Source organism: Rhinoraja longicauda, chromosome 10 (assembly GCF_053455715.1).
Source record: "Rhinoraja longicauda isolate Sanriku21f chromosome 10, sRhiLon1.1, whole genome shotgun sequence".
NCBI lineage: Eukaryota > Metazoa > Chordata > Chondrichthyes > Rajiformes > Arhynchobatidae > Rhinoraja > Rhinoraja longicauda.
In genome coordinates, this window is record NC_135962.1 from 44,514,056 (window position 1) to 44,646,148 (window position 132,093).

A 132,093-nucleotide genomic window follows, 5' to 3' on the forward strand; every position below is an offset into this window, starting at 1 on the left:
TTCATTCTATATTAGTGTAATAAAATGTAATGCATACATACCTACACTGATACATAAGTGCGAGCGTTAGACATGAATAATGTACATTACTACCATAGTTGTTTTGAATTTAACATATAATTGAGGGGGTCGGTGCAATATAGTGCTAACCCTCACTTTTGTGAAAAAATGAGTTACATGCATTAACACAATCCTTACCCACTACCCTACAACCTGTAAAAAAAATCATATTTAAATTCAACTGATATGTTGGTCAAATAACATAGGCACCTTCTTGTTTTTTTTTGTGATTTATGGATTTTTCAAATGTGAATATCTCATAACGACACATTTGTGGGTTAGCAGTATATTGCACCAACCCCCTTCAATTTTACATCATTAAAAAATGAACTTCATAAACAAGGATAACACTTTTTATTTCTGTCATTCATGGTAGGATTTACATCATTTTATGTTGCACTTTCACATATCAGCTAACCAATGAAAAGATCAGGTCCTGACTTATACCAGCTCTTCACCTCCCCCCGTTATCTGAAGGCTATAATTTTTGAAGGCTAGATTTTTACTACCGTTGGATATCCAAGTCAAGTCAAGTCAAGTCAATTTTATTTGTATAGCACATTTAAAAGCAACCCACGTTGACCAAAGTGCTGTACATCAGTTCAGGTACTAAGAAACGAACATACAATGGCACACAAACATAACAGCACATACATAAACAGTTCACAGTGCCCCCTCAGAGGGCCTCAAACGCTGGGGAGTAGAAATAGGTTTTGAGCCTGGACTTAAAGGAGTCGATGGAAGGGGCTGTTCTGATGGGGAGAGGGATGCTGTTCCACAGTCTAGGAGCTGCAACCGCAAAAGCGCGGTCACCCCTGAGCTTAAGCCTAGACCGCGTGATATTGAGTAGCCCCAAGTCGGCCGACCTGAGGGACCTGGAGATACAGTGGTGGGTTAGACAATTTTTGATATGGGGGGGGGGGGGGGGTTAAGCCTGTTTAGGGCTTTGTATGTGAATAGGAGGAGCTTGAAGTTGATTCTGTACCATACTGGGAACCAGTGGAGAGAGGCCAGAATCGGGGTGATGTGGTCCCTTTTACAGGATTTGGCTCCCAGTGTGTAGGAAGTGTAGAGTCAGGATATGGCTCCCAGTGTGTAGGAAGGAACTACAGTTGCTGGTTTACACATAAGATAAACACAAAATGGTGGAGTAATTCAGCAGGACAGGCACCATCCCTGGAGAGAAGGAATGGGTGACGTTTCGGGTTGAGATCCTTCTTCAGACCTATGGCTCCAAGTTGTGACTCACTACAGAGCACTTCACTGCCAGTCTCTTCATGTTGGCCATTCTCTGGCTGTCACAAATGATGTAACTTGGCATTGGGTTCTGCTAATGATAATTAATCCTCCATTACTGAGCATTAATTTCTATGTTGAACGTGGCAGAGCAGATCAGTTGATCTATTTTCCATGGGTATTAAGCTGTATCCTCAGTGACTCTTCAAACTGTATCCTTCCAATTTCTAACCAGGCTTATCAGAGATATAAGGAACTGCAGATGCTGGATTCTCCAGTAAAACATAAAGTGCTGGAGTAACTCAGCAGGTCAATCAGTATCTCTGATGGACAGGGTAAGATATGTTTACATGGATAGGATAGGTTTAGAGGGATATGGGTCAAATGCAGGCAGGTCATAAGGAACAGGAGCAGACTTAGGCCATTTGGCCCATCAAGTCTACTCCACCATTCAATCATGGCTGATCTATCTCTCCCTCCTAACCCCATTCTTCTGCCTTCCCCTCATAACTCAATGGATATTTTTAAGGCAGAGATAGATTGATTCTTGATTAGCACAGGTGAAACAGGTTATGGGGAGAAGGCAGAGAAGGAATGGGTAATGTTTCGGGTCAAGATCCTTCTTCAGACCTTTCTGAAGGATCTTGACCCGAAACGTCACCCATTCTTTCTCTCCTGAGATGCTTCCTGACCCGCTGAGTTACTCCAGCATTTTGTGCTTACCTTCAATTTGAACCAGCATCTGCAATATTTTCCTAATTCCTAATAGGCCTAATTCTACGCCTATCACTTATGACCTTACGGCAAGTCGGGCTGAAGGTCCTGTTTCCACTCTGTATGACTTTATGACTCTGACATGGACAGGCGATGTTTTGAGTTGGTACCCTTCTTTAGACTCAAGAGACTGAATAAGGGCCCTGACCCAAAATGTCGCCTATTTATGTCTTCCAGTGATGTTCCCAAACCTGCTAAGTGATTCCAGCTCTTTGTATTTTGCTGAATAATGTCCCTTGTTCTCTTCCTGATCTCTCAAGTCTCCAGTCTTGCACTTGTGCAAAGATAGATTGGAAATCACTGCGAAGGCATGGGTCACTTTTAACCTCTGTGCACTTTAATTTCAGCCATTCACTTCCCTAATGCCCAAAGATCACCCTGAACCACATAATTACAGTTACATCAATAATTCAATTAGACGTCTGGCACAGACCAAGCTGCTTGAATTTCAACTTAAATTTTGGATTGAGTGTAGACAAGATAAGAAGAAATCAGATTTCATTAATGGTCGTTAAAAACAATAAAAAAGACGATAAGGGGAAGTAATGTAAACTGATGTCATTGGAGAGATAAAGGTTTGATCAAAGTCCTTTCATCCATGCTGCTAATCTGAAAAAAAGCAAGGAAGGAAAGTCTTCGATAACTCCCGAACTACATTTGAGGAATTCAGTTAATGTTGCCCTTAGAAGCAGAGGCTGCCTCAGGCTGTTTATGTAAAGGATACCAGATCCCTTCATGAAAAGTGCCGTTAGACCGAAAGATCATCTAAAAAAAAAATGAGACTGCTGCCATTCATCACGTTCTTTCATGATCATTATACTTTGCAACCTTCTGTTTTAACTTTTTCTTATAAGACATTTTTTTTTAATCTATATTTGTTTTTTTTCTTCTTATTCTCGTGAAACTTGCTGCAAACTTAATTTATTCTCCTGCTGAGTCAAAATATAGAGCTTCAAAAGTTTGCAAGCTTTCACTTATGAAGCAAAACTATTTATCTTTGGTACATGCCAACCTTTTGAAGTGCGTCTGGTCGTAGTTTGTGAAGTTACTCTTTGTGTGTGTGTGTGTGTGTGTGTGTGTGTGTGTGTGTAAGAGAGGGAGGGGGCTTGTGCTCATCTTCAAACACTCTCTCAGAGCTTGTGTAAGGGCTCCAGGTCAGTGTTTAGCATTGTGGCCAACTCTGCAAAATGAAACCCCCAGATTTGCTGGGTGGGTGGGGCTTTTTTTTTTTTTTTTTTTTTTTTTTTTTGACCTGGTAAAACTGCTGTCAGTTTTTAAAATGGACTTGGCTCCAAAGCTCGTCAGCTGAAATCAGCGCTCCTCCCACAGTGTGCAGAAAAAGTTCGGAGTCAGGGAAAAAATTGAGGTAGTCATACTGAAAGCTTGACCACTGAGCACTGCCTCTTCCTGAGATCCCCCCCCCCCCCCGTTAGATCTCAGAGGAGCACAGGAAGTCAAAGACAGAGTGAGATCCCACCGCCACCCCCCGCCTTCCTCCCCTCGCAGCGGCTGTTACTTTTTAAAAGTCTGCAGCAACAACAACAGAAAAACCCCCAACGCCATCTTTCTGTCTGAGGGGCAGAGTGCTGTCGTTTTTGTTTTACACACGAAATGTGAAGCCCTTTGTCAACTTTGAGAAGTTAAGTGTCCTCTCCCCCCCCCCCCCCCCCTCCCTCTTCCCCCTCCCCCCCCCCCCCCCCCCTTGGATTCTGAGTGCTGCTTAAAATGGGTCTGCACAGCAGAGCTGAACGATGGAGACAATGATGAAGAGAACATCTGGGGAAGGAATGGAGACTGGGTATGTAGTTGAACATAGAGCAAGCTGCATATTTGTGACTCTTCTGGAGAAAATCTGCATATCTGTAACTCTTCTGGAGAAAACCCTCAAACGCCTCACCGCCCAGCGAGGCGTTTGATTCATGCTTTCTTTCCACTTATCTACACGTTGATGATTGCAAAGATTAATCTCGCCACTGCTTATTTATTGTGTCACGCAATCTGTCCACAGCATCGCGCTGGCTCGCTGATGTGGCCGCACAAGTCGTGTCTGTCCTCTGAACGGGACGCCGGGCAAAACTCACATCTTGTGTGTTCATTCAGCCCACAGCTTGGTGCGAATGGTGAGTGCGGGCAGTCGTCTCACCCGGACCCTCCCCAGCCACTGGCGTTTCCCGGCATGAGTGTCCTGGACAAGCTGATCAGGACTTGCCCCGTGTGGCTGCAGCTCAACGCCAGAAAGGAGAAGGTGGCAGAAGTCCTCCGGAAAGAGCCACTCGGGGTAAGTCTGTGCAAAGTACTATCTATCCCCCAAGTCAGGTCAAAAAGTTGCGTCTCTTTGTCAGTGGCACAGGTACGGTGAGGCACACAGGTGTACAATGAAACATCTTGCTCGCAGGATTCAGACCTTCAGACACACGAGAAAATGTTTTTTTTCAATAAATTACTCTTAAATCCCTTGGAAACATTTAAGTCTAGACTTTGCAATGTGCCAGAGGTATAAGTGCACCGAGGGGTGACCATGTCAGCTCATTACAGAGATATATATAACTAAATGTGGCAGGGGTTAGAGATTTACAACTCCAGTCAATTGTAAATTGTCCCTCGTATGCAGGATAGTGTTATTGTACGATCATTGGTCTAGATACGCCAAGCTTCCACGCTGTATTTCTAAAGTCTAAAAGTCTGAAGAGTAAAACCAAATTTATTGCACTCCATTACTCAGAGATAGCATCCATAATTTTTTTTGTTACTCATGTGCCATAAAGTTTTATCCTGGCATACAGTGAGCCTGGAGAAGGGTCTCGACCCGAAACGTCACCTGTTGTCTTTTTCCCCCCCCCCAGAGATGCTGTCTGACCCGCTGAGCTATGTAAGAAGTGTAGATTTCTCCAGCTTTCAGTGTCTATCTTTGGTTTAAACCAGCATCTGCAGTTCCTTCCTGCACATGCTGCCTAACCTGCTGAGATACTCCATCACTTTGTGTCTTTTTATGTAAACCACCATCAGAATTTATTTATTTCTGCGTCTAAAGTTTTATCCTTATGCTTTGGTGCTGCATCGACAGCAGCTAATTGTTGGCTTGAACCTGCTGCCCTCAGACAGACCATTCCTGAACCCACCTGGTCTGGATTCAGGGGGGTCTACCTTGGGTGTGTCCAGCAATAAAGCCCCAAGCAGAGGCACATCGCAAACTCACAATCTCCTAAACTCCCCTAAGAGACAACTGCCTAAACTATTTCCTTCGTCCTTGCTCAAAGGGCATTTACACATCAATGATGAGGATGTGGCCCCACAGCATATTTCTATTGATAGTTCCAGGTTGTTGCGAAGGCACCAGGACGACTGCTGTGTCACTTCCTGTCTGTAGGCAGATTCCTCCCAATCCTAGATCAGTCCAATCAGGGTTGTGTCATCCACAAACTTGAGAAGCTTGACAGAGGAGTCTATGGAGGTATTTATTCACAAAATGCTGGAGTAACTCAGCAGGTCAGGCAGCATCTCAGGAGAGAAGGAATGGGTGACGTTTCGGGTCGAGACCCTTCTTCAGACTGATGTCAGGGGGGCGGGACAAAGGAAGGATATAGGTGGAGACAGGGAGATAGAGGGAGATCTGGGAAGGAGGAGGGGAAGAGAGCGACAGAGGAACTATCTAAAGTTGGAGAAGTCGATGTTCATACCACTGGGCTGCAAGCTGCCCAGGCGAAATATGAGGTGCTGTTCCTCCAATTTCCGGTGGGCCTCACAATGGCACTGGAGGAGGCCCATGACAGAAAGGTCAGACTGGGAATGGGAGGGGGAGTTAAAGTGCTCGGCCACCGGGAGATCAGTTTGGCCAACGCGGACCGAGCGCAGGTGTTGAGCAAAGCTATCGCCGAGCCTGCGCTTGGTTTCGCCGATGTAAATAAGTTGACATCTAGAGCAGCGGATGCAATAGATGAGGTTGGAGGAGGTGAAGGTGAACCTCTGTCTCACCTGGAAAGGACAGTCTGTTGAGGTACAGTCGTTAGGGTAGAGAGAGTAAAGGAGAGGGGAGAGTACACAGCCTTGCGGTGCTCCTATGCTGAGGGTCAACAGGTCCAAGATGTGCTTTCCCAGCCTCAAATGCTGCTTCCTGTCTGTCAGGAAGTTGGTGATCCACTGACAGAGGGATTTAGACACAGTCAGCTGGAAGAGTTTGGAGTGTAGTAGTCTGGCACAGTAGTCTGGTGTTGAATGTAGAGCTAAAATCACAAACAGATTCCTTGCATAGGTCCCCTGGTAGTCTAGATGCTGGAGGATAAAGTGCAGGCTTAAGTTGACTGCATCATCCACTGATCTATTGGCCCGGTGTGCAAACTGCAGGGATTCTAGCAGGGGATATGTGATACTTTTCAGGTGGGCCAGCATGTCTTTCAAGGGTCATCACGCTTACAGAGGTCAGTACGACAGGCCTGTAGTCATGAAGACCAGTAATCCTTGTCTTTTTAGGTACAGGGACAATAGTGGAGACTTTGAAGCAGGCAGGGACAGTGCAGGTTTGCAGGGTCTGATTGAAAATGTCTGTGTGGACCGGTGCCAGTTGTTTGGCACAGAGCTTGAGAGTAGAGGAGGAAACATTGTCAGGCCCTGGAGATTTCCGGCTTTTCTGTCTCCCAAATAGCTTTTTCACCTCAATTTCTATTGTTATTGATAGAGAAGTGGCCAGACTGATGATGGGCAGCAAGGAGAGGGAGGGTAGTGGAGGAGGGCCCAGTCTTTGCAGACTGGAGTCGGGTTGTAAGTGGGTGTGAAGTGGTGATTGGGGAGGAGTGGGTGGGGAAGGCCCAGTCTTTGCAGAGTAAGTGGGTGTGAAGTGGTGCTTGGGGGGGCAAGGGGTACCTGGGTAATGTTTCTGTCTATCGAACCTGCAGTAGAAATCATTCAGGTCGTTGGTCAGCTGACGATTGTCCAAAGAGGGGGGGGGTTTCCTCTTGTAGCTGGTGATTTTTTGCAAGCCCTTCCACACTGAAGATGAGTCATTAGCTGAGAACTTGCTCCTCAACTTCTCAGAGTACCTTTCATTGGCAGCTCTGATTCGTCTTCTCAGCTTATACTTGGCCTGCCTGTAGAGAACTGCATCCCCCGCTCCTGTGGGCCTCATCTTTTGACTGGTGGAGCTGTCTGAGTCTGCTGTAAACCAAGGCTTGTCGTTGTTGAACCTGATCCGGGTCCTGGTGGGAATGCAAAGCTGACATATGATGTCACGGTGTCTGTATATTCATCAAGGCATGTGGTTGCTTCCCTGAACACATTCCAATCAGTGCAGTCAAAGCAGGACTGTAGGTTTTCAATGCCCTCGCTTGTCCACGTTTTCATTGTTCCGACCACAGGCGTAGCAGATTTTAGTTTCTGCCTGTAGGTCGGAATAAGGTGAACTAAACAATGATCAGAGAGTCCCAGGGCTGCACGGGGAGTAGAGCGATACGCGTTCTTGATTGAAGTGTAACAATGGTCACGTGTTCCCTCCCCTCTGGTGGGGCAGGTAACGTGATGTCTGTATTTTGGAAGCTCTCGGCTGAGGTTAGCTTTGTTAAAATCACCCAAAACAATGACACAGAAACACAGAATATAGGTGCAGGAGGCTATTCAGCCCTTCGAGCCTTCACTGCCATTCAATATGATCATGGCTGATCATCCAAAATCAGTGCCCCGTTCCGGCTTTTTCCCCATATCCCTTGATTCCCTTAGCCCAAAGAGCGAAATCTAACTCTCTTGAAAACATCCAGTAAATTGGCCTCCATTGCCTTCTGTGGCAGAGAATTCCACAGATTCACAACTCTCTTGGTGAAAACTTTTTTCCTCATCTCAGTCCTAAATGGCCTACCCCTTATTCTTAAACTGTGGTCCCTGGTTCTGGACTCCCCCAACATCGGGAACATTTTTCCTGCATCTACCCTGTCCAATCCTCTAAGAATTTTATATGTTTCGAAATGATCGCCTCTCATCCTTCTAAATTCCAGCGAATACAAGCCCAGTCGACCCATTCTTTCATCATATATCAGTTCCGCCATCCCAGGAATTAATGTGGTGAACCTACGCTGCACTCCCCCAATAGCATTAATGTCCTTCCTCAAATTAGGAGAACAAAATTGCACGCAATACTCCAGGTGCAGTCTCACCAGGAGCCTGTACAACTGCAGTAGGACCTCCTTACTCCTAAACTCAAATCCTCTTGCGAAGAAGGCCAACATGCCATTAGCTTTCTTCGCTGCCTGCTGTACCTGCATGCTTACTTCATGGAAGTCACTCTCTTGCAGTTTAATGCAAGATAAGCATGCAGTTTAATGTAGATAAGTGTGAGGTTATTCACTTTGGAAGTAAGAATAGAAAGGCAGATTATTATCTGAATGGTGTCAAGTTAGGAAGAGGGGATGTTCAACGAGATCTGGGTGTCCTAGTGCATCAGTCACTGAAAGGAAGCATGCAGGTACAGCAGGCAGTGAAGAAAGCCAATGGAATGTTGGCCTTCATAACAAGAGGAGTTGAGTATAGGAGCAAAGAGGTCCTTCTACAGTTGTACCGGGCCCTGGTGAGACCGCACCTGGAGTACTGTGTGCAGTTTTGGTCTCCAAATTTGAGGAAGGATATTCTTGCTATTGAGGGCGTGCAGCGTAGGTTCACTAGGTTAATTCCCGGAATGGAGGGACTGTCTTATGTTGAAAGGCTGGAGCAATTAGGCTTGTATACACTGGAATTTAGAAGGATGAGGGGGGATCTTATTGAAACATATAAGATAATTAGGGGATTGGACACATTAGAGGCAGGAAACATGTTCCCAATGTTGGGGGAATCCAGAACAAGGGGCCACAGTTTAAGAATAAGGGGTAGGCCATTTAGAACGGAGATGAGGAAGAATTTTTTCAGTCAGAGAGTGGTGAAGGTGTGGAATTCTCTGCCTCAGAAGGCAGTGGAGGCCAGTTCGTTGGATGCTTTCAAGAGAGAGCTGGATAGAGCTCTTAAGGATAGCGGAGTGAAGGGGTATGGGGAGAAGGCAGGAACGGGGTACTGATTGAGAGTGATCAGCCATGATCGCATTGAATGGCGGTGCTGGCTCGAAGGGCTGAATGGCCTACTCCTGCACCTATTGTCTATTGTCTAATCTCGTTACCTGGTCAGTGAGTTGCGTTTGTGCCTCACGTACGCAGGCATGGGGGGGGGGGGGATGTAAACTCCAGCGAGAATAAAAGAGGTCGATTCCTTCGGAGAATAAAAGGGTTTGCAATTTATAAAAAATGATTCCAGATTAGGAGAACTGAAGTTAGATAGTACCGTGATGTTGCTGCCTCCTGATTAGTGTAGGAGCATATTCTTGATTTCCCCGCTGCCTCCGCTTCACGTGAACCATGTAGTTGTGGGGGGAACCGTCTCAGTGGACGGCCGAAAGGGGTGGATATGGGAAGGTGTGACTGGTAGTGGGATCACATTGGAGGTGATGGAAATGTCAGTGAATTACGTCTCCACGCTGTACCTCTAAACTAAACTAAGCTGAAAAAAACTGACACCAGAAATAGACACAAAATGCTGGACCAGCTGAGTGGGTCAGGCAGCATTTCTGGGGAAAGTGGATATGTGACATTACAGGTCAGGACAATTTCTTCGGGCTGATTGTAGAGCGGGGGGGGGTGGGGGCTGGAGGCACGAAAAGACCACGTTCTCGTCCTTAAAATGTAGTGCAGATATATCCCCATCTCTATTGCTGCATTCCTTTTAGAAGTGCACCTTTTCAATTCTTGATACACATCCTTCCTACCAAAATGAATCGCCTCACACCTATTGTGTCTAACAAAGGAGTCCAATTAACTTGGATCATTCGCTAAAGGCTCACGTATGAACAGGTCATTGCAATCCAATGGATCACTGCAATACCATTCTGTGAGATAGTTTAGTTTAGAGATACAGGGCGGGAGTCTGTGTCAACCAGTGATCCGTGTACACAATCCGTGCACAGTTTACAATCTGACCTAAGCCACTTAACCTGCAAACCTGTACGTCTTTGGAATATGGGAAGAAACCGGGACACCCGGGGAAAACCCAAGCGGTAACAGGGAGAACGTAAAAACTGTACAGACAGCACACCCATAGTCAGGATCGGACCAGATCTCTGGCACCATACGGCTGTACCAGTGTGCCGCCCGGAAACGTCTTGCGGATTTGCAGGGATATCTCGTGCACATTTCCTTGCAATGGCATAGAGTGAAAATTACCAGTGAGGTCTGATTCCATGCAAAGTAATTCAACTCGACAGTATTCCATGTGCCATGGTGTGATGCAAACTCATGTTTCTGGATCACTGGTTGGGATTTCTGGCGTTTATTCCAGTACAACCTTCGCTGACTATTTAATGGTGCTGTTGAGTACAAGGATGCCATTCACGTTGGGCTGGCACCTAGCCCATTTGCTGCTGGCTGGGATCGGTTCCCTGTTCCCTCAAACCACAGGCAGGCAGGAAACTGCATGTTTTACAGTAGAACAGAATGAGGTGTTAGTGAGGGAGCAGCACAATAACTGTGCGTTGCCATTAATAATGGTGAACGATTTAACATGTTGATTCACAAGATGTGGATATCATTGGCAATGCCAACAATGAATGTCCATCTTTGCCAATACCAGTATACACACCAGAGGAGGCAGATAAGAGTCAATCATGTTGGTACATCTGAATTACATGTAGGCCAGACCTACGAACTGGATGATTTTCTTTTCAACATCAGTCCAGCATTTTGATGATTTCTGAAACCAACTTTTTGAAGAAAATCTTCATTTATTTTGTTAAATTCCTCATCCGCTGTGCTGAAAAAGTGCCGGTTGCATTGAATGCGAGATAGCCAAGTAATATTAACATGTCTCGCTCCTCCTTCAGGATGCTTCAGTATTACTTGAAAGTTCTGCCCTGATTGCCGACCGCATTGTATCCCTTTCGAATTATTGTATCAAAGGAGACCATTTTTTAATGGGTGTGCGTAGTGGAAAGGGTGGGGAAGAACCACTGAATATAATGTATTCGGAAAGTTTCCACAAGCTCTAACATAGCAAAATCAAAGCACATGGGATTGAAGGTAAGGAGCAATCATGCACAGATAGGTTGGCAGACAAGAATCTAGTTAAAGAAGAATAACTCCTTTTCCAAGTGGCAGGCACGAGTGATAAGTGGGCTGCAACAGGGTTCAGAGTGATAAGTGGGCTGCAACAGGGTTCAGAGTGATAAGTGGGCTGCAACAGGGTTCAGAACTTGGATCCTGACTACTCACAAAATATATGTTATTAATTCAGTTGATGGAACTAAACACAATATCTCCAGGATTGCAAGCAACAGAAAGCTGGGTGGGATTGTGAGTATTACAGAGGGTACATTGAGGCTCCATTGAGATTGGGACAATTTGCTTGAGTAAGTAAATGCACTGCAGATGTAGTTTAATGTGGGTAAATGTGAGGTTATCTATTTTGGTGGCAAAAGCAGATAAATATCTGATTGGTAAGAGATTAGGAAAGGGGAAAATGAAGTGAAAATTGGGTATCTTTGTGCACAATCAATGATTCAATGATACTTTATTGTCACACATACAGTGAAATGCTTTGGGTTGCATACAACTTGGTAAAATCATGCAGCACACCTCACCAAGACACGTTTGTGGCGCCAACAGTTACATAAAGTCAATTGAACAGACTTATTCTGCTCGCAGCGGCAAAAATTGATGAAAGTAAGCGTGCAGGTGCAACAGGTGGTCATGAAGCCAAATGGCTATGTTCGCCTTCATGAATCTGATTTGAGTGCAGATTCCACGATAAACTTGCTGCACTGTGCAGGGCCTCAGTGAGACTGTATGGAATTCTGGTCTCCTCCAAGGAAAGATGTTAGGATTTGAGTGCAGATTCCACGATAAACTTGCTGCACTGTGCAGGGCCTCAGTGAGACTGTATGGAATTCTGGTCTCCTCCAAGGAAAGATGTTCTTGCCAGCGAGGGAGTGCAGAAAGGGTTCACCAGACAGACTCCTGGAATGGTAGGATTGACATCGGAAGAGAGATAGGAACAATTCACTTATATTTGCTAGAGTTTAGCTAGATAGAGAGATTCTCATTGAAACTTTTTAAATCTTCGGAAATATGTTCTAGGTGGTGGCAAGTCCAGAGTTTGAGGTCACAGCCGAAGCATATATGTTGATCCACGTAGGACTGAGATAAGGAGAAATGTTTTGACGCCAGGCTGGTGAATCGGTAGAATTTTCTATCGTTGCTGTGACGAAATAGCTAAATATATTCAAGAAGGAGATTACGATAAATCTAAATGGTAAAGAGATCAACAGATAAAAGGAGAAGGGAGGAATAGTTACTTAATTTGGATGATCACCCATGATCATTTTGAAAGCCAGAACAGGTTCAAAGGGCAGAATGGTATCATTTGAATTTCAATGTTTTCAGTGTTACGAACTGAGTACACCGTGAGGTATAACATTGATGCAAAGTTGTACCAGGCACCGTTACTTCGTTGAGAGTTACCATCTTTAAAGAATGACATTCTGTAGATATCTCACCCCTTAATCACCTACACTTTCCGCAACACAAAAAAAAAAATAGCACCCACAGATATCACACCTTGTGTCTTCCTGAGTGAGTCTCACATTTAAATGCTGGTTAAAGACTGCAGATCTGCCCTTGGGGAATAAACTCCTTTACTAAATTTATTATTCTTTGATGCAATATATAAATATGATTTGCATGATTCTGTAGATTTCACTGAAGTGTGACATCTGTGTTCATGCTTTTCATGGTGTGTTCAGTTCATATTTTAACCTGCAACTTCCATCCTGAGTTATTGCTTGCGTGGACGGACTAATACAGGCATGTTTGAGTTTTTTACTATTATTTCTTTCTCAGTTCTTTCCGGGTGCTGTGGTGGTGAACACAGTCTTTCCAAAAATGTGTTCTTATAATTGTCCTTCCTCTGCGCAGTCGGGGGGCGGAGGGATTATCTTCTTTCCACCATGACCCCATCAGTCTCACAACCCCTCTCCACTGCCCCCTCTGTTGGGAGCTGCCCCTTATGACGCACTCTTTCAGATTTTAGTTTAGTTTACTTTAGAGATACAGCGAGGAAACAGGCCCTTCGGCCCACCGAGTCCGCTTCAACCAGCGATCACCTGAACACTAGTTCTATCCTACGCTCTAGGGACAATTTGCATAAGCCAATCTGCACGTCTTCGGAATGTGGGAGGAAACCCACACGGTCACAGGGGGAATGTACAAACTCCATGCAAGGTACGCCTGACAATAAACTAAATTAACTAAATTAACTAACTCCATACGGATAGCACCCGTAGTCAGAATTGAACCAGGGTCTCTGGCGCTGTAAGGCGGCTACTCTACCACTGTGCCATCCCCCACTGCGCTACCGTGCAGTGCAACCTGGGAATTGTAGGCTTAGCGTCACAAAGTCGAACTGCATGGAAACAGTCCATCTGCCCACCACATTCATGCGTACCACGAAGCACACATTTACACTAATCCAACATCATATCCATTTAAGTTTTCCCATATTCTCATCAACTCTCCACAAACCCTATCATTCACCTATTCACCTGGCACACTTTACAATGGCCAATTAGCCTGCCCTTGGGAACACGGGTGGAACACAGAGCACCTGGGGAAAACCCACACGGTCATAGGGAGAACATTCAATCCCCAGGCAAATGGCAATCCAGGTCAGGACTGAAGCTGGGTTGCTAGAGCAGTGAGGTAGCAGCATTACCAGCTACTCCACTGTGCCAGTTCATGTCTCACGGTTGAGCCACCGTAAATCCCTGCGTTCATAACATTAATACACTCACAGAACATTATCAATGTATCAACATCTTGATTAGCTGCTATTTTAACGACTCTTCCTCCTCACAAATAAAGCACATGCCAGCTGGATTCTCTGAACCCACGGACTCTTGAGTCAGAAGATCATGTGTGTTTACAGCTCCCACCGCAGATGTTCGAGTGTGCAATCAAGGCAGCAGGCACACTTCGGCCCTTTACAAATGCTACAAGCTTAGAGATCGAGTCTTTCAGATAAACTATTAAAACAACCTTCCACCTGTAACATTTCAAAAATAATCTTTATTCAGAATAAAAAGTATACTTAAAACAAAACAATGAAAATCTTAATACATTCTTAGTGTCTATACATTCAGTATTGCTGGTGTAAGGGGTTTCTGCGCCGAGCTTTCGCCCGACCTAAGGTCCCTGTGCCTTGCTGATCCCTTGACCAGGCCGCGCACACTGGTTCCCCGTGAGTGGTTCGACCCACTCACCCCCTACGGTTCTAGACACTGGACTTAGATGCAGGAGCGTTTATAGTGCAGAAAATTCAACCAGACCAGATTTGAAGACCAGGGTTTAAATGAAAAAGGCTTTTATTGAGCGCTTGGGACTATTGTCCATGAATACATACAGTTCTATAAGACATATCTATAAGACACATACCGAATTACATGAATACTTTTGACTATGAATCATAAAACGCACAGTTCTACAAGACATATACACGAATACCTTTTACTCTGAATTCTAAAACGCACAGTTCTACAAGACATATACACGACTGTAAGATGGGGAACGTACGACACATCGCAAAATTGACCAACACATATTCCTTTACACACCCACGTTTATTCAAACCACCCTCCCCTCTACACTAAACTATGTCCAGGATATGCAGGATCGGGGTACTTGCTCACCATGGGGCTATTACTGGGGTTACTGGCTGTTTGTGCTGCTTCTCCGCTGCTTTCCGTGAGGGTCGTGCTTGTCCCCTGAGTTTCTTCCTTCCGTTTCTTGCGTTCCTTGCAGGTTTTCTTGCAGTATTTCTTCTTGAGTTGCGTGCCGGTTCCTCTCTCTTGCACTTCGCTTCTTCTTGCCTGTCTTTTCTTCCTCCTGCATCCGTTTGACTTCTGCCTTGCATGCCTTTAAAACCCAAAAGTCGTGGCCAGTTATACTATTCTGACCCGTCCTATCTCCCGCCAGATCTTGGGATCTCTTTGTTCAAAAAGATATGTAAGAGTTCTCTCTCTGATCTGCGCTTATGTCCGGGGGTACCGGGGATGGCCAGACGGTGTTAATTGGTATTTCGTTGCGAGGTGATGGGTTTAACTGGTTTCCCATCACCTACCAGGTAGTTTTCTATGGGCTATTGTGCCCCCTTAACGAGATTAACTGTGTAGGTCGGCTTGGGGCATTGTGAGTATGCTGATGTCAGCGCCCCAGTGTCTGGACTTCGACCTGGTTTTGCAGGTTTCTGCATGGCCAATACCCATCCATTGTTCTGGCCGTGGCTTTGCAGAAACCTAGAGACTGGGCTGTAAGGTTTTTGCTTTTGTGGCTGGTCCCTTGGAAAACTGACCGCAGCCTTTCTCCGCTATCAGCCCCAGTCTCCCGTTTAAAATGTCCAAACTGCAGCTCTTTGGGTTTTTTTGTTGCTTTCAGAATGAGGGAAAACTTCTCAAATCTTACACTGGTGTCATGTAACTTCCAGGTGGTGATGGGGTTCTTTGTCGATCTTCTATGCATGTTTAAGTGGTGTAAATTCTATCCAGCCATTCACCGTGTGTATGAACAATTAAATGGCGGGTGGAGAATGGGCAGAGATAGGCTGGCTCAATGGGAAATGAGCCAACAGATTCAATAAATCTTTCTGTGCCACTGCAGATAAATGGGGTGGGAGGCATTGGATGCCCTCTGCCATGACCCTCAGCCACTCAGCATTGGCATTGAGACCCACACTATACAAGGTGCCATGGGTGTCACAGGAGCACTGAGTTTCCATAACAGTTCCATGCATTGGAAGCACACTAGCTTCATGGATGTACACTGGCTGCCAGCAATTTGCTGGGCAGTCTGAAAGGATCAGCTTCTTGATGCAGAGCTCAGAATATAGTAGAGATACACAATACTTTCAGCTTGTTCAAAAGGGCCAATAATTTGGTTCAAAAAATAATAACTAGTGAACTATTGCCGATGAGCTGCAATAAGAAATTAAGGAAACTGTAAAAACTGATAATGTTATCACAGTTTTCAAGATTCCAAGAAATATGGATAAATTGCAAAATTGTGAAGATGTGACCTGCAAGTTTACTTTTTTTGCCGTATTCCTTTTTACGGTGATATTTTCATGTCTGGTATAATTCTTGAAGGCCTAGAAATAATGCAAGAGTCTGTTTTCTTCAGCAATAACCACCATGTAAACAAGGTATCGAGGATGAACTCATTGAAGCAGCTCAGAGATCCTTCTTTCTCTGCAAAACAAAAGGTTAAAGTTTAACTTAATAGAAAGATTCAAAATTTGAAAGGATCTGGCATCTTAAAATAGATAATCCACATCAGTTGATCAATTGGCAACGACCATCCTATCAACAACTAGAGAGTGGTCCTGAGCTCCCATCTACCTCATTGGAGACCCTCGGACTATCTTTAATTGGACTTTACTGGACTTTATCTTGCACTAAACGTTATTCCCTTTATCCTGTATTTGTACACTGTGGATGGCTCGATCAAAATCATGTATAGCTTTCCGCTGATTGCTTAGCGCTCGGCAAAAAGCTTTTCACTATAAACTTAAGTAACCAACTAACCAATTTAGGGTTAGTAACATAAAAATATGATATGAACAAGGATATGAAATGTGCATAAATAGCAAACAAATCAATTAAAACAAGCAACTATTAGACAAGTTGGCCAAAGGATTAATTTCTGTACCAACATTGAGATGGAACATAATGGCGGCATGGGTGCATTGAATGATCTTCACTGGATGGACATTTCCACATTAAACAATCCCAAAGAAAGCTGTAAATTGTCCAAAACATTATCTGATGCTAAATTGAATGGGGTGATTGAATGCTTTTGCAGCCCACATAAATGCTATCCTGCTGTGACGACACTGTAGCTCTAACCTGTGTCTCATTGGAAACTGCCCACTTTCTCAATTCCCTTCTGAAGCCAAAATGGAAACAGGCAGCATCTGTGAAGAGAGAAAGAGTTATATTCAGGTCAAAAACTCTCCATCTGGTGAATGGTCTTCAACCTGAAAGATTCACTTTGTTTCTTATTCAACAAAGGCTTCCTAACCTGAGTGTATTTGCAGCGTTTTCTGTTACTGTCACGAGCAAACACGTTAGCATCAGGCTCGTCAAATAACATGGAGAGTTTAGAGTGCAAAACTCACCCTGGGACAGGAGATGAATGCACATGTGGACATCCAATTACACGATGATGAAGGTAGACCTTCCGTCCATACCATCACCACATTATAAGGAGAGACCCAGGCTCCTTTTGCAACATTTCTCCCTCATCCACACCCCGCTCCCCAACCAACCCACCACACCTTGCACTTATAGAAGGTGAGCTTTTAATCTGTGGATGTTATATTCTCGGTGTAGGCACAAGCATGGGTCACGAGGTACAACCTCTTCAAAATGATCTTGTTGAGGTAATGGATGTATTTGTATCTGATAACAATAAGGCATTATATGCATGTGGCCCTCTGAAAGACACTAGATTTTAAGTTCTGCCATGTCCTGGATTCCCCTTATGTCTGCCATTTGCAATCTTTTGACAGAACTATGTGTCTCTTGAGCTTTTTGTGCGTGAACAGAAACTAAAGAATGGGATCAAGCAAGGAAAGTAGATGTATATATTTTTTAATGAAATCGAAACTAATGAATCAAGTGTGATGCATTTACATCGGACCATTTTTAAAACTGCTGAATAATGAGGAAATGAGCATATAATAGAACTTGTGCCAGAAGTGCATGTTATGTACTAGGATCTAAATTCAACGAGTTTCTGTCCACTGTTGGAGCCTAAAGCAGAGGAAGTAAGAACTAATAGAACAGTGCAGAAACTCGCTCTGCTGGTTGTGATATCACAATAGGGTTTCCACATTCATCACAAATGCAAGTCCTAATTTAATTAGATTGCATTTGGAATCATGGTGTAATAGTCTTAGAGCATGGAAACAGGTCCATCGTCCATCCACTAGCCCAGGTCGACCAAGCTGCCCCATCTAAGATAGTCCCATTTGCCCGTGTTTTGCCCATATCCATGTACCTGTCCAAATGTCTTTTAACATTGTTGTACCTGGCTCAACCATTCCTCTGGCAGTTTCATCATCTGAAAGAAAAAAATGCCTCCCAGGTTTCTATTAAATCTTTCCTCTCCCATCTTAAAACTGTGCCCTTTAGTTCTTGATTCCTGTAAACATTTAGTAATAAAACTCTTTTCACACAGAATGCCACAAACGTTCACAAGTAATTAATAATTTTGAAATCTGATCACTGCAGCCAAGGTGCTCCCAGATATAGCAATGTAATAATGATTATATAATGCGGATCAATAAGATTGGCTGTTAATCAGGAAATCAGAATGACTCCCTTTCAAGTCTTCAATATTTTGATTGATTTATATCCACCTTATTGAGCAAAATTGGCTTCGGTTTAATGTCTCATCTAAAATTTGGCAGCTGAGACAACGTATTGCTCTTTAACTTCAATGGGTTTACTGAGTCTAAGATAGACACAAAGTGCTGGAGTAACTCAGCGGGTCAGGCAACATCTCTGGAGAAAAATAATAGATGACGTTTCGGGTTGGAACTCTTCTTCAGACATCTTCAGACTTCAGGTTCTGACCCAAAGCGTTACCTATACTTTTTCTCCAGAGATGAATTACCCGTTGAGTTACTCCAGCACCTTGTGTCTATCTTCCCTTTCAACCAGCATCTGCAGTTCCTTCCTACACTGGGTATACAAAGTCACTGCCTACACCACTTAGCAGGTGTAAATTGTTTATTTTGAATTATTTAGTGAATTTATGGATATCACGAATCAAACTGAGAGATGTAAAGTTGACCATCAGTCTTGCCCAAGATTACTTCTTTGCTTGGGAACTAAATGTACATTATTCAAGACTTGTTAACACCTACAGTTCAATTAAGCACAATGTCTTTCTGCTTACAGACATTCATGGTGAGAAAAGATTGCACCCTGACAAACATGGTCCTTTCGGTGAATATTCCTGGAGAGGATGGAACCCCTAAAATCATTGAATACCCAATAAAAGAGGAAAAATCAAGTGAGTTCCTATCTTTTCAGGTTGCTCCCTCTGATAATTACTTACTCTTTCCTTAACCGCATTAATAGATCTGCTCCAAACATCAATAAACCACAAACCCATATAGCTGATAAGTCAAATGATAAACTATTTTTATTATGTAGTGCCTGATGTACTATAGATAATCTGTAATGCCTTTATGAATACTTTGAGACACCTCAAGTATGTTTCCTAAAGAGGAGCAACAGGTAGTGTAGGAAAATAACTGCAGATGCTGGTACAAATCGAAGGTATCACAAAATGCTGGAGTAACTCAGCAGGTCAGGCAGCATCTCAGGAGAGAAGGAATGGGTGACGTTTCGGGTCGAGATGCTTCTTCAGTCTGAAGAAGGGTCTCGACCCGAAACGTCATCCATTCCTTCTCTCCTGAGATGCTGCCTGACCTGCTGAGTTACTCCAGCATTTTGTGATACCTTTCCTAAAGGGGAGATGCATTCTCTTCTTCTCAGGCAACAGTTCAACACAGTAGATGCTCATATGTCTGGTTGAAAGGAATAGTCAACAGTTACAATGTGTTACTTCCATATTAATGTTGTCAAAATGTCAGACTTTTAAAAAAAAATCAAACTAAAATTTTGTAGTTTGCACATACTATTAGATGCATTTGACATTACTCGTGGTAAGTCAAATGATACACTATTTTTACTCTGTAGTGTCTGATGTATTATACCAAATCTGTAATGTTTAGTTTAGTTTAGAGATACAGCGCAAAAATAGGCCCTTCAGCCCACCACTTCATGCCGACCAGCGATCCCCCACATTTACACTAACCTACACACACTAGGGACGATTTACATTTAACCTACAAACCTGTACGTCTTTGGAGTGTGGGAGGAAACCGAAGATCTCTGAGAAAACACACAGGGTCACGACGAGAGCATACAAACTCCGTACAGACAGCACTCGTAGTTGGGATGAAACCCGGGTCTCTGGCGCTGTAAGCGCTGTAAAGCAGCAATGCTACGCGCTGCACCGTACTGTTGTCCCATGTGTCTTTGTGAATACTTTGGGACACAGCAAGTATGCTTACAAAGGAGGAGGAAGTGTATTCTCTTCTTCTTAAGCAGTTCCTCAGCATCAGGTCTGACTCTCCAGATCTGAAGAATGGAAGACACCTGCACATGAATTATCTGAACGTGGTGTAGCTAATGCATACCTGCTGCCATGTGCTTTTGACTGAGAGAAGGCCTGATCCAAAGACATGGTGGCCCGAGACGATTGTACAAAGGTGCTACTCCACAATGATACATACACATACATACAAACACAAAGACATATCCATGCATGCACACATACATACACGCACAAAACTCTCCTACACACACTCAGAAGCATTCTAATGCAGACACGGGCACAATCGTTTCCTCAGTCCACTATCTATCCCAATCCCCTCTCCTTCTGCATGTCCCCTCAATTCCTATCTTCAATCCCCTCTCCTACTGCCTCCATCAATATTCTCCTCCATCAGCCAGCTCCCTCCATATCAGCTTCCTTACCACTCATTCACCTTACCTTTTGCTCCTTCCCCCTTACTTTCCCTTTCTACCAACCTAATGCCCACCACACCCCCAACACTCACCCATCACCCTTGCCTTCCCCAAACCTTCATCTGTCCAGCTCAATCTGCCTGCTTTCCCCAGGAGTGAAGGCACAAGAACTCACCCTCTTCTGGGCTGTTGCAAAATGCTGATTGCCTTGTTGAGTGGAGATGCATTCCTTGAACTGCCAGAGCTGCCAAACCTCTCCCAATAGATTTACTGCGAGCCATCAGCCTCCACCCAGTTCTGCTGCACACCCACAGGTCACAATCTCCTGCTGCTCTATGAGTGAGTTGGCAGTTACTGGTAGCGTTGCCAACTTTCTAACTTCCAAATACGGGACAAGGTGACGTCACCACCCACGCCCCACGTGACCTCACCCAGCCAGCGGCCACGTGCTCCCGCTCCACCAATGGCAGCCGCCCAGGCTGGGAGGTAGGATGCTACGCAACCTCCGTTAGGCGAACACACTCGGCCCCGCTTCCCGAACACATTCCGTTTGCCTACACTGTCCGGGCCTAATACGGGACAAGGGCGGTCCCTTGGGATGTCCCGGCTAATACGGGACAGTTGGCAACCCTAATTACTGGCAATATAGGTGGATTCTCCCATGAGAGCAGGAACACATGCTCTGGCATCATCCTCGGTAGGATTGACACTAAACGCAAAGGGCATCTGTTTCCTCCAGTCTTTTAATATTTATTCATAACTTCACATTTACTTTAACCTTTTAGTCTGCAAACTCTTCATGTAAATTGCACGTCCAAGAAATTGTTACATTTGTAGTGCAGCAAGGCTACCAAACAACTCCGCTGTCTAATCAGAATTAGAATAGTAGCACACATCGACCATACAGAGAGAAAAGCATGCTCCAAACTTAAAGGTGCCTTATACACTTCCGAGATGGAGCTGTACCTCTCTAAGTCCACAGTGGCTTTTATGTGAAGGATTAATTGCTCTCCAGACTGTGAAACATCTATATCCTTAGAAAGCGATTGCTAACAATACCCAGCTTGCAGACATTCTGGCTCCTCTGTCCAAAGACGGTCTTTGTGTCTTTCCACTTCTTCAAATATTTCACATATACCTTCCATAAATAAATTGAACCATTTTGATGAAACATGTCTGCCCCTCACAGTAAGAGCATCAAGGCCCCTTGATTTACGAGAACTCAGGTTAGACTTTAGGCTTTAGACTAGAGAGATTATGCTTACCATGGGTCCCAACAAGTCTTTTATAAAACGTGGGTCCAAATATTTCCTGGGTTGCCTTCAGTCTGGCTGGCTGCTTGTCTAGGATATGAGCCTTTGGCAGAAGTACAGTGTTTAGTTTTGTTTAGTTTAATTTAATTTAATTTAATTTAGTTTAATGATACAGTTTATTTTAGTGGAAACAACCCCTGTGGCCCACCGAGTCAGCGTCGACCAACGCAACTTTATAACTTTACACTAGCACTATCCTACATACTAGGGATAATTTATAATTTTCACCGAAGCCAATTAACCTACAAACCTGTATGTCTTTGGAGTGCGGGAGGAAACCGGTGGACCCGGAGAAAACCCACAAGATCACAAGGAGAATGTACAAACTCCATACAGACAGCATCCGTAGTCAGGATCGAACTCTGGCGCTGCAAGGCAGCAACTCATGTTCAAGTGAAAGAACAAGAAACTGAAGATGCTGGTTTACAAATAAAAAGACACAAAGTGCTGGAGTAAATTAGCATGTCAGGCAGCTTCCCTGGAGAGCAAGGACAGATTGAAGTGATTATGGTATGGCAGTGTCCAATGTTGTGGCTCATTGTTCCAGGGATCCAGTTTGATTCTGAGCTTGGATGCTCTTCAGATATTGTTTGCATTCTTTCTTTTTGACTGGAAAGGTTTCCTTTGGTGCTCTGGTTTTCTTCCACACACCATTGGCCTCTGCAAATTTACCCTTGATGTCAGTTAATGGTAAAATGGATCAAAGGAAAGACTATGAGCATGTGTGACAGAGGATAAATTACAGAGATTCAGAGAACGGAGGAGAAGTCAATGGAACTAATGGTATTTGTTCTCTTGGTAGCTAGCATGGATCTAAAAGGCCTCCAACATTATAACTGTACTAGACCAAATGGACCCGTTGGGCCCAAACACATGCTCATAGTCTTTGCTTTGATCCGTTTTACCATTAACTGACATCAATCTGTCCTTGCTCTCCAGGGGATGGGAGGGAAGGGGGGAGGGAAGGAGGGGGGAGAGGGTAGGGGGGAGGAGAGGATGCTGCATGTAGAATATGGTGCACACACCCCTGAAGATATTCTTGAACCTCCAAATGTCAGGCAAAGTCAATTGTCATTGAAATACAGCAGGCAGAGGTGAATTAAAATCCTGGAAGACTATGCATTGAGAGTTTGTAGTTTGAAATGGGGGAAGATAACAATAGGAAAACGTCGGAGGAAATAGTAGGTGACTCCCAGTAGGTGACATCCAGTCCAAATTAAATGGAAGTGGTAAAGTTGTGAGCATTGGTGAGCTTTAAGGGCACCAATGTTGGGGATTAGCAAATATGCATTGCAGCAGAGAATGCAACAATGCAGTAGGCTGCTTGTTGTGAAGGTGTGCTCCTTTTATTTGCTATTTTGATTTTGTATGGGTTTTCAGACATTGCATGGCAGCTGAACCGTATGTTATACTGGGAAAGTTGGAACTTTTAGCACAGGGCCTTACCTTTGTACTTGTGATGAATGCTTTTACTGTGGCAACATCAGCAGAAGTCCAAACAAAGAGAAATACTATTATCTCCCTTTGTAGAATGTATTTTCATTAGCAACTTCTATCAGTATGACTTCTTACTAGCAAGTTTGCTTTAGGTTCGGGTATTTGAATATCCACATTCGCGCATAGATTTGATTACTTGACTCAATGATTGTATAGGATTGCTTGGAGAGTAATTTTAACCTATTGACAAAACATAAGCTCACTATTGTCTAATTTTTAAAAATTGATTTCAATGGACAATTATTGGACCAATTAACTATCTCCATTTTGCATTTGAAGGGCTTGTCACACCTCTGGAAGCACCGTTCAAAATTTATATTGTTATATTTATATTTATTTTAAACTACAGTTTAATAACTGTGAAAAAATTAATACTTAAATTTTGGAACAAAACAGTAACCCCCACAATTAAAATGTGGATTACAGAAATGACCGAGACCTTGCATTTGGAAAAAATAAGGTTTACCTTAATTGACAAACCAGATCTATTTTTTAAAATATGGTCTCCATTTATTGAATTTTTAAAAAAGTAAATGGGTTTGTCACAAAACTAAAATTTAAAACTAAAGTTAAAACTTGAGTTTAGGGTTGGATGTACAACTATACTCATTAACTCCCGGATCTATCCCCATAATCGTTATATTTGTAATTCTCTTTTTTCTTTGCTTTCTCTCTATTAGTTTATAGTCTTTTTTTTCAGTCTCTTTTCATCTTTATTTTTTCTTTAAAAATTTAAAAATTGAAGCTATGTAAGAATTCTATAACCAGTTTGTCATTTATTATTATTTGTACATATGCTTTAAAAAAATTTTTTTAATTAAATTATATTGTTAGCTTTTCTGACTGCATTGATATCTTTCAGTTGCACTTGACATATAAGATTTCCAAGCACATCTATGTAACAAAGTGTAAGAGCACTTCAACTCCCCCTCCCATTCCCAGTCTGACCTTTCTGTCATGGGCCTCCTCCAATGCCATAGTGAGGCCCACCGGAAATTGGAGGAACAGCACCTCATATTTCGCCTGGGCAGCTTGCAGCCCAGTGGTATGAACATCGACTTCTCCCACTTTAGATAGTTCCTCTGTCCCTCTCTTCCCCTCCCCCTTCCCAGATCTCCCTCTATCTTCCTGTCTCCACCTATATCCTTCCTTTGTCCCGCCCGCCTGACATCAGTCTGAGGAAGGGTCTCGACCCGAAACGTCACCCATTCCTTCTCTCTTGAGATGCTGCCTGACCTGCTGAGTTACTCCAGCATTTTGTGAATAAATACCTTCGATTTGTACCAGCATCTGCAGTTATTGTCTTATATTATATAACAAAGTGTACAATGTAAGCAATAACAGAAGTAAAACAGAAAAATGGCAGAGCTTCTGAAATGTCAGAATTAAAGGAAGTTATTTTAGGAAGGAGATGAGGATAAATTTCTTTGGTCAGAAGGTGGTGAATGTGTGAAATTCTTTGCCTCAGATGGCTATGGAGGCCAAGTCAGTGGATATTTTTAAGGCAGAGATAGATAGATTCTTGATTAGTACAGGTGTCAGAGGTTATGGGGAGAAGGCAGGAAAATGGGGTTAGGAGGGAGAGATAGATCAGCCAAGATTGAATGGTGGAGTAGACTTGATGGGTCGAATGGCCTAATTCTATTCCTATTCCTTATGATCTCTGTTAATGCCAGCATTACAAAACCTTTGAGCTCAAATGCACTTCTGATTGAAACTGAACTATGCCCCAATTCATTTGTCCTAGTTTAATCACGCTTTTGATTTATATTGAAGATTTTGGCTCGACCTCATAAATCTTTGGATGTGCATTAATGCCAATTCCCTGCTCCTGGTCGAAATGAAAAGGAATAGATCAAAAGAAGACAACCGCATGTGGTCTCGTGATTTTCATGCCAGTTTGCCCCAGGACTACTAATTGCAACACTGCATTAATTGTCTCAGCCAAGTTAACTACATGAGTTTAACCACAAATTGAATTGCTGAGGTATTTCCAGTTGATTAAGGAACAGCAATCCGGGCATAATTCTACTTTGTAAATAGGAATTGTCTGCTAATTGGTCTGGTTTCCGTAATGGCAAAAGGAATGCTCAAAAGAGTCGTCGTAATAGTCACCAGCCACTGAAGCAAGCAGAATGAGATTTGATAGAAAAGACTCAGTTCCTCCCTTTGAAATGTAAACTGCTGCTAAGTTTGTCTCTCAGTGACGACCGCTGCTGAGTTGCCGTGACAACAAATGCGGATGTTCTAACAGTGTGAAAACCACAGTACTACCCAGTAATGAGCCTTCAAGTCAGATCGAGACAGTGTCCGCACAACTTTGGTTTACAGAGATTAAGCCCAATAAAACTCCCTCTGAGATGTGTTCTGCTGATATTGCCAGTAGTTTTACTTCTCCTTTCCACTTATATTTTGCTATACCCTTGGAAAGTGGGCTTACGAGAGAGAGATGTGTCATCCCCTCGTGTCAGGGTGTATCCTGTAGCAGAAGTGACTTCACTTACCAGATTCCAATATTTAATGCTGACAATGCGTTAATTACCATTTCAGCCAAAGTTGATCTCAAAGTGGGCCCCGCTCAGAATCAAATCATTCACCGAATTTGAAAACAAATGTTGGAAGGGTACAAAATAGGCTTTACAATTATTTATAGTCTAACTCAGTACCTAAACTCATATTATAACAGAGATTACCAGAGGGGCCACTTTGGTATAACATTACCTAAGTATAAATCTTGTGCAATATCAAATCCGGCTTACAAATGATTCAGGTATTGGGATATCGGATATTTTAAAAATCGAATTTATTTTGGTCTTAAAGCTGATCATGTAGGCTTTTTTTAGTCAGCTACTGGTCTCCTCTACTTTAAATATGGTAGTTGAAACCTAACCCAGCAGGTAGTTAGCCACCCTGTTTAGAAACATAGAAAAATAGGCGCAGGAGTAGGCCATTTGGCCCTTCAAGCCAGCACTGCCATTCAATATGATCGTGGCTAATCATCTAAAATTAGTACCCCATTCCTGCTTTTTCCCATATCCCTTGATTCCTTTAGCCCTAAGAGCTAAATCTAACCCTCTTTTGAAACAATCCAGTGAATTGGCCTGCTGCATTCTGTGGCAGAGAATTCCACAGATTCACAACTCTCTGGGTGAAGAAGTTTTTCCTCATCTCAGTCCTAAATGGCCTACCCCTTATTCTTAAACTGTGACCCCTGGTTCTGGACTCCCGCAACATCGGGAACATTTTTTCTGGATCTAGCCTGCCCAATCCCTTAAGAATTTAATATGTTTCTATAAGATCCCCTCTCATCCTTTTAAATTCCGGTGAATACAAGCCCAGTCGACCCATTCTTTCATCATATCTCAGTCCCGCCATCCCGGGAATTAACCTGGTGAACCTACGCTGCACTCCCTCAATAGCAATAATGTCCTTCCTCAAATTAGGAGACCATAATTGCACACAATAGGTGCAGTCTCACCAGGGCCCTGTACAACTGCAGTAGGACTTCCTTGCTCCTAAACTCAAATTCTCTCGCAATGAAGGCCAACATGCCATTAGCTTTCTTTACTGCCTGCTGTACCTGCATGCTTCCTTTCAGTGACTAATGTACAAGCATACCCAGGTCTGGTTGCACCTCTTTTCCTAATCTGACACCATTCAGATAGTAATCTGCCTTCCTGTTCTTGCCACCAAAGTGGATAACCTCACATTTATCCACATCTGCCATGCATCTGCCCACTCACACTGCAGCATCATAGCATCCTCATCACAGCTCACACTGCAACCTAGCTTTGTGTCATCCACAAACTTGGAGATGTCACATTTAATTCCCTCATCTAAATCATTAATATATATTGTAAATAACTGGGGTCCCAACACCGAGCCTTGCGGCATCCCACTAGCTACTGCCTGCCATTCTGAAAAGGAACCGTTAATTCCTATTCTTTGCTTCCTGTCTGCCAACCAGTTCTCTATCCATGTCAATACCCGACCCCCAATACCATGTGCTCTAATTTTACACACTAATCTCTTGTGTGGGACCTTGTCAAAGGCTTTTTGAAAGTCCAGATACCCCACATCCACTGATCCTCCTTTATCCATTCTACTTACATCCTCAAACAATTCCAGAAGTTTAGTCAAGCATGATTTCCCCTTCATAAATCCATGCTGACTTTGACTGATCCTGTCACTGCTTTCCAAATGCGCTGCTATAACATCTTCAACAATCGACTCAAGCATCTTCCCCACTACCGCTGTACGGCTAATTGGTCTATAATTCCCCGTTATATGTCACACTTCAATAGTGGAATCAGTTTCACTCAGCAGATATAAATATCCGTTGAGTGATTCTCAGTAAAGCTCAATATAAAGCACAAGTAAAGTAGTTTTTTCCAGCTGCTATCAGGCAACTAAATCGTCCTCTCGCCCACCAACCGAGTATTTCTGACCTCCCATATACTGTATCTCATTGGAGTCCTTTGAACTATCTTTCCTGGATTTTATCTTACACCAACCATTATGCCCTTTATCTTTTATCTGTACACTGTGGACGGCTTGACTGTAATCATGTATAGTCTTTTCCCTGACTGGATAGCATGCAACAAAAAGCTTTTCACCCTACCTCAGTACACGTGACAATAGTGTAGTTTAGTTTCGTTTATTGTCACGTGTACCAGGGCACGGTGAAAAGCTTTTGTTGCCTGCTAACCAGTCAGTGGAAAGATAATACATGAGTACAATTGAGCCATCTGAAGATACACGATAAAGGGAATACGTTTAGTGCAAGATAAATTCCAGTAAAGTTAAATTAAAGATGGTCCAAGGGTCTTCAAACTAAACTAAACTAAACCACAAATATCCAGGCCAATACTCCAGCAGAGCACTAAGGAAGCGCTGCCGTACAGATAGTGTAAGAAGTTAAACCTGGACACGTTATACATGTCACTATTTCAAAGTACAGTTGGACAATATTTATTATGCAATCAACATCATGAAAACAAATGATCAGATCATTATCACCCTGCATTTAGTGGGACCTCGTTGTGTACAAATCGGTTGCATGTTTCTTACTTTACTAAATTATTACATTTCAGATGCATTTAACTTGTTGCAAAGCACAAGGTTTAGGTTTAGGTTTATTATTGTCACATGTGCCGAGGTACAGTGGAAAGCTTTGTTTTGCATGCTATCCAAACAGATTAGAAATACCATACATAGATATAATCAGTTTACACTCAAGTACAATAGACACAAAACATAGAAAAGGGAAAGATACTGAGTCACATCAAATCTAACAATTTATGATGCCCTGAGATTGTGATACAGAGGAAATAGCTACCATTTATTTTGTGGTCAATCCACAAAACCAGAGAGAAACTAGTTTGTCCTCACTCGCAAGGGATTGCCTAAGAGCAGAAGATTTAATGTCTCATACTTCCAGCAAACTTTGAACTACAGAACCAAAATGGCAGCAACAAAACTAGCCTGCAAGACACGAGGAATATTAGCAGTAGTCCCATTGCTAATGTGTACGGCAACCACGGATTGCTCCCGGGGGGAGGGGAGGGAGGAGGGGGAGGGAGGAGGGGTGGAGGAAGAAGGAGGGGGAGGGAGGAGGGGAGTGGGGTGGGAGGAGGGGAGGGGGTAGTGGGGGAGACGGTGCTGCACCAATGTAGGAGTGGTTTGGGCCCAACGGGTCCACTTGGTCTTGTTGTAATTAATAAGGGGAGTTAAAATGGTAGAAAACGAGATCCAGTGGTGCTTACTTTAGTTTAGTGTAGTTTAGAGATACAGAGCGGAAACAGGCCCTTCAGCCCACTGGGTCCGTGCCGACCAGCGATCCCTGCATATTAACACTATCCTACACAGACTAGGGACAATTTTTACATTTACCAAGCCAATTTACCTACAAACCTGTACGCCTTTGGACTGTGGGAGGAAACCGAAGATTTCGGAGAAAACCCACGCAGGTCACGGGGAGAACGTACAAACTCTGTAAAGCCAACCACCTGTAGTTAGGATCGAACCCGGGTCTCTGGCGCTGTAAGGCAGTAGCTCTACCGCTATACCACCCTGCTGCCCTATAGAATAATATTGCTATTGAACTACCGCTGCGCCACCATGCCAACCAAAAGTGCTTGGTGGACTGAGCTCAAGTGTTCGGCAAAGCGGTTGCAAAGTCTATGCTTGATCTCGCCGATGTACAGGAGCCCACACTGGGAACACCAAATGCGTTTGGTGATTTTAGAGGAGTTACATGTGAACCTCTGTCTCTTTCTGAACATGAACCTTATGGGTTCATATTTTCCCCCTTTCCTTCTTTCTTTTTGAATAAATAACTTATGCTATTTTCCGATCTACCTGCCCATTCCCTGGGTCAGGGAAATTTTGGAAAAGTGCTGCCAATGTATCAACTATCTCATCGGCCAACCGTATAAGTTCCAAGGATGAGGTCTGCCACGACCCATAGAATTGTCAGCCAATGCATACCCCATTATTTTGTCCGGTACCATTTCCCTGGTGATTATAACTCTCTGGTGGGAGACCCTCCCTTCTTTCAAATCCCTGATTTACAAAACTAATGAAAAGTCTTTGACCTCAAATGTAAACTATTTCTCTTTCTATAGATGCTGCCTGACTTACTGAGCCAGCATTTTCTATTTTGATGTAAATAGTCGTTTAGTCCATCTGCCATCTCCTTGATTTCCATGTTTTATTCCCCACACTCCCTTTTTTTAGAGTACTGGGTACTGATTGAGAACGGGGTACTGATTGAGAATGATCAGCCATGATCACATTGAATGGCGGTGCTGGCTCGAAGGGCCGAATGGCCTCTTCCTGCACCTGTTGTCTATTGTCTAGTACCAACACAGGAATTGTGGAGGTTTTGGAAAGGGTGCAGAGGAGCTTTACCAGAATGTTGCCAGGATTTGCAGTAATTAGTTACAGAGAGTGGTTGGGCAGGCTTGGATGGCTTTCTTTAGAACGTTATGGGCACCATTTGTAGGTCTCCCAGCCAAATTCTTCCTTCCAGTTCCATCCACCCTTCTGAACCTTGAGTGCAATTATCCTTTAATGTACCATTGCATCTAGCCTCCCAAATACTGTAGCTAACCAGACCATTATAATTCTTAGGCCACACTGCAGTTGGATGGATCCCAAGCCTCAGCCTGGAGAAGGGTCTCGACCCGAAACGTCACCCATTCCTTTTATCCAGGGATGCTGCCAGTCCCGCTGAGTTACTCCAGCATTTTGTGTCTATCATTCTACTTAACGATAGCCAATAAATAGCTGAATGTGCATAATCAAAAACATTCACTTTCAATGCTCCTGGATGTTGCAAGCAAAACGTAAACTTTTCAAACAGTAATATAAGTAGCAAAAAGTATCATTATGTGCATTTGAAAATTATTGCTGCTTGCAAATGGAGACTTTAGAAGTTCAAGTGAACTCTGAGATTCCATTGAGACAATGAACAAAGGAACTAACAAAACCAGCCAAGCCCTTCTGGCCAGTAACCTGTCTGAGAAACAGAGCCAAAGGAAGAATTTGTAGCCTATATTGAACTGGACTTTGGTGTTAAACCATAGCAGGCATTAGTAAAGATGCTAGTGCATCTCATTGACCACAAGGGAAGAAAATTGAAACCCATCATAATATTTATATATGATGCTCTGGAGAGTGCATTGCATTTTTTACAAGCACATTGCACACCACTTGAAAATGAAATAGTTCACCACCATTAGATCTTTGCACACAATTAGGAACACGAAGAAACCTTTCATACATTCTTAATTACGATTTTACAAATTTGTAGAACTAAGTCATCAGATATCGGATTCCATGCAGATTGCAGGCATCCAGCTGGGCAAAAAGGGTTGCTCGGTGAAACTGAGTTAACCCTAGTAAAATGGACACAGATGAGCAAAGCTGCAGAGCTGATGGCCAAGGGAAGGAAGCATGTGCTGTGAAGCGGAGACATCGAGCCAAAGGAAACAAGAGAATACAGCCAAGCTGGCTTAGATGTTGCAAATGCTTTGGAGTGGCTGAAAAGAAATGCTCTGCATTTGGGAAAGAGTGCGCACGATGAAGATTGATAAATAATTACTGCAAAAGAGTGCACTCTGAAGGGGTCACAGGAAGTCCATGGGCATTCGGAGACAGATATATGGTCAGATTCAGAGTAGCAATTGGACCTAGTGTCAAAAGACGTCTAACCTGTGACAAGGACACAGATTAGGGTGGCACAGTGGCGCAGCGGTAGAGTTACTACCTTACAGCACCAGAGACCCGGGTTCGATCCTGACTACGGGTGCTGTCTGTACAGACTTTGTACATTGACCCTGTGACTGCGTGGAGCTCCGGTTTCCTCCCACATCCCAAAGAGAAACAGGTTTGTAGGCTAATTGCCTTGGTAATATTGTAAATTTTAGTGTCCTAGTGCATGTAGGATAGTGTTGGTGTACAGGGTGATCGCTGGTCGGTGCAGACTTGGTGTGACGAAGGGCCTGTTTTTGCGCTGTATCTGAACTGAACTGAATTGGTGTATCAACACGAAGATGTCAGTGCAAGGGCCATCAGTGATATATCTCAGCTCATTGCTGCAACAACATGTAATATCCCAAAGCAGGCCATCGATTTCAAGATGGTGCTGTGAAGCCAGTGAGTTGTGCAATTGTTATACAAAAATAGACTATTATATAGTTGCTATCTGAACGTGGTGAACCCAAATAATCCCAAGACCGCTATAATATTGATTTAATTGGTGTGAACCAGAAAGATGTCTAGTTGGTACTTGGAAGTAACACAGAGTGGAAAATGGCACTGATATTGAACATTGCTTCACTACAAGCAATCACTTATGGTATGCAACTCCAAAATGGAAATGCAAGATGTATTTCATGGAACAAAGAAACTTGACGGCAAATGTCACCAAGACCTAGATGGGAGGAAGCATAACACACAAGCCATTTTCTAGCTGAGAATCTTAAAGCCAAGTTGGAGGGTTATTAGAGCCAGCAGACTTGCCCACCAATTGGGAATCTAAACATAGAAAAATAGAAAGTAGGAATACCAGGGCAATTAGCCCTTTACGACTGCTCCACTATTTAATAGGAACATGATTGGTCATCCAAATTCAGAGCTTTCTTTGTGCTTTCTTCTTGATCTCCTTAGCCATTCTTACCATATTTAACTCTTTCTTAAATTTAAGAAAGTTCGACCTCAACTGCCCTCTGCAGCAGAAAACTCCACAGATTAACCCCTTTTTGGATGGAGAATATTTTCATCACCTCAATCCTAAATGGGCTACCCATATCCTTAGGCTGTGACCCTCATTTCTGGCAATATCAATCTTTCTCATTTTCTGTCTGCTGTCAATGACGGTAATTCCTAAAATGGCCCCTTCAGACACGTTCAAGCATTATTGTTATAGGGTCATCACACCATACATAATTTCTTCCTAATGTCTTCTCCTACGGGCAGAATTTAAATTAGCACACGGCATATCAAAGCTACAAACTGTGGATTTCTCTGCCACAGAAGGTAGTTGAGGCCAGTTCATTGGCTATATTTAAGAGGGAGTTAGATGTGGCCCTTGTGGCTAAAGGGATCAGGGGGTATGGAGAGAAGGCAGGTACGGGATACTGAGTTGGATGATCAGCCATGATCATATTGAATGGCGGTGCAGGCTCGAAGGGCCGAATGGCCTACTCCTGCACCTATTTTCTATGTTTCTAAACACAAAAACAGAAAACGGACTGAAACATCACTTATTCCTTTTCTCCAAAGATGCTGTCTGTTTTACTCCAGCTTTTCTGTCTATCTTCGGTTTAATCCAGCATTTGCAGTTCCTTCCTACACATTTGGCCTGCTTCCATACTGTGTCTAAATTAAAACTAAACTAAACTCTCTCAGACATATGCTCCAGTCAACGCCCCCTTTAAACACCAAAAACCTTTGATTTTGCCACAATTTCCAATCATTCAACTGCAATTCCACTCGGATTTCAACATGATTACTGTATGTGTCTTTAGAATGTACTGAGACACAGTGTATCTATTCTCGGAGGTAGAGCTTAATCGCATGATATAACATTTACAAGTTAAATCTCTAAGCCTTGTTGCAAAGTGTGTACGTTGATACGCATGTCTAAAAGTGCACAATGAGGAGAACGCTGAAATCTTATGCTAAGAAAATTGAAATATATGATGGAAAATAGAAGATGATGGAAACTGAGAATAAGTAAGAGGAAACAGTGACTTGCTGTACAAAACTTTCTAAAGCAGGGAAGGTGAAATAAAGTAAGATAGATGAAGAACATCAGCTGAGATGCATTATTAGCTGTCAGAAAACCTTAGAACCTCCCAACAAACTGCTGGAGGAACTCCATGGGTCAAGCGGCATCTATAAGGGGAGGTGAATTGTCAATGTTTCACAGGCATTCAACCCAAAACATTGACACTTCTTTCCCTTCACAGATGCCGCTTGACCTGCTGAGTTCTCTGGCAGATTTTTTTGTTGCTCCAAATCCCAGCATCTGCAGTCTCTTGTGTCTCCAAAACAAACTATAGAAGCTGCGGTCAGTATCTAAAAGGAGAAAAGATAAAATGCACAATAACAGTATGAAAATTGAAACCAGAAAACAGAAAGCTTTTAAGGATCAAAACAGTGAGATAGAATTGAGAATAAATCTATGTCTATAGCCATAATTGAATGGCAGAATAGACTCGATGGGCCGATTGACCTAATTCCGCTCCTATGACATGAATTTATAAGGAGTCCCTGTGAGTTCTCTTTGAAAACTGAACATAACAGAATTAAAAACACAACATAAGTTTCCATTCTATATAAGGAACATGTTGAACTCATTTACATCAGCAAACTTCCTTGGGGTTTTGTTTTGAAAGTATGTATGGATAAAATAGTTGCTTCCTGATTCGTGTCATGTTTTTAAATTATTTTCAAGCTTTCTTGATGTAAGTGAGTAAATAAGAGTCCAGGGGTTTATTCAAGGCAATAATAAAGGCAGGGAGACTAAATGTTGTCATGAATGAGGACATTGTTAGTGCTTTTACTTCCTTATTCCTTTGAAAAGTTTGGAAGAAATTCTCAACATGACAACACTGTACACAATTTATTTTTTCAATTTTCTTCTGCTAACTTTTACCAAGCGTTGAATTTCAAGGCAGGTATGGTTTGCGGTATGTCTCATGTCGAATGACAGGAAGGCAGATAGCTTTACAACTGAACTCAAGAGGGACAACAACAGGAAGACTGGTCTGCACCAATGTTTGTATGTGCATATTCATTAGAGCTTCTGGTCAGAGAGTCATGTTTAAACCTCAAGAAAGACCTAAGGCAACTTTAACTCTGAGTCAAGGCCATTAGAGCTCCTGCAAACCTGCAGGATGTGATCATAAGCTACATTTTTGAGCGGCCAATAGATGCATCTGGTCGGGACTTATGAGGCCCTGCTTTAAATGTAACCAAGCCCTGACTACCATTGAAACTGAGTGTCAGAGGAGAACCTAGCAGAATGGGCAATCGGGGTAAAATAGGTGCAAAAATGAATGAATTAATGAATGAATTAATAAGTTTATTGGCCACGTATGTGCATATACATGGAATGTGCCTTGGTAAAAAGGTATCATTTCCACATTTTAACTTATTTTGTAGGGCCAGGAATGAGAAAAAGTTAACATGTTTTTAAACTGGAAAGAGAGCAGAGATTTGTGAGGATGTTGTCACAACTTTAGGGCCTGAGCTATAAGGAGAGGTGAGAAGTTGGACAGGCTAAGACATTATTCCTTGAAGCACAAGAACATAAAACAGTCCAGCCCATAATGTTTGTGCCCAACTGAACTGATCTTATCTGCCTGCAAGTGATCCATATCCCTCCATTCCCTTCAAAATCCACGTGCATATCTAAATCAGATTGATTAGTAGGACTGGCTGTTACAATCCCTGAAGTTTTGCACTACAATTGACTCGCATGGTGTTGTGGATGACCACTAGGTGATGTTGCTACCATTCAGACACATCTTCAGTTGTGCACCTCAATGTCACTGAGTGTTTTGGCCTTTTTTCACAAGACACCCTCAGTTGAGGCAGGCCCACCGCAGGGTGATCAGACCTGGGTGTGTGTCTTATGGTTCACTATCATATCTGTATCCAGGCCCCCACCATCCTCTGTGTAAAAACCTTGCCCTGCTCTTCTCCATTACACCTTCCCCCTCACCGTATAGCTATGGCCTTTAATATTGGACATTTCCACCCTGGGAAAAGTGTTCTGACAGTCCAAGAGGCTGAGGGGTGATCTTATAGAGGTGTATAAGCATGAAGGAATAGATAGGGTGAATGCACAGAGTCTTTTACCCAGAGTAGGAGAATCAAGAACCAGAGGACATAGGTTTAAGGTGAGAGGAGAAAGATTTAATAGGAACTCGAAGGGGATTTTTTTTTTTAACGCAGATGATGGTGGGTATATGGAACAAACTGCCAGAGGAGAAAGTTGAGACAGGTACAATATTTAATAGACATTTGGACAGGTACGTGATTTCGAGGAATATGGCCCAAACCCAGGTCAGTGGGACTAGCGTAGACAGGTCATATTGGTTGGCATGTGCAAGTTGGGCCGAAGGGCCTGTTTCCGTGCTGTGTATGTTCCCTTGCTGGGATTCACCCTATCATGAATTCCAACCCGTCCCCCCATGCCCTCCACCCCCACCCACAGGCATAGACATAGACACCTACCCTTTCCAATATCACCACTTGAAATTGAATTTCAAGGCAGGCATGGTTTGCGGTATGTCTCATGTCGAATGACAGGAAGGCAGATAGCTTTACAACTGAACTCAAGAGGGACAGCAACAGGAAGACTGGTCTGCACCAATGTTTGTACGTGCATATTCATTAGAGCTTCTGGTCAGAGAGTCATGTTTAAACCTCAAGAAAGGCCTAAGGCAACTTTAACTCTGAGTCAAGGCCATTAGAGCTCCTGCAAACCTGCAGGATGTGATCATAAGCTACATTTTTGAGCGGCCAATAGATGCATCTGGTCAGGACTTATGAGGCCCTGCTTTAAATGTAACCAAGCCCTGACTACCATTGAAACTGAGTGTCAGAGGAGAACCTAGCAGAATGGGCAATCGGGGTAAAATAGGTGCAAAAATGAATGAATTAATGAATGAATTAATAAGTTTATTGGCCACGTATGTGCATATACATGGAATGTGCCTTGGTAAAAAGGTATCATTTCCACATTTTAACTTATTTTGTAGGGCCAGGAATGAGAAAAAGTTAACATGTTTTTAAACTGGAAAGAGAGCAGAGATTTGTGAGGATGTTGTCACAACTTTAGGGCCTGAGCTATAAGGAGAGGTGAGAAGTTGGACAGGCTAAGACATTATTCCTTGAAGCACAAGAACATAAAACAGTACAGCCCATAATGTTTGTGCCCAACTGAACTGATCTTATCTGCCTGCAAGTGATCCATATCCCTCCATTCCCTTCAAAATCCACGTGCATATCTAAATCAGATTGATTAGTAGGACTGGCTGTTACAATCCCTGAAGTTTTGCACTACAATTGACTCGCATGGTGTTGTGGATGACCACTAGGTGATGTTGCTACCATTCAGACACATCTTCAGTTGTGCACCTCAATGTCACTGAGTGTTTTGGCCTTTTTTCACAAGACACCCTCAGTTGAGGCAGGCCCACCGCAGGGTGATCAGACCTGGGTGTGTGTCTTATGGTTCACTATCATATCTGTATCCAGGCCCCCACCATCCTCTGTGTAAAAACCTTGCCCTGCTCTTCTCCATTACACCTTCCCCCTCACCGTATAGCTATGGCCTTTAATATTGGACATTTCCACCCTGGGAAAAGTGTTCTGACAGTCCAAGAGGCTGAGGGGTGATCTTATAGAGGTGTATAAGCATGAAGGAATAGATAGGGTGAATGCACAGAGTCTTTTACCCAGAGTAGGAGAATCAAGAACCAGAGGACATAGGTTTAAGGTGAGAGGAGAAAGATTTAATAGGAACTCGAAGGGGATTTTTTTTTTAACGCAGATGATGGTGGGTATATGGAACAAACTGCCAGAGGAGAAAGTTGAGACAGGTACAATATTTAATAGACATTTGGACAGGTACGTGATTTCGAGGAATATGGCCCAAACCCAGGTCAGTGGGACTAGCGTAGACAGGTCATATTGGTTGGCATGTGCAAGTTGGGCCGAAGGGCCTGTTTCCGTGCTGTGTATGTTCCCTTGCTGGGATTCACCCTATCATGAATTCCAACCCGTCCCCCCATGCCCTCCACCCCCACCCACAGGCATAGACATAGACACCTACCCTTTCCAATATCACCACTTGAAATTGAATTTCAAGGCAGGCATGGTTTGCGGTATGTCTCATGTCGAATGACAGGAAGGCAGATAGCTTTACAACTGAACTCAAGAGGGACAGCAACAGGAAGACTGGTCTGCACCAATGTTTGTACGTGCATATTTATTAGAGCTTCTGGTCAGAGAGTCATGTTTAAACCTCAAGAAAGACCTAAGGCAACTTTAACTCTGAGTCAAGGCCATTAGAGCTCCTGCAAACCTGCAGGATGTGATCATAAGCTACATTTTTGAGCGGCCAATAGATGCATCTGGTCAGGACTTATGAGGCCCTGCTTTAAATGTAACCAAGCCCTGACTACCATTGAAACTGAGTGTCAGAGGAGAACCTAGCAGAATGGGCAATCGGGGTAAAATAGGTGCAAAAATGAATGAATTAATGAATGAATTAATAAGTTTATTGGCCACGTATGTGCATATACATGGAATGTGCCTTGGTAAAAAGGTATCATTTCCACATTTTAACTTATTTTGTAGGGCCAGGAATGAGAAAAAGTTAACATGTTTTTAAACTGGAAAGAGAGCAGAGATTTGTGAGGATGTTGTCACAACTTTAGGGCCTGAGCTATAAGGAGAGGTGAGAAGTTGGACAGGCTAAGACATTATTCCTTGAAGCACAAGAACATAAAACAGTACAGCCCATAATGTTTGTGCCCAACTGAACTGATCTTATCTGCCTGCAAGTGATCCATATCCCTCCATTCCCTTCAAAATCCACGTGCATATCTAAATCAGATTGATTAGTAGGACTGGCTGTTACAATCCCTGAAGTTTTGCACTACAATTGACTCGCATGGTGTTGTGGATGACCACTAGGTGATGTTGCTACCATTCAGACACATCTTCAGTTGTGCACCTCAATGTCACTGAGTGTTTTGGCCTTTTTTCACAAGACACCCTCAGTTGAGGCAGGCCCACCGCAGGGTGATCAGACCTGGGTGTGTGTCTTATGGTTCACTATCATATCTGTATCCAGGCCCCCACCATCCTCTGTGTAAAAACCTTGCCCTGCTCTTCTCCATTACACCTTCCCCCTCACCGTATAGCTATGGCCTTTAATATTGGACATTTCCACCCTGGGAAAAGTGTTCTGACAGTCCAAGAGGCTGAGGGGTGATCTTATAGAGGTGTATAAGCATGAAGGAATAGATAGGGTGAATGCACAGAGTCTTTTACCCAGAGTAGGAGAATCAAGAACCAGAGGACATAGGTTTAAGGTGAGAGGAGAAAGATTTAATAGGAACTCGAAGGGGATTTTTTTTTTAACGCAGATGATGGTGGGTATATGGAACAAACTGCCAGAGGAGAAAGTTGAGACAGGTACAATATTTAATAGACATTTGGACAGGTACGTGATTTCGAGGAATATGGCCCAAACCCAGGTCAGTGGGACTAGCGTAGACAGGTCATATTGGTTGGCATGTGCAAGTTGGGCCGAAGGGCCTGTTTCCGTGCTGTGTATGTTCCCTTGCTGGGATTCACCCTATCATGAATTCCAACCCGTCCCCCCATGCCCTCCACCCCCACCCACAGGCATAGACATAGACACCTACCCTTTCCAATATCACCACTTGAAATTGAATTTCAAGGCAGGCATGGTTTGCGGTATGTCTCATGTCGAATGACAGGAAGGCAGATAGCTTTACAACTGAACTCAAGAGGGACAGCAACAGGAAGACTGGTCTGCACCAATGTTTGTACGTGCATATTCATTAGAGCTTCTGGTCAGAGAGTCATGTTTAAACCTCAAGAAAGACCTAAGGCAACTTTAACTCTGAGTCAAGGCCATTAGAGCTCCTGCAAACCTGCAGGATGTGATCATAAGCTACATTTTTGAGCGGCCAATAGATGCATCTGGTCAGGACTTATGAGGCCCTGCTTTAAATGTAACCAAGCCCTGACTACCATTGAAACTGAGTGTCAGAGGAGAACCTAGCAGAATGGGTAATCGGGGTAAAATAGGTGCAAAAATGAATGAATTAATGAATGAATTAATAAGTTTATTGGCCACGTATGTGCATATACATGGAATGTGCCTTGGTAAAAAGGTATCATTTCCACATTTTAACTTATTTTGTAGGGCCAGGAATGAGAAAAAGTTAACATGTTTTTAAACTGGAAAGAGAGCAGAGATTTGTGAGGATGTTGTCACAACTTTAGGGCCTGAGCTATAAGGAGAGGTGAGAAGTTGGACAGGCTAAGACATTATTCCTTGAAGCACAAGAACATAAAACAGTACAGCCCATAATGTTTGTGCCCAACTGAACTGATCTTATCTGCCTGCAAGTGATCCATATCCCTCCATTCCCTTCAAAATCCACGTGCATATCTAAATCAGATTGATTACTAGGACTGGCTGTTACAATCCCTGAAGTTTTGCACTACAATTGACTCGCATGGTGTTGTGGATGACCACTAGGTGATGTTGCTACCATTCAGACACATCTTCAGTTGTGCACCTCAACGTCACTGGGTGTTTCGGCCTTTTTTCACAAGACACCCTCAGTTGAGGCAGGCCCACTGCAGGGTGATCAGACCTGGGTGTGTGTCTTATGGTTCACTATCATATCTGTATCCACACCCCCCCCCCCCCCCCCCCCCCCCCACCATCCTCTGTGTAAAAACCTTGCCCTGCTCTTCTCCATTACACCTTCCCCCTCACCGTATACCTATGGCCTCTAATATTGGACATTTCCACCCTGGGAAAAGTGTTCTGACAGTCCAAGAGGCTGAGGGGTGATCCTATAGAGGTGTATAAGCATGAAGGAATAGATAGGGTGAATGCACAGAGTCTTTTACCCAGAGTAGGAGAATCAAGAACCAGAGGACATAGGTTTAAGGTGAGAAGAGAAAGATTTAATAGGAACTCGAAGGGGATTTTTTTTTTAACGCAGATGATGGTGGGTATATGGAACAAACTGCCAGAGGAGAAAGTTGAGACAGGTACAATAGTTAATAGACATTTGGACAGGTACGTGATTTCGAGGAATATGGCCCAAACCCAGGCCAGTGGGACTAGCGTAGACAGGTCATATTGGTTGGCATGTGCAAGTTGGGCCGAAGGGCCTGTTTCCGTGCTGTGTATGTTCCCTTGCTGGGATTCACCCTATCATGAATTCCAACCCGTCCCCCCATGCCCTCCACCCCCACCCACAGGCATAGACATAGACACCTACCCTTTCCAATATCAGCAGAATGTACATATGTTCCCCTGCTGCAGCCTCCTGCTATCAATCAATGCACTGTGATTTTGAGCAGGTTATTGGATCGGGGCTTCAGAGGATGAGCCCCTGGGTTAAAATTGCTCAAGATTTGAACTGCCAAGTGCAGGATTGAGGCCACCAACCTCAATCCCCAACCAGGCCATGCCCATCCTATCTTTAAATTGGAGGCTCTACACAGTGAATTCTGAAATTTCTTTATGTGTCATTTCATTTTGGCCAATATTTTGTACCTGTGATTCTAGTAATGAAAATCTTAATTCTATCATCTTTTGTTTTCAGTTATGTACTTGGATGGCTCCTTGTTGGTGTTTGAAGATATCTTCAAGATGGTAGCATTCTACTGTGTAAGCAGGTAGGTCACTGTTTGCTGGATCTATTCAGCCCATATGACATGTTATATTAATATATTAGTGCAGTAGTTTTAGTCTTAGTTTTAGAGATAAGGTGCAGAAACTGGCCCTTTCAGCCCCCCCGAGTCCACGCCGACCAGCAATCCCCATGCACTAACACTATCCTACACACAAGAGGGGCAATTTTACATTTTATACCAAGCTAATTAATCTACAAACCGGTACATCTTTGGATTGTGGGAGGAAACCGAAAATCTCGGAGAAAACCCATGGGAGAATGTACAAACTCCGTACAGATAAGCACCCGTAGTCAGGATGGAACCCGGGCCTGTGGCGCTGTAAGGCAGTAGCTCTACCGACACGCCACAATGCCGCCCTATTGAACAATATTGCTATTGAGCGATAATAATTTGTATGTTTTATACTGTGTTTAGAATTTACATTCTATCAATTAACTTCCAAAGTTGTCCCCAGTGTGTATGATAGTGCCAGTGTATGGGAATCACTGGTCAGTGTGGACTCGGTGGGACGAAGGGCCTGTTTCTGCACTTCATTTCTGAAAGCTAAAGTTTAGAAACATAGAAAATAGGTGCAGGAGTAGGCCATTCGGCCCTTCGAGCCTGCACCGCCATTCAATATGATCATGGCTGATCATCCAGCTCAGTAGCCTGTACCTGCCTTCTCTCCATACCCCCTGATCCCTTTAGCAAAAAGGGCCACATCTAACTCCCTCTTAAATATAGCCAATGAACTGGCCTCAACTACCTTCTGTGGCAGAGAATTCCACAGACTCACCACTCTCTGTGTGAAGAAATGTTTTCTCATCTCGGTCCTAAAAGACTTCCCCCTTATCCTTAAGCTGTGACCCCTGGTTCTGGACTCCCCCAACATCGGGAACAATCTTCCCGCATCTAGCCTCTCCAACCCCTTAAGAATTTTATATGTTTCTATAAGATCCCCCCTCAGTCTTCTAAATTCCAGCGAGTACAAGCCCAGTCTATCCAGTCTTTCCTCATATGAAAGTCCCGCCATCCCAGGGATCAATCTGGTGAACCTTCTCTGTACTCCCTCTAAGGCAAGAACGTCTTTCCTCAGGTTAGGAGACCAAAACTGCACACAATACTCCAGGTGCGGTCTCACCAAGGCCCTGTACAACTGCAGCAGAACCTCCCTGCTCCTAAACTCAAATCCTCTTGCTATGAATGCCAACATACCATTCGCTTTCTTCACTGCCTGCTGCACCTGCATGCTTGCTTTCAATGACTGGTGCACCATGACACCCAGGTCACGTTGCATCTCCCCTTCTCCCAATCGGTCACCATTCAGGTAATACTATGCTTTCCTGTTCTTGCCGCCAAAGTGGATAACCTCACATTTATCCACATTATATTGCATCTGCCATTCATTTACCCACTCGCCTAATCTATCCAAGTCACTCTGCAGCCTCCTAGCATCCTCCTCGCAGCTAACACTGCCACCCAGCTTCGTGTCATCCGCAAACTTAGAGATGTTGCATTCAATTCCCTCGTCCAAATCATTAATATACACTGTAAATAACTGGGGTCCCAGCACTGAGCCTTGCGGTACCCCACTAGTCACTGCCTGCCATTCCGAAAAGGACCCGTTTATTTCTACTCTTTGCTTCCTGTCCGCCAACCAATTTTCTATCCACCTTAACACTGAACCCTCAATACCGTGTGCTTTAAGTTTGTACACCAATCTCCTATGTGGGACCTTGTCGAAGGCCTTCTGAAAGTCCAGATATAACACATCGACTGGTTCTCCCTTATCCACTCTACTAGTTACATCCTCGAAAAATTCTATAAGATTCGTCAGACATGATTTGCCTTTGGTAAATCCATGCTGACTTTGTCCGATGATTTCACCACTTTCCAAATGTGATGCTATCACATCTTTAATAACTGACTCTAGCATTTTCCGCACTACCGATGTTAGGCTAACTGGTCTATAATTCCCCGTTTTCTCTCTCCCTCCCTTTTTAAAAAGTGGGGTTACATTAGCTACCCTCCAGGCCTCAGGAACTACTCCAGAATCTAAAGAGTTTTGAAAAATTATCACTAATGCATCCACTATTTCTGAGGCTACTTCCTTAAGCACTCTGGGATGCAGCCTATCTGGCCCTGGGGATTTATCTGCCTTTAATCCATTTAATTTACCTAACACCACTTCCCGACTAACCTGGATTTCCCTCAGTTCCTCCATCTCATTAGACCCCCGGTCCCCCGCTATTTCCGGCAGATGGTTTATGTCTTCCTTAGTGAAGACAGAACCAAAGTATTTGTTCAATTGTTCTGCCATCTCCTTGTTCCCTATGATCAATTCACCTGTTTCCGACTGCAAGGGACCTACATTTGTCTTAACTAATCTTTTTCTCTTGACATATCTATAAAAGCTTTTGCAGTCAGTTTTTATGTTCCTTGCCAGTTTTCCCTCATAATCTATTTTCCCTTTCCTAATTAAGCCCTTTGTCCTCCTCTGCTGGACTCTGAATTTCTCCCAGTCCTCTGGTATGCTACTTTTTCTGGCTAATCTGTATGCTTCATCTTTTGTTTTAACTAGTCTAAAACTAAAGGGGGGGGGGGGAATAGATGGAATGGTGAAAATGGGCATCCAGTGCAGGATGAAATATTAAGAAATTGCAAGAGACGCAAACTAATTTTAGGAAAACGAATGCTAATTTGAAGACTGGTCAGAGAAGAATAAAGAGCCTCAGTATGAATTGAATGCCTTGAGTGAGGAGACAGCGGATTTGATTGTTTTGTCAGGTGTCAATATCATCAGATTTTAACGAGGTGGATATCGGCCTAGCTCACATTCAATCACTGTGGCCAAGTTTCCAATGCTGGCCTTATTTAGTTTGGGAGATACCGTATGGAAACAGGCCCACCGAGTCCGCACCGACCAGCGATCCCCGTACATTAACATTGCCCTACACACACCAGGGACAATTTGCATTCATACCAAGCCAATTAGCCTACAAACCTGTACGTCTTTGGAGTGTGGGAGGAAACCGAAGATCTCGGAGGAAACCCACATGGTCACGGGGAGGACGTACAAATTCCGTACAGACAGCACCCTTGGTCGGGATTGAACCCGGGTCTCTGGCGCTGAAGCACTGTAAGGCAGCAACTCTACCACTGCGCCACCATGCCACATTGAGTATCAGGCAGTTTTGCGGCCTGAATCTGGTAGTGTACTTCAGGGGACTAAAGAGGATCATTGCTTGGGCTTGGATATCTACTGCAGAGAGGCCTGGCAGCTCAATCAAGGAGAAACTAAAGAAAATGATTAATGCCTTCAATTTCATACAGTTCCAAGCAGGAGCATAATTGGTATAACTCCTTGAGAAAATGTTCCACCAATCATTAAAATAACTATGTGGAAGATCATTATAACGGTTTCACTGACATCGTTCAAGATGAAAGTTTAGTCAAATCATCTGTGTCTTGAAATCCCAGGGGATATCTGAGACTTCAGATCTCTGCAACTTTGCTTAAACAAATGATTCTACCGGTTAACAGAACCACTGTACAAAATTAGTTGGAATTTGAGTTTGGATAAGGAACTCCAAAATACGGCAGGCAATATAACATTTCACCCCAGCGATTACTCCAGAGTATAAAGTGAACTGACAGTATTCCCTGCTTCTGTATATGGTTGAAGCATTGAAGTTAATATTCCTTCTAATGATTTTCACATGGACTGGGGAATTTAAACATTGCTCTTGTGAAAAGGGAGAGGTAAAGAGAGGGAAGACAGAAAGCCTCAGAAGGCTGTGGAGGCCGTCAATGGGTATTTTGGGGTATTTTTAAGGTGGAGACAGATGTTTGATCAGTATGCCATCAGTATGTCAAAGGCTATGGGGAGAAGGCAGGAGAATGGGGTTGAGAGGGAAAGATAGATCAGCCACGATTGAATGGCAGAGTAGACTTGATGGGCCAAATGACCTAATTCTGCTCCTATTATGAACGTGGAGACAGATTCACATTTCCTGGTTTTATTTCCATTGATTTGATTCACATTGTAATATTGGAACAGTTTACGAACAGGAAAAAAATGAATCGGCGATCAAAAATTTGTGTGAAAGTTGAAAATATCCAAGTTTCAAAATTCTAATCTAAACCACAGGCAATGGTTGAGAATTAACTCGCTGCCCTCTTTCTCTGCAACCTTTGGTCTCTCCAGTGTCTGTGTAGGGACTTGATAAAATTACATATGGAGTATGGTGCATCTTTTTGAGCTCCTCACCAAAGAAAGGATGGACTTTCCATAAGGGGATGTGTAGTGAAAATGTACCAGACTAGATGGACACAAAATGCTGGAGTAACTCAGCGAGACAGGCAGCATCTCTGGAGAGAAGGAATAGGTGACAATAGACAATAGACAATAGGTGCAGGAGTAGGCCATTCAGCCCTTCGAGCCAGCACCGCCATTCAATGCGATCATGGCTGATCACTATCAATCAGTACCCCGTTCCTGCCTTCTCCCCATACCCCCTCACTCCGCTATCCTTAAGAGCTCTATCCAGCTCTCTCTTGAAAGCATCCAACGAACTGGCCTCCACTGCCTTCTGAGGCAGAGAATTCCACACCTTCACCACCCTCTGACTGAAAAAGTTCTTCCTCATCTCCGTTCTAAATGGCCTACCCCTTATTCTCAAACTGTGGCCCCTTGTTCTGGACTCCCCCAACATTGGGAACATGTTATCTGCCTCTAATGTGTCCAATCCCCTAATTATCTTATATGTTTCAATAAGATCCCCCCTCATCCTTCTAAATTCCAGTGTATACAAGCCCAATCGCTCCAGCCTTTCAACATACGACAGTCCCGCCATTCCGGGAATTAATCTAGTGAACCTACGCTGCACGCCCTCCATAGCAAGAATATCCTTCCTCAAATTTGGAGACCAAAACTGCACACAGTACTCCAGGTGCGGTCTCACCAGGGCCCGGTACAACTGTAGAAGGACCTCTTTGCTCCTATACTCAACTCCTCTTGTTACGAAGGCCAACATTCCATTGGCTTTCTTCACTGCCTGCTGAACCTGCATGCTTCCTTTCATTGACTGATGCACTAGGACACCCAGATCTCGTTGAACTCCCCCTCCTCCTAACTTGACACCATTCAGATAATAATCTGCCTTTCTATTCTTACTTCCAAAGTGAATAACCTCACACTTATCTACATTAAACTGCATCTGCCATGTATCCGCCCACTCACACAACCTGTCCAGGTCACCCTGCAGCCTTATTGCATCTTCCTCACAATTCACACTACCCCCCAACTTAGTATCATCTGCAAATTTGCTAATGGTACTTTTAATCCCTTCGTCTAAGTCATTAATGTATATTGTAAATAGCTGGGGTCCCAGCACCGAACCTTGCGGTACCCCACTGGTCACTGCCTGCCATTCCGAAAGGGACCCATTTATCCCCACTCTTTGCTTTCTGTCTGTTAACCAATTTTCTATCCATGTCAGTACCCTACCCCCAATACCATGTGCCCTAATTTTGCCCACTAATCTCCTATGTGGGACCTTGTCGAAGGCTTTCTGAAAGTCGAGGTACACCACATCCACTGACTCTCCCTTGTCAATTTTCCTAGTTACATCCTCAAAAAATTCCAGTAGATTTGTCAAGCATGATTTCCCCTTCGTAAATCCATGCTGACTCGGAACGATCCCGTTACTGCTATCCAAATGCTCAGCAATTTCGTCTTTTATAATTGACTCCAGCATTTTCCCCACCACTGATGTCAGACTAACTGGTCTATAATTACCCGTTTTCTCTCTCCCTCCTTTCTTAAAAAGTGGGATAACATTTGCTATTCTCCAATCCACAGGAACTGATCCTGAATCTATAGAACATTGAAAAATGATCTCCAATGCTTCCACTATCTCTAGAGCCACCTCCTTAAGTACTCTGGGATGCAGACCATCAGGCCCTGGGGATTTATCAGCCTTCAGTCCCATCAGTCTACCCAAAACCATTTCATGCCTAATGTGGATTTCCTTCAGTTCCTCCATCACCCTAGGTTCTCCAGCCCCTAGAACATTTGGGAGATTGTGTGTATCTTCCTCAGTGAAGACAGATCCAAAGTAACGGTTTAACTCGTCTGCCATTTCTTTGTTCCCCATAATAAATTCCCCTGCTTCTGTCTTCAAGGGACCCACATTTGCCTTGACTATTTTTTTCCTCTTCACGTACCTAAAAAAACTTTTGCTATCCTCCTTTATATTATTGGCTAGTTTACCCTCGTACCTCATCTTTTCTCCTCGTATTGCCTTTTTAGTTAACTTTTGTTGCTCTTTAAAAGAGTCCCAATCCTCTGTCTTCCCACTCTTCTTTGCTATGTTATACTTCCTCTCCTTAATTTTTATGCTGTCCCTGACTTCCCTTGTCAGCCACAGGTGTCTCTTACTCCCCTTAGAGTCTTTCCACCTCTTTGGAATAAATTGATCCTGCAACCTCTGCATTATTCCCAGGAATACCTGCCATTGCTGTTCTACCGTCTTCCCTGCTAGGGCCTCCTTCCAATCAATTTTGGCCAGCTCCCGCCTCATGCCTCTGTAATCCCCTTTGCTATACTGTAATACCGACACTTCCGATTTTCCCTTCTGCCTTTCCATTTGCAGAGTAAAACTTATCATGTTGTGATCACTGCCTCCTAATGGCTCTTTTACCTCTAGTCCCCTTATCAGATCAGGATCATTACACAACACTAAATCCAGAATTGCCTTCTCCCTGGTAGGCTCCAGTACAAGCTGTTCTAAGAATCCATCTCGAAGGCACTCTACAAACTCTCTTTCCTGGGGTCCATTTCCAACCTGATTTTCCCAGTCTACCTGCATGTTGAAATCTCCCATAACCACCGTAGCATTACATTTTTGACACGCCAATTTTATCTCCTGATTTAACTTGCACCCTAAGTCGAGGCTACTGTTTGGGGGCCTATAGATAACTCCCATTAGGGTCTTTTTACCCTTACAATTTCTCATTTCTATCCATACTGATTCAACATCTCCTGATTCTATGTCACCCCTTGCAAGGGAATGAATATCATTCCTTACCATCAGAGCAACCCCACCCCCTCTGCCCACCTGTCTGTCTTTTCTATACGTTGTGTACCCCTGAATATTCAGTTCCCAGCCCTGGTCCTCTTGTAGCCATGTCTCAGTGATCCCTACAACATCATACTTGCCCATGACTAACTGAGCCTCAAGCTCATCCACTTTATTTTTTATACTACGCGCATTTAAGTACAACTTCTTCAGACTTCCAGTTCGAGGAATAGTGGTTTTGCTCTGGAGGCTTTGGTTTCTGATGAAACTTAATTATTGTGCTGTATTTCATAATATTGCACTTTAAAATTGTTTGATACTTTGTCATCAGCAGACATTCAACTTCTGATTAGCCGATATGCAATTTGGTCTTAATATTAATAGTTTTTTTTAATTTCACGCCTTTTGACCTACACATATTTGGAACAAAAGTCCCCTTCATGACAAAGCAATAAGTAGATGCAATTGTGAAATCCTGAGTGAATCATCAATGATAATGCCAAGCCAGAGACACATGCTGAAGACCAAAATTAATCATGATAAACACTATTACTGCAAATCCTATCACATCTTGAAAGTCATGAGAAATAATTTACTCATGTGCATCACAATTCCTCCAGGAGAAATGTGAGCGTAGACACAAACTGCTGGAGTAACTCAGTGGGTCAGGCAGCATATCTGGAGAGAAGGAATGGGTGATGTTACGGGTCGAGGCCCCATCTGTTATTTGTTAGAGTGTGGTCATGACTAAATGGTGGCACTATCAGGTCTCAGGAGACTTGAGCACAAAATAAAGATAAGTCTCCAGTGTGGTATTAGATAGCTGTTATCAGGCAACTGAATCATCCTACAACAGCCAGAGAACAGTCCTGAAGTACTATCTACCTCATTAATGACCCTCGGATTATCCTTGAGTCGGCCTTGCTGGCTTTACCTTGTACTAAACGTTATCATGTATCTATACACTGTAAATGGACTGATTGTAGTCATGTATTGCTTTTCCGCTAACTGGATAGCATGCAACAAAAGCTTTTCACTGTACCTCGGTACACGTGACAATAAACTTAACTGTAACTGGTACTGAAGGAGTACTGCACTAACAGAGATGCTTCCTTGAGATGAGACATTCCATTGACAGCATTTTGAACAAGACATGAAAGGAAAGGTTTTCTTGATGTGGAAGTCAATATTTATCCTTAAGTAAACTCAAGTAAATAAAAAGAATTGTCAGGGTGCAATAGAGGTTTACCAGAATGCTGCCTTTATTCGGGTGCAGAAGAGGTTTATCAGAATGCTGCCTAGATTAAGCTGCACAAGAGGATTACCAGAATGCTGCTAGGATTAGAGGGTATTAGCTGCACGGAGAGGTTGAACAATGTACAATACAATACAATATATCTTTATTGTCATTGTACCCAGGGGTACAACGAGATTGGGAATGCGCCTCCCATACGATGCAATAATTTAATTAATTTAACCAACAACAACCCAACGAAACAATTGTAACAGTTTTAACACAGAATAAAGTGCAAGTAGATCTGTGCCGAATCACTGTGCGTTGTGACCATCCGGCTCAGCAGGACCGGTTCATAGCAGCTTTGGCCCTGGGGATGAAGCTGTTCCTGAGTCTGGAGGTGCGAGCGTAGAAGGCCTTGTATCGTCTGCCCGATGGAAGGAGTTCGAACAGACTGTTGCAGGGGTGTGAAGAGTCTTTGTGGATGCTGGTGGCTTATCTGAGGCATCGTGTGTTGTAGATGCCCTCCAAGTCTGGTAGCTGTGTTCCGATGGTCCTCTGAGCTCTATGGACTACCCGCTGAAGAGCTTTCCTTTCTGCCTCCGTGCAGCTGAGGTATAGAGCTTTGGAGGCTAAGGGAAGACCTAATAGAAATATATAAAATGATGAAATGCATTTATAGGGTAGACGGATACAATAGAGGCATTTAAGAGACTCTTAGATAGGCACATTGATATGCTGGGAATGGAAGGATCTTGCTTTTGTTCAGGCAGACGAGATTCGTTGAACCTGGTATCATGTTGTAGACGGACGTTGTGGGCCGAAGGGCCTGTCCCCTGTGATGCATTGTTCGATGATCATTTATTTAATTGTTATTGCTGCTTATAAATTGGTTGCAACAATGACTTTTAAAAAAATAGTTAATGGTCTCAGGCCATACTTCATACATCAAAATCAAAACGAAGCTGTGTGAAACATTAAATAAAACAGCGAAGGAAAGCCCTGATGCTAGAAAGTTGTGGGAACCATAAATTCCCAAATAATCTTATTTCATTATTTAACAAGCACTCCCTCAAGGAAGCTAGAACATGTTGTTGATTTCTTCACCACTACCTCACTACTCCCACCCCCATTATCTTGCAGGCTTCCCAAATATTTGACTCCAAAGGTTTCTCAAATTAGAATACATTTATCTGACATCAAGTACAAATAGTTTCCTAAAGTTGCACTGTCCCGGAAACGGGATAAAACGTCATCATCCCTTCTCTGTGAAGACAAACATTGTCAGCGAAATGTTATTTTCACTTACAATGCCGCATATCTAATAGAAAATTAGACCAAAATGGTAATCAGTTAATTACTTTTTAAATTTTGTTCCAGCATTTATTGTTCACCCTCAACTGCTCCTGAATAAATGATGATGAGCCACTTTGTCATAAGTAAGGGTTGGCCTTGTGGTGAAAGTAATCCCGTGGAGCTGTAGTTAAACCTCAGTGATTTTATACAAAGTATTATCTTGCGAGTCCATTCCAAACTCAACAAGTTAGCCATCCAGACCGAACTGGATAAAGGCAGTAGATTTTCTATTTTAAGTAATTAAAAATCTGGTAGTAACTCAATACAAGACAACCGCGGCCACAATGACGCAGCGGTAGAGTTGCTGCCTTACAGCGCCAGTGACCCGGGTTCCATCCCGACTAGTGGTGCTGTCTGTACGGAGTTTGTACGTTCTCCCCGTGACCTGCGTGGGTTTCTTTACGAAATCTTCGGTTTCCTCCCACACTCCAAATTATGTAGGTGAATTGGCTTGGTGTATGTTTCAAGGTTTCAAGGTCTCAAGGTCAGTTTATTGTCTCATGTACCAATTAAGGTACAGTGAAATTTGGGTTACCATACAGCTATACTAAGTGAAAAGCAAAAAGATACACAACCACATGAAAGTTACCATAAACATCTATCACAGTGGATTCCACATTCCTCACTGTGATGGAAGACAATAAAGTTAAATCTCCTACCTCTTTGTTCTCCCGCGGTCGGGGCAATCAAACCATCCGCAGTCGGGGTGATCAAAGCCCCCGCAGCCGACGATTGGAGCCCCCGTCGGGGTGATCGAAACTCCCACGTTGAAACTCTCACCATGGAGCTCCCGAGTCGGCCTTACCAGAGACAGCGTGTGTGTAGGATAGTGTTAATGTGCTGGGATCGCAGATCGGTGCGGACTCGGTGGGCCGAAGGGCCTGTTTCCGCGCTGTATCTCTAAACTAAAACCAATCGTTTTATGTGAATACAAGAAACTGCAGATGCAGGTTTACAAAAAAAACACAAAGTGCTGGAGTCAACGAGTCTGGCAGCATCTCTGGAATACATGGATAGATGACATGTTGGGTCAGGACATGTTTCTTCAGACTAATTGTAGTAGGAGAGAGAAAGCTGGAAAATATATGGGAGCGGAACAAAGCTCGGCAAGTGATAGGTGGATACAGGTGAGGGATAGTTTTATGGTCTCCATTACTGATACCAATATTTTTAAGTAGTTAACTAAATTTCAGTTTCCATGCTGACTATGCTAATAATTTAAGCATTATGCCATAGTATCATAACATATAAGATTATTAAGGGGTTGGACACGTTAGAGGCAGGAAACATCTTCCCAATGTTGGGGGAGTCCAGAACCAGGGGCCACAGTTTAAGAATATGGGGTAGGCCATTTAGAACGGAGATGAGGAAAAACTTTTTCAGTCAGAGAGTTGTAAATTTGAGGAATTCACTGCCTCAGAAGGCAGTGGAGGCCAATTCTCTGAATGCATTCAAGAGAGAGCTAGATAGAGCTCTTAAGGATAGTGGAGTCAGGGGGTATGGGGAGAAGGCAGGAACGGGGTACCGATTGAGAATGATCAGCCATGATCATATTGAATGGTGGTACAGGCTCGAAGGGCCAAAATGGCCTACTCCTGCACCTATTGTCTATTATGTAAAATCAAAATGATCACACATTTTTGCCATATTCTTTCATTAGGCAATAAAATTGTTTTTTTTCTCTATGCTTGTAGGGATATACTGCCATCACCCTTAATTTTGCCACAAGTGATAGCAGAAGCAACAAACTCTGAAGAACTGGAAGTTGTTTCACAGCTGGGAATGGGTATGTATTCAAGGACGTTTGTTGCCGCCTTAGCATATTGAATAAGTAAACAAGTCACTGAAAGATGCAATACAAGTACGCGAGTGATTAAAAAGGCAAATTGTATATTTTTTGAGAGGATGTGAACAGAGGAATAAGGAAATCTCATGCAATTATTTGGTCCTGTGGTAAGACAGGATTAGTGCAGGTGTCAGAAATTATGGGGAGAAGGCAGGAGAATGGGGTTAGGAGGGAGAAATAGATCATTGAATAGCGGAGTGGACGATGTGCCGAATGGCCTAATTCTGCTCCTATCACCTACGACCTTATGACTGCAATTGGAATATTGTGCACAGGTTTCCGTACCCAATAAATGATATGCTAAACAGAGAGATAATGTAACAGATTCATTAGGCTGGTGCCAGCGAATTGAGTTTGCTCGAAGAGGAAAGATTGAGTGGAATAGGAGTTGAGGAATTGAGTGGAATTTGTAGGAGTTCAGAAGAATTAGATATTTATTTGAAATCTACCAAATTCTGATGGTGTTTGGGTTGCAGGAGTAAGATTCCCTTGAAAGAAGAATGATCCAAGGGTCACAGTCAGAATAAAGTGTAGGTTGTTTACGAGTGGGATAAAGGGAACTTTTTTCCCCTCGTAGAGCAATACTTTTCTCATCTGGAGGGCAGCAGATGTTTAGTCATGAAGTCTGAAGAAGGGTCTTGACCCAAGATCTCTTCGGAGATGCTGCCTGTCCTGCTGAGTTACTCCAGCTTTTTGTGTCTATCTCAGATGTTTGGTCATTGTAGTCGTTCAAAACAAAAATTGATAGATTTTTGGATATATGGGAATCAAGAAGATAATTAGGGTGGAACAGACGCAAAGGCCTAGGCTACCTGCTCGTACTCCTATATCTTATGTACTTCTCCCAAACATCATTGCCTCAACCAAAATTACTTCATTTGACAAAGCTAAAAGCTAATAATAATAATAGAATATTCTGATTATCATGGAGCCCCAGAAACATGTTGGGGTACAATCCAAAATGTGGCTTTGCTGCCTATTCACCGCACTTAGGTGCACAGGTCATTAAAAGCCAGGAACGTTTTGCCAAATGGTATGGCTTTTGTTGGAATTTCTGTGGCTCTTCTGCCATAGTTCAGGTGAGCAGGTGAGAAAGCTATGGAAATCACCTTAACACATTTAAAAAGGGAAATAACAACTGTGCATCAAAATGAGGATCTTGTGGTTCGTTGTAGCTTGCCTGGATGTAAAAAGTTGCATTCTTTGTTCTTAATTTGACAGACACGCCATCTCAATGTTTGAATTTAGTTTAGTTTACAGATACAGCGCGGAAACAGGCCCTTCGGCCCACCGAGTCCACGCCGACCACCGATCACCCCGTACACCGGCACTATGCTGCACACTAGGGACAATTTACAGAAGCCAATTAACTTACAAACCTGTACGTCTTTGGAGTGTGGGAGGAAACCGGAGGTCTAAGAGATAACCCATGCGATCACAGGAGAGAACGTACAAACTCCGTACAGACAGCACCCGCAGTCAGTATCAAACCCAGGTCTCTGGTGCTGTAAGGCAGCAACTCTATCACTGTGCAACCGTACCACTAATGTGAAAATTGAGATCCCTGTGCCCAATTCATGGTGCACTAGGTTTTTTACTCCTACTGATGAGATGGGAAATTGAAAACTGCACAAACTGCTCACACTCCAACTCTGCAAACGTCAGTCCCATGTGTTGAGGTTCAACAGTTTTGAAATCTGAATGCAATGAATATCAATGACGTATTTAGGTTTTCATAGATGTAAGCAGTGAAAAATGTAAAGGAAATTGATAACTATGTATAATCAATAGAACGCCAACTCTTTTTAATCAGTACTTATCGTGGACTAAAGAGCAACTTATAATATGTCCTTTTGCGTGTACAATCTCACTTCTAATTGTTCTCTCTGCTTTAGATTTTTGGACTTCTTATATAAACAGAGGGCATCAAGAAAGGAATTCGAAAGTTTCGAAAGACTTGATCGTTTTTAATCAGCAGACTCATAACTTGGCAGCTGCTCCATATTTGGCTACTGTCAAAAGTACGTGCTCATGTGAGATTGAATTGTCAGCAGGAAATGACAAGCTGTGGTTTGTCAATCCTGTATTTATAAAAGAATACTGCAGTGCTGCCCCTCCATCTGTGCCACCGCCAGAGCAAGGCTCAAGCCCAGCAAGTAACAGGGATCTAAAGGTGAGGAGACCTCCACCCCTGCCTCCCCGTCCAAAGCCATCGGAGGTGACCGCTGCGATGTCTGACGTATGCCGGGGCAGTGATCAGTCGCCACAGGGTGGAGAGCCCAAGAAAAATGCAGAAGTCTGCATCACAAAGAAGCGAGAGAGTTTCGCCGAGCCGATAAAAGAACTTGGGAGGAAAAACGTGGAAATAGGGCCCGAGGGCGTTAAAATGGACCACCCCGACCACTTGCCACCAGTCCCACCGAGGCGTCGGCCTTTAGAGAAGCAGCCCACAGACATTGCAGGCCACAAGAACGAGGAGACGGCACACGGCAATTGTGACGACGCGCAGAGTGACGAGCTATCAGATCAAAGTTGCATAACGAGTGAGCAGAACGTGTTGGTGAGTGAGGGAACCACAAATGTTGATTGTGATATAAATAATAGCACCCCTGTTGGGCCCGGCACTGAGCATCAGAATCCACCGTGCCAGTCAGCACCCATTGCTCCTCCCAGGAGGAAGAAAACTGCCAGGAAAGTAGCTGAACAAGAAAACACTGTTGCAGATGAGGAAAGCAAAATGCCAGCGAGGCCCAAGTTAGAGACGGTGAAGGATTTGTCAGAAGATGCTTCAGACTCCTCAGCCCAAAGCTTAACTAGTGCTGACAGCAGATCGGTTGAACCATGGAACCTCAATGAGTTGAAACTTACTGATGTATCCCTGTACTCTCCTGACAGTACTGTCCTCAGCCCCATTGCAGAAATAGACTCTTATTCAACCAGCAGCACCGAGGAAGAGGTGGATTCGGCGAATACCCCACCGCAAGTGAAGAAGCAACGCCAATCGGTGATGCTGGGCAAGGCTAGAAACAGGTTGTCCATGATGGCACTGACCAACGTTTTGAATGCCTTCCGTTCCACGGACAGAAAGATTCTGAGGAAAGTAGCAGAACTTGCTCAGGAGAAGGGTTCCTACTTTGGTCAGTTGATCCAGGATTATCGAGCCTACACTCTGGAAATGATGGGCAATCAGACAGCAAGCACAGAAATGTTGCAGGAGATCCGACAGATGATGACACAGCTCAAAAGCTACTTGTTACAGAGCACAGAGCTGACCTCAATTATAGACTCAACGTATCAGTCTGAAGATAAACTAGGTAACGATTGACTTTATTCTTTTTAATATATCAGGCGGAAATCTAGTATGTCCCCTGCATGAATTAAAGGGGAATTTTAATGAAAGTCAAGTCAATTTTAGACTACAGCAATCGGGTGATCGCGTGCAAAAAAAGAATGATCTGGTGATGTGGAATTTGACTTCCACGTGTTGGTAAATTTAAAATCATCAATTGAATAAATCTGGAATAGAAAGTTAACATTGATAATGACAATCATGAAACTAGTGGATTGTTGTAAAACCGATCTGGTCTACTAAAGTCCTTCAGGAAAGTAAATCTTAGAATTCATACCTAGTCTGGTCTTAATGTAACTCCAAAGCCACCGATATAGCTTTCTCCCCTCTCCCATCAGGTAGTTGGTACAGAAGTGTATGCCTCCAGATCCAGTGAATAGTTTCTTCCCAACTATTATCAGGCAGCCGAACCATCATATCACCAACTAAAGAGCGGTTCCTGAGCTACCATCTACCTCACTGGAGAGCCTCAGACTATCTTTAATAGGACTTTACTGGACTTTATCTTCCACTAAACATTATTCCCTTTATCCTGTGACAGTACAGCTTGTTTATAATTATGTAGAGCCTTTCCGCTGAATGGATAGCACGCAACAAAAAAAATCTTCACAGTACCTCGGTACATGTGACAATAAACTAAACTAAACTAAACCAAACTACACTTAAACTAAGCTAAACTAAACCTTTGAAACAGCCAAGCACACCACTCAGTCCAGTAGTATTTAGGCTTAGCTAGAAATGCCTACATCCTGCCAATAAGTAAGAATTTAAAAATATAAAATTGTCCCCCCCTCACCTTAAACCTATGTCCTCTGGTTCTTGATTCTCCTTCTCTGGGTAAAAGACTCAGGGTGCATTTACCCTATGTATTCCTTTCATGAACTATGTATTCACCTCATACATCTCTCTATAAGATCACCCAACCTCTCCCTAGAGCTCAGGCCTGTCCTGTCCTGGCAACATCTTCATAAATGCCCAGTGTTGAGTGCATCACATCCCACCTTATTCAAATCATGTGATCTGTTGGGAGGGATAAGAAGAGAAACAACCACTGCTGAGAAGATCTTTTAGATATATTTTTTTTAAAGTAGCCCGGGTGATCGTCTTGGTTCTGATTGGCATTTGAAGGTGCTTACCTCGTGAAGCAGGTGAACTCAGTCACACCCTGAATCAGATCCAAGTTTCAATTGAAAGCCTCAGTGCATCAGGTTTCACAAAGGCAAAGCTTCCATCCTTTCTGCAGGTTCACGATCCTCTTGTTAAAGAAAGCTAAAATCCCTAAATCTAAATTACAAAACACAATATTTGTAAAGAGAGTCTCTGGTCTCATTAATATGTATAATAGAAATTGTTTTTTAGTTTTTCGTTTTAGAGATACAGCGGGGAAACAGGCCCTTCAGCCCACCGGGTCCGCGCTGACCACATTAACACTATCCTACACACACTAGGGACAATTTATATTTATAGAAAGCCAATTAACCTGTAAACCTGTACGTCTGGAGTGTGGGAGGAAACCAAAGATCTCGGAGAAAACCCACACAGCTCATGGGAGAATGTGTAAACTCCGTACAGACAGCACCCACTTTCTCCTGACTTTCTAATCTCTGAAGCATTATTATTTGGGTCTATCTGAATAAATAAATTGATATTTAATCTTCCCTCCTCATTCCTTCCAAATCCTCAGTACCATTTAACAAGTGAGGAAACTGAACATTGTATTTCCAACAAACATAGCCTTGCATTGGATATTTCATACTGAAGTGTCCTTTAGGCATATGATCATGAAAGTTAAGCTGCAATCAAAATTTATCTTTAGCCTTTCAACAACAACTTGAAAGCCAAATAAATATGGCCTAGAGGTCTCATTGCAGGATTAGTAGAAAAAAACCCTATGCCTGTTATTTCTAAAAACACACAGCCCATTCCCATTTTACAATTTATAAACCTAAATTATTTCTAGTCTGAAGAAGGGTCTCGACCTGAAACGTCACCCATTCCTTCTATCCAGAGATGCTGCCTGCCCCGCTGAGTTACTCCAGCTTTTTGTGCCTTATTTCAACTAAATACTGGAAAACTGTCAATTATTGTGATGGGGAATTGTTCGATGGCCAAGGGAAAATAGTTGCTATCAAAATATAATGTGTGAGGGAAATGTGTTAGATATAATGTACTGATCATAGTAAATCTTTTATCATTGAACGGTGCACATTGCCTGACTAAAGAAAACTCTTCAGGGCCTGTTTCCACACTGTATGACTCTATGGGTTATATTGGTGGATACAGATTGCACAGGTTATTTTCAATATCACAATCTGATGTTGGAGAGATGGTCAGAGGTCACTGAATAACCTCAGAGGTTTCAACCAGTGGAGCTGGTCAACTCCTGACCTCCGGTATCCCTGTGTGGAGTTTGCATGTTCTCTCTGTGACTGCATTGGTCTTTTCTGGATGCTACGGTTTCCTGCCACAAAGGTGATGCTATTCACAGTACTTGATGCAAATTCTAGATGCTATTCACAGTACTAGATGCAAATTACAGTGGCCAATAAACCTATCAACCTAAGAGTGTTCAGTTTGGTAGGTTAATTGGCCACTGTAACTTGCATCTAGTGTGTAGGTGAGTGCGAGAATCCGGGGAAATGTGTTAGATATAATGTACTGATCATAGTAAATCTTTCATCATTGAACGGTGCACATTGCCTGACTAAAGAAAACTCATCTTGTCCATTTCAGAGGCCATTGTGGAAGCAGCTTTGTGTAAGTGTGTTCTGAAGCCCCTAATGGACAACATCAATACCCAGTTAAAAGAAATTCATTCCAAAAATGGCGATCTGAAGCTTCTGAAAGAAAACCAGCAGGTAGTGCTGAATACAACGACCACCGATTTGGGCGTGACCACCAGTGTACCAGACATAAGTGTCCTTGAGAAGATCCAGCAGAAGCTCAGCATCATGCACCAGACCTACTCCCCAGACAAGAAGGTCACCCACCTGCTCAAGTCCTGCAAAATGATTTATGATTCCATGGCGGCTGGAAATAATGGTAAGAACTTTCACAATTCTATATTTCAGTAAGATCTGCTTTAGCACCTGTTGGCACAGGACAGGTTTAGAGGGATACGGGCCAAATGCAGGCAAGTGGGACTAGTGTAGATGGGACACTTTGGTCAGTGTTGGCCTGTTTCCACACTGTATCACTCTGACTCCATGGGTTATATTGGTGGATACAGATTATTTTCAATATCACAATTCGACGTCGGAGAGATGGTCAGAGTTCACAATAACCTCAGAGGTTTCAACCAGTGGAGCTGGTTCACTCCTGACCTCAGGTGCTCCCTGTGTGGAGTTTGCGTGTTCTCTCTGTGACTGCATTGGTCTCTTCTGGATGCTACGGTTTTCTTCCACAAATGTGATGCAAATTACAGTGGCCAATTAACCTTCCAACCTAAGGGTGTGCAGGTTGGTTGGTTAATTGGCCACTGGAACTTGCATCTAGTGTGTAGGTAAGTGTGAGAATCCAGGGGGATATTGATGGAAATGTGGGAGTATAAAATGGGATGAATGCAGGATTAGTGTAAACAGAGGCTTCATGGTCAGTGCGGACTAGGCGGGCCGATGGGCCTTGTTCATGCTCAATGTCTCTGCCTTTGGGAGCAGAGAGTGGATCAACTCCATCACTTTGTCCCCAAGCTGATGAAGTTGGAAATAGCCCACATGATTTTGATTGGTAAACAGCCAACCTATAGCTCCATGATAGTTGCAATATAAAATATAGTTGCAATATAAAAAACGAAAGTTGTGGAAATTTTCTACAGGTCAGGCAGCTGTAGAAAGGAAAATAGAGTCAGTTATTCTTCATGACATTTGGGAGAGAAGATAAAAATGGTATGTTTAAGTTGCAGAGAAGGTGGCAGGAAGAATGGAGAGGATAACGGGAATATCTGAGATCAGGTCAAATGAGTTATTGGGACTTTTAGATGGTTTTATGCTTGTTTGTCTGCATTTGGTGTTGTCTAAGCAGAGCTGCAGGACAAGTCCAGCAGGCCAGGCTGCACTAATGGTGAATAAAGCACTAAGCCAATATCACAACGTATGAAAAAGCAAGGAACTGAGGATGCTGGTTTATAAAAGAAGGCACAGAGTGCTGGACTAGCTCAGCAGATCAGGCAGTATCTCAGAAGTCATCCTTCAGTCAGAGGGTGGTGAATCTGGAATTCACTTCCACAGAAGACTGTGGGGGCCAAGCCAATGGATATTTGTAAGGTGAAGATTGATAGATTCTTGATTAGTATGAGTGTCAGGGGTTATGGAGAGAAGGCAGGAGAATGGGGTTGGGAGGGAAAGATAGATCAACCACGATTAAATGGCAGAGTAGTCTTGTTGGGCGGAATGGCTGAATTCTGCTCCTATAACTTATGATGAACATGGATAGGTGATGTTTTGGGTCAGGACCCTTTTTCAGACTGATCAGTTCCTTCTTCAGTCTGAAGAAGGGTTCTGACCCAAAATGTCGCCAATCCATGTTCTCCTGAGATGCTGCCTGACCCACTGAGCTACTCCAGCACTCCGTGTCTTCTACCACAATGTATGATGCAGCATAAATGGCCAATTATGACAGAAAAAATGAGTTGTCTAAACTTGGAGAATTAATTAGACTCTCAAAGGCTGCATTGTGCCCAGATGAGGTGCTGTTCCTCCAGCTTGCATTTGGGCCTTGTCGTGCAAGTGCTAGAAGCAACAGACAGATAGGTCAGAATTGGAGTGGGATAGAAAGGCAATAGGAAGCCCAAGGTCACCCCTACGGACTGAATAGAGTGCTTTGCAAAGCAGTGATCCACTCAGCAGGGGTTTCACCACTGAAGCTGCCACATTGTGAACACCAAAGAAACTGCACATTAATTGCTGCATCACTTACTTATAGTTACTTATACTTACTTATACTTACAGTTGACGCCTGACTGACTGAGTATTTCCAGCCTGTTCTGCTTTTATTTCTGATTTCCAGCATCAGCTTTTTTTTTAATCTTAAGGGCCTCATTCATATATGGTAGCACAGTGCAAAAACACACTGTTATATAAAACTCACAAAAGCCATGGACCTTCCTTTGTTTAAAACAAAACACCACCTCTAGAAAACAGATCTTAAACAGCTGAATCCCCTCCCTCAAGCCACGATTGACCCCACTAATACGCTTTCCAGTTTGAAAAAAACCCAATCATCTTGACTCTGTTGTTTGCTTCCACTCTTTTTAACCAATCTCACCTGGATTTCCACACCATTATAAGGCAGTGATACTGAAAGAAAAATTTGGCTGATTTAAAAGATTCTGAAGCAATTTTTTTAAAGATGGCATTATTTAATTTCCTCACTACATTTGTTTCTGGTCAACTCCTATTTTTAGACATTGTTTGGTTCCTTTTAGTACAAAAGCAGAAACGGAATATTTATTTAACACCTCTTCTGTTTCCTTATTCTCCATTGTTTATTACATTGTCTTTCTAAGGGGTTGAAGTTTAATTTTTTAGTTCAGAATTACAGTGTGGAAACAGGTCTTTTCGGGTTACCAAGTCTATGCCGACCAATGAGCTCCGCACACTGCTATCCTACACACTCGAGGGACAATTTACAATTTTTACCAAGCCAATTAACCTACAAACCTGTACGTCTTTGGTGTGGGAGGAAACCAGAGCACCTGGAGAAAACCCATTCAGGTCACCCCTCCCATACAATATACTCCAGGCTTCAAATAGTCCCCGCAGTCTGGGGTTTCGCAAGATACCTTTAAACATATTTAAAGTGGAGATTGACAGGTTCTTGATTAGTGATGGTGTCAAAGAGTACAGGGAGAAGGCAGGATAAGGAGATTAAAAAGGAAAGATAGATAAGCCATAATTGAATGGCGGAGTAGATTCAATGGGCCGAATGGCCTCGTTTTATTCCTGTGACTTATGAACTATATCACACCAGAGGGGAAAAGATGTTCCTAAATCATCCAAAGCATTACTGTTTTGAAAGGATATCTAAGGATTAACGGGTAAAAAAATTGTTAGTGAAATAGTGTTTCACTTTTCAACTGTGTGCTGCCTACATCCGAGTTTTTGACTTGTATTGAATTTCATCATATATAGTGTTAGCAGTAGATCTGATGTAGCACAGGAAATCAACCTTACTTGATATGCCTGTACTGAACTACTGTCAATCGTGCAAAATCCACAGCATCCTGTGAAGAAATGACTTTGTAAAAACGTTGATCAACATAAAATATGCTTTATTTTTCCTTTGCAACACATTAACATTGCAAGAATATAGAAAGGAAAGGTTTGGAGGTAAATTGACCTGGCACAGGCAAGTGGGATTAGCTTAGTTAGGCAACTTGGTTGGGGTGGACGAGTTGGGCCGAAGAGCTTGTTTCTGTGTTGTACGGCTCTGTGGCTCCAATATGCAAGTAAAAGAGGAATTGTATATTTCTTTATAAAATGTATTAGACTGGGGCACAAAAGGCCCTATTGTTGGTATGAAAAGCAGGCATTAGGAAGATTAAATCCATCTTTTCCATTCCTCTTCTGAAGATCAACCAGGCATCCCACAACAAAAAGAGAATTTTCATTGATGTGGGATCCCTTTTTTACTGATGATTAACAGTGAGAACCAAGGCAGAAAGTGTTTCTGATCACAGGGAAACGTTGAGCAGAAAATGTTGTGCAATTTATGAATGTTAGCAGGATGCTGCTGTGAATTATTGTTCGGGGTTCTTTGCCAGAGGTTTGTTATTCAAGTATGTGTACGAAGCTTGGTTTACACCAAGTTCTTTTCACTCCAGTTGTCATCCCTTTCTCTCTCTCCTTTTATGGTTTCTGAAGCTATCGTCTCTACTGGCCCTAACATAGATACGTCCTGGAATATAATAGGGGAAATAGCGCAATGGAAAACAGATGGGAATACGGGGCAGGGAAAGTTTCAAAGGGCTCACTCACAGCTTGACTCACCCAGAGAAATGGGTTTTGTGGAAATTGGAAAAGGAAAAGAGAAGAGTATAAAGACAGAAGGGGAGCTAAAGGGAGAAAGAAATCATAACACGTTTGTGGTGTCTCAAGCACATGAGTGTTTGTTTTAACCTTGTGTCTGTCTTGCCCTATGGTTACATGACTCTTGAGTCAAATGTCTCCAGCGGCTCTTACAGACTTCTGTAGATGCACCATAGAAACCATACTGCCGGGTTGCATCACAGCTTAGTTGGGGAACAGCTCTGTCCAAGATTGCAAGAGATTACAGAGAGTTGTGTCACCACAGACCGCATCACAAGACCATGTCATAAATGATAGAAGCAGAATTAAGCCATTCGGCCCATCAAGTCTACTCCGCCATTCAATCATGGCTGATCTATCTCTCCTTCCTAACTCCATTCCCCTGCTTTCTCCCCATAACCTCTAACACCCGTACTAATCAAGAATCTATCAATCTCGGCCTTAAATATATCCACTGGCTTGGCCTCCACAGCCTTCTGTAGCTAAGAATTCCACAGATTCACCACTGACTAAAGAGGAACTACTCACCATTAACCATATCTACACTTCATGCCGTCTCTGAAAATCAGGCAACACAATCAAAGACACCCTAGTCATTCCTTCTCCTCCCTGCTCCTATCAGGCAGAAGATACAGAGGCTTGAAAGCGTGCACCATCAGACCCAGGAACAGCTTCATCCCCTCTGTTATCTGGCTTCTGAATCATCCTACCATAAGCCAGGGTGGTGTCTGATTCACCTCATTGTGGAGTTCACTTCTGGGGTTACTGATCGAGTCAGAAACTGTCAATATTCAATATTAAATTGAATCAATTGAAATGAAAGATAAAGAGATCTGGAAAGAGTTTGAGTAAATATGATTAGATGCACATGCTGTAATAGAAAGTAAACAAATTGAGTTGAATGACCAATTTCCAAGTAATGTGTAACTGTTGCTCAAAGCGGATCAGTTTTATTTAATGTATATCAAGAGTAATGTATCATGGATTTATTGGGGGTTGTGGTCAGAGTGGATGAATATTTCCATTCACAAATGACCAGAGTCAGCCGTAACCCGACTCTTCACAGTCACTTGTGTTTTGTGAGAAAATGATCAAATCTCTGCTTTTATTTAGGATGCATTCGAAAACCATTCTCTTTAATCAATAATTTTAGCCCAGCGCCGATAAAATACCAGCGAACATTTGTGGGAAACAGCATCACAGGCTCAATACAATAGATACCCCTACTTGATTAGTAAGAGTGTCAGAGGTTCTGGAGAGAAGGCAGGCGAATGGGGTTGAGAAGGAGAGATAGATCAGCCATGATTGAATGGCGGAGTAGACTTGATGGGCCGAATGGCCCAACTCTGCTCCTAGAACTTATGAACTTATGAAAACAGGTGTTGCCTTTGATTACCTTAGTTCAGAGATGATGATGGCCAATTATCATAGTAGCTTTAGAGGATATTGGTTAGGCCGCTTTTGGAGTAGTGTGTGCACTTCTGGTCACCCCATTACTAAGATGTGGAGACTTTGGAAAGGGGGCAGAGGAAGTTTATTGGAATGAAGCCTGGATTATGGGGTATTAGCCACAGGGAAAGGTTAAACAGAATTATCTTGTTTTCTCTGGAAACCCAAAGGTCGCAGGAGGGCACAGTTTAAGGTGAGAGAGGTAAAGTTTAAAGGAGAAATGCAGGGCAGGTTTCTTGCACAGAGGCGTGGTGAATGCCTGGAATATGCTGCCCAGTGTAGTGGTTGAAGCAGATGCATTAGTGGCCCACGGAGTGCGTGCTGACCAATGATCACCCATGCCCTAGCTCTATGTTATCCCAGTTAGGAGCAACGTTTTTACAAACACCAATTAACCTACAAACCTGCATTTCATTGGAATGTGGGAGCACCTGGAGAAAACCCACGTGGTCACAGGGATAACGTACAAACTCCATACAGACAGCAGCTATAGTCAGGATCGAACCTGGGTTACTGGCGCTGTAAAGGAACAACTCTACCACAGTGCCACCGTGTTGCCCCAACAACCATACTTCAACAACATACAATTTAGCTGGCAATTTCAATTTGAACATACAAAATAGTGTATTCAAACTTGGCTGGTACTTGAGTGGACTTGGAAGTGCATTAGTGAGCCACAGCTCATGTTTCACTTCATGTCTGCTTTGATAATCTTGTTTTCTAGAGAGTCTGGAAGAAATAACCTTAAAGATGTTGCTGTCTTGGTTTTGTAATTTCTATCTGTTTAGCTACTTAAGAATCTTGGTACGAGTTTAATTAAATTCTATTTTTATGCTAAGTACAGCCTTCAGGCGATTTCCATACCAGACAGGAATTGAGGGAATTGGCTCATCTGTGAAATGCCTATTTTTGCATCCCACATCAAATTAATGCACTCTTTTCCAATGAATCATCCGTCATTGCTTTTTGAAACATCGGTGAATTTAGCACACAAATTCATGATTACAGTTCCAGACCAATCTGTGAAGGCATTAAAATACTATGGAGATTCACATCAGCAGAAAACTAGGGAAATTCTACTGAGCATAAGGGACGTGGGTTTGCTTATTTGCAAGCCTAGTGATGCTGAACTCTAAAGACTTCCTAGTGAACTAATTTGAAAAGAGTTCTATTTCTGACTGTAGACAATAACTTGGAGGCATCTCATTAAGCAGTTCTGTTTTCCAAATGTATCCAGCTTTCAAGAAAGAATAGTTGACCTTGTACCCCTTTGTTATGAGTTGCAAGCAATATTCTCCTGGGTTTTTTAACCGCACAATGCTGAATAAAATGGAGCAGAAATTAATTCAGGACCCATTACATGAGGCATTCATCAAAAACACTTGTCCAATGTCTATTTTAAAACTAAATTAGCATCTGCAATTTTCCGATTTGCGCGTTTTGTACACTTAGGAATATGAAGTTTTCTCTTCATTAAAAGAGGGTTTTTTTAAAAGGTGGATATTGATAGATTCTTGATTTGTACAGTTGTCAGCAGTTCTGGGGAGAAGGCAGGAGAATGGGGTTGAGAGGGAAAGATAGATCAGCCGTGATGTGATAATACCAGTTGAAAAAAGAAGCACATTGAAGGATTATCGCAGACGTAGAATTCATTGCCACAGACGCTTGTGGATAAGGTTGCCAACTGTCCCGTATTAGCCGGGACATCCCATATATTGGGCTAAATTGGTTTGTCCCGTACGGGACCGCCCTTGTTCCGTATTAGGCCCGGGTGGGCACTGTAGGCCCGGGGGCCGCTGTAGGCCCGGACAGTTTAGGCCCAGGCAGCCGCCATTGGTGGAGCGGGAGCACGTGGCCGCTGGCTGGGTGAGGTCACGTGGGGCGCGGGGCGGTGACGTCACCTTTCATCCCTTATTTGGGAGTGAGAAAGTTGGCAACCCTAGTTGTGGAGGCCAAGTCAATGGGTATTTGTAAGGTGGAGATTGTCAGATTCTTGATTAGTAACGGTGTCAGGGGTTATGGGGCAAAGGCAGGAGAATTTTGGTTGCGAGGGAAAGATAGATCAGCCATGATTGAATGGCAGAGTTGACCCGATGGGCCAAATGGCCTAATTCTGCTCCTTGAACTTATGAAAAAGCAAAAATTCAGCTAATGCTTTGAACATTTATCAGAGTACCATGTTTAATTTGGAACATACAATTTAGTTAGACGCTGAAATATAAACAAAATAATTCAATGTTCTCATTTAAAATCCATTTTATTTAACACATTTATCTGATGGAGTTACAATTTACAATCCATGCAAATAATATGATAGGGGGAGGAAACAGGGTTTGTTGGGTCATTAAAATCTCACCTAAACATGATGGAACAAAGCATAAAATTTCATGTATTCATCGTGTCATAAGGTCATAAGCAATAGAAGCAGAATTAGGTCATTCGGCCATCAAGTCTATTCCGCCATTCAATCATGGCTGATCTATCTCTCCCATCGAACCCCATTCTCCTGCCTTCTCCCCATAACCTCTGACACTTGTACTAATCAAGAATTTATCTATCTCCGCCTTAAATATATCCACTGACTTTGCCTCCACAGCCTTCTGTGATAAAAGTTTCCACAGATTCACCACCCTCTGACTAAAGAGAGCTATTCTAGCTGGAATAGCTTTGTAAATACTTATGTTAGATTATGTCAGATCATGGATCTGGAGATTATGCTGCAGAAAATCACAGAACAGTAAACCGGATGGAGATTTGGGGAAATACCCTCAGTATCTTCTGGATTCACAAGTATAATTTATTTATAAACTGATATAACTATATATTTGTAACTTATATACAGATAAGACATTAAACATGTTGGAAAGGCTGTGCAGAAAGGAACTGCAGATGCTGGTTTAAACCGAAGATAGACACAAAATGCTGGAGTAACTCAGCGGGACAGGCAGCATCTCTGGAGAGAAGGAATGGGTGACGTTTCGGGTCGAGACATCCCGTGACCCAGAAGGGTCCTGACCTGAAACATCACCCGTTCCTTCTCTCCCGAGATGCTGCCTGTCCCGCTGAGTTACTCCAGCTTTTTGTGTCTGTTTGAAAGATTCACGGCTTCTGATAAGAAAATTCTGGATGGGTGATGTCAGGTGCACAATTGGAATTAAAAAGTGACAATGATATGGAAATCTAATTTAAACGTTTCTAACAACAAATAAGCCGTTGAGAATGTGCATTTGAGATGATTCCCAAGCTTCTGTTAATTGTGTGTAAAAAAAATGTGCAAAATATAAATCCAAAGACCATGAAGTACGTCTGAAAGATATCAGGATATTTTTGAACATTAGTCCTTCCTGAAGAAATCTAGTGACAACTTTGTGGATGTATGGAAGATGCAAACCCACTTTCCAATTCCACTTCTGTTTTAGCAAAGTCTTATGGTGCAGATGACTTCCTCCCTGTGTTAATGTATGTGCTGGCGAGGAGCAACTTGACATCACTACTTCTGGACGTGGAATATATGATGGAGTTACTGGATCCTTCGTTACATTTAGGAGAAGGTAGGAATGCTCTTGGATAAACGGCCTCAAGCCCTCTAACGGAGATTAGTAAAAACACAGGCTCAATTCTCAAACTCAATTCAAATTTCCCTCCATAAATTTATCTGCAATTACTTCTGCTTTCATTAATTATTTTTCATTGGTATATGAAAAGAAAAAGTCGTAGACACAAGGAACCGCAGATTCTGCTTTACAAATAAAGGCACAAAGTGCTGGAGTAACACAGCAGCATCTATCATTAATCAGACCTTCAAGATTATTTGCTTTTTGATAATGATTATGCAATTTCTTCCCATCAATAGTAGATTTGGATCCATTTTAAGAACCCGTGTCTGTACTAGGGTTGTGGGTGAGGCTGATGGTACAGTTGTTGAAACACCATTCTTAATGGTTCATTCATAGAGTCATAGAGCACGGGAGCAAGCCCTTCAGCCCAACTTGCCCATGCCAACCAAGATGCCCCATCTACTCTAGTCCCACCTGCCAGCATTTGGTCCATATCCTTCTGAACTTTGCTATCCATGTTCCTATCTCTGACTTTGATCGGGTGTGGATCTTTAAATTTCCTTCGACACACCAATCATGTTTTTTGGAGCTTGAGACCTCGCATTCAGCTAAATGACAGCTTCATCGCATCACGCCTTCACTCTGTGCCTGGAGGACTCAAATCTCCTCCTCTTTGTGGCATCAATGTGAGTCAAATAAACGGACACACTCTGGACTATGTCCTGTCTTTTCTTTTCTAAACTGCACATGTCTGCAGAATGACTTCAGGTTTCTTTTCCAATGTATAGAACCACTGCTTTGACCATGTTTTGATTTGCTAAATGTTCCCATTTCTATTTTTTTTTTTAAAGAAATAAATTAAAATAAGGATTATACCACACGAGGCATCGTTTATATTCCCGCTTTGCTCTGACTTATCGACCCCACCCTCTTCACTTACCATCGATGATTAATGGCATTCCCTACATATACCCATCATAGAAACATAGAACCTTCCATTCAATTTGATCGTGGCTGATCAACCAAAATCAGTACACCGTTCATGCTTTCTCCTCATATCCCTTGATTCTTTTATCCTTAAGAACTATATCTAAATGTCTCTTGAATACATCCAGTGAATTGGCCTGCGCTGCCTTCTGTGGCAGAGAATTCAGCAGGTTCTCAACTCTCTGGGTGAAATTTTTTTTCGTCATCAGTCCTAAATGGCCTACCCTTTATTCTTAAACCGTGACCCCCTGGTTCTGGACTCCCCCAACATCGGGAACATTTTTCCTGCATCGAGCTGTCTAATTTTGCCAGCAGAAAGATCACCAGCAGCTGCCTCTCTGCAATGCACAGAGGGCCCAGATGTACAGTGGCATTCATCGGTGCCTACAGTATTGTTGAAAATCAATGGTCTTGAAAATCTGAGTAACATGCAACTTTAGAGATGCTGCCCAACCCGTTGTGTTACTCCAGCACTTTGTATCTTTTTTTGTTAACCAATATTTGCAGTTCCTTTTATCGACAACTTTATTCAAAAAGCATCCAACTAAACTTCAAACTGCCTTGATTGTACTAAGGATTTGGGGGCATTGTTTTTGCCTTTGCACTATTATTGTTTATTAGTTTTTATAGAATGAACTTCTTTTTATTGTTTATAATGGTATCTACGGCGTGCTAAGTTTACATATCTGTTGTGCCTCTACAAGTACGAATTTCATTGTTCACTTTGATCGAATAATCTTGAGGATGATTGGGTTAACATGTGAGGAGTTTTTGAAGACTCTGGGTTGGGGTTTAGAAGGATGAAGGGGGGATCTCATTAAAACCTATTGGATAATGAAAAGTCTAAATAGAGTGGATGCAGAAAGGATGTTTCCCCCATCATGGGAGAGTCTAGAACCAGAGGGCACAGCCTCTGAATAAAAGAACATACCTTCAAAATGGAGGTGAGGAAGAATTTCTTCAGCCAGGAGGTGGCGAATCTGTGGAACTCATTGCCACAGATGACGGGGAGAATGTGCAAATACCCTACAGACAGCACTCATAGTCAGGATCAAATGCAGGTCTCTGGCACTGAAAGGCAGCAACTCTACCGCTGTGCCAGCCTGCCGCCCTCAGAGTTCCAAAACGATACATCAGGTATTTAGAGAATCTCAAAAAGACAGGAAGTAAACTAGCCTTGGGAGATCCTAGAACATTCAATTCAAATTTAGAAGTGTGTGCATACAAATTAATGTTCACAAACTGTAATAGCAGGAATGACTACACCTGTACTACTGGTGATTTGGAGTAGGATAAACTAATTGCAACTCTATATTTTAAATAATACATCCGTGGTAAGTAACACAATTATCCTATGCATTGCACAGCCAACGGCAAGGCTCTGTGGGGGAGAACCAGGGTCTAGGGTCCTTCCGATGCTGTTCACTGGGGGGGGGCAGGGTGTGGTGGAGATGCCCCTCAAACGAGGGAAGGGATATCACTGGAGGGGGCCACATGAGTGGCGAGGGTTCCGGGTAAAATGAAATTTGTGAATGCTACGAAACGACGCAAACGAATGTACGCATAGCCTCCAAGAATGTCGGAAGAATTTTTGCACAGTTCCTGTTTTGTATTTTTTTTACTCTGAGTAAAGTTTATACGATACGATACGATACAATGGAACTTTATTTATTCCAGGAGGGAAATTGATCTGCCAACAGTCATAAAAAACACAAAATACATGAAACATGAAATTAAAGTTTTCGAATAAAATAAAGACGTTGACAATTGTACACAAATGGTGTGAGTTGATAGATTTTGCTGTGTTTCAGGGTATTATTATCTAACTACAACCTACGGAGCCTTGGAACATATCAAACACTTTGACAAGCAAGCTGTTACTCGTCAGCTCAGTCATGAGGTCCAGGATTCAATCCACCAGTGGGAGAGGAGGAGGACTCTGAACATGAAACAATTGTCCCGTTCATCGATGCAGGTCAGTGTCACGGCGAACGTAAGCAACTCAATTCCAGCAGCAAAGTAAGGTTTGCAATGCCCTCCAGTTATTTTGCTCAGACAAGTTCAAAAACATCACAAATAATTAAGTGTGCAGGAAAATAAACGACATGATCTTGCGTTTAGGCACAATCTTATTGATCCTTTTCAATTCTTTAGTTTGGTTTAGTTTAGTTCAGAGTAGAAACGGACGTAAACAGCATCAGCAAAAATGTATCCTGGACACGAACAAGCCCACTGAGACCGCACTGACCAGCGATCACTAGTATACTAGTTCTATCCTACACATCAGTGGCAATTTACAGCAGCCACTTAACCGACAAACCTTCACGTGTTTGGGATGTGGAAGTAAACCGTGGCACCCAGAGAAAACCCACAGTCGCAGGGAGAACGTACAAACTCCGTATAGATAGCACCCGTAGTCAGGATTGAACCCAGGCCTCTGGCGCTGAGAGGCAGCAACTCTATCGCCGCGTCATTGTGCTGCCCTCAATTCTGACTTTACAATTTCTGATAAGATTAAGTTCTTTCCGTGCCAGCTCCGCTGACTGCTATCAAGGGGACATGGCAAATAATACTGTGAACAAAATCCCTTTAAGGAATACCTCCTTTAAATGAACATATACTATTTTGACCACCACCCTCTGCTGTACCACTTGGTTTACCAAAACGGGTGTGGTTTTCTTGTTCCTCAATATGACAACATTAGCAAATCAAGAATGAGGATTCAAAAATACCTTCGTTTGCGCAAATAGTTTAATGACAGCATCTGCAAAAATTTATAGGAAGGAACTGCTAGTTTAAACTGAAGATCGACACAAAAAGCTGGAGTAACTCAGCGGGACAGGCAGCATCTCTGGAGAAACCAGAAGGGTCTGAAGAAGGGTCTCGACCCGAAAAGTCACCCACTCCTCTCCAGAGATGCTGCCTGTCCCGCTGAGTTACTCCAGCTTTTTGTGTCTATCATCAGCAAAAATGTATCCTGGAAGCAAACAAGTTCCAACCATTTAATGAGCTCTAACCACAGCACACATCTCCAAGCAACCTGTTAGTGAAAGGAAACCAATTAGGATAAATATTCTGCATAATTACATTCATATGCAACAAGGTTATTTCTAATGAGATCATAAGAAGCATAAACCGAGTAGGTTATCCAGTGCCTCCAGTCTATGCCATAGTTCATGGCTGATCCAGTATATCAACCATGACTCCAACTCTGTGCATCAAGTCCTCTCTCCTGTGTGATCCACCAAACCACGATGTCCAAAAATACATCAAACTCATCCTTCATCTTGCGCAGTGACTGAGCATGCAGCCCCCATCAGGGTAAAGGATTCCAAAGATTTACAGCCCATTGATTAAAAAACAAATACACCCCATCTTAGCTTTAAATGATCAACACTTGTCCAGAGACAATCTCCTGATTTTACTGTGTAGAAAGCAACTGCTGATGCTGGTTTATACCGAAGATAGACACAGAGTGCTGGAGTAACTCAAGTGGGTCAGGCAGCATCTGTGGAGTAAAAGGATGGGTGATGTTTCGGGTCGGGACCCTTCTTCTGACTCTCACATTTGTCCGAAGAAGGGTCCTGAAGAAAGGCTCTAGCCTAGTTTCAACACCAAACACGGCAGGAGTGGATCCTTCTTCATCCTTTCGCCCAGTAGATGCAGAAACTTGAAGACCCACCTTGCCACGTAGAGGAACAGCAGCGTTCCCACATCGATCAGATTCTTGAACCGACCTGCACTCTAATCCACAGCAACAGAACACTACACCCTACCCCTTACACTACCATAGACATGGTTTTTCAATTATAGTTTTGCACTAAAGTGTTTTTGTGGCAGTCTGCTGTCTCGACCCGAAATGTCACCTATCCCTTCTCTCCAGAGATGCTGCCTGCTTTTTGTGTCTCTATCTTCCTTTAGAAATGTTATGCGTGATTTATGATTAATTATTTTTTGTGTGCTGTCTGAGTCTATGTGCCTGCGATGGATGCTGCCACAAGCATGATTTCCATTGTACCTGTACCTCACCGTACCTGTGCACATGACAATAAACTCAACTTGACCTGACTAGAAAAGGCCCAAGGCAGTGCAGCTGTTCTGGAAACATGTCATAGGCACAAAGTGCTGGGGTAACTCACGGGGTTAGGCAGCATCTCTGGAGGTAAAGGATGGGTGACGTTTCGGGTTGGGATCTTTCGTCAGACTGAATGTAGAGGGGAGGGGAGGGAACTGCAGATAAGAAAAGGCCAGAATGTAGCAGGTACAGATGTCCAAGGAAGGAGGGAGCACATAATGGCCAAGAGAGAGTTAGATTTAGCTCTTCGGGCTAACGGAATCAAGGGATATGGGGAAAAATCAGGACTGGCGGTACTGATTTTGGAGGGTCAGCCATGATCATATTGAATGGCGGTACTGGCTCGAAGGGCCGAATGGCCTACTCCTGCACCTATTGTCTATGTTGGCTGGGGCAGAGGTGATAACGAAGGAATACGACGATGTGAACAGTGGAACTGAACTGGTAGGATGACCAGGGTCGGGGAGGAGGGGTGGGGGAGGTGGCGGGGGGAGGGAGGGAATGCCCGTCACATGGGCTTCCGGCTTAACTTCCTCCCTCTCTCACCGGGAAGCTGAGCAGTCTGCAAAGACCAAATTTGTTCCAGATTTCGTGGAGTTAAGTGAAGCAAAGTCTGAAGCCACCGGCTGCCTTGTACACACCTACAGGCTGTAAAGTGCGCGCGGCCATGAAACGCTGCTTAGGATTTGGATTTTAATCAGTTTAATCACGAGAATATGCTGAGTACAATCACATTCTGAGGTCTGAAGCCTGAACACACTCAGGAATTGGAAAATAAATTAGGCTGATTGTGTCAAGTAATTCTCTGTGGTAGCACTGATCACAGCCATGTAACCGGCATACCCTGCCAAGCCAGCAATAACCAGATGATTTGTAACATAACATTTGCGAATGTTTTCCTATGCTTTGGCCAACTTTCTTATCAAGTTAGCACTTGCGAGGGCAAAATTGCTCACCTCAATCCACGTTTGTGTTTTTTCCTCACTTTAACGCGTAGGAAAAATGTAAACGTCGTGCAAAATCTAGAGGGAGTAAAAAAAAATGCTTTCAATTTTGACTGAGTTATGAATTTAGAGCTCTCTCCACCTCCAGGGGAAAATACAACTTTGTTTAAGGAAACCTTCACACTTAACTGATGTTGCAATGGAATTGTGGATGTTAAACAGTATATAAGGAAATCGAGATACAAGATTTAGAGTGAAGTTTCTTATTCATCCAGCTTCTTTCAATTAACCTCATAACTTATGCAATGTTATCTGAGGGAAAAGGCTTCTTGTCTGAGCTGAAGAGCAATTGTCTTGCTTGAGTACTAAAAGATGATGACTTGACTGAGTAGGAGTGGGAGTTATCTAAATTGCTAAGAATGAATTGAGATAAAAGGGCGGCATGGTGGCGCAGATGGAGAGTTGCTGCCTTACAACGCTTGCAGCGCCAGTGACCCGGGTTCCATCCCGACTACGGGTGTGTGAAGTTTGTATATTCTCCCCCTGACCGCGTGGGTTTTCTCCGAGATCTTCGGTTTCCCCCTCCAAAGACGTACAGGTTTGTAGGTTAAATGGCTTGGTATAAGTGTAAATTTCCCCTAGTGTGTGTGTGTGTAGGGTAGTGTTAATGTGCCGGGGATCGCTGGTCGGCGCGGGCTCGGTGGGCCGAAGGGACTGTTTCCGCGCTGTATCTCTAAACTAAGCTAAAACTAAACAAAAACTAAAAAGGAGAACTCAGCGGTGTTGTGGATTACCCTCCTGATCTTCAGACCTTACAGAGGAAGTCCCCTGCGTGGGAAATCTCGATGATAATCTGGACAGGAAGCTTGTGTTTTGTTTATAGGTCAGCCCATTGTGGGTGTCGGATGCATATTTACCGCTTATTTATTGTCTCCCTTCAGTCTCACCCAGTGGCTTTCCAGTGACACACGACAGTGGGGGGGTTAAAAGACAAGTTCAACTGGCAAGCATCCAGTAGAGAACACAAATGAAATTAATTGGCAGGCAGCGAGGAAGAGAGATTCTGAACTGCTCTTGTGCCTGTTCATAATGACACTCGACTTAACTTCAGCAGTAAACATGTCACAAGAGGACAACTAACCCGGAACACATCCTGCAGAAATTCTGATTAGTACTACTTCTGCTAAAAAAAGAATGGGATTAATATAGGTTTAGTGTAAACTAGACCAAGTGGACCTGTTGGGCCCAAGCCTCTCCTGCATTGGTGCAGCACCCTCTCCTCCCCCCTCCCTCCTCCACGCCCCTCCCCTTTCCCTCCCTCCTCCCCACTCCACCCCCCTCAACCCCCTTATCCTCCCTCCACCCCCCTCCCTCCCTCCCTCCCCCCTCCCTCCCTCCCTAGGAGATAGATTTAAACTTTAAAATGTGAATAATTTAAAAAATATAACACCGATTTCAATGAAACAACTTCCATTAGCACCAAAGGGACGACGGTGAGTAAGGTGGGCCTACAATTGTCGCGCTATCGTGTACCATTTTGGCTGCAGTTCAAGAACAAACAAACAAACAAATGAGAGTTTTAGTATATAGATGAATGGTTGATGTTCAGCATGGATTCAGTGGGGCGATGGGCCTGTTTCTGTGTTGTACGACTCTACGATAACCTGGTTGTAAGGACTATCTGTGATCAGTAACAATAAGCAGGTTGCCTCCTCGACATTTAATATATCTGAACTAAAGAATTTTCTTGTGCCATTCCCTGCTGAACAGAAGTAATGAAATCATTTAAGAAACATCTGTGTTTTCAACATTGAAACTTGAGTGTGGGCCGTCTGTGAGTTGTAACTCGAGAACTTTGCAAGCTTTATATATGATTAATCCCTGGTGTAGGATGGTTTACTATTTGGGGAGTTCCATCGGAAAATAGCAGCCTCAAAGAAATGCAGCAGCATGTTTTTGGAATCCAGGCACCGGAGCCGAAATGGAATCAACCATTTAAAATAACTAAATAGATTGCTATCAGGAAGAAGGAAAAGATACCAAGGAGTCATAGAATCGGAGAATCATATAGCACAGAAACAGACCCTTCGGCCGCTGAGTCTGTGTCACCCACCTGATATTCCCACGTTTATCCTTGTTTTTATTCTTCCCACTTTCCCAACAACTCCCCCCATATTCTGCATTTGCTGACACACTTGGGGCAATTTACAGCGGACCACATAACCTACCAACCCCCATGCCTTTGGGATGTGTGAGTAAATTAAGGACCACATGAAATCCACATGATCACAGAACATACAAACTCCTATGTATGTTCTCCTGTGCAAGACCCAATGTCAGGGGTGATTGTGCTCTAAAACAGCAGCTCTATTAGGTCTGTAATCTCTTTTTTGCTCTGGTTTATTTTCACCCACATGTTTAGACCGTAATGTTGTATCCTTATTGTTTTGATGTGTTTATGCTTTATTCTTAATTGTGAACTGTATGTTTGTGTTGTCATTTGTGAACGGAGCACCAAGGCACATTCCTTGTATATGCACATACTTGGCCAATAAACTTATTCATTCATTCATTCATTCATTCATCCATTCTATTAGCATCGCCACAGCTTAGTTGGAGGTTAGCGGTAGAGTTGCTGCTTTACAGCGAATGCAGCGCCGGAGACTCAGGTTCGATCCTGACTACGGGTGCTGCACTGTAAGGAGTTTGTACGTTCTCCCCGTGACCTGCGTGGGTTTTCTCCGAGATCTTCGGTTTCCTCCCACACTCCAAAGACGTACAGGTATGTAGGTTAATTGGCTGGGTAAATGTAAAAATTGTCCCTAGTGGGTGTAGGATAGTGTTAATGTGCGGGGATCGCTGGGCGGCACGGACTTGGAGGGCCGAAAAGGCCTGTTTCCGGCTGTATATATATGATATGATATGATATATGTTACAGCCTGATAGTTGTTGGGCAGAAGCTGCTCCTGAACCTGGGTGTTAGAGTTTTCAGGCTCCTGCACCTTCTTCCTGATGGTGATGGCAGGAGTGAAATGAGAGCGTGGCCAGGTTGTTGTGGGTCTCTGATGATGCTGGCTGATTTATTGAGGCAACGATTCCTGTAGATCCTTTCACTAATGGGGAGGTCAGCACCTGTGATGGAATGACCGGGGGTGTGAATAGCCTTTGCTTATGTTGGCTGCTTTTGCAAGGAAGCATGAAATGTAGGTGGTGTTAATGGTGTGAGGGTCTGATCTGTGTAATGGATTGGACTACATACACAACTCTGCAATTATGCAGATGCACCATAGAAAGCATATTGTCGGGTTGCATCACAGCTTGTTTTGGGAACAGCTCTACCCAAGACTACGATGGGTCTTTGAAGAACCAAGACCCGAGTTAAAGGTTTGGTCTTGGTTCTATGAGACCATGAAGAAAATGTAAATAATTAAAATATATATATATACAAGGCAATGGATTGAATCCTACCTTAATTCACCAAAAATAGTGCACACAATTTTAAGGGATGTGATTCAGATTACGGTATGCAGCGCCCTCTACTGGTTAGGCCTCCAAGATGCCTCTTCATTTGTTTTCAATGAGTTTCTTTTGCATTTTGCAGGATTTCCTGAGCGTATCCTTTTTGGAGTTTGGGTCCAACATCAAAACGTTTGCCATAAACCCGGAGGTAACTTCGGAGAAGTTGTTGAAGCAGTGCGCTGTAAAGTTTGGTGTCTCAGAATCCTCAGACCACTGCCTGTACCTCGTTGTGGAGGAGAAGAGCATGCAACTGGCTGCTGACGCGGTCCCTCACCACCTCAAGTCTGTCCTCCGGAAGAGACAGCCACAACAAGACTATTACTTCATATTCAGGCGGGCAGATCAGCCGGAAGACTCGGCAAACCCGCCCATTAAAGACCTCCCAACTTTCTGATGCCCCTTTCATTACATGAAAGTCCATGGTTTTCGTAAATCGAATCCAAATGCTGGAAATTTGAAATCAGCGAATGCAGGAAATTTGCCACAGTCCAGCCAGCATCTTAAAGGAAAACCTGGGACCACGTTTCAGTTCTGACCTTTCATGGGGACTTCAGTATATTCGCCCCGTTGCTAGTGTAGGACTTAATATCTCCGTTTTCCAATATTTTTAAACCAATATTATTTATATCTTTTATTACAAATGTAAATAAAATCTCATTTCTCTTTGGTTCTATGCTTGCTCCTAACGCCATTATTTTAAATGGAAACCTGCAAGGAGAATCTCTGGTGCATTTGTCAGATTTGAATGTATCAAAACACATTAAAGCAAGAGAATTAAGCCCTTGGTTTAGATCTTGTTTCACGGTGGCATTAAATATTTTGAGCCTATCATGTAAGGTGACAAATAAAGAAGGATAGCTTTCTGTGGCTTTGGTGAATATACTAGTCCCAGGGCCGTCTTTACGGCATTATGGGCCCCAGGCAAAGCAGTGTACTGGGGCCCCTACGACAACTACTCCCACTCTGCCTCCTCCAACCCCCACTCTCTCCTCCGCCCACCCTCCCCATCGCCCCCACCGTTACTCTCCCCCACCCCCCCTTTCCCTACCAGCCCCCCCTGTCGTGCCGGCGAAAAGCACTTACCGAAAAGCACTTAGCGATGGACTTAGGGTGCTACATTGTTGCGAAAAGCACTTACAGATCGCTGTGAGAAGCACTTAGCGATGGAAAAGCAAAGCACATAGGGAGCTAATTGTTGCGAAACAGATCGCTGTGAGAAGCACTTAGGGATGGAAAATGTTGCGAAAAAACACTTAGGGACCGAAAATGTTGCGAAAAAAGCACATTGAACCTACATTTTAAAAGTAGTATTTATTTATTGCAAGTCACTTAACATACACAGATCAGCATGGGGTCCCTATGCTCGTGGGGCCCGGGGCAAGTGCCCATCAGGCCCATGCGTTAAGACGGCTCTGACTAGTCCATTCCTTGTTCATGAGGTGGTCTCACACTGAAGGCACTGGCAAGAGATTGGTTTGTGAGCCACTGATAACCATGCAATAATTGAACTTTCTTAGGTTAACAGGGTGAGGGAGAAATAAAGGTAAAGACAAGAGGGTCTAACCACAATAACCTGTATTTATACACTGATGAAGTGTATTATTATGACCACTGGCCTAATATGCTGTTGGTCCACCGTGTGCCACCAAAACAACACGACCCGCCGAGGCATGGACTCTACAAGACCCCTGAAGGTGTCCTGTGGTATCTGGCACCAAAACATCAGCAGCAGATCCTTCAAGTCGTGTAAGTTGTGAGGTGGAGCCACTGTGGATCGGACTTGTCGATCCAGCACATCCCACAGATGCTCAATCGGATTGAGATCTGGAGGCCAGGGCAACACCGTGAACACTTCATCATGTTCCTCAAACCATTCCCGAACAATGTGTGCAGTGTGGCAGGGCGCATTATCCCGCTGAAAGAGGCCACTGCCAACAAGGAATACCATTGCCATGAAGGGGTGTACCTGGTCTGCAACGATGTTTAGGTAGGTGTCACGTGTCAAATGACGTCCACATGAATGGCCGGACCCAGGGTTTCCCACCAGCACATTAGCTAGAGCATCACACTCCCTCCACCGACTTGTCGTCTTCCCACAGTGCATCCTGGTGCCATCACTGCCCTCGCACATCGATGAGCCTTGGGCGCCCAACACCCTGTTGCTGGTTTGTGGTTTGTCCCTCCTCGGACCACTGTCGGTAGGTACTCACCACTGCTGACCAGGAGCACCCCACAAGCCTTGACATTTCAGAGATGCTCTGACCCAGTTGTCTGGCCATAACAATTTGGCCCTTGTCAAAGTTGCTTAGGTCTTTACTCCTGCCCATTTCTCCTGCATCCAACACATCAACTTCAAGAACTGACTGTTAACTTGCTGCCTAATATATCCCACCCCTTGACGGGTGCCATTGTAACAAGATATTCAATGTTATTCACTTCACCTGTCAGTGGTCATAATGTTTTGGCTCATCGGTGTATAGCACCGTCAACTAGGCAAACAAAATTAAGAAAGACTGGTCAGGGACATGGGTCGTTAGAAATGGAGGAGTGATAAGGAAGCAGAGAGGTTTAGGGCAGGAAGTGTGGGGATTGAGAGTCAGGTCGGAACTGCTGGTTTACAAAAAATACACAATAGGACACAATGTGCTGGAGTACTTCAGCAGGTCAGGCAGCATCTCGTGAATATGCGATGTTTCGGGTCGGTGCCCTTCGTCGGTCTATGTAGGAGGGTCCCAACCCAAAAAGTCACCTATTTACAGAGATGCTGCCTGACCACTGAGTTACTCCAGCACATTGCCTCCCCAGAATACATGAGCCACTGAATTACAAAGAGAACGATTAAATCAAACAGAAAGATAATTCCAATCTTTCAGTATTTATTTCTCAGTAAATAAAACATTGGGCACTTTTACAAAGATAGCAACAGTAATAAGTAAATATAACAATATCTGCCTCATTTCAGACCTAAGGATTCACCTGCTCAGAAACCCTGTGAAACTACGGCTCATCCTCTTATTCCCAGTGTGATTACATCTTGATATTTAAACAATCAATCTCACCATCCCTACTCAAGATCAATCAAAACCAATCATATTTATACGCACGTGTATACACGCACACACACAAACACACACACAGAGGTATCCCTGTATAAATGTAAATACAGCCTCATAACATTACTTGAGATGCCACTGTGAGAGTTATAAAGCATTGAGGGCGTGCAGCGTAGGTTTACTAGGTTAATTCCTGGAATGGCAGGACTGTCATATGTTGAAAGACTGGAGCAACTAGGCTTGTATACACTGGAATTTAGAAGGATGAGAGGGGATCTTATCGAAACATATGATTATTAAGGGGTTGGACACGTTAGAGGCAGGAAACATGTTCCCAATGTTGGGGGAGTCCAGAACCAGGGGCCACAGTTTAAGAATAAGGGGTAGGCCATTTAGAACGGAGATGAGGAAAATCTTTTTCACTCGGAGAGTTGTAAATCTGTGGAATTCTCTGCCTCAGAAGGTAGTGGAGGCCAATTCTCTGAATGCATTCAAGAGAGAGCTAGATAGAGCTCTTGAGGATAGCGGAGTCAGGGGGTATGGGGAGAAGGCAGGAACGGGGTACTGATTGAGAATGATCAGCCATGATCACATTGAATGGTGGTGCTGGCTCGAAGGGCCGAATGGCCTACTCCTGCACCTATTGTCTATTGTCAAACAAATATTCAGATACATACATCATACAGACAAAAGTTGCAGTTTAACATAGACATAGACCTGAGAGGTGGTGGAGGAGGAGATTCTCACAATACTTGAGAAGAATTTAAATGAGTTCTTGGAACAGCAAACAGTACAAGGCTATGGACCAAGTGCTGTTAATTGAATCAGTTTAGATGGACACATAATCGTCACCATGGATATTATGGGCCAAAGGGCTTGTTTCTATGGTGAATGACTCAATGACTGTAAACCCCACTTGTGGACATAAATTCTTCTGGGAGACTTTTAATTGTACCTCTCCCACAGATGATTATCATCGTATCGAAAATTCTGTTTACTCCTTATGTAAATTTAAACTCAATGCCTCCTTCCATTCAGTGCCTACTAATTCCATCTTATTGTGCGATTACAGAAACAATGTATGGGAAAAAAAACTGCAGATGCTGGTTTAAATCGAAGGTAGACACAAAATGCTGGAGTAACTCAGCGGGTCAGGCAGCATCTTGGGAGAGAAGGAATGGATGACATTTCGGGTCGAGACTGAAGAAGGGTCTCGACCCGAAAAGTCCCCCATTCCTCTCCTGAGATGCTGCCTGACCCGCTGAGTTACTCCAACATTTTGTGTCTACCTTCGACAGAAACAATGTATGTTCCTCCAAGTGACATGTCAGAGAATTGATCATTTAAGCACTGGTTGCTCTCCTGAGCTACATTCACCGTTTCCCAATGAACTGTTTTCAAGTAACTGACGATGCTTCTGTGCAAATCCACCACACATTTCTACCAGCTTGTTACTCCACACATCACAAATAACTTAAGACAGTCCCTCAGGATCCAGGATGGCTACACACAGGATGAGGCTAATGTGGAAAAGCACAGGCTCTTCCATAACTGGGGTAGGCAGCACCTGACGGGGCAGATGGCAGTTTAGTTTACTGTAGTTTGGAGATACAGCGCGGGAACAGGCCCGTCGTCCCCACCGAGTCCGCGCCAAACTGCGATCCCAGCACACTTACACTATCCTACACACACTGGGGACAATTTACAATCATACCAAGCCAATTAGCCTACAACCCTGTACGTCTTTGGAGTGTGGGAAGAAACCGGAGAGTCCAGGAAAAACCTACACAGGTCACGCGGAGAACGTACAACTTCCATACAGACAACAACTTGTAGTCAGGATTGAACCTGGATCTCTGGCATTGTACGGCAACATCTCTACCATTGTGGCTGTGTAGTTTGTGAGAAGGTGTGCTCCTTCCACCATTTATACAGGACTGTTTGCTGCTGCTATACATACCTGAGTTCCCTTTCCACTTAGGACCAGGGATTACCAAGTAACTTTGTAAAAAGTGCAATTTTCAAGGAGACGTTGAGAATATCCTTGAATCTTTTCCACTGCCTGCCTGGGCAATCTCTTCCATAATCTCTCCCGCTGAGTTACTCCAGCTGCTTGTGTCTATCTTGGGCAATCTCTTCCTCTGACACCTTGGAAAAGAGTGTGCTTCCAGAATATAGTGCCGATCATGCAAACAACATGATTCACCCAGTGAAGTCAATTGAGTCAATGGACCAGCATGGTGTTGCAGCAACAGAGTTGGTGTCTGACAGCACCAGAGACTAGGCAAAAAGAACCTGTTTCTGTTCTGTATAACTTCATGACTCTAATTAAATTTGGCAGTTCTCAAGCAGACCACTCGAAGGAACTGCAGATGCTGATTTAAACCGAAGATAGACACAAAATGCTGGAGTGACTCAGTGGGACAGGCAGAATCTCTGGAGAGGAATGGGTGATGTTTCGGGGCAAAACCCTTCTTCAGATTGATGTCAGGGGAGAGGGAGATACATAGATAAGGAAGTGGGGTGTGTAAATAGAATAAAGGGAATGGAGATCAAGGAAAATGTAGAATGGATCATTGCCAGTTGGGAGAAGGTAAAAACGAAGCAAACAGAGATAAAATGTAGTCAGAGACAGTAAGACTGGTCAGAGAACTGGGAAGGGGGAGGGATGGGCTCCTTGAAGTTAGAGAAGTCAATGTTCATACCTCTGGGGTGTAAGCTGCCCAAGCGAGGTGCTGTTCTTCCTATTTGCACTGGGCCTCACTCTGCCAATGGAGGAGGTCCAGGACAGAAAAATTAGTGTGGGAATGGGAGGAGGAATTAAAATGTTTGGCAACCGGGAGATCAGGTAGGTTTAGGTGAACTGAGCAGAGGTGTTCAGCAAAACGGTCGCTGAGCCTGTCCTTGGCCTCATCGATATACCGGAGCCCACTAGATGGCATGTGTTGCTCTGATGATAAATCTGCTGTTAGAAATAAAGAACTGCAGATGTTGGTTAATACACAAAAGGACACAAAGTGCTGGAGTAACTCAGCAGGTCTGGCAGCATTTCTGGAAAGCATGGATAGGTGACGTTTCGGATTAAGACCCTTCTTTAATCTGCTAAACTGTGACCAAGTTCATTACCTCTTTAAACATTGAACACTAGAAGATTCAGTGGGCTGGAAACCCCACCCCATCCAATGCAGACCACACAGAATTAGCAATTTAAAGGCTGAATCAGACTTGTACATTACTGGCTTTTCAATCAAAATGCATTTGGCAAAATTAGCATTATTCTGTGGCAGTTATCAGGGACAACGAAGCATAATATTGACAAGTGCAGGACTTTACATATTGGTCAAAGGAATGAACCATTGTGAAATATGAATATGAATTAGACCTCACGGCCCTTGACAACAGCACATTGCACTGGCTACAGTGCCTGGAGGGGGTTACATAGTTTCTGCTGCCTCAAACGCAAGAAGAAGAAGAATATGAATTATGAATAAAGTCATTTCCATTACTCCTATTAAAAATTGCATTGCGAGAATGAAACATGGAATTCTAAGATCATCTGAGAACACTGAAGCTTGGACTAGTCTTCCTTGACCTTTCACCTTGACCTTTCCGTACTAGAAAAGATGCACAGCCACTGAAACAAGAGCTGCTATCCTGTGACTTCCAATGAAGAGATGTTACCTTCAAGAGAACATTCCAATGGACTGTTTGCTGGAAATTATGGGACTGGTTTATTATTTGACTTCCCAAGCCTGCTCGCACACTGGGTCTAGCTATTTTGTGGGAAGAAATGTACTTAGTCTTGCCATATCTTTTTACATTATGACATGTAATTAATTTTACACGGCATTTCCCCGTACCTGGATTCCCCACAACAACTTTAAATATTGACCCTGCTTCCTGCCACAGTCACAGCTTAAACCTACTGTCGACCTCTGCATTTTCCATTTTTGTTTTGGATTTCCAGCCTCTGCAGTTTTGTTTGGCTCTGATAAATTAACTTCCATCAAAAAAGTTTAGAGGGTGAGAAAAGTTAACTGTTTTTAAATAATATTTTTTTTAAATAAAATTTAATTCCTAGAATGTTGTTGCTACTGGCAAGGCTGTGCCCTTGATGCCCATACCTGTGCCCTTGTGAAAGTGGCAGTGGGCAATCTTCATCCACTCCATTAATAGTACAGTCATTCCTTCTCAGGTGTGCGTCAATGGTTCAGGTCCTGATGAAGGGTCTCAACCAAGGTTTAGCTTTATTATTATCACATGCACCATGGTACAATGAAAAGCTTTGTGTTGCATGCTATGCCGTCAAATCAGACAATACTATACATAACTACAATAACAGAACTTTATTGTCATTCGGTATAAATACCGAACGAGATTTCAGCAGTCACAAGACACAGCAAAAAAGAAAAGAACACAGGACACACGACCCCAACACCAACATCCATCACAGTGACTCCAAATACCCCCTCACTGTTAAATTAAATCAATCTCAAGTACAATAGGCAGAGCAAAGAGGAAGATAAAAAATGCAGAACATAGATCTCAGCACTGTAGTGCCATGGACAAAGCTAATGTCCACAATGAGGTATAAGTGAATCGGATAATACCCTAGCTTATGGAAGGACCAACCAGAAGCCTGATACCCAGGGAAGAAGCTGTTCATGAGTCTAGTGGTGTGCGCTTTTTAGCTTCTGTACTTTCTGTCAGATGGGAGCAGGATTTACACCTTGTTGCCTCCACAGATGCTGCTTGGCCCACTGAGTTCTTCCAGCAGTCTGGTATTTGTTCAAGATTTCACCATCTGCAACCTCTTTTGTCTTCAGAATTTCTTTCCCTCTCATTTCAAAATATCTTTAATTCCTAAAACTTTGAGTGTAATACAGAACATTCGACTCAACAAATACATCATGTCATGTCAATTCAATTGCTAAATGTTGGTAAGACATCAGTTATCAATTATGTACAATCATTGCGCTGTGGTGCGGTGGCGCATCGGCAGATTGCTGCCTTGCAGCGCCGGAGACCCGGGTTCAATCTCTGTACGGTGCTGTCTGTACGGAATTTATACATTTTTCCTGTGACCTGCGTGGGTTTTCTCCGAGATCTTCAGTTTTTCCTTCACTCCAAAGACATACAGGTATGTAGGTTAATTGGCTTTGTGTTTGTGTAAATTGTCCCTAGTGTGTGTAGGATAGTGTTATCTTACACGGTCCGGTGTACTATTTATAGTCATGGACAATGCTTTGCTTTGGAATACCACAGTGTTTTGAACAGATCGGAGGGAGTCATTCACCCTGAGGACAGTTCTCAAGTAGCAGTTTGATACCTGTGCCAATGTTTGCCTCTGATAATGGCCCCATGGGTTCAGGATCAAGTTCGATACCCTGAGTGGATTTCTTGAGCTATTCAGAAGATAGTAAAAGGCAAAGATCGACATAAAGTGCTGGAGTACCTTACAGGGCAAGGCAGCATCTTTGGAGAAAAAGGATGAGTGACGAGGATTGGGGCCCTTCTAAAGAAAGGTGCCTGACCCGCTGAGTTACTCCAGCACATTGTGTCTATCTTTGGTAATAAACCAGTTTCTGAAGTTCTTTGTTTCTTCATAGTAAAGGGCAATCATGTTGCTGGGGTTCTGATGCAGGACTTAGGCTGAAGCAGGTAACTTGCCTTCCCTGGTGGATATTGCTGAACCTGATGGATTTCATGCTAACCAAGTAAATTAGAATAAACAAAGTTGACAAAACTGAGAAAACACGAGGACTTTGGTCACTCAATCAACATTCTATTTTGTTAATGTTTTACCTTCAATGTGTAAAGTTGCTGTGACTGAAAAACAACCCACGATCGAACGGGAGGTTTAAGATTAAGTTTGAATACTGTATTTTTTTTCTGGAAATCCAATTCAACCTTTCACAATAGTGTTATCAATTCCAAAACTGTTAAGTGTCAAACATCACAATTTTTAGAATCTGAACAGGTTAATGATTAATTCATTGAACACGTCAACAATTCCATGCCTTGGCAGTGGTAAGAGTCTGTTCTCGTGCTTACTGGGGTCCAGGAATCACTCTCCTCCAATCACGCAGCAAATGTTGACTCATTTCCCTCTCATTTTCCTGTCCCGTGTTGAAAGGTTCTGCTAATCTGATACCCAATAATCTGTACATTTACTTCCATTAAGTACTCATAAGGTCATAAGATCATAAGGAGTAGGAGTAGAATTAGGCCATTCGGCCCATCTATATCCTGATTCCCTCCACAGACACCGCTTAACCTACTGTCGACTTCAGCATTTTTTCCCATTTTTGTTTCGGATTTTGTAGAAATATGATATCTCATCAGTTTTCATATTCATCAACACCCACAATTTTGTGACAAATGAAATCCCAATTAGCTCTCTTGTTAATAATCGTTTTAAAATCTTGTGACAACTGACTCATCTGAAATTCGAAATAGAGACCACATGTGTATTTCCTGTCTCAGTGTTGAGAAATCTACAGTCACATGTGATTCCAATTCCCATTTCTTGGCAGACTTAATTAAATGAAAGAACATGGTTTTTGCTATGCAACGCAAATGTACAATGTTCTAATGCGTCATTATTAAGCCTGACAATGAATGACTGAGGAACAAGAACTTGAGTCATATGCTCAGTGTTGTTCATTTGGAAGCAAACAGCAGAGTCAACATTTAAAAAAGTCACAAATGAAGGAAATCTGAAACATAAAAATTGCCACGGACATCTAAAATGAGACAATAACGAGAAAATGGTGAAGTTTTGGAGAAAGGCCTTTATCAAAGCTTTCATCGTGAGAGAAATAAATCGGGTAGATGCACAGAATCTCTTGCCCAGAGAAGGGGAATCGAGGACCAGAGGACATAGGTTCAAGGTGAAGGGGGAAAGATTTAATAGGAATCTGAGGGGTAACTTTTTCACACAAAGGGTGGCTGGGTGTATGGAACAAGCTGTCAGAGGAGGTAGATGAGGCTGGGACTGTCCCAATGTCCCAAGAAACAGTTAGATAGGTACATGCATAGGACAAGTTTGGGCCAAACACAGGCAGGTGGGACTAGTGTAGCTGGGACCTGTTGGCCTGTGTGGGCAAGTTGGGCTCAAGGGCCTGTTTCCACATTGTATCTCTCTATAGCTCTATGTCTCTAAAGCCAAAGGGGAAGAAAAGAACAGAGAAAAATGGGATCAGAAATAACAACAGAAATTCATATTGCGATGGTAGATAATGGTCTGCAAAATGTAATGTTTGTATGCCTTTCAAAAGACACTCTTAGGAGATAAGAGTTTTTATGGTTAGAAATTAAAAGACTTGGGAAAGACCCATAGACAGAAGATAAAGAGTTGAGACAAGGGTCAAGAGTGATTAATTGTCTTAGGTACGGAAAACAGAACAATGAAATCATTACTTGCAGCAATATAACAGGTCTGTAAACACAGCACAGTACGTATGTAGGTTAATTGGCTGGGTAAATGTAAAAATTGTCCCTAGTGGGTGTAGGATAGTGTTAATGTACGGGGATCACTGGGCGGCACGGACTTGGAGGGCCGAAAAGGCCTGTTTCCGGCTGTATATATATGATATGATATGATATGTAGATAACATGATTAACAAAAAAAACAATAATTTAAAAAAAAAACAATATTATTGCAAAAAGCCCAAAGTCTCTTGCCCAGAGAAGGGGAAAGGAGAAGGAGAAAGTCTCTTGCCCAGTGCAACCAAGTTCATAGTTGAGTTAGTGTTTGTCGTGTCAAGAGCCTAATGGTTGTTGGGAAGATACTGTTTATGAACCTGTAGGATTTCAGACTCCTATAACTTCCTCCCCATGGCAGAAGTGAATTGAGAGCGTGGCCAGGGTAGTGTGGGTCCTTGATGATGCTGGCTGCCTTTTTTGAGGCAGGTTCACCCATAGATCTCTTCAATGGTGGGGAGGTCAGTACCTGTGACCAGCACCAGTTCAATGGTGGGGAGGTCAGTACCTGTGTTGGACAGGGCCGTGTCCACCACTTTTTGTAATCTTCTCATTCCTGCTGAACCAGGCCGTGATGCAACCATACTCTCTACCGTATTCTGTAGAAGTTCAAGAGGAAATTCGTTGACATACTGAATCTCCTCAACCCCTTGAAGGGGTTTCTGTATGAATGCATCAATGTTCTGGGTCCAGAACAGATCTTGAGAGACATGCGCACACACAGGAATTTGAAGTTGTTCAAGGAACCTTGAAGGTCCCTCTACCACCGACCCGTTGAGGAGGACAGGTTCAGTATCCCAGCCTCCCTCTACTAAAGTCAATAATTAGCTCCTTGGCCTCACCATCTGACACATAATTTCCCCAGCTTCAATGTGATCCCACCGTCAGTCACATCTTCCTGCCCTCAACCTTTCTGCAGAGTCACCCTCTCCATGACTCCTTAGTTCACACATCCCTCCCCACCCAGCCCTCTCTGAATTTGCCAATTCCAATGAATTCACCTTCCTCCTTCTCATTTACCCAGTTTCCCACCCCCTCCCCCACCCCATCCCCCACCCCATCCACTGTGCACATGCCTTTCTTTCAACTCCCTCAAACCCCATCACCCATTTCCTTTTTGCTCCTCCACCGACTCATCTTCCACCCCTCCCTACTCTGTGTCCCCTCTTCTCCCTCCCCCGCCCCGCATTTTCTTCCATCCACCATCCCTCCACCTGGTTCTGCATTTCTCCCCCCAATTTACTTCCTTATCAGTTTCAACCAGCTGCACCATTTTGTTTTCCCCACTTACCACCTCCAACCTTGGTTCATCTCCTCCTGCTGACTTATCTGCTAATGAATCTCTCCTCGTGGGAATTCACCTATCACTCCCTAGCTTTTGCCCCACCCTTTCCCCTCATTTCTTTCTACCAGCTACATACTCTGTACTCCATCAATTTGAAGAAATGTCCTGACCTAAAACCTCAACTGTTCATTTCCCTCCAGTGATGCTGCCTGATCAGCTGAGTTCCACCAGCAGTTTGTTCTTTTACTCAATATTCCAGCATCTGCTGTATCTTATGTCTTCAACGAGTTCTGATTTTGGTAAGAATGGATTAATGTATCATATTAAATTATGGTGCAGGTTCAAAGGGCTAAATGGCCTATTCCTGCTCCTCTTTCTCTGTTGCTATAAGAAACCGCAGCATATAAAGTTTCCCTGTGCTGGCAATGCCAGATAACAGCTTTAAATGTAAACTCTGGAAGTATAAATATAGCAGAGGTTTAATCTTTGCAAGCTGACTGATTGGTTGCAACTGTGTTTAGCGTTGATCACTGAGTTGTATCCCATGACTCCTGAAGGGGCAATTTCAACAAATACCTAGCTGCCTCGTTGGACAATGCAACTTCTTTGTGCATTTCACAGGGTAAAAATATCTGAACAATTGCCGTGTAACACTATGTTGAAAAATATAGACACAAAATGCTGGAATTACTCAGAGAGTCAGACAGCATCTCTGGAGTAAAGGCGTCTGAACCCTTGAGCCTGAAGATGGGCCTCAACCTGAAACGTCTTAGACCTCCAGTGATTCCAGCTTTATATTATTTGTAAAGCGCTCTGCTCTCTGCTTTGTAGGTCCAAATTAGAAGACATATCTATGTATATCAAAAGTTATTTTCATTGATATTACTTTGTAATTTGATACTTCTGCTTGGACGCACTGCTTCTCGGTTTCAGTTGCACAATGTCGCCTAAATTTATGTGTCCTACAAATTTGGCTGCATGCCATTAAAACAAGAAACAGTTCACCACAAGAACTGGTGCCAGACATGATGCGTTAATCTCCTCTGCCTGCACATGATCTATATCCCTCCATTCCCTGCATCACAAAATGCTGGAGTAACTCAGCGGGTCAGGCAGCATCTCAGGAGAGAAGGAATGGGTGACGTTTCGGGTCGAGACCCTTCTGAAGAAGGGTCTCGACCCAAAACATCACCCATTCCTTCTTTCCTAAGATGTTGCCTGACCAGCTGAGTTACTCCAGCATTCTGTGATACCTTCGATTTGTACCAGCATCTGCAGTTATTTTCCTACACTCCATTCCCTGCATATGCATATGCCGATCTAAAAGTCTCTCAAATGCCACTGTCATATCTGCTTCTACCACCACACCTGACAATGTGTTGCGGGCACCCACCACTCTCTGTGTAAAAAGACTTGCCCACACATCTCCTTTCAACATTCTTTCTCTGACCATTCAGCCACGTCCTCTAGTCTTTGACATTTCTACCCCTGGAAAAAGGTTCTGACTGTCTCCCTATCCATTCTGCTCATAGTTTTACACTGTTCTGTCAGGTCTGCCCTCAACCTCTGAAAATGCAGAGAAAACAATCCAAGTTTGTCCACCTTCTCCTTCTGGTAAGCAGCATTCTGGTAAACATCTTCTGCACCCTCTCCACACCCTACACATACTTTCTGCAATAGGTGACCGGAAATATACACTGTTCTCCAAATGTGGCCTAACCAAATTTTCATAAAGGTGCATAATTTGTACATTCTCCCCATGACCTGCATGGGTTTTCTCTGAGATCTTCGGTTTCCTCCCACACTCCAAAGACATACAGGTTCGTAGGTTAATTGGCTTGGTATAAATGTAAAATTGTCCCTAGTGTGCGTAGGGTAGTGTTAATGCGCTGGTCGGTGCTGGCTCGGTGGGCCCAAGGGCCTGTTTCCGCACTGTATCTCTAAGCTAAACTAAACTAAGATCCCTTAATGCTTTTAAGGATCTTGCCATTAACTCTGTACTTTCTTCCAACATTTGACTTCATCAGAGTTATTTGCAATCATTATCAGTGCTTTTTTTGTTCACAAAAAATAACCAGTATGCATAATTAATAAACACATGTGTCAAGTAGCAGGAAAACAAAATAATGACGTTTAACTTTTTAGAGGTGCCAATACGCAGTACCGATACGTACCATCCCAAAAACGCACTGGTCATCGCACATAATTACAGGCCTAGCACTGATCCTAACAAGACAAATATCAGTTCCTGCCTTTTTCCCAACCTAGTTTCCAACTACTTGGCCAATTGTCCAGGCAGCTCAAAAATTGCCTTTAACCCCATGAGCTACAACCATCGTTGATAACCTCTTGGAAAAAACTCCCTAAAGGGTTATATAAATAACATTCATACCCATTCTCTGGCCTTCAGATAAATCTTTAATTTGGCCTTTCAGTTATGACAACAATGCTGATTTTGGTATTTGTGGAATTATCAATAATCAACAACTATATAAATAACACCTACATCCTAATAATTTGCATAAATGTATGATGGTTTCCCATTCGCCTGTAGAAACCTTCTGACTGATGTTAGAGATTATCTGAATTTGAATGAATACATTTTAGTTTAGTTTAGTTTAGAGATACAGCACAGAAACAGGCCCTTTGGCCCACTGAGCCCGCACCAACCAGTGATCCCCAAACAGTAGCGCTATTCTACACACACTAGGGACAATTTACATTTTTACCAAGCCAATTAGCCTACAAACCTTTATGTCTCTGGACTGTGAGAGAAAAGCAGAGCACCCGGGGAAAACCTACGTAGGTCATGGGGAGAACGTACAAACTCCGTACAGACAGCATCCGTCGGCAGGAATGTCGTCAGGATCAAACCCGGGTGTCTGGCGCTGTAAGGCAGCAAATCTATACCGCTGCACTACCATGCCGTCCCTATGATATACTTGTCTTTAACCTGTTCAGTGCCACCCCCGAGTATACTTGGGTCAGAACGTTTACATCTCAGTTCCATCCCTAAGTATACTCGTTTTGCCTTGGTCAAGTCATCATTGACCTAGAAAGACCCAGCACAGGGTGGCCAATAGTGAAAAAATATCTTGGCAATGAACAGGTTAAACTGCATATTCACTTTAGAGTTAAAATTAGAAAATACAATTAATCATTAACTTTGTTAATAAAATCTTCACATAAGTCCCATTGTAATGCAGTTCCATTGTACTTGGGCCAAGCCGGCAGTCCTACTCTGTAGGAATAAGCAGCACAATTATCGACTTGGGGAAATGGCATCCACTGCCTGCTGTACTATAGGTTTCTCCACTTTTTCAAGTTGTGTACACATATTCATCTTTTAATGGTATTTTTAATTAGCCTGTGAATATCATAATTAATGCAGCTTTCCAGTTACTGCTAATCACACTGTAAGAGAGAGGTCTGATTAGCTAAAAGGCAAAGGCTGCAAAAACATTTCAGAGAAGTCTAGGCTATATTTTCCAAAAAACAATCTTCCAAATGATCAAATTAAATCTGTCCTCATAACAATACTTGAGCCCTATTCATTTCTGTAATTAGGTTTATAATGACAGTCCTTATGGAAAACTCAAAGCATGTGCACAAGTATGGATTTAGAGCGTAAGATATCCATTTGTCAATATACTTTTTGAGGTAAAAAAAACAAAGTGATGGTGGAATTTAGCATGTCAGGCAGCATCTGTGAAGGGGATGGACAGATGACGTTTCAGGTCAGGAACCTTCTTCAGACAGTTAGGAGTTGGGGGAAGAGAGGAGGGGAGTGGTACAAAGACTCTCATGAGATACAGGTGTGGGCAATTTGATTGTAAGTGACAAGGACTGGAGGTGAAAAGGAAACGAAAGGCTATCAAATAAGGAGAGAAGAGGAGGAGTGAGATGTCAAATCAGTGGGTGCGATAAGGGAGAAAGGGGACAGGGGCTCAGGGGTGGGTGATGGACTGTCTCGCACTGCTGGTCTCCCTAATTTTAGGTTTGGCACCCTCCAGCGTTTTCCTGCTGCCATCAGGCATTAAAGGTTAATTTCCAGGACACAGCTTTGAGTATCATGCGAGAAGAAAATAAAATGACAAAACCCTTTCTTGATATAGATCAAGATGGAACTGAGGCCAGGTGACTCTTTGCATGCTGGTCCCAGAAGTGGATCTGCTATCACTCATTACGATCGCTCCAATCTTTTAAATCTTTATATCAATAGCAGCCTGTACCTGTACTTGTACACTATGGACTGCTTGATTGTAATCATGTATAGCCTTTTCGCTGAGTTGCTTAACACCCAACAAAAAAGCTTTTCATTCTACCTTGGTACACATGACAATAATAATAAACCAAACTAAACTTTCAAAAATATATATGTTTTATTAGGTTTGTAAATTTTGGAGAGGGTAAAAGGCCGATTTACTGACAGTCAAGAATCGGCCAAGCTGGTGGCAAAGAATCTTACATTTTCATTTGATGGTGCATCTTGAAATGCTCCAAGTTTGGATTAGTGCGGCACCCACTGATAGATGTGTGAGCTAATAATTAGGGGAAGGAAGTTACACCATGTAGCACAATACACAAAGAGGCCATTCTGTCCATCAGGTTCATGTTAACTGCCTGGGGTGCCATCTCATTCATGGTCCAATGCCTTTGTTCTTTAAACGCTTGCAACTTATTCTCTTTCACGCACTTCCTTTTGGATTAATGAATTAATGAACGTGTAAACTACACACAAGCAGTGAACAATGTTAGAATTGAACCAGCATCACTAACTACTGCACCATTGTGCCACTTTAACAGAATTGATAGCATTACCAACATTGGTCATAAGTCATATGGTCATGTGAAAGGAGCAGAATTAGGCCATTCGGCCCATCAATCTACTCCGCCATTCAATCATGGCTGATCTATCTCTCCCTCATAGCCCTATTCTTCTGCCTTCATCCCATAACCCCTGACACCTGTACTAATCAAGAATCTATCGTTCTCTGCCTTAAGAATATCCTTTGATGACCTCCACAGCCTTCTGTGGGAAAGAATTCCACAGATTCACCACCCTCTGACTAAAGAAATTCCTTCTCATCTCCTTCTCATCTCCGAAAGGAACGTCCTTTAATTCTGAAGCACACCAGCGATTCAGATTCTTTCCTTCCCCATCTCTCCAAATTGACGTGCCTTCACGTGGCCCAGTGCCACATCCACTGAAGCTATTCGCTCATCGTGTGAAGGTTGTTGACCTGAATCCATTGTACCATGATACGGTGTATTCACCCTATAAGTCCCTGGTCCCTATTTCCCAACAGGTTGATGTTAATTACCCCATCAGCTTCTTCAATATTAATGAAAGTGATCAGTGGTGAAACAGTCGAGTTGCTGCCTTACAGCACCAGAGACCCGGGTTTGATCCTGACTGTCCGTATGGAGTTTGTACGTTCTCCCTGTGACCACATGGGTTTTCTCCGGGTGCTCTGGTTTCCTCCCACATTCCAAAGATGTGCAGGTTTGTAGGTTAATCGGCTTCTGTAAATTGCCCCTAATGCGTAGGATACAAAACTGGGATAACATAGATCATTTGTCAGCACGGATTCAGTGGGCCTGTTTCCACGCTGTATCTCCTAAACTAAAAACTAAATAAATTGATCAGATACTATCACAGACTGACACTTAATAGTTTAAGGTAACTAATATATATGCTATCTAAAAATCTGTGAGTATTAAGGAAATTAGCATTGTGGACAATAAGGCAAGTTTCAGGGAACAGCACATGTGAGACCCTGTGATGTTATGTTCCCCTAATTCTCCATTTCCTCTTTAACAAGTAGCACGTTTGGTTACTTGCAAGAATAATGGTGGCAAAAATGTTAATCCTCCTGGATTATTAATGACAGGCAGTGTCATTGTGGGCCAAAGTTGCCTGTTCTTCTTCTGTACTGCTCTATGTAAGCTGAGCCAATATCACATATACTCGACTGATACAGAGACATCAAGTTACTGATACAGAGATGTCAAGTTACCTCAAGATTTCAGTAGGCTGCAATGTGCCCTGGCACACGTGCTGCTGTTCCTTTGTCTTGCTTTGGGTCTCTTTGTAAAAGCACAGGAGGCCACTGAACGATCAGTGAGAACAGGATGAGGAGATATAGTAAGTAACAGGGATCTCGGGGTTGCCTCTGCAGTCTGAAAGTAGGTGCTCTGCAAAGCGATCGCCCAATTTGTGTTTGGTTTCTCCAATGTAGAGAAGACCACACTGAAAACTGAATGCAGTGCACTATAATGGAAGAAGTGCAGGTAAAATGCCAACCCAATCCTGCACCCACCTCTCGTGGAGTTTCTGGTCTACTTTCTCTGAAGACGATGATTTTGATAAAATGGGGAGAAGGCAGGAAATGGGGTTAAGAGGGAGAGACAGATCAGCCATGATTGAGTGGCGGAGTATACTTGATGGGCCGAATGGCCTAATTCTGCTCCTATCACGTATGAACATGAAAAGATCACACATGAAGAAACAATTCCCCTTCCTCTATGCCAAGTATTTTGTCAAACCAACTCTCCCTCACAACCATGCTGGTGAGTAAGCAGATGTCTCAAAGTAACAGGACAGATGGTTCCTGTGGTGCATCCATTTCATGTTATCAGACACGCTCACGCCAGAATGCTTTTTTTTTTGCTCGTTTGCAGTAGGTTGTTCTCACAGACAAAGATAGGGATTGTAATCTTTGTAAATATAAAAACCTGAGTTGAATAAGGAAATAATCTCGCAGGGTGCAAATTGCCATAAGAATGTAATAAATGATTCCCTCCAGCTCTGGGGAAAGTCCCTTTTCATTTCATTCTGCAACTTGAAACTAAATTATACCTATCACATGATTTACACCAATACCAATCACCTGAAAATATCATGTGTAGGAATGTGTTTTTATGACTGTTGGCAGATCAATTTCCCTCCTGGGATAAATAAAGTTCTATAAGAAAATAACTGCAGATGCTGGTACAAATCGATTTATTCACAAAATGCTGGAGTAACTCAGCAGGTCAGGCAGCATCTTGGGAGAGAAGGAATGGGTGACGTTTCGGGTCGAAATAAATAAATAAATTATAAATAAATTATAAATAAATTATCCTGGGATAAATAAAGTTCTATCGTATCGTATCGTATTGAACTGCAAATGCTAAGATAGACACAAAGTACAGGAGTAACTCGGCGGGACAAGCAGCATCTCTGGAGAGAAGGAATGGGTGACGTTAAGGGTCGAGACCCTTCTTCTGAAAATATCAGCCAACCTGAGGAAATGGGAATTTAATGTTTGGGTTTTTACGTGGTTAATTCCACCAGCTTTTTCAGATCAGTCTCAGGTTTATGCAAATCAAGCAGGAACTAGTGGAGTGTGACCATGGGGGTGTTTTTATTCCAGCATCTACTTCCAATTCTGCTGAGCTGCCTCTTCAAAGGAGTAGCAGCGGGGAAAGTGGTGGAATACTGGAGCCTGTGTGTTGACAGTGGCCAAGGTAGAATTGTTCAATCTGGAAACGTGTGATCTCCAAACACTGCAACTCAATCAGTGCAATTATAATAAGGACACCAGTTGAGTTGTTTCTTTTTCACATCAATGGACCATTTCTTAAATTTAATCAATCAAAGATTAAAAGGTCAGATACAACTTGAGGTTTCTTCTAGTTCTTCACATGGTCCTTAAACAATGTTATTGCGATTTGTTCTTCCCATGGTCCTTAAACAACGCTATTGCGATGCTAGCAAAATGAAGCCAGTCCAACGATTCTCATGAAGATAATAATATCATATTTTATTCTATTCCGAACTCTTATCCAAAATGTTAGGGGACGATATACCTTAGTCATGATTCCCCTAATTTAACACACCCTACTGTTCTCACACCTGCATATCAGGCATTATCTGACAGATCTGTTGGCAAAGATACTTTTTACAGTGAAAGGATACGATTTTAAGAGAGAAAATTAAAGTGGAACAAACTGTAAAGATGTAACTATTGCCACACAAGCTTGTTTAGAGATACAGCGCGGAAACAGGCCTTATCGGCCCACCGTGTCGACAAGTGATCCCTGCACACTTACACTACCGACACACACTAGCGACAATTTACAATTATGCCAAACCAATTAACCTGCAAACCTGTACATCTTTGGAATGTGGGAGGAAACCGGAGATCTCAGAGAAAACCCACGCATGTCATGGGGAGAACGTACAAACTCCGTACAGACAGCATTTGTAGTCAGGATCAAACCCGGGTCTCTGGCGCTGTAAGGCAGCAACTCTACCGCTGCGCCAACCGCGATTGAGATTTGCTAAATTTTAATTTTGGAAAATAGAGCTACACTGTGTGTGGATAACTGGTGTATGAATTGTACAGACAGCACCTGTAGTCAGGATCGAACCCGGGTCACTGGCGCCAAATCTACCGCTGCGCCACCGTGCCATACTACACTTAGCTGAGAGGACAGGAGGTGGAGTAGAATGAACATCGCCAGTAACTGAGATGAGGACCAACATTGAGTGAATAAAGTGAGACTTGCATTTATACAGCATCTCATCCAGCTTCAAATTATTTTATCGGCAACAATTTACTTTTTGCAGTCCCTGTTATAAAGCCAAAACGTAACCCCCCATACATAGTGATTTCACACAGGCAATATGACCACAACCAGGTAATCTGCTTCTGTTATCAAAGGGATGGTTAAAGATTGAGGGGGATTCCCAGGACAGTCTCCATGCTTATCTTTGAACTGGTGCAGAAGGATCTCTTGTCACACCAAGAGGGTAGTTTAACACTCCATCTAAAGACTCCAACTTCTTAAGCTCCAACCTCACAATTGAATTACAATTTACCAACTTTCGCCATTGAGTCACTGACATGAGAATTAAATGTAAACTCATGGATCAGAAGCAAGGGTATTACAAAATACAGATCAGCAACAGACTGAGGAAGGGAGATTCTGCAATGTAACAAATTATAACTGGAATGAGAAATGTAAATAAGAAATAATAGAAAGATAATTACCAACAATTCACTTACTTTTCATTGTACCATTTCGGGACATATGACAATAAAACTCTTTTGAGTTAATAACACACAGATGGAGGCTACTCAGCTATTGGAAGAAAAAGGGACAAGATTCTGTCGAGTAAATGTAGGGAGATAGGCAGGAGGTTAAAAAAATATCTTAAGGATAGTAAATTCTGGATTACTCCCAGTGCCACATGCTAGAGACAGTCGGGATAGTAGGAGAGCACAAATGAAAACGTGCCTGAGGAGCTGGTACAGTGGGAAGGGGTCAGGTGGCAGAGGAGGCCGGTACAAGAGGGATGAGTTGCACCTGAAGTGGAGACAGACCAATATTCTGCTGGGGAGATTTTCTCGACCTCCTCAGGAGTGTTGGGGCAGCACTGTGGTGCAGCAGTAGAGTTGCTGCCTTGCAGCACCAGAGACCCGTGCTCGATCCTGACAACGGTGCTGCCTGTATGGAGTTTGCACATTCTCCCTGTGCCGCATGAGTTTCCTCTGGGTGCTCCGGTTTCCTCCCACATTCCAGAGAATTGAATACAAGAGCTGGAACAGTGTCATAGCTGTACAAGACACTGGTATGGCCACATTTGGAGTACTATCTACAGTTCCGGTTTTCCTTCTATAGAAAGGATGTTATTAAACTGTAGAGGGTGCAAAAATATTTATGAAGATGATACCAGGTCTGGAGGGTTTGAGTTACAAGGAAAGGCTGGATAGGCTAGGACTTTATTCTCTATAGGAGTTGAGGGGTAACCTTAGAGGTATGCAAAATCATGAGGAGTATAGATGGTGAAGTAGGGGAGTCTAATACTTTTCGATCACAGGTTTAAGGTGAGAGGTGAAAGATTTAAAGGGGATCTTTGCGGTAATGTTTTGCCTAAATGAAATAAGCTGCCAGAGGAAGTGGTAGAGGAGAGGTACAACTGTGACATTTAACAGACACTTGGAGAGGTACTTGAAAAGTACTAGGAAAGGTTTGGAGGAATACGAGCCAAGTACAGACAAGTAGCACAAGCTCAGTTAGACAACTTGGTTGGCATGGAAGAGTTGGGCCGAAAAGCTGGCTTCCATTCTGCACAGCTCTATGACTAAATTTGCATTCATAAATACAAGGATATTATATTGAAAACAGCAATACATGAGATACTACCAGGTACATTTATTGAAAACACATTTAATAATCTTGGCAGACAGGAATGTATGCAACTGTTCAATATTTCCACACCTGACGTTTCAAATATATATATATATATATATATATATATATATATTTGACCTGCTAAAATTTGTATTTCAGTGATTTGTACTCAGTTTTTATACATACGTGTATTTTTGAGTACAGTTACATTAGAATAGTGGCAATTAGTGCTTTCCCTTCATCCTAGTCATTTATAACCAATATAAAAACCAACCAAAGGGAAATGAATATCTTTGGTTACAAGGTGCATATTTCACAGAAAATTACTTTCCATCTGTAAGGCAATCTGAGCAAGCTTTCTTGTACAGAAACTGTATGAAAATCAAAATGTTTAAAATGAAGCAATATTAAAATCAAGACAGTTAAGGATTTGTTCCACAGTAAATCAAACAAATCTGTTCAATTATTCTCAATCCTTGAAGTGCCAAATGAGAACAAACGAAAGTTTTCGGTGTATTCAGTCCAGTGCATTTTAACTCCTCACAAGGCACACTTTATCCATGGCTTGAAGGATACTGCAAAAGGATATGCAATAGTTAGTTCAAATGGTTCCTATAACACCATTGAAATAAGATGCTAGTAAAACAAAATAATAAGAGGGACCAGGGTTCATTCAGGGGCATGTAGAGGAACGGAGATGCTCAGAAAATGTAGTGCAATTGTCTACATAAACATCCCTTTTGCAAGCAAAACAAGATCTGCCTTGAGCCAGAGTGACGACATGTTGTTTCCCCGAACTTTCTGCTTTCATTGTTTTATGTGCAGCATTGTAATAAAGAATGTTTTCATTTAATTTGTTGGTTGCAAGGTTTCCAAGCATTTAAAAAGAAATCATTTCACTTTAAACACAACATAGAGAGATAAAAATCAGAACACGGAGTATTACCTGTTTACTGAGTAGCCTTCACAAAGATTGACTAAAGCATAAAGTTGTCTCAGTGCATACTCGTTCTGAAAAAAGGTACAAGCAACATTAATAGGAAGAATAACAATGTATAACATCTTATATGGAAAATTAAGTTAGAATAAATTGAGCACAAAGAATTTTTTTAATTCACACGTTCACCACAACTGATTTCCAAATGAATCTTTACAGCTGCGATTTTTTTCACACGTTAAAACAAAATCAAGATCACTTTGGTTTAGGATTGTTATTGTGTGCTCCTCAACTGTGGTAGACCAAGCACAACTAGGAAACAATATAAATAGTCAGATAGATAGAAGCAAGGTTATCACTCTTGCTGCAAAGGCCCAACAAAGTAAGTAAAAGGATAAAGCAAGATATGATAAGCTGCAAATTAACCATTGGAATAAACATCAATGTTGTATTTTTCACATTATTTCACCTTGGCACAGATTAGAATTGGATTAGGTTTGTCCTGAATCTACTGACATCAATTAACAGGCAGCATTTAAAATGGCAGCATTTAAAACGTCATAAAAAGCATTTGATTGTACTCAATGCATTCGACTAAGGTGTAAGTTACTGTCTGCTCCTCTGATCCTTTGCAGCCGATCTCCTCCATTCAAATGGGCTGGCTCATGGCCAGTGTTGCAGTGCTAATTTTTTAGGTGCCGGAGCTGTCACTGGTGCCGGAACGACCGCTGTTAAATTCCCCGCAAGTTCAAATTCCCCGCTGTTTATTTTGGCTTTTTTATTTTTTACAGAGGTGCCGTAGCGATGCTCCGGGGAGCTCTGGCAGCACTGCATCCTTGCTCATGGCCTACTCTGGCACAGGATCAGTAGGCAGATTTCCCATTATCACTGGCTGATGTTAGCCAGTAATTTGGACTGACTTTACTATAATAGAGATGCCGGCAGTTTGGTGCAACGTTATCCAGCCCACTATCTTTTTACTGCCATTCCACACATCATCAACCAAAGAGAATATTGTGGTGGCTACTTTTTAAATGACAATGACATCTCCAAATTTAGTTCACAACTGGTGCCCCAGTAAAGCAAAGTAACATGCAGCAGGTTTTATTTTAAAACATAATTTTTCCTTTGTAGTAATTAGTTTATTTACCAGTGACACGTGCCAGTTGAAGCAGCGCGTTTTGAAGTGGTAATTTACTGTTTGATAGCACGCGTGATCATGGATCCTACTTCGAGAATTTAAAATCCAATCTGCTTGCTCCACAGATTGGGTAACGAAGAAAGCAATCTTCTTCATCGTCTCCTGAATTACTCTTTTCCTCTGCAAGAGAACAGATGCACTGGTCAAGAAGTAGTACTATGCAATGGCTAAACATTGGTACCTTTATTTAAGGGCGTCTGGGGTAAGCCAAATAATTTCATGCCATGCATCTAGTGTCAGTGGTAGTGAGGTAATTAAAAAAAATTCTGGAGAGATCGGACTAATTTACACTAGGAAGGCAGCAATTAATCAAATCATGCCATCATGGCTTTGCTACTCATCCTGCCTGGCAGATTTGATTGAATTTTATCAAACTCCGTACAGATAGCACCCGTAGTCAGGGTCAAACCTGGGTCTCTGACGCTGTAAGGCAGCTACTCTACCACTGCGCCACCACTGAGATTTACTAAATCTTAATTTTGGAAAAAATAGAGCCACACTGTGTGGATAACTCTGGTGTGTGAATCTCACCTCCAGGTGCGCATTAATCTCCGTCAGCAGCTTCTGAGCCAGCTCAATGTCATTCGTTGCCATATACTTGCGCTTCAGGATGTCAAGCAGGACATCAGGGCTTGGCACCGCATCCACAATGTCTAGCGGAGGCCGTGTCTTGGGCGGAGCTTTCTTGGAGCCCTGAAATGCATTCAGTTTCATGTGGGATAGTGTCTGGGGAAAAGAAAAGAACATTTTTACATAATCAATTGTTAATACGACCATTGGTGAGCATTTTTCTCTACCTTCAATTACAGTTTTGTTCAGTGCTTGCCTTAGAGTCAGTAGGCAAGACTTCCAAACCCAGAATAATAGTTCCTAAATAGTACTCAATAGTTATATTTTTAAGGTTTCATTTAAAACACACCTTTATCAGAGTTTTGGATTTTTAAAAACAAACTTTTAAAACTCTCACTGTTACTCATCCCTAAGTTGAAGTAGTGGTAAGAAACAAAGATGAAACATTACCAATTTGGAAATACTGTATTAAATATTGAGCCCCAAAATGTCATCTCAAACTGTCAACTGCCCATTTCCATTATCAACCATATAAAAAAAAGGGGCGTGGCTGTGTTCTGCAGCTGCGGCTCACCGGCAGTCTCTCTGTCTTTTTTTTGTTTTTTGTCTATTGTCATCGTTTAATGTACGTTTTGTTCTATTTTTAACTCTGTGTATGTGGGGGGGTGGTGGGGGGGTTGGGGGAAACCTTTTTTTCTAATCTCTTCCTCAACGGAGATGCGACCTTTACCGTGTCGTATCTCCGTTCGCGCTACGGCCTAACATCGTGGAGTCGGCGGCCTCCAGCTGGGATCGACCTTGAAGACTCCGGTCGCAGGGCCTGGACTTACCATCTCGGAGGCTTCGGCCGTGGGCCCTGCAGACCGCAACATCGGGAGTTCGCAGGTCCCTGGCTGGCGACCGGTTTTTGGGAGCTCCAGCCGTAGCAGCTTCGACCGCCCCGAAGCGCGAGGTACGATCAACCCGCTCGCAGGCCCTTCATCACCCTGCGTGGCTCAGCCGCAGCACTTTCCATCGCCCGGTGGGGGCTCAGGACTTTCATCGGCCTGCTCGGCTCGGCCCTGGGACTTTCCATCGCCCAGTGGGGGCTCAGGACTTTCATCGGCCTGCTCGGCTCAGCCCTGGGACTTTCCATCGCCCGGTGGGGGCTTCAAAAAGTTGGGAGCCTCGATCACCTCGTGGCACCACGGGAGAAGAATGAGGAGGAGATAAGACTTTGCCTTCCATCACAGTGAGGGTGTGCCTAGAGCAATCACTGTGATGGCTGTTTGTGTAAAAATTGTATCTGTGTGTCCTGTGCTTTTTGTTGTCTACTGCCGGACCCTGACGTGAGAGGACGCTGGCGTTGTTTATTCGCCGCTTTTCCATTAGGATAGTTTGTCTGTTTGTTTTTATGTTGATTGTTTTTGTAAAGCGCTTTGAGCACCCGAAAAGGCGCTATATAAAATAAATGAATTATTATTATTATTATTATTATAAGCAATTATCCAGTCTGAATTAAAATATGAGTGGATCCCACAAGGTTCCAGTGGCCCAATATCTTCCTCTTTGGACACTTATTACAGAAATTATATATATAGCCTCAAAGAGAAACTGGATTTTGAAGTTCTAAACTTGCAGTGGAAGATGCATGAAAGAAAAAAACAGTCATACTGCACAGAAACAGGCCTTTTGCCCCATTATACTGACCATCAAGCACCCATTTACACTGAAATTACACTAATCACATCCTTCTAGGAGCTGTACATGAGTGAAGGAAACAGAAGGAGATAGATGCTGACTGAAGGAACCCAGAAGACTGATGGTGATGAGGGATAGTTGAAGCAAATGGAAGAAAATTTAAAGCCACCTCTTTTTAACCAATTAGCTACATAAAAACAAGCTTGTTTCCGCTCACGTCCTCTTCTAAAAGAGTTGGAACAATGCTGTCACTGACTGTGGATTGCAAAGTGAAACCCTTACCAGATTCCCATACTCTTGCACATGGCTTGTGTTGGTTCTTTTCTTTACAATTTTGAATTGTTGATGCAATGATTCTTTTCTCAGGTCCTCCTGAAACGATAAAGGGAATGTGAATGGAATTCCTACAACATTACCTCCATGTACAAATAAATTAGATAAGTTATTTTTAATGTTTTCCTTCATACCTGGTCAGAGTCTTCCATCCACACAACACTGTACACGTCACCCAAATAGGTGTCTCTAGCTTCATCATAATAACAGGCATAAGAGGATTCATCTGGATTGGCAGCAGTAGTGGCAAACACTGTGATTAAAAGGTATAGAATTCAATGGACGAAGGAATAAAATTGTCTAGGAGAATGGTGGCCAAATTTAAAATGCTACATTTCTTTATAGTTTAGTTTAGTTTAAGAGACAGATCGCGGAAACAGGCCCTTCGGACCACCGAGTCCATGCCGAACACAAAAATAGTGAAAACAGGGGGAAAAAAAGCATGATATCGGCAGAATTATAAAATAAAACATTGACCTCAAGCAGGTTCTCTGGATAGAATAAATCAGCAGATGGAATGTTTTCCTCAGTACTGGGTTCTTTGCCTTATTCGGCATTAGATGGTACAACATTGGTAAAGCAGGACTGAAGATTAGATTAGTTACACTAAAGGCGTGTGTGGGCAAATGTGCATGTGTGTATGCGTGTGTCACCACGATTAAAATAAATAAAAAAGAGATGGTGATGGTTGAGTTTGAGTGAAGAGACAGATCACAGGAATAGTGCTGGGAGAACATAAAATGTTTCTGGGTTACTACAATCTTAAGCATCCTGAAAAATAGGCAAATAGTAGCCAAACATTAAAAAGAAGACAGTGGGAAAATAAACTCTTGCGTATAAAACAGAAATACATGGATTCTCATTATGGTCCCGAGCTACACTTGTCCCTCAATGGGTAATATGTAACAGTTCTTGATTTAGTCTGACTTGGTCCCCTTCCTCTACACTTTTTCTGATGCATTGAACAATGCAGCACCATTACAGTAAGCACTCTACATAACATAAATATCATTACATTTACTGACAATTTCTATTATGTCCTCATTTTCATGTGGCTTATTTCTGACTTTTCATTTGTAGATATTTGTCTCATCCTCAGGGAGAGGCCAGTGTCCAACACCCATTGCAAACACACAGACTTGCACAACTACCTCAACAATATTTCCTCTTACCTTGCCTTTGTTTGTTCTCTGTCTCTACATCCTGACATGATTTCATCACAGATCCCTCAATTCTGTTCATCCTTCCCCCCCCCCCCCCCCCATTCTCCATCCAACTTCAAAACGTTCCCTCCCCTCTCCTCATTCTCCTAGTACTGAGGAAGTCTTCAAGCTGAAACCATCCAATTTCCCTTTCCACTGATGCAGCCTGAACTGGTGAATGTTTACAGTATAAAATATTCTTAATTCATATATTCAGCATCTCTGCAATTTTATAATATTGAAATTATATTAAGAATAGGGTTATTATAGAGGTCTGTAAAAAATAAAAGGTCTACATGAACAATATATTATTTCCCTCTTCAATATAGTCAGATTTTAGAATGTATGGAACCTAGCCCTAAACGTGTACATCAAAAGCTCATTCAAGAAATTTGGAAAGATAAATTGAAAAATAAAATCAAGGATCATAAAACCTTTGAAATGTTTTGGAACAAATTAGAATCTTAAGTTTTGCCTTGACCACAAGCTATAAAATGCAAGAGTTGCCATACCATTAATATCCTCTGGAAGGTCCACCATCATTGACCCTGACTCACAAGCTTCAATGTAAAGCACCATCTGTGGAAGCAGATTAAAGGGCAATTGAATATCAGCTTCAGCAAACATGGTTCATTACATCTCATTAAAAATTCCCAAAACAGTTAATGTAGTAGTTAAGGAATGGAAACTAACCAAACCACAGTTTATCTATTCATGTATCCTGCGCACAGCTACATAAGAGCACAACTACTTGGAAATGTAACTTTGCCACAAGCACCAAAAGCATAATGTCATCATATCTGTGCACCTTATTCTGCTTCCAAACGAGTGCAAGCACACGACTGTTCACATACGATGTATAGGAAATTGATTCATGCTAACAGTTGCTATCTTTTAGTAACACTCGTGGAAGGAGATGCATCATGACTGCTTGCACAAATAGATCTTAAAAACAAAATTTAGATTTTCTTTGAAAACTCTCTCCTCATAGTATATTAGGGATACAATTGTTACGATGCGGCACTGAAATTCATCTGGATACGGAGCACCTGGTTTCTTTAAACTTTGGTAAAGCAAACCTAACTTGTGTTGACATTTTTCTTTCATTCCTTTCCCCAGCCTACCAGTCCTCTTGAAATTTTAGATGTTAATACCTGAGCATATTTCTTATGTCTATGCATGTATCTGATGGTCTTCTGTAGGTCATCGACATTAAGCTGAAACAAAAATACACAATCCATTAATGCCAAAAAACATTTAGATTCTAAAACCAGAACGTAGAATAAAATTAGAACATAGGATGTGAAAGTATTTACATGAAAACTCTTCTCACATCTGTGCAACAAATACTTCCACCGATAAGACACTTAAGGTAGTTTGAAAACCTCAACAAGGCTGGAGAGAGAGGCACTTATGAAGATGTAAAGTCATTATTAGAAAAATGCAGTTGCATAGACTCATAGTGCCATGAATGCTGCAGGCAATGTCATAAGATGATGAGTTTGTGGTATTAGTTACCATTTAAATAGAAACCAAACAGTTCACAGTTTGCTTTTGCGATTGAAGGCAGAAGGACAGGCTAATCCAAACAAAATCAGGGAACCACAATGTCTGGAAATATTCATTTGTTAGAAGCCACATTTGGGACAGGACGATGTATAATGCGAGATAACTAAGGGATAGAATTGTGTCCTTCACTGTATGGACTGGAGCTCGAGATGTTACAGACCCTGCGTTCCTCTTTGAAAATTCATTTCCACTATAATCCAATGCAACTGAATTTCTGAAGTAGATCTATGTACACACATTACTACTGTGCATTTTAGTACAAACAACCCTGACTTTAAAAATCATTAAAAAAATTATTTCTACTTTATTGTAGAAACTGCAGGCAAAAGAAAAGGTAGTGTCAATGCATATACAGAGACAAGAGCAACTCTGATAGTACAAGGTACTGTAAGTCACCCTTACAAGCACTCAATCAAAATAATAAATTAGTTCTTATGGTTAAACAGTATTTTGAGCAATTTAGCCAATGAATATGGTGAAAGCCTTTAAGTTGTGAATCTAGAAAATTGATAAAGTGGAAGTTTAGGCCAAAGATACTAGAGGAGCAAGATGAACCACTCCGTTGAAAACGCCTATACTGGTGTAGTACACAAAGGAGCTGAACGTCCGCCATTTTAGTAGGCAAAACCAGCCGATCACTATGCCTCTCGCAGTGTAATTGGTGTTGTGGGGGAACAGTATGTGTGATGATACCATTAAAATGCAGAATATATCTCATCTATCAATTCACAGATTTTTGTTATTTTTCTTTTTAAACGTTTCTGCAAGTTTCTGACTAATAAAATGGCGCCATGACATACTACGGTTTTTAGGGTCGAGTGGTTTATCTTGCTCTGCTCTATTATCTTTGGTTTAGGCCAAGAAACTCACATCATCACTGGGAAAGCCCAGTATTCCATCTGCTCCATGATCAGCAAAATAAATAAATACATGATCTTTGGGGCCACTGCCAAAACAGAAACAAAAGTTATGTCACAACAGAATTCAAAGTTTAAAAAGGACAAATCACAAAATAGAATCCAATTTTTGCAAGACAGATTTAAATTAAATAGACAACATTACAATAAATATTCTTGAAATTAGTATCCAAGATGTGCAGGTTTGTAGGTTAATTGGCTGGGCAAATGTAAAAATTGTCCCTAGTGGGTGTAGGATAGTGTTAATGTGCGGGGATCGCTGGGCGGCGCGGACCCGGTGGGCCGAAGGGCCTGTTTCTGTGCTGTATCTCTAAATCTAAAATCTAAATTAAGATTACATTTAACTTTCAATTTTTTGAATTAGCACATACAATAAAACTCCAAGAATCTTTGATCGAAACTCCCAATTATTTGGCCCATGCTATCCAATAGCTCAGAACATCAGGCTGCTTTAACAGCATAGTACTTACTGCCAGTTCTGGATTATTGGAGCTATACTATTTCCTAATTGAAGTAATTGTAAAAAGAAATCAAATGTCAAAAAACACTGCTTCGTTGAATAGACTTGTAGTTCCAAAACTTAACCTGTCTGAACATTTATTACGCAGCTTGTGGTTCTGTGCAAATCCAGCTGAGTAAAAAAGCTTGGGAATGAGAAAGTAAGATTAAAACAAAGGTGTGAACCACCATGTTATAAAATAATTGTTTCATGTTTCAATCAGGATATTTAAACTCTCAATGGAAGGACATTGCATTTTTTTTTTTTTTTAAGGTTTTTGCATTTATGTGGTGTTCAAAACATCCTGGTGTTGAAATTCACCTTCCGGGCATAAAGTCCAGGCCTTATCAATCCTTAGTTTGAAGATGGGTCCCGATCTGAAACATTGCCTATCCATGTGCTCCAGAGATGCTGCATTTGTGTTCTGTACAATATTACAACATCTGTAGTTCTTTTTGTTTGCACTTGTCACTGTTACTTGCTTTTGACAGCATTCATTATCAGGGGCACTGCGATAATAATTGAATAATGTTCATGTATTTTCCATCTGATGGACAAAAATCAATTTATGGACATCTGTCAAAATGAAACTCATTCATTATCCAGGGATGGGCGGTAGCAATGAATTCGCTGCTATTATCAAGCAAGTATCTTTTTCCTTTTCACTGAAGTAAACAAAAACTGGGATGGATGTATTTGGATGAGCAACAATGTCCTGGTGTGAAATAGAATTTAACCTCTCCCACAATGACTCTGAAAATGAAATTCAATTAATGCACAAAGTATTTATAGTTTGCTGCCCATGATTTATTTACTAAATTTTATCTAATGCACTTAAGTGACATATGCAGGTATTTTGCTTAATGGCTCAATAAAATACAGCAGACAGAAATTTATATGGCCAATATTAAAATAGCCCTCCACCATAGAGGAATATTTCATTTCTACTGCATGACTGATAAATTGCAAGAAGAATTCCTGAAGTCTAATCTGGCAGAACAAGTGATGCAATATAGCCACTATCTCATAGCTCCAGTGACCTTGGTTTGATCCTCCAGTTCTGTCTGCGTGGAGTTTGCATGTTCTCTGTGAACATGTGGGTTTCCTTGAGTACTTCCGGTTCCTCCCACATCCCATAAGTGTACAGGAACAGTAAATGGTTACTGCCAATTAACCCGAGGCAAGTATTAAGCAGGAATCGATGGATGTGCAAGAAAGAAAAGGTTACGAGAAATGGGAGAGGGGAAAATAGGGTTGGATGCATTACTCGGAGCTAGTAGAAATGTGATGGACTGAATGGCCTTCTTCGTCAAAGTCATGATGTAAAAATTGCATGCAACAGCAAAAGGAGTCAAATCTTATTTTACATAATGTTCAAATTATGAATGATCAAAATTGGGCGGTAGCAATGGAAGCGATCACAACTGGAAACTAAGACACTGTAATTACTCCTATAAAATGGTGGGAAGATACTTGCATATCATTGACACAAGTTTAAAACCATCCAAGCAATTACCTTCTTAAAACCTTGCCAGAACCTTTTCCCTTTACAGCTTCTGCATCTCCTCGGAGGACGGCTAAAAAGATTTCTGGGGTCACGTGCTGTACGATTGATACAAAAGATAGTAAAAGAATGAAAGGACCAACAAACACGTATTGTACTGACAGTTTTCATTGTCCTCAAAGTGTTTCACAATCCTTCGCAACCCATGAAGGTTTTCACTACTTTAAGAGGGTGGAGAACTTATCCAAAGGACTGGCAAAAGATAAATGAAATTCTTTCGTAGGAGTGCTGGCTCCGGGGACAGGTTCTGGCCAGAACACTCTCTGGTCATCCTTTTAAGTCCAACAGAGCAAGAAGATATTTCACAGATTCAATGTCACACCTGAGGGAAAAAATAATTGCCAACACCACAGTATCCCATCACTCCTTAACTGAAATGGCAGCCGATGATGCAGTCTTCAGCCCACAATCGAGAAATTTTTACACTGGGCCAAGGCAACACAGCGAGGTAGGAAGAATATTACATCCAACCAGGATGAATATCACGCAAATTGCTGACAAAGGAAATGTGTTCAGTCAAATCAAGAATTCTGTTGGAATACAGATTTGGTGCATAGATGTACCGACCCCATTCTTGAAGGAACACAACTAATGGGGCAATGCCTTTCCCATGAGGAAAAGGAATTCAGTGCAAACCCTAGGAAGGTTGTTCACATCAGCACTTGTAGAGATCCAAGGGCAAGAGACTGCAAGGCTAAGTGAACAATTCACATTTATTCACAAACAATTCTGTAATTTCTATCATTCCATGCAGAGTAACTAAGATCTTAATTTCAACTGCAAACATTTTGTCTAAACATGCAAGTTTAAAACAATGAATGATGCTAAAAATAGCTTGTGAGTTTTACTGCATGGCATGCTTAAAAGCTGATATGATAAAAGTAATTAACAGTATCATGAGACATTAAAGATGCAACCTTAAACTAACAGTGAGGGCTTAAAAGGTTTCCCCATCACATGTAACTGAAGACTTCAAGTAGAATTCAAAATGGTTACCTCTTGTACGTAATCCTTGACCACACCTTTGTACACATCTGTGCCATTGGGCTGGTTAATAATAATGCCTTTTGTAGGATTCCTATGCAGTAGGTAAAATAGACACACAAGTCGTTAACCACCGTGCATTCAGAAATGAAATTCCTGCAGCATTATTTTCCCATACTTACTCATTGCTCTGCGCTAAATCATCAAACATCATGACAATAATTCGATCATCTGGAACGCCATGCTGGTGGACAATCTGGTACGCATGGCACACATCTGCCTGTTAATAGCGCAAATAGTCCTCCGTTAGACAAAAAAATTGTCGAGACGCTTACAAAATATAAACAACATAGCATTATAGCTATAGAACAGAAGACAGAACCAAAAGCTGCGTGCCAAATTGGAATGCTCCAATTGCTGGCATGGACATGGGACAAATGGCTTCCTACTTCACTAAGAATTATGAGAAATTAAAGATGCAACCTGAAGCTAACAATGAGGGATTAAGCTGTTTCCCAACGCATGTAATTGAGGATTACTCCCTTATAATCTTCATCCTCAGATGAAAAATAAATTGTATGATTTTTAAGTTTGAAACGCCATTACAAGACTAAATTGCTAATTGTAATCACGTTCTCTTTTAGTTTGGTTCTCCAGTGGAGAACGGGACATTGAATTTACCCCAAAGTGAATGGTTTACAGCTTTCAACCTTCAACAAATTTCTACCTCTTGACTACCAGAGAGAGAAAAAAAAAATTATAGTGGCTTTTACAGCTGTCACCATCCAACATAATATAGTACCTTTGTGCTATTGAGGGCGTGCACTAGGTTAATTCCCGGAATGGCGGGACTATCATTTGTTGAAAGACTGGAGCGACTAGGCTTGTATACACTGGAATTTAGAAGGATGAGAGATCTTATCGAAACGTATAAGATTATTAAGGGGTTGGACACGTTAGAGGCAGGAAACATGTTCCCAATGTTGGGAGAGTGCAGAACAAGGGGCACAGTTTAAGAATAAGAGGTAGGCCATTTAGAATTGAGATGAGGAAAAACTTTTTCAGTCAGAGAGTTGTGAATCTGTAGAATTCTCTGCCTCAGAAGGCAGTGGAGGCCAATTCTCTGAATGCATTCAAGAGAGAGCTAGATAGAGCTCTTAAGGATAGCGGAGTCAGGGGGTATAGGGAGAAGGCAGGAACGGGGTACTGATTGAGAATGATCAGCCATGATCACATTGAATGGCGGTGCTGGCTCGAAGGGCCAAATGGCCTCCTCCTGCACCTATTGTCTATTGAAAGGGATGTTCTGAGCAGGAGGGCACTTTCAGTTTCCAAATAGTAGCCTTTTTGTAACGTTTGCTGTTTTCATATCATTTTATAGATCTACTTCCCAGATTCAATTTAATTGAGGGAATCATTTGTGAGAGAGGACGGAGACAAAGAACAAGCCTGTTGTAACTGTGAAGCACAGAACACAGCAGTAGCCGGAAATATGAAGTAGGGAACACTAGGAAAGCTGCTTATCTGAAATGGTTGAATTCAGTGCTGTGCCCCTTTGATAACCAGCCTTCCCAGTTTCTCAGAATTAGCTAGCATAAAGATACGCAGGGGATGCTCAGCAGATCAGGCAGGTAGGGTGGAGTGTTGCCCCAGTTGGTGTTTCAGACTGACAACCTCTCATGGCTGGGTCAAGAATCAAACGAGTCAAGATGTTTAAATGTCATGTTTCGAAATGGAATAATGAAATTCTTACTTGTTGGGGAAAGGGGAGATCAGCCTGCAATGTTAGCTTGGTTTCTCTCCCCACAGATGATTCCTGGCCTGCTGAGTTACCAGCATTGTCTGTTTTTGTTTCAGTTTTCCAGCATCACTTTTTTTTTTTGCTTTTAAAATCACGGCTAGTAACAGTTTTTCTTTCTCCGCAGGTGCTGCCTGACCTATGGGATTTTGAACATTATCCCTCATTTCAGATTTTCAGCAACTGCTTGTTCTATATCTCTCATTTACACCTCCTTCAGACAGATTAGCTGCCTTCAGGGCAGCACGGTGGCACAGCGGTAGAGTTGCTGCCTTACTGCGCTTGCAGCACCGGTCTGAAGAAGGGTCTTGACCCGAAACGTCACCCATTCCTTCTCTCCTGAGATGCTGCCTGACCTGCTGAGTTACTCCAGCATTTTGTGAATAAATACCTTAAGAGTTTAATTACTTGGTACTGAGGTGAGGATTGATCAGTTGCATTGCATTGTCTTAATGGATTCGGGAACATTTTTAACAGGGAAGGCTAAAAAGAATAAGGTGCCAAATATACCAGCTTCATTTAAAATGTGTCTAATTGTCAGATTCAGTAGAAATGGATAAAACCACAGTTTTTGTTTACTTCCTGGTAAAGCTCACATCACTAATTATCTTTATATAAGCTCGTTTTGTACCTGATGCCTGTAGTTATACCAGCCATTGGAGCCAGCAACAAGAACGACCCAATGGTGGCCTCCATTTTCCAGATCTCCCAGAGGGACATTGAAGGCCTTAACCAGGAACTGGCTCAGTACGAAAAATCCAATCGCCAAGTACTGCATTCTGCTGATGCCCAGATAACTGCTGATTTTTAAAGGAAATAAGAATTAAATTTTGCTCACATATTAACAACACTTTTGCAGAATGATTACTGATGTAATCATTTCATGAGAAGGAAAAATAATTAGCCAAGTAAGATGTTTTAAAATTGGTGAGATTGCTGAACTTTTGAGTTAGTTCGAAAGTCAGCGGTTTTACATCACGAAATGTGAAGTACAGTCGTTCCAACAAAACATGAAAGTTACAAAAAAATCCCCCTCCAATTGTGCAAGATTTTACTGTAAAGTGGTTTTGGCAGTCACTGATTCCTGTGTAGAATTTTCCCTGCAGCTGTTCATTTGACACATTCTGCATGCACATCGGGGCTATTATCAGGCATCTAGGATTCTATGCCGAGGGACATACTCAAGTTTAGTCCAGTCCCAGCTAATAGTTTTGGGAAAGACCTTCTTTAGAGCCCTCTCATCCCATTGCACACTGAGGCAGTTGAACCATTGAATAAACTGCTCAGACCCATCACCCAAAGAATGTGCTTGAAATTTTTAAAATGTCATGCTGATATGTGGAAGAAAAATGGAAGCGTGCCTTGCATGGTGAATGGCAACTTGTACTGTGTTCATAACATTTACAAGCATATAATGCAGGCATATTTGTCAAAAATGACTATGCAAATAGATGACCAAAATATTAGAATTGCTGCAGGAAATCTATAACTAGCATCAACCCGCTGCAGCTCTGAGTGTAGAAATAATTTCAAGACAAAGGAACAGATGGATTCCAACATGGTTCAAATTGATAAGGAAATTCCAATTTCCGTAACTTCCTGCTCAAAGTTTGAACTCACGAACTACAGCTACACATACTAATGGAGACACAGGTCACACTCTTGTAGAGCAAAGATCTGTATAATGGCACATCACTAATTCCCTTATAAAATTCCCATGCCACTTCAACTGCTGCAAGCAACATTAGAGCAGACTTCCTCCAATGAGGCCCGATATGTCCTGGGCCTCTTCTATTGCCAGAGCGAGGAAAAGCACCTCATATCCCCCCCTCCCCCCTTTATTCCCTCTCTCTTTCTTGTGCCCCATCTGGATGTGCACCCATTTTTCCTTCTATCCTTCCCCCCCCCCCCCCCTTTCCATCTGTATCCTTTGCCTTCCCATTTCACACCTCTTCTCTCTTTATCACAGCCTTTTGTCTTCTTCCCACCTCTGAGCTTTACCTATCCATGTCAACCCCCCACCACCACCTGTCTCCACGGTCACTTTCCTGACTTTGGCCTACCCAACCATTCTTCCAGCTGGTCATCTCCTACCCAGGAATTTCCATTGCTCAAGGCAGAATATTGAATTCAACAATTTTCACATAACCAGCGTTTCTCACTTGCATAAAAAATGATATTTTCTGACACACAGTCACACACCTGGTCTGTTGAGTATTTCCAGGATTCTATCAATCAGATTTCCAGCAACAGCACAGTTCCATATTGCACAGAACTAGTCTCCACCTGAAACATTACCGATTCCTTTTTCCCAGAGATGCTGTCTGACACGCTGAATTACTCCAGCTTTTTGTGTCTATTTTCTTGCACACAACTAGCATTGTTTCCCTCCCCTCTCTGTTCCTACCTTCATTCAGCTTTTGTGTCACCTGACAACCTTAATCTTCACCTGATTACATTTGTCCGTTTCCCTTTGTTGTATTGAGCCCCCACTCTAACTTAAAACACACATTTTCTCACCTTTGCAGTTCTAATGAAATCTCCTGCCCTCGCCCCCCACCGACCCACCCCTCTCCTTCCCCCAGCAGATGATACAAAGCTAGGTGGCAGTGTGAACTGTGAGGAAGATGCGATGAGGTTGCAGGGTGACTTGGACAGGTTGTATGAGTGGGCGGATGCATGGCAGATGCAGTTTAATGTGGTTAAGTGTGAGGTTATCCACTTTGGTGGTAAGAATAGGAAGGCAGATTATTATCTGAATGGTGTCAAGTTAGGAAAAGGGGATGTACAATGAGATCTGGGTGTCCTAGTGCATCAGTCACTGAAAGGAAGCATGCAGGTACAGCAGGCAGTGAAGAAAGCCAATGGAATGTTGGCCTTCATAACAAGAGCAGTTGAGTATAGGAGCAAAGAGGTCCTTCTGCAGTTGTACAGGGCCCTAGTGAACCATTGAATAAACTGCTCAGACCCATCACTCAAAGAATGTGCTTGAAATTTAAAAAAATGTCATGCTGATATGTGGAAGAAAAATGGAAGGATGCCTTGCATGGTGAATGGCAACCTGTACTGTGTTCATAACATTTACAAGCATATAATGCAGGCATATTTGTCAAAAATGACTATGCAAATAGATGACCAAAATATTAGAATTGCTGCAGGAAATCTATAACCAGCATCAACCCGCTGCAGCTCCGAGTGTAGAAATAATTTCAAGGCAAAGGAACAGATGGATTCCAACCTGGTTCAAATTGATAAGCAAATTCCAATTTCTGTAACTTCCTGCTCAAAGTTTGAACTCAAGAACTACAGCTACACATACTAATGGAGACACAGGTCACACTCTTGTAGAGCAAAGATCTGTATAATGGCACATCACTAATTCCCTTATAAAATTCCCATGCCACTTCAAGTACTGCAAGCAACACTAGAGCACTAAGGCGGATTGTCGTATGTTGAAAGACTGGAGCGACTAGGCTTGTATACACTGGAATTTAGAAGGATGAGAGGGATCTTATCGAAACATATAAGATTATTAAGGGGTTGGACACGTTAGAGGCAGGAAACATGTTCCCAATGTTGGGGGTCCAGAACCAGTGGCCACAGTTTAAGAATAAGGGCCATTTAGAACGGTGATGAGGAAAAACATTTTCAGTCAGAGAGTTGTAAATTTGTGGAATTTTCTGCCTCAGAAGGCAGTGGAGGCCAATTCTCTGAATGCATTCAAGAGAGAGCTAGATAGAGTTCTTGAGGAAAGCGGAGTCAGGGGGTATGGGGAGAAGGCAGGAACGGGGTACTGATTGAGAGTGATCAGCCATGATCGCGTTGAATGGTGGTGCTGGCTCGAGGGGCCGGATGGCCCACTCCTGCACCTATTGTCTATTGTCTACATATGTTGTGCCAAGAATAATTTTTATCCCATCCGCATGGGTTCATACCAAAATAATGGAATATTGCCCATTTCATCTACACTAAAATGCCAAAATCCTGACACTGTCAGGAATTGTGATGCCAGACTGGCAGATCATCTAGACTGTTGGTTGCTACCTCTATTAACATCCAAGACACTCCAAAATCAATTTTTGGAGATGTCACAAAGGATTAAAATATTTTTTTTCAGTGAACCTAGCAAGCTGAAAGGGAATGTGGGAAATGGGACCCCTGTGACTTGAAGTGGGGTGCAACAAACATCACCTGATGAACCAGGTGCCAAAGTATTGGGATTTTCCACATAGTTGAGAGTGAATATTGGAGTTTTATTTTATCTACAGCAGTGGGAAGCAATCAAGGAAGAAAGAGTGCTGGATAAAACATTTATGCACCCGCAAAAGAAAAAACAGATGGAATTCTCAAATCAAAAGACTTGCGGTTATTAAGATTTCAACATAAACCAAGATTTTTTTTAAAGTTTTATGTCCGATACATTAAATTCAATCTACATAACGTTGAGAGGGCTGTATGAAACCAAAAGAAATTTGAAGAACATGAAAGAAATTGTCAAACAAAAATGCTTAAATGCTGTCGATGATCAATAGGTTCAAATGAAGAATAAAAATAAATCCAACACCCTTCCCTTCTCTCAATTGCAGGTAGAAATACTTTATCAATCTGAAAACTGATTTATTGCACCAGAAGAAATTTGCAACAAAACATGTTATATTCCTTCCAAAGGAGAGAGCCCCGATGTAAGTTAATTCGCAAGGAGGAAATGTTTCACAGCCAATTTTAAAGAGTTGCTACTCTTGCAGAATAGGACTCTTGCAGAAAACAACCATTAAGGGCACATTAAACTTCCTCAAACAGCAACCTGATGACAAATATCATTTGTTTTTATTGGCGCTGATGGCAGTATAAATGCCAAGGCAGTCCTGGGACCCCCTTGTTCTTCAGGCATACTTATAGCCATTTGAGAAAACAGATTAAAAATCTAATTTGAAATAGGTTTTCTGTAATACAACACTATAGTGTCAATTTATATATTTTAATTTAAGTCTCTGGAGACGCAAGTCAGAATCACAAGTCAGAGGCTCGAATTATACCCGCTGAGTCACGGGTGCCAATTATATAATGCGGGCACCGTCCTTGAGGGCTTCGTTTTGATTGTTTAGTTTTCTTAACACGATTGGAGATCTGGTCTTCAGGTTCCCAATTAGCAATATATTTTATTTTCGTTTTCCTTTCCTGACATCGCCTACGGTTGGAGATCTGGTCTTCAGGTTCCCAATTAGCAACATATTTTGTTTTCCTTTCCTGACATCGCCTACGGTATTCGAAGCAAGCTCTCCTGTTGGTCATAAACAAAACAACTGGCCTCTTTGGACAACGCATAGCTTCCATTTGTTACAGTGAATGTGATCGTGGGATTAACCCCGTCCTGCCCGGCCGGCGGCGGCGTGAGCGATCTTGCTTACCTTTCCGTCTCTCCTTGCCTTCTCCCCAAGGTCTCCTTCTCTCGCACTGATTGTCAAATGTGCGCAGTCTCGGCTTATGCTCCAGTGAAAGAGGAAATTGCCACTGATTGGCACATTCATCCTCCATTTAAAGCTTCCCAGCAAATCCTAGCTCAGGGCATCCCCCTGGACAGATAGCTATGTTGTGCTGTTGAAGTAATGTAACAATGCGGTATAGTTTCCCCACAGTAATGTACAACTAAGATCTCTCGTTTTACAGCGGCACAAGCTTAAAACAAATCAGAGCAAAGCCATGAAACGGTGAGACGTGGTTCCCCACCTCTCACAAGGCGTTATATCTGCTGTTAAAAGTCCCTAAACGTCCAAAGTTGTTTAAAATTGGGGAACTGGTTGAAGCATCAGTGCTTTTAAAGCAAACGTTTGGTTTTCAAATTGGGTTCTTAATTTTTAAGTATTTTTAATCTAAAGACCAGTGTCATATAATGGAGATACACAATTTTAGATTTATGATGGTCTTTCGTTGTCCATATTATATGTAATAAAAGTGTTATTTTTTTTAATCTAATTTCAAATATAACTTAAAGTTGAATGTTGTCAAAACTTCAGGAATCTACCCTCGTATTTGCTGCTGGGAGCAAAACACAACGGGGCACAACAAGAGATCAGCTATTATTGTTTTTAAAACGTAGGAAAATAGGCGGGGCAGGTGTTATCGGGAAATCATGTGAAACCACAGGAAGAGATCACAGTGGTGTTGGCAACTAATATTAAAATGTAAAAAGTTGAAGAACCATTTTGAAAAAGTACAACTCTGTGTAAAATCCTCCCATTATTTAGCAAACGCGGACGTGTTAATAACATTTGATTTGATTTCTACTTCCACTTTATTCTGTTCTACTTGCACTTTATTCTGTCTTAAAACTGTTACAATTTGTTTCGTTGGGTTGTTGTTGTTTAAATTAATTAATTTATTGCATCGTATGGGAGGCGCATTCCCAATCTCGTTGAACCCCTGTACAATGACAATAAGGATGTATTGTATTGTATTGTATTTGTACCTTATTGTGAAAAAGCATAGAGAATTATCTCAATTTATTACTTTTCACCCCCGATTGTAACGGGGTAAATCACGAGGGTTGGAATGGGAGATCTTTACGTTATTTGCACAACTAACTATGTTTTGACATAAAATGTAAATAACGGTGATTTGTGACACAGATAATGACCAACGGATTATTCCTACACAAAGAGTTTTCCAATAATTCTGGCAAGTTCTGTATCCGCACTTTTCGTAAATGAGAGAGAAAAAAAATCCAGCGTCTGCAGTCTCTTTTGTCTCCATATTCCCTAACTGGACTTCCCCACAATCTCTCAACCGGCCAATGCTCTTTCTTCTGCCAACGTCAACATATTTGTCACTAAAACATGAAATAGGTCAAACGAAGTTAATTAAAACGATATTCTAATGCTTCTTTTTTTTCCTCCACGTTTCCTCTTAATAATGTTTCGAAGAATTATTCATTTCGGCATAATTCTGGGTAAACCTGAACCCAGGAAAGGAAGGGTGAACAAGCCAAAGAAACAGACGCAGTCCAGTAAACTGTAATCACAACTAAATGAAGATGTTCCTTTACAAAAAAAAAGACAAAATGTTGGAGTAACTCAGCGGGTCAGGCAGCATCTCTGGAGAACATCGACAGGCAATGTTTCTGGTGGCGATGTCTCCTTCAGATTGATTGGGGTAGGGAGGAGGTAGCTGGAAGGGAGGTGGGGACAGGACAAAGCCAAGCAAATGATAGATAGGTACAAGTGTGGGGTTCATTGGCTGATGGGTGGACAAAGGCCAGAGATGGGAAGAAGAAACAGGGCTGTAAGATAAGGAAGCAAGATGCACAAAATGTGAAACAAGAGGAAGGAATATAGGTGGAAGGGGATGGATGAAGGAAAAGAGGGGGCAGTGGGGGAATAAAGGGGGAAATAGGTGCGCATCCAGGTGGAGCACAGGGAGGGGGGGGGGGATAGAAAGGGGGATGTTGTTGGTAAGTTACCTAAAGTTGGAGAATACAATGTTCATACTGTTGGGTTATAAGCTACCCAAGCAGAATATGAGGTGCTGTTCTTCTAGTTTTCATGCAGCCTCACTCTGGCAATGGAGTACCATGCAGTGGTAGTTCAGGGAGTTCAAATTATATTTGACATTGGGATGTAAATGTGTTAGAATTTGGGCAAGTGACATTCTTATTGTTTGAGGAAGCATATTTTCTTTCAGCCGTGTTTCTGAAATCAGACCAAACAATGAATGGTATGAAAAACTTACTCGGATATTCACATTACCTTACTTATGCAATCAGCACCTTATCTACCAAGGCGACTTACGCTTACCTGTCTGCAGATAGATGGCACAAAGTGTCATGTGGACACAATGTACTCCTTGGCATTTCTGTCATATTGTATCTCAGAGAAGACTGATATTTGATGAAGACACCCAGATACACACTTTCTTTCCCCTCCTCCACCTGCTACCATCTGCCTATCAATCACACACTCATCTCACTCAGTCAGCTATCCCCACCCCTCCCACTTGTGTTCCCATCTGCCCAGCATCCCTTCCTTACCTTGTTCCATCACCTTCCTTTCTTATCAAATGACATCATCTCAGACCTTTGTCTCCACTGATCACCTTCTAGCCTTTGTGCTAGGGGCAGCACATAGGTAGAGTTGCTGCCTTACAGCACCAGAGACCCGGGTTTGATCCTGACTAAGGGGGGTGGCTGTACAGAGTTTGTACGTTCTCTCTATGACCGCATGGGTTTTCTCCAGATGCCCCCGACATTCCAAAGGCTTACAGCTTTGTAGATTAATTGGCTTTAGTAAAATTGTAAATTGTCCCTAGTGTGTAGGATAGTGCTAATGTACGAGGATCACTAATCGGCCCGGACTCGGTGGGCCAAAGGGCCTGTTTACATGCTGTATCTCTGAAGTCTAAATCTCTATTTCCTCCCTCTACTACCGGGTTCCATCTGCCCCTCACCCCTTCTCACCTGGATCAACTTATCTTTCTGAATACATTCAAGAGAGAGCTAGATAGAGCTCTTAAGGATAGCGGAGTCAGGGGGTATGGGGAGAAGGCAGGAACGGGGTACTGATTGAGAATGATCAGCCATGATCACATTGAATGGTGGTGCTGGCTCGAAGGGCCGAATGGCCTTCTCCTGCACTTATTTTCTATTGTCTATTGTCTAACGCTTGCTAGCTGGTGCCCTTCCCCTCTTCTTTACAGTCACAATGCTGACAAAGGGTCTCGACTCTAAATGACAACTACCCCTTTGACAACTACCATAGATGATGCCTGATCTGCTGAGTTCCGTCAGCAGCTTGTTATTTTGATATCACATAATGTTGTCTTTTCCTAAATGTGTGCACTTTATTCCACTTACATTATGGAAGCTATTCCAGAAATTATATTCTCCACATGATATTTCATGTTCCACCTATTAAGTTTGGGAAGGAACAATTCTCAACTCTTTTGATGATGTTATATTCATAATATCATGGCCAGTGATTGTAGGGATTTTTTTTCTGGCATACTTTATTGAGACTCTCTCACAACTGTGAATTAGGCAAAATGTTCATGTTTCATCCACACATCAAAAAAAAACCCAACGGGGAAATTAAATGGTGGCAATTTTTAAAAAAAACTCCAGTGATAAAAATTTACTGGGCAATCAGCTGTTGGTTTTAAACTGGAAAGAGGAACTTGATAAATTAAACCTTTAAAGTCAGTTCTATTGTGGTTCAATGGTATATTTGGATTGAACTGGACAAATCCTTCATGGTTTGTAGAGATATCCGGGGGAGATAACAGACTGGATGCTGGAAACTTGAGCAAGAATCCAAATTGCTGTAGGGACTCAGTGGACCAGGCAGCATCTGTGGAGAAAAATGGACAGACATTTTTTTTGATTGTGGCCCTTCTTCAGACTGTCCACAAGCTTAGATGATTGAACTCCAATAACCACATTTAATTTTTATGCAAAATATTAATTCCATACATTGGAATATCAATCTCCAGAAACCCATCAACTTTAGTTGCAACATTTACACCTGTGTTTTGCCAGAAGTCTCATTGCACAATCTTCACGGACCACCAAACAGCAGTAGGGAGGTTGGGGATAGCATCAAGCAGGAAATTAGGGATGCGCGTAGCAAAGGTACAGCAGTTATCATGGGTGACTTTAATCTACATATAGATTGGGTCAACCAAATTGGCAGCAGCGCAGAGGAGAATTTCCTGGAATGTATATGGGATGGTTTTTTAAACCAATATGTAGAAGAACCGACGAGAGGACAGGCCATCCTAGACTGGGTATTGTGTAATGAGGAAGGATTACCTTGTTGTGCAAGGCCCATTGGGCAACAGTGACCATAGTATAGTGGAATTCTACATTAGGATGGAAAGTGACACAGTTAATTCAGAGACTAGGGTCCTGAACTTAAAGAAAGGAGACTCTGAAAGTATGAGATGGGAATTGGCCAGGATACACTGGCAAATTATACTTAAAGGGTTGACAGTGGAGATGCAATGGCAAAGATTTAAAGACCATATGGATGAACTCCAAAAATTGTTCATCCCTGTCTGGCAAAAAAAAAAATGGGGAAGTCGGCTCAACCGTGGCTAACGAAGGAAATCAAGGATAGTGTTAAATCCAAGGAAAAGGCATATAAATTGGCCAATGGAATTAGCAACCGGAGGACTGGGAGAAATTTAAAACTCAACAGAGGAGGGCAAAGGCGTTAATTCAGAGGGGGGGGGAAAGAGCATGAAAGGAAGCTTGCAGAGAATCTAAAAACTGACTCAAAAAGCTTCTTTAGGTATGTAAAAAGAAAACGATTAGTGAAGACAAATGTAGGTCCCTTACAATCAGAGACATGTAAATTTATAATGGGAAACAAAGAAATGGCAGAACAGTTAAACGAGCACTTTGAAGATAGACACAAAACGCTGGAGTAACTCAGCAGGACAGGCAGCATCTCTGGAGAGAAGGAATGGGTGATGTTTCAGGTCGAGACCCTTCTTCAGACTGGTCTTTGACCAAACGAGTACTTTGGTTCTGTCTTCACTAAGGAAGACACAAACAATCTCCCAGAAATACTAGGGGACCAAGGATCGAGTGGGAAGGTGGAACTGAAGGGAATCCACATTAGTCAGGAAATGGTGTTAGGCAAACTGTTGGGACTAAAGGCAGATAAATCCCCAGCGTCTGATGGTCTGCATCCCAAAGTACTCAAGGAGGTGGCCCTAGAAATCGTGGATGCATTGGTGATCATTTTCCAATGTTCTCTCGACTCTGGATCAGTTCCTGTGGACAGGCTATGAATAAATAAAGTCAAAGAAAATTGAAATGCATCCATATCACAGCTACAGCTTTCAAACTGTATGATTCTAAGATTCTTCATGATTCAAAACTCAACTAGACAAACCCACAAATAGTGTGGCTACGATCATGTGATGAGTGACACCTCCAGACACCCCAGAGCCTTTTCATCATCTACCAGACCCAAATCCAGAATGAGATGGAATACTTTCCACGTGGTTAGATGAATATTGTTTCAACATCACTTACAAAGTTTAACATCATCCAAGAAAAAGCCACTCCATGGAACACTCTAAACATTCATCCCCTTCATCACTAATTTGTGGCTGCAGCTAATATCATCTACAAAATACACTCCAGTTACTCAATCAGGTTATTTCTTCAGCAACTCCAAACCACAACTTCTATCACCAAGGAGGATAAAGACTTCAGGTGCATTGGAACACCAAGGCCTGCAATTGCACAGTATCCCGATTTAAAAATATATTGCTGTTCCATCTTTAACGTTGGATCTAAATCCTGGATCCTCTTCCCCAATAGGATTGGAGGAGTACCAGATAACTGCTGCTAAGGCAGCACATCACTACCTAAATAAGTCTGAAGAACGATCTCGACCCGAAACGATACCCATTCTTTCTCTCCAGAGATGCTGCCTGTCCCGCTGAGTTACTCCAGCTTTTTGTGTTCGGTTTAAACCAACATCTGCAGTTCTTTCCTACACATCACAACCTTCACCAACAGCAATAAAGATGGGCAATAAATGCTGACATTGCCAGCAACACCCAGATCCCAAAATAATAAATATAGTTGCCTGCAAAATATGGTTGGGTTTCAATTTTCCTTGACTTTATTTATTTCTCATTAAATTTCTCCCTTGTAACATGTCTCAGATGCCTCATGGATCCCTTCTAAAGTCTTTCGGAATTTATTCTTTACTCTTTCTATTGTCGCACTTCTTTTGATTTGCATCTATCACCTTAAAATTTAATTAGCAATAACATTCTTCCATCAAAGATCTACTCTTTAAAACCAAAGTAATCCAATTGTCCAACTGCAGTTATTTGTATGTAAACATCCCAATTCTGTAAAATGTATTCAGCCAAAAACACGTTTCAATGACTGAAATATAAACCCGTTACACTAATTAGTATAACTGATCCATTGTATTGTAGTGGGTGCGGTCGCCGCGGAAATCAGGCCAGACGCCAGGTGAGTAGTAGCTATACTTTATTTCGCATGGAACACATACACCGCACTAAAGAACTCGTGAGTCGACACACCCAAAACCTTTTATAGTCCCAGACCACCTGACCCAAGGGAACTGACCCAGGAAGTGACCTAATCCCTCCCGTCCACTGAGTGCCGAGTGGAATGACCAAGGAAGTGGCCTCGCCCCCGGGCGCCGCCACAGGACCCCCCCCCCCCCAAGAACCGAAGGCACGAAACGGACAGGGGACGGACAAAACGGCCAGCCTGCGGGCGCAGGAACCGGAACCACCCCGCCAGGGGAAAGCACCCGCGGGAACTCCAGGGCTAAGGGCCGGGACGCGGGACGACCCCGAGGGCGAGGCTGCGCCAGTAGAACCGGCTGGCTAACGTCCACGTGCGCCGGCTTCAGCCGCGAAAGAGAGACCGTCTCCGGACGACCCCCCATGTCCAACACGAAGGTGGCAGAGCCCCGCTCAAGCACTTTGAATGGTCCCTCATAAGGCCGCTGAAGGGGTGTCCGGTGGGCATCCCGACGCAGGAAAACAAAAGGACAGTCCTGCAGGGCGGAAGGAACATGTGACCGCACCGAACCGTGGCGAGACGTCGGCATGGCGCCAGCGAGCCCACCGTCTCCCGAAGGCATTGCAAGGCGGCCGAGGGATGTTGTACTTGACCCTGGGCGGACGGAACGAACTCCCCGGGCACCGTCAGCGGAGCCCCGTACACCAATTCCGCCGAGGAGGTGGCCAAGTCCTCCTTGGAGGCGGTGCGGACACCCAGTAAAACCCACGGCAACGCGTCAACCCAGTCCGGGCCAACGAGCCGGGCCTTCAGAGCGGCCTTGAGCTGGCGGTGGAAACGCTCCGCCAGGCCGTTCGCCTGCGGATGGTACGCTGTGGTGCGGTGCAGGTTAACCCCCAGCAGTTGGGCCATGGATGACCACAGCTCGGAGGTGAATTGCGGCCCCCTGTCGGACGTAATGTCGAGCGGAACCCCAAACCTGGCAATCCAATGTGCCGCCAAGGCACGGGCACAAGTAGAGGCACACGTGTCCGGCAGTGGAACTGCCTCCGGCCACCGCGTGAAACGGTCCACCATTGTCAGGAGGTAGGTGAAACCCCGAGAAAGCGGCAGCGGCCCCACGATGTCCACATGGATGTGGTCAAAACGGTGGCGAGGGACGGGGAACTCCTGGAGCGGCGCACGCACATGCCGCTGTACTTTTGCAGTTTGGCACGGGATGCAGGTGCGCGCCCAATGTCCAACCTGCTTGCGTAACCCATGCCAAACGAAACGGGAAGCCACGAGGGTCGTCGTCGCCCGAATGGAAGGGTGGGCCAGCCCGTGGAGCACCTCGAACACCCGGCGCCGCCAGGCAACAGGCACGATTGGGCGTGGCTGCCCGGTGGACACATCGCAAAGCAGCGTCGCGCCCCCAGTGCCACAGGGAACGTCCTCCAACCTCAGGCCCGAAACGGCGGTACAGTAGGCGGACATCTCATTATCGGACAACTGGGCCGCCGCCAGGGCTGAGTAGTCAATGCCATCGGCCACTTGCCGGACGCCGTGGACCACGGGTCGAGACAAGGCGTCGGCCACCCGGTTGTCTTTACTCCCGATGAAACGGATGGAGGTAGTGTATTCCGAGACGAAAGCCAGCTGCCGCTGCTGGCGAGCTGACCACGGGTCGGACACCTTGGCGAACGCAAAGGTGAGGGGCTTGTGGTCCATGTATGCGGTGAAGGTACGCCCCTCGAGAAAATAGCGGAAGTGGCGGACCGCAAGGTAAAGGGCAAGGAGCTCGCGGTCAAAAGCACTGTAGTTCCGCTGTGCGCCGCTGAGGTGCCTACTGAAAAAAGCGAGAGGCTTCCAACACCCATCCGTGTGCTGTTCGAGCACCGCCCCAACCGCTACTTCCGAAGCGTCGACCGTCAGGCTGGTTGGTGCATCCGCCCGTGGGTGCACGAGCATCGTGGCCGCAGCCAAGGCTTCCTTGGCGTGTTGGAACGCCGCCACCGCATCGTCGGTCCATTCGACCTCCCTGCGCTTGCCCGCCATGAGGTGGAACAGCGGGCACATGATCCGGGCTGCAGACGGCACAAATCGGTGGTAAAAGGCCACCATCCCCACGAACTCCTGGAGGCCCCGCACGGTGGTCGGGCGTGGAAACTGGCGCACCGCGTCCACCTTGTTCGGGAGCGGCAGCGCCCCGTGCGGGCTCACGTGGTGGCCCAGGAAATCGATGGATGACACCCCGAAACGGCATTTTGTGATGTTGATGGCAAGCCCATGATCGCTAAGGCGTTGGCATAGCTGGCGGAGATGGGCAAAATGCTTCGGTCTCGAGCGGCTCGCCACCAAAATGTCGTCAAGGTACACGAACACGAATTCCAGGCCACAGCACACACAGTCCATAAGCCGCTGAAAGGCTTGCGCAGCGTTCTTGAGTCCAAACGGCATGCGGAGGAATTCGAAAAGGCCAAATGGCGTGGCGATTGTGGCATCGTTAAGCCGGCAGTAATCCCCGCAAGGACGCCAACCACCGTCTGCCTTGGGGACCATATGGAGCGGGGACGCCCACGGGCTGTCTGAGCGGCGCACGATCCCCAGACTCCATAAGGCGGAACTCCTCCCGAGCGAGACGGAGCTTGTACTGGCCCGGGCGTACAAGGGCGGGCCAGTAGTGGGAATTAGGTGCACCACCCCATGCTTCGGTGCGGCGGAGTGGAACCGGGGGTCCAGAATATCGGGGAATTCGGCCAGAATATGTGAGAACGCGGCGTCCACGGACGACAGGGGCCCATCAGGACGCACGACCGGGTCGCCCAAGCGGAGGAAAACGGGCTGCACAATGGAGGCAGCCACACCGACACAGCGTGGAGAGCGGCGCGGGCGGCAGGGTCCAGAGGCGGCTGACTGGAAGAGTCGGGTAGTAGAGCGTTCGGGTCCATCGCGACTTGCGAAGGAAAATTGGGGTCACCAGTGTAGTGGGTGCGGTCGCCGCGGAAATCAGGCCAGACGCCAAGTGAGTAGTAGCTATACTTTATTTCGCAAGGAACACATACACCGCACTAAAGAACTCGTGAGTCGACACACCCAAAAACTTTTATAGTCCCAGACCACCTGACCCAAGGGAACTGACCCAGGAAGTGACCTAATCCCTCCCGTCCACTGAGTGCCGAGTGGAATGACCAAGGAAGTGGCCTAGCCCCCGGGCGCCACCACAGTACTTTAATTCCAAAGCTATATTATTTAAACAAATATAATGATAGAAAAATACATTAAAACAGAAAAGTAGAGAGACTTTATCCATACTTTTTAAATGTGTTACTGACATCTGGTGGATTCAAAAGAAAATACTTCTGCATCACAATCACAATATTACCAACATTTTCATTTTTGTAGGTGAGCTTGTGTGCAATTTAAATTAATTTAATGTATTTCCTATATCAAATGAATGATGCTCTCTTTTAGATGTCAATAGATAAAAATCAATACCATAATTCCATATAACAGTTAGCTGCTGTTTGCCCCATTATGCCTGATACTGACATCATTCCCATTTATTTATTCATAATCCCACACTGTGGAAACAAGCCATTTGGATCAACTTGCCTACTCTGACCAACATGCCCTATGTACACTAGACCCACCTGCCTAAACTTGGTCCATAACCTTCTAAGCCTATCCTATCCATTTACATGTCCAAACATCACTAAAACTTTATAATAGTACCTTCTTCAATTACCTCCTCCAGCAACTCATTCCATATATCCACCACTCTTTCCATAAAAAAGTTACCCCTCAGGTTCCTATTAAATCTTCCCCCCCTCACCTTAAACATATGTTCTCGTTCTCAATTCCCCTACTCTGGGCAAAATACTCTGTGCATATATATACCCAATCTATACCTCTCGTGATCGTGTACACCTCTATAAGATCACCCCTCATCCTTCTGCGCTCCAAGGAATAAAGTCCTAGCCTGCTCAACTGCTCAGGCGCTCAAGCCCTGGCAACATCCTTGTATATCTTATCTGCACCCTTTCCAGCTGAACCATTGAAAGTGCTTGGATGCCATTTACATGGTGATAGGTAAATTATCTAAACTTTAATTAGAAATTGCTGAATTTTAAATTATTACTTCCAGCTGCACCAAATCATAAATTAATTGAAAGGTAACAAAGATAATGAAGAATACTCAATATTGGTAGTTACAGAGGATATAATCTGTATCCAATTTATTGTGAAAAAAGGTACTTTAAGAAAGATGTGATAAATGTCTGGAGGGAATTCTAACTCTTCATTTCTGAAAAATATTTAATGTTTATATTCAATAATGTAATTTGAACAAAAAATTGGAATATCCTCAAGAAAAGGTCGTATTTAGGAAAACTTATTTAAAGCATACATAATAATAATAATAATAATATTCATTTATTGTCATTGCAACGAGTACAACGAAATTAAAAAATAGCCAATCCTGACGGTGCGTACAAACATATATGCAATAAATGCAAAAACAAATAAATACAATTATATTAAGTACAAAAGATTTTTTTGGAATGTCTGCTGACAAATGGGTTGTCAGGTTCAAACTCAGGGAGCACAGAATCCAACACATAGAGTCTCCAGAACGTGTATAGCATTTTGAAATGAACTATTTAAAAAGAAAGGCACTTCTTTCTATTTGACTTTTTATAAATGTAGCAGAAACATTTCCTCCGAAAGAGATCTTGCAAAGATTTCCAGGTGGGAATGATCCACCCAGTACATGTCTTAAACAAGACAATCTAATCAAAATTATCAAATTCAAATGGTGAAAAAGGGAACATTTAAACAGCATTTATATCATGACTGATGGTAACCAATTACAAGATACACAGTATGTTGATATTCCAGTTTCACATACATTCAAAATAAACAGATAAATCCTACTTTACAATTCAATACATCCAGGTCCAATAAAAATTATAAGGGGAGGGGGTAGAAAAAAAATCAATGAAGTAAAGAAATTCTTTGGACCTTGTGGAAGAAAAAATTAAAATCCTTCCTTACTAAATTTGATCGCAATTAACAAAAGGGTATGTGGATGTGGCAATTTGCATCTCTCGTTGCAACAGGGAGCTTTGAGGCACCCCTACAGATTTGCTATTTGCAACGCTTCACACTTTGTCACTCTTCAATTACCCATTAAATACTCATAGAAACAATGTTCAAGTTATTCTCTTTGCCCCTCTCTATGTAGGAACAAACTGCAGATGCTGGTTTAAATCGAAGATAGACACAAAATGCTGGAGTAACTCAGCAGGACAGGCAGCATCTCTGGAGAGAAGGAATGGGTGACGTTTCGGGTCGAGACCCTTCGCCAGACTAAAGGGTTTCGACTCGAAATGTCACTCATTCCTTCTCTCCAGAAATGCTGCCTGTCCCGCTGAGTTACTCCAGCATTTTGTGTCTTATCTTCCCCACTATCTCTTTGTCCAATTCGAAGGAAGGTCTCTTCAGCTTGAAATATTAATTCAGCTTCTCTTGCCACTAATGCTGGGTTTCTAGTATTCCTATTAATATCAAAATGGAGCTCGTGAATAGTTTATTTCAAATATCTACTTTATTTATATATACAGGAAATACAATACAATTAGAGCATGTCTTTCTTTATAATCATTGTGCCATCAAGTCAGTGCACACCATCACAGAGCAGCAACGCTGCTCACTTGTCTTCTTTTGACGATATGCTCATCAAGGGTCTGAAGGGTCTCGACCCAAAATGTCAACCATTTCTTTTCTCCAGAGATGCTGCCTGTCCAGCTGAGTTACTCCAGCATTTTGTGTCTCTCTTAAGTGTAACACAAACCCAGCTCCTCAGTGGTGGTACGACCATGCACTGCAACCCTTCCCTACAAAGTCTTTGCACTGCCAGCACCGAGCTTCAGTGTATCTCTCTGCATCCTCCGATGTACAATGAGCATCATTCCCTTACAGACACGGTGGCGCAGAAGTAGAGTTGCTGCCTTGCAGAGACTCGGTTTCGATCCCGACGACGGGTGCTGTCTGTAAGAAGTTTGCACGTTGGCCCCATGACCGTGTGGGTTTACTCCAGGTGCTCAGCCTTCCTGTCACACTCCAACGACGTACAAGTTTGTAGGATGTGTAGTTAGGAACTGCAGATGCTGGTTTAAACCGAAGACAGACACAAAAAGCTGGAGTAACTCAACGAGACAGGCAGCATCTCTGGAGTCTGAAGAAAGTCTCGTCCCGAAACGTCATCCTTTCCTTTTCTCCAGAGATGCTGACTGATCCGCTGAGTTACTCCAGTTTATTTGTATAAGAAAATAACTGCAGATGCTGGTACAAATCGAAGGTATTTATTCACAAAATGCTGGAGTAACTCAGCAGGTCAGGCAGCATCTCAGGAGAGAAGGAATGGGTGACGTTTCGGGTCGAGACCCTTCTTCAGACTGATGTCAGGGAGGCGGGACAAAGGAAGGATATAGGTGGAGACAGGAAGATAGAGGGAGATCTGGGAAGGGGAGGGGAAGAGAGGGACAGAGGAACTATCTAAAGTTTATTTGTGTCTATCCCAGGTTTGTAGGTTAATTGGCTTCGGTGAAGATTGTAAATTGTCCCTAGCATAGAAACATAGAAAATAGGTGCAGGAGTAGGCCATTCGGCCCTTCGAGCCTGCACCGCCATTCAATATGATCATGGCTGATCATCCAGCTCAGTAACCTGTACCTGCCTTCTCTCCATACTCCCTGATCCCTTTAGCCACAAGGGCCACATCTAACGCCCTCCTAAATATAGCCAATGAACTGGCCTCAACTGGCCTAGTGTTTAGGATAGTGCTAGTGTACGGGGTCAACGTGGACTCGGTGGGTCGAAGGACCTTTTTCCGCGCTGTATCGCTA

At 42.9% G+C, this 132,093-nt stretch overlaps 2 protein-coding genes across 3 annotated transcripts; one reads left to right on the plus strand and one right to left on the minus strand.

Moving 5' to 3' along the window:
- The first annotated feature begins 3,775 nt into the window (after nucleotides 1-3,775).
- rin3 (Ras and Rab interactor 3) lies at nucleotides 3,776-78,709 on the plus strand. The gene is made up of 10 exons (XM_078406781.1): nucleotides 3,776-3,868; nucleotides 4,171-4,348; nucleotides 19,079-19,193; nucleotides 41,439-41,511; nucleotides 52,875-52,966; nucleotides 54,922-56,340; nucleotides 59,109-59,417; nucleotides 68,269-68,400; nucleotides 71,205-71,368; nucleotides 78,014-78,709. The coding sequence occupies exons 1-10, from the start codon at nucleotides 3,822-3,824 to the stop codon at nucleotides 78,323-78,325; spliced, it is 2,841 nt and encodes a 946-aa protein (XP_078262907.1). The 5' UTR covers nucleotides 3,776-3,821; the 3' UTR covers nucleotides 78,326-78,709.
- An 18,518-nt stretch (nucleotides 78,710-97,227) lies between these two features.
- On the minus strand, nucleotides 97,228-118,730 carry lgmn (legumain). Of its 2 annotated transcripts, none has more exons than XM_078406783.1 (14): nucleotides 118,602-118,648; nucleotides 113,825-113,990; nucleotides 111,578-111,675; nucleotides 111,408-111,489; nucleotides 110,364-110,449; nucleotides 108,302-108,377; nucleotides 107,017-107,079; nucleotides 106,375-106,441; nucleotides 104,795-104,913; nucleotides 104,610-104,699; nucleotides 102,609-102,803; nucleotides 102,027-102,197; nucleotides 100,886-100,950; nucleotides 97,228-100,514 (listed from the first exon to the last, which is right to left on the minus strand). In XM_078406783.1, the coding sequence occupies exons 2-14, from the start codon at nucleotides 113,969-113,971 to the stop codon at nucleotides 100,472-100,474; spliced, it is 1,302 nt and encodes a 433-aa protein (XP_078262909.1). In that variant the 5' UTR covers nucleotides 113,972-113,990; nucleotides 118,602-118,648; the 3' UTR covers nucleotides 97,228-100,471. The 2 variants fall into 2 exon arrangements, with proteins under 2 accessions (XP_078262909.1, XP_078262908.1); XM_078406782.1 differs by having other exon boundaries at nucleotides 97,229-100,514; nucleotides 113,825-113,993; nucleotides 118,602-118,730.
- Nucleotides 118,731-132,093: the final 13,363 nt, after the last annotated feature.

Excerpts from the sequence above, each read along its gene's own strand:
- rin3 (XM_078406781.1), top strand. The coding sequence starts at position 3,822 with ATGGAGACAATGATGAAGAGAACATCTGGGGAAGGAATGGAGACTGG. Across the intron at positions 19,194-41,438 it reads AATAAAAGAGGAAAAATCAA|TTATGTACTTGGATGGCTCC; the intron begins GTGAGTTCCTAT and ends TTTTGTTTTCAG. Across the intron at positions 59,418-68,268 it reads CATGGCGGCTGGAAATAATG|CAAAGTCTTATGGTGCAGAT; the intron begins GTAAGAACTTTC and ends CTTCTGTTTTAG.
- lgmn (XM_078406783.1), bottom strand. The coding sequence starts at position 113,971 with ATGCAGTACTTGGCGATTGGATTTTTCGTACTGAGCCAGTTCCTGGTT. Across the intron at positions 110,450-111,407 it reads TCAAGGATTACGTACAAGAG|CACGTGACCCCAGAAATCTT; the intron begins GTAACCATTTTG and ends TCAATCGTACAG. Across the intron at positions 106,442-107,016 it reads GACATAAGAAATATGCTCAG|ATGGTGCTTTACATTGAAGC; the intron begins GTATTAACATCT and ends CTGCTTCCACAG.